General features: G+C 39.1%; 13 protein-coding genes across 16 annotated transcripts; 5 read left to right on the top strand and 8 right to left on the bottom strand.

The window, feature by feature from the left end:
* Positions 1 to 1,448: 1,448 nt before the first annotated feature.
* Positions 1,449 to 9,100, bottom strand: LOC102721581 (DNA-dependent metalloprotease SPRTN-like). 3 transcript variants are annotated; one of them, XM_015840764.1, is made up of 7 exons: positions 6,300 to 6,571; positions 4,938 to 5,093; positions 4,778 to 4,844; positions 4,617 to 4,703; positions 4,393 to 4,514; positions 3,942 to 4,027; positions 1,449 to 3,273 (listed from the first exon to the last, which is right to left on the bottom strand). In XM_015840764.1, exons 1-7 carry the CDS (start codon positions 6,452 to 6,454, stop codon positions 1,967 to 1,969), a joined length of 1,980 nt encoding a protein of 659 aa, XP_015696250.1. In that variant the 5' UTR covers positions 6,455 to 6,571; the 3' UTR covers positions 1,449 to 1,966. The 3 variants fall into 3 exon arrangements, with proteins under 3 accessions (XP_015696250.1, XP_006661207.1, XP_015696251.1); XM_006661144.2 differs by having other exon boundaries at positions 1,449 to 3,282; XM_015840765.2 differs by lacking the exon at positions 6,300 to 6,571 and adding an exon at positions 9,050 to 9,100 and having other exon boundaries at positions 1,450 to 3,282.
* A 1,087-nt stretch (positions 9,101 to 10,187) lies between these two features.
* LOC102721863 (amino-acid permease BAT1 homolog) lies at positions 10,188 to 14,328 on the bottom strand. Of its 2 annotated transcripts, none has more exons than XM_040527545.1 (8): positions 14,180 to 14,328; positions 13,828 to 14,088; positions 12,786 to 12,804; positions 12,484 to 12,703; positions 12,171 to 12,352; positions 11,772 to 12,070; positions 11,526 to 11,655; positions 10,188 to 10,791 (listed from the first exon to the last, which is right to left on the bottom strand). In XM_040527545.1, exons 1-8 carry the CDS (start codon positions 14,281 to 14,283, stop codon positions 10,420 to 10,422), a joined length of 1,587 nt encoding a protein of 528 aa, XP_040383479.1. In that variant the 5' UTR covers positions 14,284 to 14,328; the 3' UTR covers positions 10,188 to 10,419. The 2 variants fall into 2 exon arrangements, with proteins under 2 accessions (XP_040383479.1, XP_040383478.1); XM_040527544.1 differs by having other exon boundaries at positions 10,188 to 10,802.
* Positions 14,329 to 16,003: 1,675 nt separating this feature from the next.
* On the top strand, positions 16,004 to 24,347 carry LOC102722145 (DNA mismatch repair protein MSH6). Its single transcript, XM_040527498.1, has 21 exons — positions 16,004 to 16,883; positions 16,961 to 17,057; positions 17,966 to 18,068; positions 18,151 to 18,204; positions 18,348 to 18,422; positions 18,535 to 18,603; positions 18,690 to 18,773; positions 18,959 to 19,156; positions 19,289 to 19,788; positions 19,871 to 20,000; positions 20,239 to 20,330; positions 20,475 to 20,653; positions 20,853 to 21,055; positions 21,135 to 21,236; positions 21,656 to 21,818; positions 22,336 to 22,625; positions 22,720 to 22,857; positions 22,943 to 23,022; positions 23,136 to 23,232; positions 23,311 to 23,440; positions 23,571 to 24,347. The coding sequence occupies exons 1-21, from the start codon at positions 16,004 to 16,006 to the stop codon at positions 23,810 to 23,812; spliced, it is 3,906 nt and encodes a 1,301-aa protein (XP_040383432.1). The 3' UTR covers positions 23,813 to 24,347.
* Positions 24,348 to 24,531: 184 nt separating this feature from the next.
* On the bottom strand, positions 24,532 to 28,176 carry LOC102709870 (haloacid dehalogenase-like hydrolase domain-containing protein Sgpp). Its single transcript, XM_006660550.3, has 5 exons — positions 28,041 to 28,176; positions 25,977 to 26,085; positions 25,749 to 25,903; positions 25,027 to 25,288; positions 24,532 to 24,952 (listed from the first exon to the last, which is right to left on the bottom strand). The coding sequence occupies exons 1-5, from the start codon at positions 28,082 to 28,084 to the stop codon at positions 24,758 to 24,760; spliced, it is 765 nt and encodes a 254-aa protein (XP_006660613.1). The 5' UTR covers positions 28,085 to 28,176; the 3' UTR covers positions 24,532 to 24,757.
* A 666-nt stretch (positions 28,177 to 28,842) lies between these two features.
* Positions 28,843 to 31,287, bottom strand: LOC102722422 (pentatricopeptide repeat-containing protein At4g02750-like). The gene is made up of 2 exons (XM_006661146.3): positions 29,211 to 31,287; positions 28,843 to 29,031 (listed from the first exon to the last, which is right to left on the bottom strand). Exon 1 carries the CDS (start codon positions 31,285 to 31,287, stop codon positions 29,476 to 29,478), a length of 1,812 nt encoding a protein of 603 aa, XP_006661209.2. The 3' UTR covers positions 28,843 to 29,031; positions 29,211 to 29,475.
* Positions 31,288 to 33,048: 1,761 nt separating this feature from the next.
* On the bottom strand, positions 33,049 to 38,001 carry LOC102710149 (U4/U6.U5 tri-snRNP-associated protein 2-like). Its single transcript, XM_006660551.3, has 9 exons — positions 37,457 to 38,001; positions 36,335 to 36,579; positions 36,146 to 36,230; positions 35,219 to 35,404; positions 34,960 to 35,127; positions 34,677 to 34,871; positions 33,879 to 34,050; positions 33,622 to 33,793; positions 33,049 to 33,531 (listed from the first exon to the last, which is right to left on the bottom strand). The coding sequence occupies exons 1-9, from the start codon at positions 37,826 to 37,828 to the stop codon at positions 33,438 to 33,440; spliced, it is 1,689 nt and encodes a 562-aa protein (XP_006660614.1). The 5' UTR covers positions 37,829 to 38,001; the 3' UTR covers positions 33,049 to 33,437.
* A 3,461-nt stretch (positions 38,002 to 41,462) lies between these two features.
* Positions 41,463 to 55,109, top strand: LOC102722702. The gene is made up of 24 exons (XM_006661147.2): positions 41,463 to 41,751; positions 43,037 to 43,146; positions 43,450 to 43,615; positions 43,723 to 43,823; positions 44,661 to 44,733; positions 44,814 to 44,955; positions 45,568 to 45,728; positions 47,050 to 47,174; positions 47,257 to 47,356; positions 47,613 to 47,709; positions 47,871 to 47,922; positions 48,224 to 48,325; positions 48,424 to 48,570; positions 48,652 to 48,823; positions 48,908 to 49,147; positions 49,297 to 49,451; positions 49,790 to 49,918; positions 50,057 to 50,174; positions 50,320 to 50,515; positions 51,255 to 51,366; positions 51,444 to 51,598; positions 52,328 to 53,735; positions 53,817 to 54,011; positions 54,373 to 55,109. Exons 1-24 carry the CDS (start codon positions 41,607 to 41,609, stop codon positions 54,841 to 54,843), a joined length of 4,872 nt encoding a protein of 1,623 aa, XP_006661210.2. The 5' UTR covers positions 41,463 to 41,606; the 3' UTR covers positions 54,844 to 55,109.
* Positions 55,110 to 63,057: 7,948 nt separating this feature from the next.
* On the top strand, positions 63,058 to 69,169 carry LOC102722981. The gene is made up of 8 exons (XM_015841313.2): positions 63,058 to 63,124; positions 63,247 to 63,321; positions 64,141 to 64,548; positions 65,706 to 65,782; positions 65,889 to 66,008; positions 66,424 to 67,221; positions 67,755 to 67,968; positions 68,073 to 69,169. The coding sequence occupies exons 1-8, from the start codon at positions 63,058 to 63,060 to the stop codon at positions 68,654 to 68,656; spliced, it is 2,343 nt and encodes a 780-aa protein (XP_015696799.1). The 3' UTR covers positions 68,657 to 69,169.
* A 909-nt stretch (positions 69,170 to 70,078) lies between these two features.
* LOC102699431 (heavy metal-associated isoprenylated plant protein 25-like) lies at positions 70,079 to 71,123 on the top strand. The gene is made up of 3 exons (XM_015841314.2): positions 70,079 to 70,232; positions 70,322 to 70,403; positions 70,517 to 71,123. Exons 1-3 carry the CDS (start codon positions 70,221 to 70,223, stop codon positions 70,702 to 70,704), a joined length of 282 nt encoding a protein of 93 aa, XP_015696800.1. The 5' UTR covers positions 70,079 to 70,220; the 3' UTR covers positions 70,705 to 71,123.
* Positions 71,124 to 71,414: 291 nt separating this feature from the next.
* On the bottom strand, positions 71,415 to 74,124 carry LOC102699713 (dihydrolipoyllysine-residue acetyltransferase component 4 of pyruvate dehydrogenase complex, chloroplastic-like). The gene is made up of 6 exons (XM_006661149.3): positions 73,024 to 74,124; positions 72,716 to 72,907; positions 72,527 to 72,614; positions 72,378 to 72,448; positions 72,191 to 72,274; positions 71,415 to 71,703 (listed from the first exon to the last, which is right to left on the bottom strand). Exons 1-6 carry the CDS (start codon positions 73,912 to 73,914, stop codon positions 71,599 to 71,601), a joined length of 1,431 nt encoding a protein of 476 aa, XP_006661212.2. The 5' UTR covers positions 73,915 to 74,124; the 3' UTR covers positions 71,415 to 71,598.
* A 7,230-nt stretch (positions 74,125 to 81,354) lies between these two features.
* On the top strand, positions 81,355 to 88,417 carry LOC102710435 (putative receptor-like protein kinase At4g00960). The gene is made up of 3 exons (XM_040527890.1): positions 81,355 to 81,999; positions 87,398 to 87,799; positions 87,885 to 88,417. The coding sequence occupies exons 1-3, from the start codon at positions 81,562 to 81,564 to the stop codon at positions 88,323 to 88,325; spliced, it is 1,281 nt and encodes a 426-aa protein (XP_040383824.1). The 5' UTR covers positions 81,355 to 81,561; the 3' UTR covers positions 88,326 to 88,417.
* A 651-nt stretch (positions 88,418 to 89,068) lies between these two features.
* On the bottom strand, positions 89,069 to 90,033 carry LOC102699987. Its single transcript, XM_015841136.2, has one exon. The coding sequence runs from the start codon at positions 89,848 to 89,850 to the stop codon at positions 89,461 to 89,463; it is 390 nt and encodes a 129-aa protein (XP_015696622.1). The 5' UTR covers positions 89,851 to 90,033; the 3' UTR covers positions 89,069 to 89,460.
* Positions 90,034 to 92,516: 2,483 nt separating this feature from the next.
* Positions 92,517 to 92,858, bottom strand: LOC102700268. The gene has a single exon (XM_006661151.1). The coding sequence runs from the start codon at positions 92,856 to 92,858 to the stop codon at positions 92,517 to 92,519; it is 342 nt and encodes a 113-aa protein (XP_006661214.1).
* Between the last annotated feature and the right edge of the window lie 22,277 nt (positions 92,859 to 115,135).

Below are 115,135 nucleotides of genomic sequence, written 5' to 3' on the forward strand. Positions count from 1 at the left end.
AGAAGCTATATCAAATTATTACAAAAGGTTGTAGGTCAAGCGACTCAGAATTACAAATCACAGCTCGATTAAATGAATCACTCCCATCTTTTCGCTTCTGCTTATGCTTATAAACCAAAATTTAAATTTTAACCTTAAATTTAAAGTTGATTCTGAGATTTTTTTTTCCCGAAGTTTATTTTCCAGTGTTTGCTTTTAGATAACTAACGATACATATATAAAAGTTTAGTTCACAGATTATTTTTTTCGTTTGCAAATATATCATTTGGCTTTTTTAATAAAAAAATCCAAATAATCGCCCCTGCAGATAATGACCTCAACTCTGTTCAATCTAATTTCTTCTTTTATTTCTTTTAACCAACGAAACAGATACAATCCGATTTAACCGTTATGTACACTGGGCCACATGATGCCAAGGCCCATATGAACAGTCCATGTCCTTGTATCGTCCCACTGGTTGGGTTTATGGATACAGAACCACTGCAGAACGGAATCTCATCCGAAACAGGATACAGATTATCCAGTATTGTTATAAAAAAAAAAAGATTATCCAGTATTAAATGATACCAACTATCTTGTATCAGATGATACAAGTCAATATCATCTGGTATCATTGATGCAATGCGACGAGAGCAGCACGGAGGGTGCAGCGCGGAGATCTGCGCTGGCGAGCAGCGTGAAGGAGCGGCGCCAGAGCACGTGGAGGGAGTAGCGCGACACGGGTGCACAAGGGAGGCAGCGCCGGCGGCGGAAACCCACGAGAGAGCGGCGATGGCGACGGAGCGCGCAGCGCCGGCGGCTCACTAACTTCTGGAGTCTTTCTGATATGGATAAGCACTGAATCAAATATAGTCAAAATCTATCAAGATCTCCTTCCCAACCTGTAATCTATTCTCATCCTGATTGCTGCTCCGTTAATGAATGTCTAGGGTTTTACACTAAGTACACCATTCGAACTAGAAGATCGTACTCATTTTATTTTGAAACGGGGGAGTGACATCTTTTCTTTCACATCCACGGCTCTTGAAGCCATGGGCGCTTGTTCTGGACGTGTTCTTCACTTGCAACAAGGATGAGTAGCTGACAGCAAACCATTCTCATCTGTTCTTACCTTTCTTTGGCCAGTTTGGCTTTTATATACTTTCTTGGGTACATACTATAGATTACCTTAATACGGACTTTGATAACGGAGATGTAAAAGGTTCAGGGACCGTCTGCATCCAACACTCTCTTTGCGTGCTAACGTGATTATCGTCACATAATCTGCTATAGTGCCATCCAAATGAGTTTTCTTTTCAATGTGTATTTATGCTGGTTTACCTGATTTTTGTGATGGGTGTCTTGTTTCTGAAAAATTGTCTGTCGGACATGCTAAGGCCTTTCTAACCTCTCCCAAAGTCATTTACACAGTGCTATATGTTTACCTGTCTGTTTTTACTGTTCCTACAGGTCTAAAATAGATCAGCAAACGGGCGCGAGTTGCACAAGTAATCGAAACAAATTTGCTCCACACTGAGTAGATTAAAGGCTTGCATCAACTGACACAGCTAACCGCGAGCAGAAGCCAACACTGACAACGAGAAATGATCAAACACGTGTTCAGCTCATGCTTCAGTTCACCATCACCATGTGCAAGCCGGCTGCTCGATCAGAATGTTGCAGCAAAAAGCCAGAGCACAGCTCTACTGCTAGCACAATGTTAATGAAAAAAAAGAAGAAACTGACAGTGCAAGCTAGTATAGAGGCCTTCGTGCCCAAGATACAAGTCTACTTCTGCCGTCCTGCTGGGATCATAAGAAATTATGTTACTGTGTTTGCGAATATGGGTTGCAAATTTGCAATCCTATGCTCGTAAGCAATAAGCTAACCTATGTCACTTCCAAAAAACAGCGAGTCTGACACCAGCTGTTAACATCCAGTATGTTGTTCATCCATCAAAAGCATTGCCGGGTATGGGGGTAAAGGATCAGTCATCATCTGAAATATCTATTATGCTAGAAGTACTGGTTGGATCAGCATTGGCAGCATCGAAAGGAACGATTGCCATGAATGGAGCTGGTGACTGGGACTGATATCTAGGGGATTGATTCACCACCTGCTTCGAAGGGATGCTAGCCACAATGTCCAAGCATGAAGCTGCAGCTTTTGCATGAGAATGAGATGAGCCATCTTCAGAAGGTTGTGTCTTGATGGAGCTGCTTACTCCGGCATTTCGCTTCCTTGACCGTGTGTAAGTTATTCTGTTCCTCGCTCTCCTTCTCCGCTCTGTTCTTTTGTTTACCAGGGGCTCAGTTGATCCACTTGATCCTTCTGACTCATAGTAGTTCAGCCAAGCGCTAATCACAGCGAACTTTTCATTAGCAGACTTCCTAGTTTTGGACTGTCTCTGTTTCTGCAACACTGATTGTTTCAGTTTTGTTTGAGGCGAAGCAGGCGGATCAATGTTTTTCTGAGTGTTTCTAGACTTGTCCTGCACCCCTGCCTTAGTTGAGGAGCTAATTTCATTCTGTCGCTTGAGTTTACTTTCAGAGCCAGAGGGCAGAGCACCGCTTTTCTGGATGTCTGCTTTCTCATGCTGCTTGCCTGAACATTTTAAGGGGCTACTTCTCAACACTTTAGCATTGCAGTTACTATCTAAAGAAGAAATATCGGTTTTGACCGATGCAACAAAATCTTGTCTCAGTTTTCTTGGAGGGCTAGCAGGTTGAACACATGATTTCTGAACTCCTTCTAGTTCATGCTGCTCTCTTACTTTTTTTGAAGAGTTACTTGCTGCTGATTTACCATTGCTGCAATTCACTAGGGATAAAGTCTCATTCTTCCCTGATACAACCAAGTCTTCATTCAGTTTCAGCTTTTTTTGAGAGAGAGAAGGCAGGACACTGGACTCCTCAACATTCTCAGGCATATGCGGTTTGCTTTCCTTTCTTGAAGCACTACCTCCTGATGATTTTGCGTTATTGCTACCAACTATAGATGATACTCTGCGCTTCCATGATGAAACCAAGTCTAGTCCCAGCTTCGGGTTTTTCAGAGGGGCAGTAAGCATATCATTCACATCTTGAGTGTTTTCAGGCCTATGCCTCTTCACTCCCTTCTTTGAAGAGCTTCTTCCTGTTGATTTTACATTGCCAAGTGTGAGAAGCTTGCCCTCTGCTTCTGGTTTCCTGACAGTAGCATCCTGCTGCAATCCATCTGAATCTGGTGACTCTGGTTCTTGTATGGCTATTTGTGACTTGGCCATTTGCATGTCAGTTGGGCACCTTTTAGTACCTGGAGAAGCTATACGATTGGTAACATTTACTCAGTATAATGACAAGAACAAAAGAGATAGATATAACAACAATGATATTGAGACCATTTTAAAGTCTACATTCTAATTGGGGAATGTCGCATTACATAAATGGTGAAATTTCCACAATTTGCAGAATGATTAAAGTCTAAAATAATAAATTCATCTCTGACAAGGCATTTAATGATCTACTATGTTGTGTACGGAAAGAGCCAAACCCGCTTTCCTTATGTAGAAAGAATTAGTGCTAAACAACCTCTAGTTATTTTCATCGCCACTGGTGGCTTTATTCAAGACCTTGTATTATACTTGCCAAATAAATAGAGATTGTGAGCCTGCATGTCCATTTGCTTATCTCTATTCTTGTAAGTGTGATATGTGGACTACTTGAATGATACTTTGGACTTAGGTTGTGGCTACCTATAAACATTGGTAACCTCAGTATGACTGTAAACTTTGTTTGCTTTCAATATAAGCAGGGCCATCTGATTTCTCATGCAAAACACATAATTTTAAAGTTGAATTGACAACTGTTTTGGGTGGATAAACTATTACAAAATCTATGTAGCACAGGTGGTGAGCTTGGCATCCATACTCTCCAATGGTTAAACAGAAGGATATTGGATACTGTTTGAATTTGAATACATACCTTGAACATTGTTTGGATCTTGTGTAAGTTGTGTCCGTTTTGCTTTGCCCATATTTGCATATGTGCCATCACAGCCCATCTTGTGGCTGCAGAAAATAGTATATTCAGTCAATAACAGATCTTTACAGCCAACTGCTGCAAACATTCGCTGAGAGTTAATATTATTAAGAATGCTCAAACATAAATGATCATGTATATTCACAATAGCAGGCGAGGCACCAGGTACATGCACTAGTGATCAAAGTTTTGAGTGAAAACTTCCAATATCAACTATACATCCAGCTTCCCCAGTTTTATTGGTCAATTTCTCACTTGTGATTTCATGAGAGAGAAGAAAATTAAGAATGAATGGTGCACATGTGTTTTTAAACGAGACTCGTAGATTGAGCTCAAACATCTTTGTGCATGGTATGTTGGTACTATTCTATGTTCTAAAATTATTCAGTCTTACTTATGCCAGTGGCAAAGCATGTTGCCACAGGTTGAGTACTCGTCAACATTCTCAATGCAGCAGGCATCAGATGGAGCACCCATGTTCATGGCCCTCACAAGTGTATCCCCGCAATATTCACACTGAAAGGTATCAATTGCACATGCCAGATTATTATAATTGCAGATAAAGTTAGCAACAAAAGGGACAAGCAATAAAGGGGGGCAACGGATGTTCAGGATTACTTTCCACAGCGAACTATTGAGGCTGCGAGGGGAGTTGTCTGCAGAAAAATCATGGCGGGTGGTAATATTGTATCCATCAGGTGGTCTCTGAAGAAAAAAGAAATTCAGAAATCATCAATGGCACATTGCAAAATATAGGTCATCTGACAGAAAAGACTGACCTGATGATCGTCGACAGAGCAGGAGTTGATAGCAGTCATCCAAGCGCGAAAAATAGGACCATGTCCCCTGCATGAATTCACAGAAAATAAGCAGAGTAACATGGTAGAGCTGACTGCAACCATCACACATATTTATTAGCTAACACAATCAAACATTTACCGGCAGTCCTTCCTATGATGCTTTACAAATAAGATTGCATGGATCATCTGATGCAGCAACGCATTCTTTGTATCAGTACTTGAGCGATATTTCAGCACAGGTTCAGACAGTGTTATGGTATTGTCTGGTTTTTCGAAGATACAGGAACCAAAAGGACTGCATAGACAATAAAACCAGTGATTTTTCCGAGATATACCTAGAAAACTTAACAATGGCAGCTATTTATTGAACAGCACATTTATTTACATAAAGCAGCTTTAAGTCCATAAATCACCATATGTTTTTTTTTCTCTTGCTAAAGTTTACCTAATGTGATAGTGAAGTATGTGCTGTATTCGCAAAGAAGATTGATGAATTTCATTAAATGAAGCAATCAATCATGGGGAAATGCTATATGCCATAAACTTTTATACATATGTTGTTATATCCACATCAATCGCTAAGCAAAACGATAATCTTCCCAACATACTATATACTGTACATGCATAACCATTACCCAACCTGGCCAACCATCAGACTAAGCAGAATGCTAAAAGCACTAGCAAACCTCTTGTTGTCTACCAGTGAATTGAAGCCTACTTCACCAAGTATAATGAATGGGTAATATAATTCTAAAGGTTTTAGTCTTTACAATCCATCCAAGTGATCCAAAATAAGGTAGGTCTCGTGCACAAATTTGCTTAAGCAAACCCATACACTAACAACAAACGGTTATGGATGAACTCGATCACAAATCATAACTTCATTTTCAGTCTTTCCATGTGATATTTACATGAGTCCAAAACATTTTTTTTTGCCAGTGATTACTGGTTTCCACACGGAGCACTCGCCGCAGAGTGCCAATCTAGCCAAACAGAAAAATCTATATCGATGAAAACTACAATCTGCATGATCTCGATGGAAATTTTCCGGTGGTCCAGCCTTACACCAAGCCAAGAAGAACGCAAAAGGGGCACTGTTCTGTTTATGTGGGGTTTGCAGTGCCAAATGCTAAAAGATGAAACCTTTCGCAAAGAACGGAAAAGCAACTAAACAAGAAACCAAACCCTCGCCAGAGGGAAAAATGAAAAAAAAAAACGATGATCAGTCCATCTTGCTAGGGATTCAAACCCCAAACTGCCCCCAAAGTTCAAAGCTGGCGAGAGAATCCCACAGAAAGCAGAACACCCCAAGTGTGCGTGCTTAGATTTTTATTTTATTTTTCTCAGCATCACACGAAGACAATCCCATGAACTGCACATTTTTTTTCTTCTTCTTCAGATTAAAAAAAGACCACAAGAGCGCAGCTCAAGAAACGCGAAGCCGGGACCCTTGGAGAGTACACAGCGAGCTGCCCTGAGCTGAGCAGCAAAGGAACCCTACCCGGCCACCCGCGGCGGCGTCTGCGGCGAGCTCCACCGGACGGAGAAGCCGGCGCCGGCGAGCGCCCCGCGGAAGTAGAGCCCGTCGTAGTGCCTGAACAGCTCCCCCACGTCCGGGTTCGGGTCCTCCAGGTCCGGATCCACCACCTCGTCCATGGCCGACTGACCGATCGATCCTCACCTCACCTCACCTCGCCGCCTCCTACTCCTCCTCACTCCTCTCCCGGAGCCTCACCGGCGGCGAAACCCAAACGGTACGGAAGCAAGAAGGTGGTGAGGAAGTATTACAGAATGTGGAGTAGAGGAAAAACAATTTTTTTTGCCGGTGAGGTTTTATTAGGATTTGTTTCGGATAATCCCAATCCATACCCGACCCGGTGAGTGGATAGATGAAATGGGCTCGACTCAGAAAAGAAATATTTCTATTAGATATAAATTCAATCCATCATGTCAAATCAGTGAGATTAATCTATCTCAAAAAAATCACGACGCACAGAGGAGATATCTATTTTATTTATTAAATTTATTTAGAATATATTAATTGTATAAATATACCACTCATAAGAATAATAGCAAGTACAATAAGGTGTAAGTTAACTATAAATCTAAATGGAGGAAAAAGAAAATAAAAATAAAGGATGTTGTCTTATGCAAAAGTTAAATCTACGCTAATTCAGTCGGGTACCCAATATATCGTATGTGCTAGTTCTAATATATACTTATAATCAGTAGTTCACTATATCATTAAACTTTGCTATAAGAGAACAGCTTAGCCCTATTAAGAGAAAAGCTTAGCCCTATTAAGCATGTTCACCAAACATAATATTAATACGGAATTAATTTGGTGCAACTGTCTAAGGTGCAGAAGAAACTATTGGTGATGTGGTCATTAACGCCTCGTGTATGTAGTTTGTTGGTGCCATTGTAGTGATAGTAGTTGTGCCCTCTAAAACACGAGATGACCGTTGGATGCCAAATAAAAGTTTGTTTAACTTGGTCCTGGTCAGATTGATCAGAAACTGGCCAGCCTCAGGTCTAGTTATTGAAACCCGAAAAACCCTAAAATTTATGTAAAGACCAAAAAATCCAAAAAGTTTGACCTCAGTCCAAAAAAGCCCAAGAATCGAGCTATGCTCGGGCTTTTTTTCTCTTATTTATCATGCTCATGCTTAGGTTTTTTTGGCAGGCTTTTTCTAGGCCTGGCCTATCCCGGGCCTATCCCGAAGTTTCAATAGGCCTAGCCAAGGATCACTGGCTCATCGCCAATGATCAATGGTGAGGTCATCGCCAATGATCAATGGTGAGGTGTCAACTTACTTTGAGGAATCATTTGTGGTGAGCTTGGAATGGTGGAATGGAATAGATCTTTGGGTATGCTCTAGTTATCGATTGTTTGAAGAATTATTTATTGCGTCTCAAAATAAGAGACTAATTTAACTAATTTTAAATAATTAGTACAAAAGGAAAATATCCTTCATGTTATCTATTTACCATTTTGGTGAAACAAGGATGTGCAACGATTGTACGTGACTCAATTTAATCTGGTTTCTTTCCTTCTAAACCTCAAAGTAGCCATTTATTTTAGAATATTTTTTAATCAAAGTAAGCGTATATTTTTGGGACAAATATAGTAGGGTTTTATGTGTCTTCTTACGTGAGACCGTCCATTAGCACACATGAATGTTGGCTTCCTTCCTTTTATACTAGAGCTGAGGAAATAGGGTACGTGCTCCAGTAGATGAAAAGTGCATTCGATCTTGGAGCAATAGTTAGGAAATAGTTTACGCTGGTTTTGAAAATAAGCGCATAGATTATGAGGATACGGAGTATTATGTAGTTCGGAAACCTATGTGAGCATATTAGGAAGGTGTGTGAGTGTTAAGGATCCTCATGGATCTCATTTACTCGTCGAGGGCTTGTTTGAATCGTAGAAATAAAAAAAAACGGAGGAATATAAAAAAGATAGAATTTTAATAGAAATGTAAATTGAAACAGAGGATTGCAAAATACAGGAAAAACATATGAATGACCATTTGATTGGACCATAAGAAAAACACGAAATTTAATGAGAGATAAAAACTCAAAAGGATTTTTTCCATGAAGTTCTACCACTTGTTAAATTTCCTCCAAAACTTTTATGGGAAGAGACATTTCATAGGATTTTATACGGTACATTCTTTTGATTCAAAGGGTTTTGTAGGAAAAATTTCTATAGTAATAAAATTCTCTAAAATTCCTATGAATTCTCTTTGAATCAAGGAGGCCTTAGCCTGAGATCAACCGACAAATCATCAAAATAGAAACAAGATATGGAGAAAAGAACAACATCACATACACACGAAGAGAGGTAAGGGCTCTCACAGTAGAAACTATCGACGTGTGTAGCTATAGTATGCCACCTAGAAAAAAAATAACTAGGACCTTCACCCAACACATGTGGCCTATACCGGACACGACTGGTCTTGCTACAGCTCTCCATTTCCATCCATGTAGGATGCAATCCGAGCTGGAATAGTTTAGCCACATGACACAGGTGTGCACTATAAAGGCCTCGATTGACATATTTATAAATAAAAAAATATTTTATACATAGCTTTTATGCATGTATTTTTAGCGATTTAAAAGTCAATGCACAAAATAAATTATGGTGGAAACCGTCAAAACCAACTCTAAATTTAAGGTTAAAAAATTAAATTTTACTATAAACATAAGTATGAGCGAAAAGATGGGGTGAAGAGGTTTTTGCCTTACCAATTTGTAGCTTACTCGTGTCGGAAGCTACGAGCTGTTCCTCAAACAAGATAAGGACAAAATGTTGGTACAAGCAACACTTGTATCCCTGGAAAGAAATGTGATCTCTCTGTTCCAAAATAAGGCCTGGTTTAGTTTGTAAAATATTTTTGCAAAAACATTATATTAAGTTTTTAAACACACATTTAAAGTATTAAACGCAGTCTAATTTTAAAACAAATTTTAGATTCCGCCTAAAAACCGTAAGACGAATCTTTTGAGTCTCATTAATCCGTCATTAGCACAGTTGGTTACTGTAGCACTTATGGTTAATCACGTCTTAATTATACTCAAAAGATTCGTCTCACGATTTTCTCCATAATTGTGTAATTAGTTTTAATGTTTATAGATATTTAATGCTTTATTTAGATGTCCAAAGATTTAATGTGATGTTTTTGAGAAAAGTTTTTGGGAATTAAACATAGCCTAAATGTAACTCCAGCTGTAACAAAGAAATTAGTAAAAAGAAGTAAAAGGACATCATTTAATGAGTATTGATTGGGGTAGTACGAGGTCTATACTCCTTTTAAAATAAAATAATAGTGGTGGCTGTAAATTTGTCACCCACTGCTACCTATCTTGTTTACTTTATCAACTACTTCATGTACTTTAGTATTAAATAATAATATTTCTATACGATATTAATATCTTATTTCATCTCTAAAATATAAGTTATATATACAAGCTTACTTTGCTGGTTTAAATAAAAGGTAGTTGAGAGGAAAGCTATACTCTAGACACTATATTAGTAACACATGCGGTAGAAAATTTACTATATGTGTACTATTTCTCAAATGCTACCAGACATCAAAGGGGCATGTATATTTGTTACGCATAAATTTTGAATATGAAATTTGGAGCTACGCATTAACTATCAAGAAACAAACCACTAAACTAATGTTGCGTTATTACTGACTAGCACAGTCATCTTTTTATTTCCGCTTATACTAATAAACCAAAATTTAATTTTTTAACTTTAAATTTAGAGTTGAATTTAGATTTTTTTTTCACCAAAATTTCTTTTGCTTTTAGATAGCTAACAATATTTATACAACAATTTTATTAATAAATTATTTTTTATTTATAAATATGTCGTTTGACAATTAACCTTCCGAGCACCGGAAATCCCGAGAGCATCTAGTACATTTCCACCCAACACAACCTACCGTTCATTTCCTTAGCCGCACGTTTCTCAGTCTCGTAAATGGTGCATCTTTTCACAAAAGTTAAATAAGATCGATATCGATTTCTCAAAATATTTTTCAAACCGACTTTTAAATTTTATAATGTTAATTCATCCGCCCATCCCTTCAAATATTATCACAAAATCATCATCCATTCAGCCCAAGAGAAGGGGAGAGGGCTGGCCGCCTAGATTCGTGACGGGGCCCCTGAACCAGCGCCGCGCGCTGACGAGCCACGACGACAGCACGAGCGCGAGCAGCCCGCCGACGGCGACCGGGGTGTAGTTGAGGGTGTCCCTGGTCACCGGGTACGACACCGGCAGCGAGAAGAGGACGGTGACGGCCGCCACCCAGGCGACGGCGGCCCAGCCCACGAGCACGCCGCGCCGCCGGCCGAGGCTGAACGGGCCCGGGACGAAGCGGCCGCGCGCCAGCGTCACCCGGAGCAGGATCGGCAGCGCGTAGGCGATGCACACGGCCGTCGTCGCCACCGACGCCATCGCCTGGAACGCCACGAGGCTGCCCAGAGACTATCGGATGGTTTGTCAGGTTGGAGACAAGATGAATCATGTCATGAAAATGTCAGATTCATATTATTGAAATGACTGCCGAAATCCCGAATGAATGATAAATTTCCGATTTTTTACCAACAGATACTAATCTATACTACCTCTGTCCCATAATAACCTTATTTTTTGGCTTTTTCGTGTCCAACGTTTGACCATTCGTCTTATTTAAAATTTTTTAGCGATTAATATTTTTATTATTACTAGATAATAAAATATGAATAGTTCTTTATACGTGACTAATTCTTTTAAATTTTTGTACAAATTTTTCAAATAAAACGAATGGTCAAACGTTGGACACGGAAAAATAAAAAATGAGGTTTTTATGGGACGGAGGTAGTACTATTTAAAAGAAGGTAATAGTCGTGTCAGCAAATCTTTCATCTACAAACTATATTATATACCGTCTTACCAACTACTTCTCTGTGTATATAAAATATTTTTAAAAACTCCTATATATTAGTTCTATTTTTCGTCTCTAAAAAAATACTAATATACGATATAGTTCATATTTCTCCGTAGCCAAGCACTAATTCCATGTGAAAATTTGGCGTGTCCTGTGCCAAAGGTATCGAGAGGTACCGAACTTTATATTATTCAGATACCGTAAAACCCAGTCTTGTTGAAACTAGAGAATTGTCTTGTAGAAACTAGAGAATTTCATGCTCTCAGGGTAAATGAAATTACCGGCAACGCCATGCATACTGAGATGAAAGCCGAGAGCCACACGGCGTTTATCGGCACTTGCTGCTCGTTAACCTTGTGCCACACCGATGAAAGCGGCATTGCCCCATCTCTCGAGAACGCATAAATCATCCTTCATCTCCAAAAGAACAAGTCAATCAAGACAGTGTAGGCGAGTGACTGCCGCTGTACTTGCTGAGAATCCCAGTCTCGAAAAGTATGAGGAGAAGATGATCAGATCGAAATCACCTGGAGTTGCTGGTCACTGAGCTCAGGCCACAGAAGTATACCGCGACAGCAACGATTCCCAGGCAGATGATCCCTCCAGCGCCGTTGCCGTACCGGCCTTTGAAGGCGAGGTAGAAAACTTCAGCGATTGCATACCCTCCTGCATCATTGTCAGTGCTCAGGAGATATGCGACGTCCTGCTTCCCTGCAACTGCAAATGTGATGCCCAGTATGTAGCCCCAGCCTACTATCAGTGATATGCCAATCGCGCTGATTATACCGATCGGGCCACTCCTGCCTGCGTCTTTCGTTTCTTCGGTCTGTGTGGATGGACAGATTCAGAACCAAAGCATCAGGACAATGCTGGTTAGGATATAAACAAGATTGAGGTTACAGAAAGCTGTATGGTTTCTTTTGTACCATATGTGCAGACGCATCGTATCCAGTCAGCGTGTATTGGCTCATCAGGAGCCCCAGGACGAAGATGTAGAGCTTGCTGTGGATTCCAGCATGATTCTCCGTGTTGAAATGGGTAAACACGAACCTGGCACTGGCCCTCTCGGTAGCAACAACTGGCACAGCGATCATCAGGACAAAAACACCTGCAGACAAGACGCACCCCAGGCAACTTAATCAGCTTGCCTTCCATTCACAAAGTGGATGAAATTTTTTTGTTTCTTTTTGAATGCTTTCTAAACAAAGCCATACTGATACGCATTGAGAGTGTTGGTACCTAACATATTCCAAGCAGTAGCAAACTGTCCGAAGAAAGATAGCCAGGCCACAGGGAGGCTGTTGATGATAGCGTGGCTCAGCAGAATACCAGCGTGGAAGGCAAACACGACATACTTGGATGCAAAGTAACCACCGCCGTTGTTCCCACCGCTGCTGAGCAGGACGATCACCTGAATCAGCTGCGCCAGCGAGAAGTTCACACTGGCAGTGCCTGCCCACTGAAGAAATCATGAGAAGATGAGATCAGCGATTAACCGGTCAGGGATGGAAACTGAGGTTCAGAAAATTTTGGCTGGTTACCTGACCAACGATGTTGAACCTGAAAGTGACACAGGTAAAGAAACACCACATGTTAGAGCCTAGAGACAAATTGAAGTCAGAATTCAGAAAGAATTCGCGGTTTCAGAGTGAAGAGTATGCATGCATGGCTAAGAATATGATTTGAGATCTCTATATGATTTCCTCGAGAGAAGATTTAAGATTCTGTATCAGAACTTGAAAAGCATTGTGGTGTTTATTGATAAAATGTCTTTCCCCTCAAATGGAAAATTCTCAGAAAAGCTTAATGCATACTAAACAAAGAGTGCTCCACTCAACGGGTTACGCACGATTTAGTACACTTCACCCACACCATTCGTGTAAACTTCCGTAAGCAATCAGTATGCAAAAATATTAGGTGTTTTTAAAGTACTTAGAATGATTTTTGGACTACATGTAGTATGGGTAGTAGAAACTTTTTAGGAGCAAATTTGGAATAACTTTTTTTTTCGGATGGCCAGCAAGGGAACGCCGGCCAATTTTGTTAAGACTGGAGAAAACATTTCCATTACAATGCTAACAAACATGGTTGTTGGGCGGCTCTCATCAGGTCTGGAACTTGATGAGTGCCGACCATGACACACCTGCAACCTGGAACTAAAATCCATAACTGCATGATAAATTCGTACGGCATATAGCATATTGCTATAGATGAATGAATAGCTGAAGTTAGATTTATCAAAGTCTTGAATAAAATATCTTAAAAACAATGTAAATCCATAGTTAGTAGAGTGTTTCTCTTCCTGAATAAGATGGAACAAGGGACGACATTGGCCTGGGGATTAATGAGTGTAAACAAAGATTTCGTTCTTATCTGTCCCAAGCACCTAAAAGCAATTCAAATATTTCACTCTTATCTATCCCAGACAACTAAAAGAAGTCCAAAGATTGCATTTTTATCTGTCCCAAGCAATTACTCAAAGCAACATGACTGACTTACATGTCGAACAAGAAGCTCCGGGATTTGTGGGGAATGGGGGAACTGTGGATAGGAGCGATGGATTAGAGGAGGAACAGCGCTTACCATCCGGTGATCCAGGAGGCGAAGGGCGCCCACCGCTCGCCGGAGAGCCTCGCGCTCCAGTAGTAGAGGCCGCCGGAGGTGGGGAAGGCAGAGCAGATCTCCGCCATGGAGAGGCCGATGGCCATGGTGAAGGCCCCGGCGACGAACCAGCCGAGGGTCATGGTGGCCGGGCCGCCGAAGGCGAGGCCGGTGTTGTAGAGCGTGGTGACCCCGGTCAGCACCGAGAGGATGGTGAACGAGATGGAGAAGTTGGACAGCGCCCTGCTCGAGCTCGATCGCGGTCAGGCGAATCAATCAATAGGGACCACGACGACGAGAGAGAGGGAGGGAGGGAGAGAGAGAGCGCGCGTACGAGAGGTGGCGCCTGAGCTCCTGCTTGTAGCCGAGCTCGCGGAGGCGGGCGTGATCGGCGTCGGAGGCGACGCCGGCGGCGGCGGAGTTCTTGTTCCAGGTCATGGCGGCGTACGTCGTGGACAGGGAAGTCCACACTCCAGTACTCCACTGAGCTGTAGTCGTCAAAGTCAAACTCGAACCTGTAATGATGGGTCCAACTCGAACCTGTGTAGGGTGAGTTTGACAGCGAGAGGGAAATAACGGCGTCCCAACAGCTCATCCATATCTGGATATATCTGGATGATCATTCAAGCTAATCTCATCTTTTATATCTCTTTATATTTCACTAGATCATTTATATATGACATCCTCTATATCTCTTTGAAGAATAAAGAGATCATCTAAATATGAAGGTCCTCTCTCCTAATATGGATGACATCTAAAAATAGATGATAGGATAGCCGTTCTGTTGGAGCTCAATTTGTAGTCTTCATCCTCTATTTTAGGATATAGGATAGATGAGCTGTTGGGGATGCTCTAAGTGGATATTTAGATCCAGAGATTTTTTTAATCCTTATCACTCGAATGTTTGTACGGTAATTAGAAGTATTAAATATAGATTGATAACAAAACTAATTGTATAAATAAAGACTATTTCATTAGATAAATTTTTTAAACCTAATTAAGCCGTGATTAGCAATTGTTTACCGTAGCACCACATTCGTTAAACATGGACTAATTAAACTTAATAGATTCGTCTCGCGAAATAGTCCAGAGTATGAGGTGAGTTTTATTAATAGTCTATATTTAATACTTTTAATTAGTATCCAAATATTTGATGTGGCAAGTATAAAAAAAAGTCTCTAAGAATCCCAACAGGATCTAAATAATATTGTATCTATGTTCATTATACGGTTAAATTCGAATTACATGCATGTTAGCATTATTTGTAACTTATATTTTTAAGATAAAAATAGAACCAATATATAGAATTATTTGTAAATAAATATTTTATATACATAAAAAATTACTAGATAAGAAAATATATAATATAGCTGGTGACGGTAGATTTATCGTCACTCTATGTAGATGATACATATATAATACTAGTGTGTGTATATATACACCCGTGTGTATGTATATATGAATTTAAGGCCGCTTTTGAAAGTACACGTTGCTATTTGTGAATTGCTTGACAACTTTTAGTGTATTAATCAATTTTTTCTGTCAACTAGATTTGCTTTAAGATTTATGTTTATTCAAGTGCAGCTTTATTTGATTTTCTTTGTTATTGTCGTATTTCAATATAAACTATAACAAAATCGATTGACGTTCTAAGTATTTTTTGAAACGAGCAATCAACGATTCAACAAGCGTCCTCTAAAATTTGTCCCGACGACGGCATAGTCTAAGGAGTTGTTTGGGTAGCCCCTTATCCTATCAGATTTTTGGACACTTAGACTGTTAATAAAACATTCATATTTTTGACTAATTCACGAGACGAATTGATTGAGCCTAACTAATCCATGATTAGCCTATGTTGAATTAGGACTCATTTATAAAATTAGTTTTATTATTAGTCTATATTTAATAGATTAGTATCCAAACATCCACGTACGGGTAAAAAACAACCCCTAAAAATTTCTACCAGAGTCTGCACCACCCGCCTCCGCCGCCTCGCCTCCGGCGGGCGCTGACGTGTCAGCCACCCCGCTCCCCTTTCCCGCCACTTCTACGCGCCATTTCCCCCCACCTCTCCGACTAATTTAATCAAATGCCCTCCTCGCCCTCGCCGCGAGCAAGAACCCCCCCAAAACCCTCGCTGCTTCCCCTCCCGCCCGCAATGGCGTCGTCGTCGCGCCGCCTCAGCAACGGCCGCTCCCCTCTCGTGCGCAAGCAGAGCCAGATCACCGCCTTCTTCTCCTCCTCCCCTTCCCCTTCCCCTTCCCCTTCCCCCTCTCCCACTCCCGCGCCCGCGCCGACCCCTGCCGCCGAGGCCAAGGCCAAGGCCGCGCCGTCGCCGCTCAACCCTAGGGCGAGGAAGCCCCCTCCTCTCGCCGCTCCCTCCCCTTCCCCTCCCAACCCGCCGCCGCCGGAGCGGCAGCGTCGGGAGGAGGAGAAGGTGGGGAGGCGGCTGCGGGTCTACTGGCCGCTGGACGACGCGTGGTACGAGGGGAGGGTGGAGGCCTACGACGTGGGGTCCAGGCGGCACCGCGTGCGGTACGACGACGGCGAGGAGGAGGAGGTGGACCTCGCGAATGAGAGGTACGAGTGGGCCGCCGGTGAGGAGAGAGTGACCCCGCAGCCGGCGAGGAAGCTGCGGCGGCTCCGGCGGATGTCGGATGCTGCGACGGCGGCGAAGTCGCCTGCTGTTTTGGATGGTAGTGGGGAGGAGACTGGGGATTCCACTGAGGACGAGGACTGGAAGAAGGATGCTGTGGCTGAGGATGATTCGGAGGAGGTGGAGTTGGACGATGAAGTCGATGAGGAGCTTGTTGCTGTTAAAACACGAAAGGGGAATAAAAAGAACTCTTTGTTGATGTCGGCTTCAACGCCAAAATTAGCATCTGGTTCGGGCTCGGTGTCTATTTCAGGGTCCACGTTATCGAAGAAGAGGAGAAAGGTCGATGCGGGTGCATTGGACTGCGCTAAAAAGTTCAGCTTTGAGCCAACTAATACCACTCGAGAAGTTGAATTGAAAGTACCAATGAGCTGTGGCCAGAGTGAGTGGTAGAATCTGAATTGATGACTAGTTCGGATTTCGGTTTTCCGGTATGTGATTTGTTTGCCATTGTTACAGGGGAGCAACCTCTAGAAAATGCTCACACTGCTCTTACTGGAGAGGTTGCCGAGCGCTTTGGGCAGCGTCAAGCGGAAAAGTTTAAATTTCTTGGGGAGTGAGTACCTTTTGATTGCTAGTTTGTGTCATTTCTTCGCAATGTAAATGAAGCACTCTTTAGATATTGGTTGTATTTTTTTTCCAAAACAGTCATAAATTATGGTTAGATTGGTGAATTTTGTACAGCAGCATTAAATTGTTAATATTTGTTTCCAAACAAAAATGGTAAGTACAATTATTTTGATCTTAAAGGTAGCTTCAAATTAGTGCACAATGCTTTGCATGAATCTTTACACAAGTATCTATTCTATCTTCCACAAATTAAGCTCAGTCTTATACAACCCCTTGCCTTGCAATACCACAGCATGTCACACATGTTATTTTTTCCTCAAGTTATTGCACCTGTATTTCCATGCTCTTCCAGAAACTACATGTTGCAAGTCTGAAAGTATTCTGCAGTAGTGGCTGGTTGCGGCAAACTAGAAACTTGCTTTAAAAGATCTTATTTTCTTTTGGGAGACCATTGGAATACTTGTCACGATAATCAATACAGAGGCAAAATATGTTGTTTATCCAACAATGTACTCCCTCCATCCCAAAATATTGCAATGCAGTACTACTACTAGACACCACCTAGTACTACAAACCCGGACAGGTACTAGATGATGTCTAATCATAGTATTAGGTTGCTATATTTTGGGACGGAGATAGTAGGCATTAAAGTCTTGTCATGCTTTGATTGCCTCTAGGACCTCATATATTTGAATATGCTATTGAAATGTGGATATTTTTCATGTGTAGTAATGGTATGCCTCTTCCTGTTTCTCTTTCCTGTAATGCTGGGTGTTTCTCTTTCTTGTTATGCTGCATGGACAGAATATCTAGCACACCCGTCTAATGTGGAAATGATGAATTTATTGGTGGCATAGAGTTCAGTGTTCTTACAGTAATTGTTTTCAACTGTAGAGGGCGTAAAGATGCGAAAGGTAGACGACCTGGAAACCCCAGCTACGATCCTAGAACTCTTTCCTTGTCTCCCCAGTTCCTGAATGGCTTGACAGGCGGACAGGTAATAGTTCCATGCTAACTATACATCTCATTTCTACTTTGCAACTTGCATCTAACGCTAACTATTAGTTTGGTTTTAATAGAGGCAATGGTGGGAATTTAAATCACAGCACATGGATAAAGTTTTATTCTTCAAGGTACAACTATATTTTTGTAATAGCCGTGGATAAGTTTTTTTTTAGAGAAAAGGCCTAAACGGTCCTGCTTTTACTAAAGCAACCAAGAATGTGGAAAAGTTAAGGCTACCTTGTTTAGTAAATGTTCTATGCATTTGAAATAGATGGGCAAATTCTACGAATTATTTGAAATGGATGCACATGTTGGGGCAAAGGAGCTTGATCTTCAGTATATGAAGGTAATATATTCTCCTCTGCTTATTGACCTACTGATATCACCGCACAATCCAGCCTTTATTTTTATTCTTATGACACGGTGCTTAGTACTTGTTTTGGATCATATTATATTAGGGTGACCAACCTCACTGTGGATTTCCGGAGAAGAATTTTGAAGTGAATTTGGAGAAATTAGCTAAAAAGGTTAGGCCATGTTTGATATGATTTTATTCTTCCATACAAAATAATTACATCTCTGTAATAAGTTAGCAGTGTTGGTTGCATCACAGGGTTATCGAGTTCTGGTTGTGGAGCAGACTGAAACACCGGAACAGCTTGAACTCCGCCGTAAAAAAACTGGTGTAAAAGACAAGGTTTGGAGTCTCACCCCCACGAACGTTGCCTCTTTCAATTCCAATATACTAACACAATGTCATTAAAGAATTATGACATTGATTTAAATCCGGAACTTATTAGTTATGTTCAGTTCGCACATGGTTATTCTTTTTGAGAAACATGAGTAATGCTGTTCTTGTGGTTGGCATGCTTTACTCTGAAGGTTGTGAGGCGTGAAATATGCGCAACGGTCACAAAAGGAACATTGACAGAAGGGGAGTCTCTCCTGGCCAATCCAGATCCATTGTATCTCTTTTCTGTGGCTGAGAGTTATCAATGTTTTTCAGATAAGAATAAAGAGGGTCTTACAATTGGTGTTTGCATAGTTGATGTTTCAACAAGCAAATTTATTGTAGGACAGGTTAGTAATTGTATGGCCTAGGGTTCATTTTCATCGGCATTAATTGCAGAAAGCTACCTTTAAACAATATTAAATTTCTTAAGTCGATGTACTGATCGGGTATCCTCATATCACTGTACACTTGTTTTGCAGTTCCAAGATGATCCTGAACGCCATGGGTTATGTTCGATTTTATCTGAAATTAGGCCTGCGGAAATCATAAAGCCAGCTAACATGTTGAGTCCAGAAACTGAGAAAGCACTGAAGAGCAATACAAGAGACCCTTTAATAAACAATTTGCTTCCGTCCATGGAGTTCTGGGATGCAGAGAAAACTATTCATGAAATAAAGCAATACTATTGCTCATTGGATACGCCTACTGCTGGTGCACAAAACAATTTTGCCCATTTGCCTGAGCTTTTGAGAGAGCTAATTGAAGCAGGAGACAAAACATATGCACTTTCTGCTCTTGGTGGTTCTTTGTTTTATTTAAGGCAAGCCCTTCTCGATGAGAAATTGCTTCCATGTGCTGAGTTTGAGCGCCTTACATGCTCAGGGCTTACCAGCCCTATCCGAAAGCATATGATACTTGATGCGGCAGCGCTGGAAAATCTGGAAATTTTAGAAAATGCGAGAAATGGTGATCTCTCAGGGTATTGCCTGATCTGCTCGGTTATTTTTCTGTAGGAACCACGCTATATTCTTGTCTCAATATACTCTTGCTCATTCTTGCAGGACATTGTATGCACAGTTAAATCATTGTGTTACTGGATTTGGAAAAAGGTTGCTTAAGCGGTGGATTGCAAGGCCATTGTATGACCACCAAGAAATACTACAGCGTCAAAGTGCCATTGCTACTTTCAAGGTATCTTCTTGTGGAAAGAAATTTCCTACAAATGAAGGCCTCTGCAAAATTACTGGAATCTATAGAAAACAGACCTGCACACGATGCGTTTTTTTTATTGTTAGGCTTTGCTCTCCACTTGAGCAGAAAATAGGGAATCTTCTATATTTCAGCATCAGTGAGTACCAGGGGAGAGGGATTAATGAGTTTGAAAGGCATGGGATGGAAAATTATTGATTGCTTGTTTTTATTTTTATAGGGGTCTGGGCATGAATGTGCAATCCAATTCCGTAAGGATCTGACTCGGCTTCCAGACATGGAGCGCCTGCTTGCACGCCTTTTCTCTAGCTGGTAATTTAGTACTATATGATATGCTTAATAATTAGTTGAGAGATATAAATATAGTAAGTTGGATTACCTGTTCTACTTATGGGTCTCTGCAGTCTGCTAGCTCATTGTTTAATCTGAATACCTAATGCTACAACTTGTTTGCAGTGATAAGAATGGAAGAAGTTCAAAGTCAGTTGTTCTTTATGAAGATGCATCAAAGAGACTGCTTTATCAGTTCACTACTGCTCTTCGTGGTTGCCAGCAGATGTACTATGCATGCTCTTCTATTAGTATGTTGACAAGCACTGAGGGATCTTCTCTATTAAATGATTTGTTATCACCAGGTATGAGCCTCAGCCAAGTTACTGAATTTTTCGATTGTTCATATATAGGCTATGTATATGATAACTAGAGCCTTTTCTCAGTGCACACATATGTGACTCTTTCGATCTTCAATATCATTTCCATGGTCTGGTTGCTTACTATATTGTTTCAATTGCATTTATTGTGTAAGGTGAAGTTGCAAGTGTTAACTGTTTACAGGCAAAAGGTTACCACATGTCTCATCTATTCTGGATCACTTCAGAGATGCATTTGATTGGGCAGAAGCAGATAGGAATGGTCGGATCATACCTCGTGAAGGCTGTGATCCTGAATATGATGCTGCGTGCATTGCAATTGAAGAGATTGAATCCAGTCTTGAAAACTACCTGAAGGAACAAAGAGAGCTACTGAGTGATTCATCGGTAGTGCATGTCATACTTTTTAAAAGATTCCGTAGTTTAATACTCATTGGCAATTTCTAATCAGTGATCAATGGTGCAGCTAAAGTATGTAAATGTTGGAAAGGATGTGTACCTCATTGAAATGCCTGATAACCTGCGAGAATTTGTTCCCCGGAACTATCAGTTACAGTCTACAAAAAAGGTAGCAACAATGCATTTTTCCTGTACTTGTGCCTAGCCTTTCAACCTGCTATCAATTGTGAATGATGTGTATGAACGCAAGTGATCTAAGGGATTCAGAATAGTGGTGAACTAAGTGAAGCCCATTTCTTGCCAACATGGTCCCTTTTAAGATACAATGACTGTCTGGATATGGAGCTTGACTGTTTACTTTTGTGCTCCTATTCTTTGAAGATACAATGACCATCACTTTCTGTTTTGTCCAATATCGATGTTTACTGGGTTGTTGTTGTTTTGTGGTCACCTTACACTAAAATACTATTTCATTTATGTTACTTTCTGCATACATAGTGACAATGTATTCTAGACTTATAGATGTTTAACTCAAGCTGACATTATCCATCAAGCATTGAAATTTTACAATATAATTTTAATTGCCAGGGTTTCTACCGATACTGGACACCGGAAGTAAAAGAACTAATATCAGAACTTTCTAAGGCTGAGGCAGAGAAAGAGGCAAAATTGAAATGCATTCTTCAGAAGCTGATTCAGCTCTTTGTTGAGCATCACAGCAAGTGGAGAAAATTGGTTTCTGTAGTTGCTGGTAATTCTTCACCTAATGTCATTTTATTTTTGTAATCAGTTTTAGTTTTAACTTAGATGTGCAGTACTCTGTACCACTCTTCTATTTCCGTTGTCCAACTGCTATCTATCCTTTTCACTTTACTGTGATATGACATCTTATTTTGAAAAAAGATACTGAAGATGCTGGTGGTGTATTTGAAAAAAAAATGCTAGCTTCTAGGCAACAGTGATTTCAGTTTTCTAAGCATGACAGATTTTACTAATTTTTGCATACTTTGTAATTCAACTGATAACATGCTTATCAAATATAAATGGAAAATAATATTGAATATTTATGGAGAAGGGCAGACTGGTAATAGTGATATTGATTACAAAAGTTTATGCATGGTTGTATTGCTTCGTTCTTGAAGAGTAAGACAACTGTATGACTTGTATACTGTGATGCATAGTTAAAGTTTTCTAAGATAATTATCAGCTGTCCACATTCACATGACATTAGTGGGTCTCTAAATGCTACCTTTGGTTTTATTATGCAGAGCTTGATGTTTTGATTAGTCTTGCTATTGCCAGTGATTTTTTTGAGGGACCAACTTGCTGTCCAATTATCAAAGAATCATATGGTCCAGATGATACTCCTATTCTCCATGCAAGAAATTTAGGGCACCCCACCCTCCGAAGTGATTCTTTAGGCAGTGGATCTTTTGTACCAAATGACATTAAGATGGGTGGGCCAGGAAATGCCAGCTTTATTGTTCTTACTGGCCCAAATATGGGTGGTAAATCAACTCTTTTGCGTCAAGTTTGTCTTACCATAATCCTGGCACAGGTAACCAAACTTATGGTCTGTCAGCATTGCTTCCTCACTGACATCTAAAAAAAATTTCCTCACACTTCACAATTACTTCAAATTTGTTTGGCAGATTGGAGCAAATGTTCCTGCCGAAAGCTTCGAACTTTCTCTTGTTGACCGTATGTTTGTTCGAATGGGAGCAAGGGATCATATTATGGCTGGCCAAAGTACATTCTTGGTGGAGCTCATGGAAACTGCTTCTGTGCTTGTAAGTTTCTTCTCTCTGATATGAATGGCAAGCATTAATTTTCATGTTCACTGATCTGATATTCTGTATGCCACTTTTTCTTCAGTCATCAGCAACCAAGAATTCTATTGTGGCTTTAGATGAGCTTGGGCGTGGTACATCAACCTCTGATGGACAGGCTATTGCGTATGTTCACTTAAAAATTTGAGTTATTATGTACTCAGATATCACTTTAGTCTTTTGTTGCTATGTTTTATGCTCCCTATGAGATTATTAATTGAGATTATTAATTTGCTCAGGGCATCTGTTCTAGAATATCTAGTTCATCGTGTCCAGTGCCTAGGCTTGTTTTCAACACACTACCATAGGCTAGCAGCAGAAAATGAGGGTAGCAAGGTAATTGGTTCATATCTTGTACCCTGAATAGACATTATTGAAGCATTGAATTGCGGAACTGAATATTGCACATCTCAGGTATCACTCTGCCATATGGCATGTGAGATAAGCAAGGGAGAAGGAGGTTTGGAAGAAGTTACTTTCCTTTATAAGTTAACGCCTGGTTCATGCCCCAAAAGCTATGGTGTAAATGTTGCTCGATTAGCAGGTTATTTCCAAGCTAATGCATATTTGTCTACAAAGCTTTTGTTCCAAATTCAAATATTGCTTTTCCTGATGCCCTGCAAATCTAAGAAATGGAATAAGTGCCACATTCTCATACTTTTCTTGATATCCAGGAATACCTGCATCAGTGCTACGAAGGGCTAATGAGAAGTCAATTGACTTCGAGGCCAGTTATGGGAAGCGGCAGTATATAACAAAGAATAAGCTCGGATGTGCACAGGAGGATAAATTTGCTGTAATCAAGGATCTGTTTCGCGTTGCGAAGGCAATGCATCGTCAGAAGGATCAGGCAACAAGTTTAAGCATGCTCCGTGAAGTACAGAAGCGTGCTAAGGTGCAGGTTATGGGAGAATAAGCAATTGCTTTGGCCATTAATTTAATAGAGGCTTTCTCATTTTTGCTACCCTGGTGACCTTTCTGGATTGGCTTCATGTTGAGAGCATCCTGTTGGTTATGGGCTTAGTACCCTCATTAAGGAATCGCTAAGGTTCTTGGATCTGCTACCACTGTTTTTTCAGGTGCACGTGAAGAACTGGGTCGGGTTACATGAATTGTCCATGTATTAAAACCATATCTGCTACCACTGTTTTCTCAAGTGCACATGAAGAGCTGGGTCAGGTTTCAAGGATTGTCCATGTATTGAAACCAGATTACACATGGAGATTTTTCCGCACTCTCTACATTAGTTGAAGACCCAAGGCAGGTGTTTAGCTATGTACTATGTAGTGATTACTGACCGGCTGAATGGCTATAGAGGGAAGAAATGCTCAATTGTAAGCTGAGCTATACCGGTGTTTTACCATTTTGTAATTGGTCGCAAGCAATGTTTGTTGCATCAACCATGCAAAATTTACTGCAAATCATTGCCTGTTCTTGTCAGCTCATTTATATTTTTTGCTCCAGCATTCCTACCTTTGGAAGTGGAGTAATGTTGGTATGTTGCTCTTTGTCAACCTTTTGTAGATCCTGTACTACTGGTTAAATTTACCCCTTTTTTTTCAACTCAACTATTCCAAAGGTAACAAGAAGCAAGCAAATTCAATAGTTTTGGCAGGATGAACAAGACCAGATTTGGAACTTTCTCAAGTAACATCTATCCATAAAGAATAACTCATGGGAGTTTTGGGTGTTTATTCCTCTGTCCCAACTCAATAGGCTGAGTAGCAGCAAAGAATAATAAAACCAGAAGTTCAAAATGCAAAGATGAGCTTTGCGTGCCATCACTTTGGCTGCACTATTTCTTCACATGCAAAAGAAAGCTAAATCTGCAATATATCTAAAGGAGAACCTCATTCCCATTTCATGCATCCACTTTCTTTATCTTGGCTTCCTCCCTGTCTATCTCTTCAAGTACACTCCAAAGCTTGGGGTCCTCATAATCCTTGATGATCAAGGTGGCTCCTGCATCTAGTAGCGACTTCTCTGGGTTCCTTGTTGCTACGGCAACAACAGGGATTCCAGCAGCAACACCTGCACGTGTGCCTGAAGCAGAATCCTGAAACAAAAGCACACGTTGGCACCTGCCAATCCAACCGTGTTGCAACAGATGCAAATGTAGTAGTGATTTACCTCAAAGATAAAGGTGTGCTCGGCAGACACTTGAAGCTCCTTGAGAGCCTTCAAGTAAGGGAATGGGGCGGGTTTTGGCTTCTCACATTCACCTCCAACAATGACAGCCTGGAAGAAGTCTGTGAGGCCAAGAAGGGAGATCATGAGCTCGGAATTGATCCTGGGGGCATTGGTTACAGCTGCACGCTTATATCCATGATCTTTGACCCACTGAACCACTTTAGCAAGGCCCTTTACAGGTTCCAAACGCTCTTTTGCCAAACTGGAACAAGTGAAAATTTATAAATACTCAGTCCGAGAAGATATGCTGATACAGACTAATTGCTATAAAAAGTACTATCGACAATATAAGATTTTTCAACATTGACTAGATTTATATGGATGCTAATGAATTTAGACATATATACTAACAATATACATTAATCAATAGATAGATCTAGATATAGCCAAATAGTCTTACAATATGAAATTGATGGAGCAATAGCAAAAAATACTCCCTCCATGCACAAATGTAAGACGTTGGCTAGTTCAAAACGTCTTACAAAAAAATTAGGAGGAAGTAATGTAGGAAAGTTGGTATTTAATGTTTCTCTTTTTTTAGGCCCCATAGTTAATGTTTCTCACCACAAACAAAAAATAAAATCTTAATGCCGGTGTGGATACTGAATAGTGGAGTATGTTGAAACTAGACACAATTGATGTTATCATGAACTGAAATGTACCTTCTGTATTTAGCTTCCTTGTCTTCCAGGAATTTCAGCCCCTTCTCAAGGGGCCAATCTGGGAACAAATTCTGAGCAGCTTCAACATCGCTCCTTCCAGCAATATTGTTTATGAAAAATTCATCATCGATTGGCACACCATTGTTATACCCAATCTATATAAAGGCATCTTCTCAATCAACTTTTCAAAAAAGTTAATGGGAAACACGAAATATAAGAACTCCATACCTCAAGAAGCATTTCTTGGAAAGCTGCATGATGAAGAGGATCTGAGTCGCACAAGGTCCCATCAATGTCGAACAGAACTGCCTCAATTGGAACGGATGATGCCAGAGATCTGAAAGGATTAGTACTAATGATCATTCACAAGGCACAAATTGTCTAAACCTCTATGATGAATCTATCTACTCATTGAACAGTGTTACTCTTCTCGCACTCTTATCTTTTCCCTTCTGCTTATCCTTATAAACTAAAATTTGAAATTTTAACCTTAAATTTAGATTTGATTTTAGGATTTTTTTTCACCGAAGTTATTTTCCAGCATTGGCTTTTAGATCGCTAAGAATACGTATATAAAAATTTTATTTCTACGACTCACGATCGTCCGATCCATCCATCTATTCCTGAACCGATCAACCGTGGTGCCATCGCCTCCACTCCATCCCAGACGTCGAAACAAACCAAACCAAACCGTGGATCACTGGCACACGAATCTCACCTCACCTCAACCAGTGGCGGAGGACGAAAGAAAAATAAGGTATGGCGGAGAGCTAAGGCTAATGCTAAGTGCACAGTAAAAAAATTCTCATTTACATGATAATATAAGGCTACAATTACACCAAGTCTAACATTTAAATTGAAAACACATAAGCGAGCACTAAAATTGAATTGTACCTTAAGAAAATGTAAATTCGACGCCAAAGGAGGAGAGCATAGTGCATATATGATATAGATATGAATAATTAAGTGAACTGAACAGAAACCAAATAGCGAAAATAGGCAGAATGGATTATAGGACCTGGGCCGCGTTCGTTGGTGAGATGGTAAGTTAACTTACCCTCTCACGGAAAACGTAGTAATAGATTAATACATGATTAATTAATTATTAATTATTAAAAAAATACAAAATAAACTAACTGATTTTTTAAAACAACTTTCCTATAAAAAATTTTTACAAAAAATATACCGTTTAGCAGTTCGGAAAACGTGTGCGTGAAAAACGAGGAGATAAGTTATCCTACCGGGGACAAACGAACGGGGCCCTAGTATGTAACGGTATGGAAAAACATTCCAACATACCGTTTCTCGAAACAACATACAAACAATATTTTCCTAACCATTTATGTTTCAAAATTTTATTTTTGAAACAACTGTCGGCAAGGAACTACCAGTTGGCTTCATTTCAAGAGGACTTCCCGACTAATTGGTTGTCAAAACCTTATTGAAGTAACTGTGTTCAAATAAGTAAATTTTCTAATAATGAATTATTGATTGTCAACATTGTGAACTTCTCTGTTTTAATGGTTCTGGCCAAAATCTTTACTATTTCAAAACTCAAAAGGAGAGGAAAGGCTTCGATTCAAAAGGAGAAGGAAAGCTTCGATCATCCATCCGTCCTCGCACGGAAAAAAAAAACTTCACACCTCATCACACAAGAAAAAGAAAACGCACGCAACGCACACACGCAAAAAAGGAAACGAAAAAAAATAGAAAGAAAACACCTCGCCCGCTCGCCGCCCCCTCCGCCGCCTCTGGCCTGGACCGAGAGGGAGCCTGGGAGGGGAGAGACCGAGAGAGGTCGACGCCGCCTACCGCCCGGACCGCCTCCGGCCTTCCGCAGCTCCGCTTCGGCCGGATCCGCCGCCTCCAGCAAGGGTGCAAGGCGCGATGACGAGCGTGACGACGGCGGCGCGGCGGCTGTGTGCCTCGGCTTCGGCAGTTCGGCTCGGCCTCGGGCGACTGCGGCTGCGTGCGTCCTCGTCATTTTCCTCTAGGGTTTTTTTTGGACCGTTTTGAGCCGGCCCATCCGCGCACCGCGTCCCCCGTCAGCCTCCCTCGCCGAATCGCGCCCCGCGCCCTCCTGCTCCTCTCGCCCTCTCGCTGCAGCGCGCTATCGCCGATGGGCGATGACCTCTGCTCCTCTCGCCGCCGGGGGTTCTCTGGGTCCCGGCCGGCGGCCATACCTTACCTGACCGAGCCCTCCGCCACTGATCTCACCTCATCTCATCCGAAAACGGAGAAACAGAGTAGTAGTAGGAGAGAGAAAGGTAAGGAGGAGGAGGAGGAGGGTACCCGGCACCGGCAGCGGGGATGCCGTTGGGAGTGGCTTCCGCCATGAGAATCTGCTTCCGCCGAGCGCGGTGGTGGGAGGGAGAGGACAGAAGATCAGCGGCGAGGAGGAGGAGTTTGCGAATCTGGCCACGGCTGAATCTCTATCGGGTTTTAAAGGCTTCTTCCTTCGACGGGGAATGGCTGGGTCCACCTCGTTTTGTGGGGCCCGCTCTTTTACGCTGCTTCTTCTCGCGTCTCTCCCTTTGCACGCCCCTCCCTACCTAGTACGTCGGAGGCGATACACTTGTCTCGATGCTCGAGGGTCGCGTTCTTTCGAGGAGGACAAAAAAACTCAGTATATGATTAATTAATTATTAATTATTAACAAAATGTAAAATAGATTAATATAATTTTTTAAAACAATTTTTCTATAATTTTTTTAAAAAATATACCATTTATTAATTTAAAAAACATGTACGCAAAAAATAAGAGGATAGATAAGTTATCTTAGAGCGGGTGACGAACGCGTCCTCTCTTCACGAATCTGTTCAGTGAAGTGCACTGGTACTTTTTTAGATCTCTTGTCAGTTGTCAGACAGCCCTTAACTCTCCGTATGCTTATATTTATAAATTTAAATTTTAGAATTTATTTTTATTTATTTTTTTAAAATATTTTATATAGTTAAGAACATGTATATAAAAATTTTATCTATAAATTATTTTTAATCGTTAATAAAAAGTTTTTCTTATGCTTAATTTCGTCTGCATTCAAGTAATCTGTGTCATATTTCAAGGAATAAAAATACGGTATGTATTATGTGCCCAAATGTTGCCCAAGCAATCGGTACTGTATTCGCATAAACACAAGAGCTACGTGTACCTTTGGAATATGCTGCAGTTGTCCCACTCCTATTAATCGAATCCATATTCCAGGTCGACGTCAGAATTCCACCCTCACTCCTCACAGAAGCAAATTAGCACTTCTCTGTCGTAATCAGTTGAGTCTTGCAGGCTGCATAGCATTGTACTTTTACGATGTAACAACACCGCTGATGTAATTCTTGTGATTGTTAAATGATCTGATGCCTTATTAGCAGTATTCGCAACCATTATTGTTTGCAAGAAAAAAAAAAGTAGTTGTACCTTATATTATAGAACCTTATATTATAGAACAGAAGGAGCAGTACTTACGCAGTCTTTGAAACCCCATTACCTAGTGTAACTTCTTTGACTTCGATGCCCGATTCACCTCCAGGCTGCAGAAAAACCCAGATGTGCTATACCATGGCCCAAGCAAACTTGTCATGCAATCAGCTTGCAAGAATGCCTCTGAATTTCAAGGTTGAACTGCCACTGAAATCATCTGGGAAGCAGGAAATGAGGTGAGGCATGAGCATGCCATCTTTGTGTTCTCAGTTGACAGTCACATAGCAAAATAACATTTACTGTTGAAGCTTCAATGAACAACGGCGCTTCTTTTCCTGCCGTTGGGCTGTTCAGATGATCGTTTCATATGCAGACCCATCTCACCCAGCATGGATAGCATCACATCATTCCGTGGAGCCAAACCGCTGCCTTCAGTAATAAGACCTCCCCTTGATCCTATTAGGCTCAACCCTACATCCTTCTCCACCCCCTTCTCCTCCATCATCTTCCTTACTTTCTCAACGTCATCCCATCTCCCTTCTGATGCATAAATGTTTGATAGAAGGACATATGGACCAACCTCTGTCGGCCTCATCTCGATCATCTTCTTTCCCACAAACTCTCCAAGTTGGGTGTTGTTCTGAGTTTGAGAGGTTGACATTAGGATGCCCCATAATGCTGGTGACACCTTACCTTGCAAATTCTCAATGAGTTTCTCCGATTGTTCAAGCAGTCCAGCACGACCAAGAAGGTCCATCATACATCCAAAATGCTCAGACTTTGGCTCCATACTGTAGAACCTGACCATCCTGTCAAAACACCACCAGCCTTCAAGCACCAAACCACCATGAGCACATGAGCTCAATACACAGATGAAAGTTGTCTCATTTGGCCTAGGCCCATCTCTCTCCATCTCCAAAAACAACTCAAAAGCCTTTTCACTCTGCCCATGCAAGCCATACCCAATGATCATCGAGTTCCATGAAGGGACACTCTTTTCATTCATTGAATTGAAGATTTCCCTTGCAGTTTCCATCACCCCACACTTAGCATACATCGTCAACAATGTTGTAAGCAATAGAACATCTGGCACAAGCCTATCCCACCTCTCACGAACCAAACCATGCACCCATGTCCCCTTCTCAAGATCGCCTAGGTTTGCACAAGCTGTCAGAACGCTCACAAATGTCTTCTCATTTGGTACTGCGTTTCCTTCTGCCATCATCACATCAAACATCCCCAAACACTCACGCCAATCCCTCAGCTTTGCATACAACGCAAGAATAACATTCCACGACACAATGCTCCTCTTTGGCATGCCATCGAACACCAACCTTGCCGTCTCTACTTCCCCAGCCTGGGCATATCCATCCAGCATTGAGTTCCACGACACAACATCCCTCTCTGGCATCGCATCAAAGATCTTCCTGGCGTTCTTCATATCCCCGTGCCGAGCGTACCCAGAGAGCATCGAGTTCCATGTAACCACATCTCTCTGCTCCATTTCATCGAACAGATTCCTCGCACTGGCCATGTCGCCCTCAGCCACATAACCAGCCACCATGGAGTTATACGAGAAAACATCCCGCTCCGGCATTTCGTCGAACAGACGGCGGGCAGCGGGGAGGAGGCCAAGTCGGAGGAACGCGCAGAGGAGCGTGTTCCAAGTAACGGTGTCCGGGCGGGGGATGTCGGACAAGAGGCGGCGAGCGGACGCCGGGGAGCCGACGGAGAGGTAGAGCGAGAGGAGGGAGTTGGCGATGCGAAGGTCGGACGGGAGGTGGCCGGAGGAGACGGCGGCGGCGTGGAGCGCGGAGGCGGTGGGGAGGGAGCGTGCGTGGTTCTTGGAGGAGACGAGGAGGACAAGCGTGAGGTGGTCTCGGGGCAGGAGGCGGAGGAGCGCGGGGAGGAGGCGGGCGGGAGCGTGGGGGAGGAGGGAGTTGAGGAGGCGGGACGAGAGGGCGCGGTGGGAGGAGGAGAGGCCGGAGGTGACGACGAGGGCCAGGGACTGGAGCAGGATGCGCCACGGCGAGTTCGCGCCAGCGGCGAGGCGAAGGCGCGGCAGCAGGTCGGCGTTCGCCGGCGGCGAGCAGTGGCGCGGGGCTGTTGCGGAGGGAGGCATACGGGAAGGAATGTTCGGTTTCAAGGGCCGTTTTTGCTAAAATTTAAATTTTCGAGCTTAAATTAGCTGGATTTTGGCTTTGATTTTTGAATTGTATATGAAAAATTTACAACCATCACCCCCTTTGACATTTGGAAAAGTCATTTCACATCAACTTTCGAGCTACAGGCCTATGGCTTATAAACCGTGAAAAATGAACAAGATAATTAAAAATAATGTTGGATACAATTTTTACTATTACATAAATGATTATTAGAGGTTTAAAATATAACATTGGAAAAATAAATTAGGATAAATAATCAAAATTAACTTAAAATTAAGTTTTAAAATTTAAATTCCATGCTCATGGGCGCATGAGAGATTTAGCTTTGGGCCTTCGGCATCGACTCAATAAATCGTTGACCACTTTGCGTGGATTAGAAAATCTATAAATTTGGTACTGTCTTCGTTTCGTAACGTACGAATTGAAAGCTAAGCAGTGGTAATTAAGACCCCCGGAGAATATAGGGATGTCTCCTACGTTACCCATAATATGTAGAAGTATCGACGTAATTTCATAGAGTCATTCAATCTGAATGCTACATGAAGAACATAAGCAAACGAAACGTAAGATGTTTGATTTTTTTGTTACAATATTTAACTATTCATCTTATTCAAAAATTTAGTACAAATATAAAAAATGACAAGTCGTGCTAGTTTCTTTTGATAATAAAATAAGTCATAAGAAAAAAAGTGATATTTTCACGATTCATCGTATACGACAGAAACAGCACCTCAATAAAACTCTATTGACTTATCTCACTAAAATTTTATTAAAGGTGTATACTATTCTTCGTTCCCCTAAAATCCTATTGAACTTGTACCCGCTAAATTCTACTGCTAGAAGTGTATCATATCCATGTCCTCGCTAAAACTAAATCTATTGAACTTGGTCCACTAAAATCCTACTACCCCACATCTGTTTTACCGTGTAAGATTTTTTAGCATTACCAAAATTCTATTACCCCAAATCTATACTTTCTTTTCCACACACACACATATATATACACACACCTACAAACACACTATCTATACTACTCTAAAAGAAGATAATGATGGGACAGTGAATCTGTTATCCACGAACTATATTATATATTGTGTTACTAACTACTTCTTTATGTATATAAAATATTTTAAAATATTCCTATATGCTGATTCTATTTTTCATCTCCAAAATACAAGTTCCAAACAATACTAACATATATATAATTTATATTTCTCCGAAACAAATAACATATGTATAATTTATATTTCTCCGAAACAAATAACATATGTAGCGCATGTATTTGGCTAGCCAACCAAAGAGAGTACACGACATTTCCAGTACTGCCAATTGAAAGTGTACCCGATGTCCATAATGTGTAATATTCTCAGTGCTGCCAAAAAAAAGAAACCAGTTGAAAAATCATTAAGTCGTCTGTTCATTACTTAAGAGCTTCTTTTTCGTGGAAATAGCCTACGAACATATTTATCAACAAAAAATTAATGATCTAAAAGATACGGCTAGAAAATAAACTTCAATGAAAACCCTAAAATCAACTCTGAACTTAAAATTAAAATTAAAATTGTGGCTTATAAACGGAAGCAGTTTATAAGCATAAGATGGGTTTACCGTAAGAAATTTCAGCAGAAACCAGAGCAACGCAAATGACCCAACTGATGCTATGGCGCCATATATACATAGCATCACCGTTGAAGAATGAAGACACATACACTAAAAAGGAAAAATGTTGTTTATATTATTAACTTTTAAAGTGGCATAATTCTCAGGGGCAAACGTACATATTGCTTTGCTCGCCTCAACCCATACCTGAGTATTATGATGGTTGGCAACAAAATATTGTACAGCTCATGCTATTATAATGTAATGGATAAAGTAGACGGAAATACTTAATATAAATACTTTTAAACTGCTCTAAACAGCCGGTCAACCAAAGCTCTCGGAAATACGATTCCCATGAATTTTACATTTTGCAGCTGTTAGCTCCTAGAGTCGCCTCCGCCCCACCGCCAGGATATGAGTATTAGCTTCTACTGATAAAATCTGAGAGAAGCAACAAAGAAAGGCTGGTACGGAAGCCGCTACGTGATGATCACCAGCCAGTCATCACTCATTCGTGTTGCTCATATATTTGCATGTAAGCTTCTGAAAGGGCTACCATCTGAGGAAGAGTCTCGGTGACATGGAGATCTTGCATTTCATACCTGAAATAAGGACGGAAAATGATTTACAAGGCTCTATCAAGTACAGGCACAAAATACATACCCATGCTAGGAATAAGCTGAGGAGCATACCAAGCCTCTTCTGATTTCCGCTGTACAAATACTCTGTAGCATCCCTCGCCTGGCTTGCCATCATGGACAATGTTGGCGATGAGATCATACTTTGAGCGCAGCTTCTCATTATCTTTTGGCTTAGGTAATGGGATGTAATCTTTCAATTCCAAGTTCTTCACAGGAAAATTCACTGTAAAATAAATATGGAAACATCTTAGAAATGAGTATCCAGTGGATTGCAGAGGTTAATTAAATTAAAAAAACATGAGTTTTACCTAGAGTAGGATTTTTCTCCACAAAAAAGTTATTTTTGGTAAACCGTCGCATGTGAAGGATCAGATACTTTGGAAGTCTGATGACTCGATATCTCATCCGAGCAATGGATGGCCGCACTACCTCTGTAACTGTTTCACCATCAAACTTCTTCAATATATTAAACAGTGGTACCTGAACATCAAAACAAGCTTTTGAGTATTAAGTTCCAAATCAAGTTACTGAGATAAAACATAAAAGCTATTTAAAAATGGTGAATAACAATTCACTGAATGTGGTTCCACGCCACAAAGTAAATGGACTGTCAAAGTCTTAACATACAGACACATGCAAATATTCTGCAGGCATGGCAACACACCATGCAAATACACAAAATGGATAAAGAAAATATACTTTTAAGATAAAAAACTATCACTATAGCCATAATGCAACTATCTTCATCTTCATCATAAATAACAACATAAGCCCAAAAAGAAGATATATAGAGAAAAAATGGGGTCAGGTTCGAAGTTCTAAGCAGAAGATTTAATATAACAGAAAGGTGGTTTCAAATATACGTTGCAGTAACAGAAATCTTGAAAAGGCCATCCAGAATAATTCTTGCAATTCTTACTGCAGAGTTAAGCCTTGCGGCTAGCAATGTTCTAAGAAAACTGTAATAGTCATGTAGCTGGTTCTCACATTATCATCAAAAGAACATCAGCAAGCCTTATTATACTAGTATCATACACTTGTACATGCCAAAACGTGTATTACGAAATTTACCAAAATACTAAAATATATATTGGGAGAAAACAAACCTGTGGAATGATATTTTTCTCCATGGCATCTTTGAAAAGAGGTGGAGGTGGTAGGTCAAGGCCGAGCATCAAGAATGGAACCCTAGATGTTTCAGTGACAATATCTGAACTTGCATCACCATTCTGTTCATCGCTGTCCTCTTTCTTTTCCACTATATGCTTCTTGTGAAATTCCTTAACAACTTCAAGTTCTCCCTGTGAAAAACAATGTTGTAACATAAGTTACACTTGCACACAACTTTATTAATCAAACAGTTAGTGTTCGTATAGACAAAAACTATACCTGAAAGCAATCATGTATGATGCTTCTGTTTCTCCTCCTACTTTTTAGTTTTGAGTGCATTGTGTTTAAGAGCCATGACATAAATTCCACTGGATCAGACTGAACACCAATCTGGAACCTTTTATCACTGGCCTTCATAACTGCTTGCAGGAACTCGTGTGGACTAACCTGCACAAAAGGCAACATGTTAACTACATTTGAGGAGGCAAAGGAACAGCAAAAATCTGCAGGCATGCTGCTATCTCACTAATAAACCAACCTGGCCCTTGAAGTTCCTCGCATGCCAGATTTTGCGAGTTAGTTCTCCAAATCGATGAACCAATGGTGATTTGCTGTTCCGATAATTTTCAGGGATGAGAAAGAAATTTCTTAAAGGAGTGATTCTCATTAGCGACTGTATTGTGACATTCACAAAATCTGTCTCCTTGATGTTGTTTAGACCAACCTGCAATTTAAGCACAGAAAGGTGATTACTGCCATTAAATAATAATAGTCAAGCCAGGAAGTATTGCAAATTCCCTTCTATATTCAGATACAACAGGAAATCTACAGCGTTTTTAAGTTGTGACATGGTAACATCATCTAACACCACTCTGAAATAATAATCTAATGTAGAATTATACAACCTAGCTCAAAATGTTCATGACCAACTGACCAAGTAGCAGGCTGCTTTCGTTCAAGTCCACAGAATTTGTAGGCTTTCGCTGTCATTGTGATGTTTTTTTCCCAGAAGGTACTTCTTAATTTTTTGTTATTTCTCAGGATATACCAACTAAACAAAACCCCTGTTTTAGAGGTGGGAAGCAATTTGTTGCTAGAACTGGAAACAGTATCCTTAATTAACAGACTTACACAGTACTGCAACATCAAACAGGTTAGGGCTGCGTTCCGGGGGGGGGGGGGTTAGTTCTCTCGTTTTCTGCGCGCACGCTTTCCAAACTGCTAAACGGTGTATTTTTTGCAAAAAAATTCTATAGGAAAGTTGTTTTAAAAAATCATATTAATCTATTTTACATTTTTTTAATAATTAATAACTAATTAATCATGTACTAATCTATTACTACCTTTTCCGAGCCGGATAACTAACCCACCCTCTCACCCCAAACAAATGCGGCCTAGGTCCTTAGGAAAAGAATCATTTGCTATATTTTAAGAAATATTGTATTAGTTTCACACATATACATACCATTCCAGGCAGATAATTGGAGCCATCAAGAGCTCTAGACCACTGCTTGTTCCTATCAAGAGTTTGAACCTGCTCTGTTGTGAACCTGCCAAAGCACAACAATCAGAAAATTGCATAGCTCTGAGGAGCTCACTACTAAAGTAAGCATGGTTAACAAAGTAAATGGATTTAGGACCAATAGAAAAGCACCTTGGATTGAGAACATGTCGGATATCTTCCAACGATGGATCATTTATCTCATATCCATCAGGAAGACAGTATGCTTTCTCAGTTTGAAGGTTAATAAACACATGGTGGCCAGCTTCAAGGCTGTGGGTATATGCATGAGATTTCAAGCCTCTTCCTTGGTAATACTTTCCACAAACCAAACATGCATACACGTTCAGGTTTGATAAGGATATTGAGCAGAACTTCTCAAAATCAAAATCAAGGACCTACAATGCAGGGAAATATATATTCAGGAATCAATAAACATGTTAAGTAACACATCAATGATACATCCTATCACAGATTCTGCCAGAAGAGTGTAGAATGTATATAGAATATAGCATGGACTTGGTCCCATAGATTTAAATTGCACAGACAATCATATCACACTGGTCAACAGGATAGATTTAAAGATCCTACAAGAACCATCAGTTTGATCTATTTCGGGGGGAAAAAAGGCCATCCACAGCCCACAAGAGACAGTTTAGTTCAAAGCATTTATGTGCCAGCCAGTGAGATCTAGGAAATACACAAGTTGGGTGGATAAGATTTGAAGGGTCAAGCGTAAAATTCTTTTTTAAAAAAAAAATGCAGCAAACATGATAGGCTTTCTGATATTTCCTAAGGGACTGTCTCAGTTAAGAAGCAGCCCATACTCCACAGGAAATGGACAAGTATTCAACACAATACAACCATAAATCCAATGAATGGAACACTAGGGAAGAAAGAACTAAACATAACTATTTGAGAAATATATTCAGTTATGTTCGTATAGTATTGGACACAATAGATTACCGGTAGAACAGTGTTCTAGAACAAAAAAAAAGGATTACCAAGACAGACATATAACAAAAACATTATGTATACAACAAAAATGAAATCAATTGGAATTTACTATGAGGGTATTAAAACATAAGGAACCTTAAGCTTCCTTTTTTCCATTCTATCACAATACCAGCAATGGTAATCAAACTACTATAGGTGCAGGTAGTGGATCCCGGGTAATTTGGAAATTGTGAACAGAATGAGAGCTGTCCTAGATCAATCTTATACGCATCAAACACAAAATGTCTAAAAATTGGCACCGAATGCTAGAAGCCATACCTGGCGATTCACGGTGTCGAGGTAAGGGCAGTCCCGCCGCAACTCCACCTGCCTCGGCCTCCTCTCCGGACCCCTCCTCACGTCATCCTCGTCGTCGTCGTCGTCCACCTCCTCCACCACCACCTCTTCCTCTTCATCTTCATCTTCATCTTCATCGTGTCGGCCATTCGCGCGGGCCCTCCCGGCAGCCGCCTCGTCCTCCTCCTCGTCCTCGTAGCCGGCGAGCCCCAGCAGCGACGCGCCCTCCGACCCCTCCTCCCCCGCGCGCGGGCGCTTCTCGGCGGCCTCCCCGTCGCCGTCGACGACCCCCTCCTCCTCCTCCTCCTCGCGGCCGCGCTTCCGCGTCAGGGACGAGAGATCCTCCGCGGCCATCGTCGTCGCCCGAAACCCTAGCGCCTGCGGGTGGTGGCGTGGCGGGAAAGCCGGCAATGACGGCGAGAGGGGGGAGGTGGGGCGCAGCGACGAAGCGCGGAGCTGCGCCTGCGCCGCGAGATTCTAGGGTTCGGGGAGGGAGAGGCGGGGAGGATGGATCGCCGTGTGGGCGGAGGCGGAGTTTGGGCGGTTGGGCCGTGGGAGAAGCGTACTGTCAGAGCGCGCTCATAGTCTCGTCTTCGTGGGTTTCGTCGGGCCCTCGGGCCTAGCTCACGGCACCCGCCGCCTCGCCCTCGTGGATTTTTGAATTTGTATTTTACTTTTTTATATTTATAAAAGTATAATTTTGTTTTCGAACTTTGAAAACTACTAATTTCGTTTCATATCGTATGACTTTCTAGCCCTAGCTAAAATCATCAATTGAATTGATGAATGCATATAATTTATATATGTCAAGATTCATTAGAATCCATATGAATCTAGACAAGAGCAGAAAATTTTACATTGTGAAATGGAGGGAGTAATAAACTATGCTCCCGAGTCCCGACACCTCTAGAAAGTATTTTTGATAATAATCTAGGATATTTTTATGCCAGAATGTATAAATGCAAATTTATTGTATAATTCACCCTATAGCATTAGATCGCTCGTATGAAGTAGGATAAAGTCAAACTTTACATTAAAATTATAGAGTTCGGCCAGATATATGGGGTCATCTTTCGCATTTTAACAAAAAAGACAAATGGTATATTTGCAAACAAAAAAGTTACGTGGTGATCTAAAAGCCAACGATAAAAAATAAACTACAATGAAAAAACCTCAAAATCAACTCCAGTTTTAAGTTAAAAAATCAAATTTAGCTTATAAGCATAAGCAAAAGCCAAAAATAAGGGTGTGTACAGCTTTATTGCTGACAACTTTTTCATTTAATGTCATTTTTATGTCCAAATATTTATTACAAAATCTCATATATTTACACATAATATCATATATAGGTTTGAAATGATCTTTGATCTATATAAAAACTATCGGCATCATCTTTTGGCTTATATTAAGCATTAGTGGAACAGTATATTAATGATTAGAAAATAATTTATGGTCTAGACTTTTGTACAAGTGTTTCTAGTGATCCAAAAGCGAATGCTAAAAAATAAACTAGGATGAAAAAACTACAAACTCAACTTTAGATTTAAGTTTTAAAATTTAAATTTTAGCTTATAAACATAAATATGAGAAAAAAATAAGGTTGTATATAAAAATTCATGTCCATGATGAGATCTATAACTTTCTAGATGATTACTTATTCACTTAAAAATATTTAGAGCATCAAATAGGAATAACTAGTTTCGTACCGGTAAAATTATTCTTCCAAAAATACTTGTATTTACATATATGCCCTACAAAATTAGTCGTATGTATTTGACACACTGGATTACTATATATATGTAAAGTTTACCAATAATAAAGTTATACTACCTCCGTTTCATAATATAAAATGTTTGACTTTTTTTATAACGTTTAATCATTCGTCTTTTTCAAAAATTTAATACAAATATAAAAAATGATAGGTCATGCTTAAAGTTATTTTGATAATACAGTAAGTCACAAGTAAAACAAATAATATTTTTATAATTTTTTAAATAAGACAAATATTACATTATGAAACGGAGGGAAACAAGAGAAAAGTTTCTGTGGGATACAATTTTTATAGCGTGCTCGTCTCCATCGGAGGTGAACATAGATACGTATTTGTGATTATATCTATGAGATTTTCTTGCGAGCATTAGGACATCTAAACGATATTATAAATGAAAACATTGTCAACTAGAAGGTTGTAGACTTGTCGATTATGTAACAGAATAAGAAACATATGACTATTATCCCACATACTTTGATAAATAAAAAAATAAACAGTGTTTATATGTTTTTAATAAAAAATAATTGATTTAGAAGTTGGTGAAAAGTGTTATAAAGATGTCGTACATGATAATTTTTTATTAAAAGTTAGAAATAGATATCATGCTATTAAATAATTTATGTATCTACGTATAAGCGGATGGTTGTGTCGATGTGATCCAAAATAGTTACCTAAATATTAACTTATGATTAATCACTAACAGTAATATCAAATAAATATCTGATACATACGAATAAGTGTGTTGGTTACATGGAACTGCGTGTTGGTAATATTTTGATAGGTAAGATAATTGAATCCTTTGATCTGTCAGTGTCGAAACAATACAGGCAATAGCAAAATTGTTCCCGAGACTCCAACCAAAAGTGACGAAGCAACCTGTGTTCCTTAGAGTAATAATGGATTAAAAATACAGCAGTGAAAACTTTTCAGTCAATTTCACTTTGCTAAACACTATGTGGTACTCCCTCCATTTCATAATGATGTTTGATTTTTTTACAATATTTAATTATTTGTCTTATTTAAAAAATTATGAAAGCATCATTTATTTTGTTTGTGACTTACTTTATTATTAAAAGAACTTTAATACGACTTGTTATTTTTTATATTTGTACTAAATTTTTGAATAAGACGAATAGTCAAACGTTACAACTAAGAAAATCAAACATCTTACATTATGAAACGAGAGTAGTATAATTTTTCGACTGAAGAAATTTATGTGATAAATTTTTTATATGTATTGTGTTGTAAGAAGAAAACACAATGATATTTTATTTTAACCTCAGATAAATTTTAAGTGCTGAATTATATATTATTTGAGAGTTGCACACTTATTTTTGTTCACTTCATATGACCCACAAAATTATACAATTATAATATGCATTATTTGTTGGTTATTTAACATAAACTTTAACCAAATGTATTTTTAGTATAACATAAACTTTAACATATTTACACAAAACTTATATATTATCATTTATTTTTTGTGTTTAGATTTATTGCCAAATGTATTTTCATTATAATATAAACTTTAACATATTTACACAAATTTTAAATAGGGCAAGTGATAAAACCATGTCACAGAAGGTTAACAACATCATCAATTAATATACGGAGAGTAGCACTAAAATATTACTACGGAGAAAATCAACATAAGATCGGGCCCATCTGTCATTAACATATTAATTCAGTTCGTGGCCCACATGTTAGTCAATCCAACATCCCAACTCCAGTACGAAGACACACCTGGCAATAGGGCTAATTTTTTCTACATAAAATTTATGGCTAGGGTCAAAAATAGGGCGAAGAAAAATTTTATAGGTTTTTAAGCTAAAAAATACTAACCCCGTTTCATAATATAAGATGTTTGATTTTTTTTGTCGTAATGTTTGACCATTCGTCTTATTCAAAAATTCAATACAAATATAAAAATGGATAAGTCATGCGTAAAGTTCTTGTGATAATAAAACAATCACAAGCAAAATAAATAATATTTTTATAATTTTTTAAATAAGACAAATGATAAAAAAAATTAAATATATTACGATACGAAACGGAGGAAATATTTAAGAGTTTAGTAGGTTATAAAAGGACCGTAAAGCCCTAGGCCCATTATCGCCCCTAGGCCCACCTGTCAAAAGCCTTAACGGGCCGGATCTGGCACCTCCAGTTCTTCGGTTCTTCCCATCTCGGCCCTGCTCGCTCGATCTCACAGCTGCAGATGGTCTCCCGTTTAGAAAGCTAGTCCAGCTCCCCCCCGCACAAATCCGCCCACCCACCGGCGATCAGCCGAGCCGATCAAAACCCCCGCACCTCAGATCTGACGCCGGAGAAGCCCAGATCCGCCGGGGGGGGGGGGGCGCGATGGAGTGGGCGACGGTGCAGCACCTGGATCTCCGCCACGCCGGCGGCCGCCGCGGGGCCACCGCCCGCCCGCTGCAGCCGCACGCCGCCGCCTTCCGCGCCTCGCAGGCCATCGTCGCCGTCGCCATCGGCACGCACGTCGTCGGTACGCTGGCTCCTCGGTTGCTGCTTGCCTGCTTCCTCTGTGACCGTCTCGAGTTGGCTCCCGGGTTGCTGTTTGTGTAGGCAGGGGTGGAGCTCTGTGGCGAGCTGTGCTGGTGCCGCTCTGAGTGAGTAGGGGAGGCACTGGAATTAGATTCGCCGCCTGGGGTGGTAGAAATGGAAGAGGGGGTTTAGAACTCTGGACTGCGTTGCTGCGCTGTGTAGCTAGGATGATCTCAATGGCTAATAGTAGTGTCGATTTGACCTCGATGAGCAATTAAGCATTTGTACAAGTGTCTTATGCCCTTATATTTGTGTAAATTCGTACTGCCGTAGCATGTCCACAGTCCGCCTATTTCCAGTCGTATAATTGAACGGGTAATAATGATTTAGCTAGTTTGCAGATCACTTACATAGCTGAATAGTTTGATGAGTGAAAATGCTGGTGTTTCAAAGCTGTTGATTTGGCATTTTGGCTTGAAATGTTGTTAACAGTACGACTAGACAGGGCTTTTCTGACTTTGGGCCTGTTTGGGGGAGCTTCTTCTAACTGCAGCTTTTTCTTGCCAGAAGCTGTCCCAAATGGTCCACAACTTCTATGAATATATAGTTATAGATTCTGGAAAATGAACTAGGGCCTGTTTGGTGGGGCTTTAGATTCTGAGAAGCAGCTGCTTGGTAGCCAACTTTTGAGAATCTGGAAAAGCTTCTAAATCCAGCTTCTCCAGCTTCTGGATTTTTAGTTCATTTTCTAGAATCTGTAACTACAGATTCTCAGAAGCTGTGGACCATTTGGGGCAGCTTTTGGCAGAAGCAGCTTTTGGGAAAAGCTGCAGCTGGGAGAAGCTCCCCCAAACAAGCCCTAAGAATCCAGAAGCTGGAGAAGCTGGGTTTAGGAGCTTTTCTAGATTCTCAGAAGTTGGCTACCAAGCAACTGCTTCTCAGAATCTAAGGCCCCCCCAAATAGGCCCTTTACTTGGCATGGTACCATTAGATTATTTGTTCCTAAATTTCCAATTCATGGTACCACACTACGCACTTTGACTCAATTCTTGCAATGTTACAGTATTAGCTCATTGGCACATTTCATCTTCTTGACTTTTTGCTGGAAACATAATCTGCTTGCTGCTTCTTGTAAAGATGTTTGTGTTACACAATACTATCAACACAATATATACTACTGAAGTTTGTTTAATATACATTATTATAGTCCATTAGTTGTTATTTTCTTGAATATGATGCACCGCTATATTCTTTATTGTCCCTATCTTATCTTTTTATTTTTGCAGAATTTGATGCTTTGACTGGAAGCAAGATAGCTTCAATTGACCTTGGAGCTCGTGTTGTTCGTATGGCATATAGCCCTACTGCCAGTCACATTGTCATTGCTATTCTTGAGGTTTGTTAGAATGTTTCACTATCTGAGAGTAATCATTTCATCCAATTTAGAAAAAAAAAGCTGTTGATCATCTAGCGCCGAAATATTGGCCTTAGTGCTTCCAATGCTAGGTGCACAATTGATCATTTTCATTAGTAAGCATGGTCTTGTGTATTTTTCCATCATCAACTTCCATTACAGTGTTCAAATATTGTTTCATACCAGGTTCTGAATTCTTGTGATGCTGCTGTCTGGTAAATATGCAGTTTTCACCTTATGTTAATGCCTCATGTATTTTGTTCCTTTATATATTTTGTTCTGTAGGATGCTACAATCAGATCCTGTGATTTCGCCACGGAGCAGACGCTTGTGCTGCACTCACCAGAGAAAAAAACAGACCATGTTTCAATAGACACAGAAGTTCATCTTGCATTGACACCGCTTGAGCCTATTGTCTTTTTCGGTTTTCACAAAAGAATGAGTGTGACAGGTTATTTCTTGCTGCTTAGTTTTTTTTTTTTAGGTGGCCCTCTATTTGGTTCTACTTTAAAGTGTCACTTGTTTGTGTTAACCACTATGTATTTTCCTCTCTTCCAGTTGTTGGAACTGTTGAAGGAGGTAGGCCACCAACAAAAATAAAGACTGATCTTAAAAAACCTGTTGTTAACCTGGCTTGCCATCCTCGGCTTCCCGTCCTGGTAAATATATGATAACTTCACTTTTTGAGAAAATTCCTTATATGCCATTGGAAATTTCCTAGTTTCATTATGTTCCAGTGAAAAATTGCTATTCCCACATATGCCACTAAACAAAATTTTCTCACACCGCAATGCCACCAACGGCACTGCTCCATCAACCATCCGCCATTATGGGGTTCAACTTTGTCAGTTCTATAAAAACTGGCAAAATTGTCCTTGTCACTTTCTTCCCCATCATCATCCAGCTTTGCAACCTGGTTCTGCTGGGCTGCGTCTGTAACCAAGAAGCAAGCAGTAGTGTGTGGCGATGCGGCCCGAGCTCTGGCACCTGAGGGTGTGTGTGCACAGCAGCAGCCTCAACAGTCAATGCTGCAGCTCCCACCGATGCACCTTAATGGCTCCTCAATCACAAATGGTTGTGTGTAGGAGTTCCAGGTAATGCAGCCATATTCACTGAGGAGCACCTTCACCATGGGGGAGAGAGAAGGATGAGGAACCGCAGGAAGGAGGTGGCTGGTTGAAGAGGAAGTAGAAGAGAAAAGGTTGAAGAAGATATGAGAGGGAAACTAGTCGTTTGTAGCCTATGTAGTGCTAACTGTGTGATGATGGGAGTGGCACAAAAGGAGAAGATAAGTTTAGACACTGTCAGATAAGAGAATAGCAAATTTTGAGTGGCATATAAGGAAACTTGGTTACTTTGAAATTTTGAATAGCATATAAGGAATTTTCTCTTACCTTTTTGGTTGGTGATTGCACTTGCATTCTTGCATTGAGCAATGGTTGTCTTGTTATGTATCTGTATTTACCATAGTTTGACATGCAAAATTATAATTTCAGTATGTAGCTTATGCTGAAGGCTTGATTCGCGCATATAACATCCAGACATATGTTGTTCACTACACCTTACAACGTAAGATGTGGCACTTCATTTTCTTATATTTAAGTATGTTTAGCCTTTTGTATGTTTCTTAGATTGTATTTTGTTGCCAGTTGCCGTTGACAGTACAATTAAGCTTGTGGGGGCGGGTGCTTTTGGATTTCATCCGACCCTAGAGTGGATATTTATTGGTGATAGAGGTGGCACTCTCTTGGCGTGGGATGTATCAACTGAGAGACCAAGTATGATTGGGATGTGAGTATTTTTTTACAATATATATTGTTTATATTGGGGAAGCAAGGCCCTTTGCCCTTTATTTCTTTCTTTGTCAATATATGCTAATGTTTTGATACTCCCTCTGCCCCAAAATAAGTTCACCTTTCTAATCCAAATTTTGAACTAGAAAGGTGAACTTATTTTGGGACGGAGGAAGTATTCATTATCTAAATGATGCTACTAAGATGTTAACTGTTGGAAGTACTTCAAAATGAGGCATCGATTGCTTGAAGCACCATTGGATCTAAGATTCAAGTTCTACAGTTTCGCCTAGTGACAAACATTTGAGGGGGAAACCCATCTTTTTTTAATCAAAATAGGTCTAGTGGGCTTTAGGCACTCTTCTTTGGACCAAAATTTTGGTGTGGTCCTGTGCCCTTCATAGGATACACTGGTACACTAATGTACCTTCAATATAAGTTCTATTATTATGCTTGCAGTTCCTTGGCATACATTTGGTTGAGAAAATGTTAACTATGTATTCTTACTGCAATTAAACCTTATCTGTGCATGTCTCTGTTTCGATAGATACTATTCAATATACTTTTGATGGTTTGTCTTATCTGATTTCTGTCTTTTACTTCTACTCAGTACTCAGGCTGGTTCCCAGCCTATCACATCTGTTTCCTGGCTTCCTACATTACGATTGCTTGTTACAATTTCAAAGGATGGAGCACTTCAAGTATGGAAGACACGAGTTATAATTAATCCTAACAGACAACCTATGGAAACTCATTTCTTTGAGCATGCAGGTTAGCTTTGTTTCCATGCTACTTACACTTTTCCTCTGGCCTTCTTTCCTCTTTATAATTCAGATTCAATTGTTATGTGCATGGATGATAACTGTGGTTATACCTGGGTTAATTTTATGTCACTTTCTGGAGTTGAAAGAGAACATGTTGCCACATTTAGTGAACTTCTTGGGCCCTGGGCCTTACCGGCTGGGACCTGGGTGTGTTGGGACTTCAGGAGAAAGTGGTGCTACAAGGGAAAATCAAAGCATGGGGAAAGAGTGCCACAAGGGCACAAGGTAGCAGGAGAGGAGATAACTGTAAACAGGAAATAACACCTATTTCCTTGGCCTAATTTCAAATGAATTGGTTCATCTCTTTAAGTAGTAGACATAGGCCATGACAAGCATTTAATTGAAACTAATCTTCTCTCTAGCCAACTTATAGAGGAGATAATAAGCAAATAAAAATAACTGGCTTATCCCTGAGTTGGCTGGTTGGGCTCTTGCAGCTGTGGCCTCCTGGTGTTGGTGCTTGCAACCCCCAGATGACGTTGCCATCTGGGCTCTGAGATAATACTCCCTCCGTCCAGAATTGATCGACGCATAACACCTGGGCTCAAAGACCAAAGAAAAGAAAATAAACTCCTAATCCATTTACTCGCGGCCAGTTTGCAGCTGCATGCATACTTGTCTTCTGCATGCTCCCATCCTGCATGCTTGTTCAATAGAGTGGATAGCATTTAACTGATTGGGATACGGTCCAGTATTAAACGCATGCATGCATGCATACAGAAACGAAGCAACAAATCGTCATGTTCGAGGGCTCCCATCATTTCGCTTATTAGAGGAATAAGCGAAAATGCGTTTTTGCAAACGAAAAATAATTTACAGATAAAACTTTTATATATGTGCTCATAGCGACTCAAAAGCAAAATGTGTAAAACAAACCACGATAAGAAAAACCACAAAATCAAGTCTAGATTTAAGTTCTAAAATTCAAAATTTGGCTTATAAACAGTTGCAACTGCGAAACAATGGGAGCCGAGATTTCTTTCACATACCAGCCTTATACGACGATCAAATTTAGATTTTTGCTTTTTGATAATATGCTGATCAATTCTGGATGGAGGGAGTAGCATACTAGCTTCTATGCCATTTCATTTTGTATGATCACACAAGATCTCTCTCTCTCTCTCTGTGTGTGTGCGTGCGCGCGCGCGCGCGTGCGTGCGTGTGTGTGTGTGTGCGCGCGTCTGAGTAGTGTTACTTGCTGATTGCATATTCTACCTTTTTCTTCTTCTGAGGATGCGTTATACAACCATTTTGTTTTAACTGTGCAGCTATTGAAACAATGGATATCACAAAGATACTCACTCTTCAAGGTGGAGAAGCAGTGTACCCTTTACCTCGAATAAAAAACTTGGCACTGCACCCCAAGTTTAATTTGGCTGCAGTAATTTTTGCAGTTAGGTCGCATTAACTCCAAGCCCTACAAGTTTGGTTCTTAATAGCAGTAAATTTAGAAACATTTTATATTTGATTTCCAGGATATGTCTGGAACAGAAGCGGCAAAGAACAAGGCTGCATACACAAGAGAAGGGAGGAGACAGCTTTTTGCTGTCCTTCAGGGAGCCAGGGGATCCACTGGTAAGAAAATGAAGTTCATTCTTATTTTTTCGTAGGCATTTAAAATTCCTATTTAGTTCATGTGGCTGTTGGTTGGAAATAGTAGAGGAACTTTATTTGCTTTTCCTTAGTTTGAACATTTGTAGCAGGGTAGTTATGTCACACTAATATGAATTGCCCTCGTGATTTATGACTTCATATGACATAATTGTCATATAGATTAATAACTGATTAGGTTTGAGCAGCTCATGCACATTTTTTTTTTTAATTATTGCAGCTGCTGTTCTGAAGGAGAAACTTTTAGCCCTGGGTTCATCTGGAATTTTAGCTGAGCACCAACTCCAGGCGCAGCTGCAAGAGCAGCACTTGAAGGGGTAAACTTTACATTGCACAGATAACCACGAGAGCATTGTTGTATGAACTTGAAATCTTTTTAGGTTTCAAAAATTCACAATGTCAACATACATCCTTGATTCATGCCATGTGTTTCTTATTGATGGTTTAACTTTGATTTCATTTGTTTTCCTTTTGTCAGCCAGAGTCAGCTAACAATCTCTGACATTGCAAGGAAGGCTTTTCTGCACAGTGTATGTGCCCTTTTTGTTGCCACTGACTGCATACTATTTTCTTTTGTTACAATGAGGGACCACCATCGATCTAGCTCTACTCTACCTTGTGTTACCCACAAAACCTTCCGTTCAGCCTCCTTTTTTGTATGCTATACCTATTGAGTTTCAATGTTTGCACTTGTACATCATTTATACTATCTTGTGCTATCAACAAAAGCTTCTGTTCAACCTCTTTTTTTTTTTTCTGTACACTATACCTATTGAGTTCAACATTTGCACTTGCATGTCACTTAAACTTTCTTGTGTTAAATGTATGCAGCATTTCATGGAGGGACATGCTAAAAGTGGTCCAATCTCACGTTTACCACTCATTACAATTTCTGAGTCTGGTAACCTTTTGCGAGATGTTCCGGTTTGTCAGGTAACTTCTACTGCAATTGATACTGTCACTTGTTTACTCATTGCTGCTCTCTAACCTGTCCATTTCTTTCTTCTATTTATATATAATATATATTCCAGCCATTCCACCTGGAGCTGAATTTTTTCAACCAAGAGAACCGTGTGGTTCAATATCCAGTTAGAGCTTTCTATCTGGATGGATTTAACCTGATGGCCCATAACCTATCATCAGGAGCTGATAATCTCTATAAGAAACTTTACTCTACGGTATTTAGTGCCTGCAGAACAACCTTTTCTTGTTATTTTTTTTGGTTTCTTGTTTACTAATTTCAAGCACTCTTTTACCAGATACCTTCAAATATGGAATGTCACCCCAAGAATATTGCATACAGTCCTAAACAGCATATGTTTCTTGTCGTGTTTGAATTGAGTGGGCCAAATGGACTAGCGCATGAAGTTGTTCTTTACTGGGAGCAGACTGATCTACAGACAGTGAACAGCAAAGGAAGTTCAATAAAAGGTTTCCATCTTTCTAACATGCATCTTTTCTATATAGCTGCAAGAAAATCTGCTTGACTGGCATGCATCATGTTTTCCTTGTTAGGTCGAGATGCTGCATTTCTGGGCCCGGATGATAATCAATATGCTATCCTGGAGGAAGATAGAGCTAGCTTGAACCTTTTTAATCTCAAAGCAGTAGCCACAAAGGAAGCTCTTGAAAATAATGCTGCAGTGCTCGAAGAAAACACGTTTGCTGATAAAGCTGCCACTCCAACTGAACGCCAGGGTCCTCTGCAATTTACTTTTGAATCAGAGGTTGATCGCATATTTTCTGCTCCACTAGGTAGGTTGCTTGGATTTAATTTTTTTTCTTGCCTTTCTTCATTTACCTGCTTGCTGGTTTCATCAAAAGGACAGGAAGGAATGATAATGTTGTCTTCATGTTTTTTCGTGGCATATAATTATTTCTGAGCAATGCATTACTTCTTGTAGAATCTTCCTTGTTGTATGTGATTTCTGGAAAACATATTGGATTGGCAAAGCTCCTACAGGGATATAGGCTATCTACAGATAACGGGCTATCCATCACCACAAAAACTGATGGAAAGAAATTTATCAAGTTGAAACCAAACGAGTCCGTCCTTCAGGTGTTTTATCTCCTCTAGTTCCATACTAATCTTTCTATGTTTACTTGGACTGTTCTTGATTATTGGATTCATGAATATCTTTTACATATGACCGCTAGATTTCTTGATTACTGGATTCATGAATATCTTTTACATATGGCCACCAATCATCTACAATATTATAATTCAACTACATGTTTGCTCCGGAATTTACTTTGACACCTTTCGCATAACTGATTTGTAAAAACAAACCTACAATGCATCTTTGCTTTTGATACTTAAGGCATTAGCTAACCTTGTCAGGCAATTATTGTAATGCACTACTGATCATACTCTAATCAAACTTGTCCTCTATTCAGGTTCACTGGCAAACAACTCTAAGAGGTCCTGTCGTAGGGATATTGACAACCCAGAGGGTAATGATAGCCTCTGCTGATCTTGACATACTTTCAAGCAGCTCAACAAAATATGATCGGGGTCTTCCATCAATATCCTTTTATCTAAGTCTAGCATTTACTTTCCGTGCACTCTTCACTCTTTTCCTGTATTGTTGTACAAACTTGGGTAGCGAGGTTATTATCTGTTGCCATCTGCCATTTTTTGTTGAGCACTTAACAACTTTGTACTATCGCTCAATGTTGTGGGTTGGACCAGCGCTTATCTTCTCTAGTGCAACCGCGATAAGTATGCTTGGATGGGACAACAAAGTTAGATCTATCCTATCTACTAGCTTCCCTCGTTCTGGTAAGATTATAGTATGTTCAATTAAAGATGACTAACCTAGACTCCTTCTGATGCTCACAGTTCCTTTAACATGCTTTGATATGCTATTGCTTCTTATTTCCATCGGTTTGTGCTAACTAAACCATATGTACCTTTATGCCTGCAGTATTGCTTGGTGCCTTGAACGACCGCCTGTTGCTTGTAATTCCGACAGATATAAATCCAAGACAGAAAAAGGGAGTGGAAATAAGGAGCTGTCTGGTAGGGCTTCTTGAACCTCTTCTTATTGGATTTGCTACGATGCAGCAATACTTTGAGCAAAAACTTGATCTTTCAGAGGTGCTATATCAGATAACCTCAAGGTATTTTTTTCTTCTCAATTTCCTTCATAACATATATCCATATGCAAGTTGTTGTAGTGTTCAACTCTTAAGTGTAGTAATCAACGTAGTCATAGTTCGGACTTACAAATTAAATCTTGTAATCGAGACATTGAACAACCTAGTTGCAATCGCAACCATGAAGTCCCTTTCCATATAGTATCTAGAGACCATAATATGATATTCAGTGCATTAGTAGTTTAGCACAAGTCTTCCATGCTCTCAGTTTCATCTGCATTTGTTAATGCTGCTGCTGCATTAGATTTTCCAGCAAATGATCAATTTTTGAATCATTTATTTGAATATATTGCCCTCCTTACCCTCATCAGCTTCACTCTGAGCAGCATCGGATTGCATCCTCAGCTTCACCATTTAAGTCGTAATTAATATCACCATCCAACTTAATTCAATATGCTTATGACCTACAAGAAGTAATGAATATCATAGGTTGAAGTTTGATGGGAAGCATGATAAGATTTCTCTGATGAACAAATACATTTACATGCTTCATTCAAACTCTTGGCTATGGTTTAAGCTTTATGGTCTCTGTTTTTTTTCTCAATTTAAATGCACATCTTTTTGTGGAAAAATCCTGTCGATGGATCATATGGAGGAATCACTTGATCGTCATTTACTGAGCATTGGCTATGCAGTCCCTTGAGCTTTGCACTTAGTGACAATGATTCTTGTTATGTATTGGTTTGCATTTATTTCTCTGCAGGTTTGATAGTTTACGTGTTACTCCAAGGTCACTGGACATATTAACTAAAGGACCCCCTGTTTGTGGTGATCTTGCTGTATCACTATCTCAAGCAGGACCTCAGTTTACCCAAGTAAGCTTTATCTGGGCTCATAATCATTTTTTTTCTTCACTTTTGCTTGATCTAATACTTTCTCCCATATTGTTTAGATCATGCGGTGCAATTATGCAATCAAAGCTCTCCGGTTCTCTACTGCTCTTTCGATATTGAAAGATGAGTTCCTGCGCTCTAGAGATTATCCTCAATGCCCTCCAACTTCTCACCTGTTCCAGCGGTTCCGAGAGTTGGGATATGCATGTATAAAGTAGGTCAACTATGCTCTCTACTTTTTTTGAAATCAACTGCAATTATTGTTTGAAATGATTTTGATTAAAGAATTTCTCTATGTTTTACAAGATTGTCATGACTCTCATCAAGGACAACATTTTGACTTCAACTAAATACTGAATAGTTTAGATGTATTTAAAAATTTCTCATCCAAAGTAATTTGGAACTCAGACGTTTTCCAAAATTTTGAACTTTCAGAATAACCAGAGTCAAAAAGTCTCAAAACCTTTACTGAGTTGGATATTTAAATACAGTACTTTGTAGTGCCCCATTTTACTCTGGATTGAATGATTGATCTATAATACAATATTGCTCGTATAGCAGAACATCTGTTTGTCAGAATGCCTGCCAAAACCAATATTTTTCCTTTTTTTTGCCTGTAGTGAATGAAAGGGATCTTGTCTGATTGATGTTTTACCTACTGCTGATGAATAATTATTCGTGCATGATGCTGGTCCATGAGCCCATGACAAACAATTTTCATTTTAGCCATTAAAAAGAACTCGATTAATTCCAAGCCCTGGGGAATGACCCCCCCACGGCCTGGCATTAAGAAGCCTCAACCAAACCGGCTGAGAAAGACCACGAACCCTGCCACCCGCACATTTTGGCCATTAATACTGTTGAGCTAACTAATTCTGTATACAATATGCTGTCTTGTTTTTTTTTTTGCTATGTCTAATTTCATTGGATTGAAACCCTGTAGGTATGGTCAATTTGACAGCGCAAAGGAAACATTTGAGGTTATTTCAGATCATGAGAGCATGCTTGATCTGTTTATATGCCACCTAAATCCTAGTGCATTGCGACGCCTTTCACAGAAACTGGAAGAGTCTGCTACAGATTCTGAGTTGAGGCGTTACCTTGAGAGAATATTAAGAGTTCGTTCAACTGGATGGACACAAGGTGTCTTTGCAAATTTTGCTGCTGAAAGTATGGTGCCTAAAGGTCCGGAATGGGCAGGAGGAAACTGGGAAATCAAAACTCCTACGAGCATGAAGAGCATACCTCAGTGGGAGCTTGCAGGAGAGGTCATGCCCTACATGAAGACTACCGATGCTGGTATTCCATCTGTCATTGCAGATCATATTGGTGTTTACTTGGGTGTGATGAAAGGCCGAGGTAATGTAGTGGAAGTAAGTGAAAGGAGTTTGGTTAAAGCTATTGCAGCAGCCAGTAGTGATAATGCAAACACAGCATCTTCTGAATCAGCACAGAAGAACGTGGCAAATGCTGGGGGTGATTCAGTTGGTGATACTCTAGCCAGACAGCTAGGGGTCCAAATTGCTTCTGCAGATGAACAGGCAAAAGCAGCAGAGGAGTTCAAAAAGACTCTATATGGTGTTGTTGATGGTGGAAGTAGTGATGAAGACGAGTCAACATCAAAGACTAAAAAGATACACATCAGGATACGTGATAAGCCTGCTGGATCTACTGTTGATGTAAACAAACTGAAAGAAGCAACTAAACAGCTAGGTTTAGTTGCTCCAATTACTAGAACAAGATCGTTATCAGGGACACAAGAATTTAACCAGGCTCCTATGCAGCTGCCAACCTCTGGTCCAGCAATGCCAAATTCTGCAATTGATCTATTTGGTACCAATGCTTTAGTAGAACCACAAGCCCCCAGTGGAGCCACAGGCCCTATAATTGGTGGCATGGGAGTCACAGCTGGACCTATTCCTGAGGATTTCTTCCAGAATACTATTCCATCTCAGCAGCTTGCAGCTCAACTACCCCCACCTGGAATAATTTTGTCGCGGATTGCTCAACCTGCTCCTGGAACAAATGCAGTCCGGCCTGTTCATAATCAAAACATGATGACTAATGTTGGTCTTCCAGATGGTGGGGTTCCACCACAGGCACTGCCGCAACAGGCACAGTTTCCTCAGCAACCAGGCATGCCTATGCAATCTATTGGTCTACCAGATGGTGGCATTCCCCCACAGAGCCAACCTCTTCCTTCACAACCACAGGCTCTTCCTCAGCCACACGGCTTTCAACCTTCTGTTCCTGCCATGTCACAACCAATTGATCTTAGCACTCTTGAAGGTCCAGGACAGGGAAAGCAAGCTCCTCGCCCCCCAGCACCTACTGCTGTGCGGCCTGGACAGGTGCTCAAGTTGATTTTTTTTTTCTTTTGAACATTGATATTATCTGATAGCTTTCTTTGACATTGCCCTCAATGATTACAGGTTCCACGTGGTGCTCCTGCAGCAGAGTGCTACAAGATGGGTCTTGCTCATCTTGAGCAGAATCAGCTTACGGATGCTTTATCTTGCTTGGATGAAGCATTCTTGGCCCTTGCAAAGGACCAGTCACGTGAAGCTGATATCAAAGCGCAGGCCACTATATGTGCACAGTATAAGATTGCAGTTGCTTTGCTACAGGTAATATTTGTTTTTGTAGTGATATACCTCAAAACAACACAATTTTTGTCATGGTTTTCTAGGAGAGTTTTTGCTTATCATCTTATTTCAAGCATTTATGAGTAACAAATGTTGCTTGCTCACTTCAAGGACCTTGGATGGAAATGTCTCAGCTTGACAATTTTGATTAAAAATATGTTGAATGATGGGAATTTTGGAACTCTAGGCAATACTTCTTTTATTCTTTTGGTGAACTCGAGAATAATAAAATTACACCTCTATCTTCATGGTAAACAGTGAAATAACTTGTCCTAAATGAACTATTATTCACACGGAACTGGTTAAAATTGTATGCGTTGCTTAATTTTGTTGATTCTCCCAGGAAATTGCTCGCTTGCAAAGGGTTCAAGGAGCTGGCACACTCAGTGCGAAGGAGGAAATGGCCAGGCTATCTCGCCACCTTGCTTCCTTACCCATACAAGCTAAGCACCGGATTAACTGCATCAGAACTGCCATCAAGCGAAACATGGAGGTCCAAAACTTTGCCTATGCCAAGCAAATGCTCGATCTCCTCTATTCCAAGGCACCACCATCGAAGCAGGATGAGCTCAAGAGCCTGATCGACATGTGTGTCCAGAGGGGGCTGACCAACAAATCTATTGACCCATTCGAAGACCCCTCTCAGTTTTGCGCCGTCACCCTCAGCCGCCTCTCAACCATTGGTCATGATGTCTGTGATCTCTGTGGTGCCAAATTCTCTGCGCTTTCTGCACCAGGGTGCGTCATATGTGGCATGGGGAGCATCAAGAGATCTGACGCACTTGCTGGACCTGTGCCTTCCCCGTTCGGCTAAATGGTTCGTGCTCCCTACTGTCCCAACGTTTTTCTGATTTTTGTATCTATAGTGTGCAGTTAACATTCCCCATTTCATTGTTGTAGTTGTTGTAGTGTTGGAGATGTAGTACGTATTTTGAATTTGGATGAGCTGTAACCACCCTTTTGATCGTGATGCGATTTATACGGACGGATTTTCTAGCATTGTAATTAGGTTCGACATTTATATATTTCCCATTGACATTGCATTTTTGAGTTCACATGGTTATGGTTTGTGATGTATAAACTCTTAGCATGAGTTGCATGTTTTAGTATACATAAAACATTTCTTCATATTTTATTGCTCTGGCTATTTGTAACATTTGGATGAGCTGTAACCACCCTTCTGAAGCCGGGTGTCTTCTGTTAAAAGGAATAGGATGGTAGATAAATATGAACGCTTACCGAGCTCCTGGACGACGTAATTTCTATAAGAAGTTTCTATATATGAACTACTAAGAAAACTGTTGTAAATCAATTTTTTTACCTTCGTAATATTATTAATTTGCTCGTACCTTCGAATGATTACAAATCATTCAGCTATTTGGACATTCAATCATTTAACACAAAAAGAAAATGTCCGATTGTTTTTTTCCTACATATCATGGAACTTGTAACCATGATACTACTGTATAGAGATGAACTACAACAATAACGATAGCTGCGCTCGAAAAGAAGAAAATATATACCAGCAGGTGTAAACATTACCAAACTAATCTTACTTAACCAATAGGCCAACCGAGATAGACGAAAATGAAAATCCCAGGCACTGCGGGGGGGAAAAATATCAGTGCATGCTGTCATGACTAACGAGGATACTGAACCCTAACGAAGAGGCTAGACTAGAGGGGAAGAAACAGAAAACAAATAATCCCTCCATTTATTTATTTGACGTAGTTGATTTTTAAATCTATATTTGTCCGTTTGTCAGAATTCTAAGTCATATTTAAAGTTTTTATGGTAATAAGTTAAATTATAATAAAATAATTAATAATTATATAATTTTTTTGAATAACGCGAGTGATCCAACGGCTTTAGGCTTCGGGACAACCATACTACTCTACATTGCATATTGCACCGTTTTACAAAGGCAGTCCAATGGAGTATGACACTACACAAATTAACTAGCCAATCATCAAACAGTTATGGACCGATGCTTCTTCATGGAACTACGAATTAATAGTTTCATATACAAATCTCACCTAAGTGCAACCGGAAATCGACCTATCCCTACAAATTAATCACGTGTTAACTCTTTTAGACGAAGTGAGAACAAAAATATAAATATGATTGTTCACTTAGTATGCAGAATGGACTAATACAGATTTTGAGACGTGGTGTTAAAAAAAGGACAGATGAGTTTCAAGACCATGAGGTGCTAACTCCAAAGAACGGTATCCAGCATTCCAGGAAGACATTTGAAATTAGCAAAAAATGTTATGGACGCTTTGATTAGAAATACATTGGAACATAGGAGGAAAACCGTAGCACCTACAAGTGCTTGAGTTGATTGGTTTTGTCTCAAGTTTGTTAAGTCTAGATTATTTATATATGTATTTACTGGCGATAAGTTAGTAATTTGTTAGTTTATGTCTATATAAGGAGATCGCTTGCGTCATTGTAATAGATATGAAATTTTTGCTTATTCTTATGCTTATAAGCCAAAATTTGAATTTAGAACTTAAATTTGGAGTTCATTTTTGTGTGTGTGTGTGGGGGGGATGGTTTCATCATAGTTTATTTTTCAGTCCTTACTTTTAGATTTCTAAGAGCATATATACACAATTTTTACTCACAAATTATTTTCCAATCATTAATAAGCCATTTCATTATGCTTAATTTCAACAAAAGAATGAGGCTATTAATCTTCACAATAAGGGCTTGTTCATAACCTCACTTAAAAGGGTGATTACATCATTACCTCGCCCTATACATGTCCAATTACCTAGCCATATCACAGTGAAATACTTGTCTTAAGAAAATGAATTATTCGCTTGGAACATCAATGTCTCAATGGTTGGCTTACCTTTATTCTAAGGCTTAGAGGTGCTCAATATATTGGTTCTATTGCAGGATCAACGGTATCAAAACGACTATCAAGAAAAAAAGTGTAGGTTCAAAAGATCAAAGCTACACCTATGGCATGAAAATGTCAGTGTCCTTTATTCTAAGGCACCACATTGAAGTAACATAAGCTCAAGAGTGTGATTGATATGTGGGTCTAGAGGGGACTAATGAAAAAGTCTATCAAACAATTTGAAGACCCATCTGACTTCTTAGCATTGTAAATAGGTCTTGGATTTTATACATTTCCCATCGACATTGCTTTTGAGTTTTGACTAAGGTTTTAGTGGTACAATCAATTTGATCAATGTCTAAAATGGGAATGTGTCCAAATGATTTTGAGTATTTTTTGGCCCCACGACAAGAAACAAGCACCAAACTCTCTTAGCATCAACTTGTGAGAAAATTAGCATCACAACTATCTATAGACTTAGGACCTACACCTGAATAAAATATCACTACCCTCTGTCTCTATCAGTTTCCTTTGTGCGAGGGTACACTACGGTAAATATATTATTGTTTAATTTTTAGGCATTGATGCATGTTTATGCTCTGCTCCCAAATTTGTTTAGCATAGTAGTTGGCTTCACTCTCCGCAGTGTGCTCAGTGAGGCCTAAGCCTTCTCCTCTTTAGTGATCACTCCAAACACAAACTATAGAGGGTCTTATAACACCCTTGGTTTAAGTTTATTAACTGATTTGAATTGCACTACGTGCATATACATAAAAGCAATCATTCATTGCATGTATTTGATTGCAATGTACCTACATCATGGGAGTTTATTGTTTAAAAAATTTGAGCATCAATGTCTTTTCTAAAGGGGAGTAAATAAAAGAAAACATCCAAAAAATTTAACATGGCATTCAAGAACCATATGCCATGTTCTTTAGCTATTATCAATTATGGATTATTTTGGGCACACTTTTCAAACTTCAAAATGAGGTGCTTTGTGCAAAAAAAAATTCTAATATAAAAGTTCCTCATTTTTACTTTTTAAATCAAGATTCTTATTTTGCGTTAGTTAATTCAATCATTTATACCTTTAAATTGCTATCACAAATATTAAAAAAAATCCAAAATCCTGATAAGAGAGGGAATGAAAAATTATAGATAATAACTTCAAATTATCCCCTCACATTTCATAGCAGGAATAATCTGTTTTAGTATACGTGAAACATTTCTTCGCATTATATTGTAGTATATATTGTAGCATTGGAGATGCAGTGTCTTAAAATTTGTTAGAAATATAACCATCCCCTTGGCCACGATGTGATTTATATGGACAATGTTACATAGCATTGTAATTAGGTTATTCAACATTTATGTATTTTCCATCAAACATTGCACTTGAGTTCACATGATTATGGTTTAAGAGGTGAAAACAAATCATCTATGGCATTTTCACGTATGCCTAGAATCATTTTGGCAATCATAGTACTATGGTCAATAAGAATGATGATGATCATTACATCCTAAATAAAAATGAATCACAATAATCATTACAACTATTTTTTGATCAAAATCATTACAACTATTACAATGAATAACAAAAAATGGGAAAGCTCATAATGTTTCAAACACCAAATTGAAGATCTAACATAGGGGGCTCAACTGCAAGGGGGGTGATGAAAAACAACTAGTGTGAAACCATCCAAAAAGAAAAGAAACCGGAGAAAATAATGTGGAAAACATATAAGACAAACTTGGCACAATAAGGAGGAAATAAAAAGAAAAGAGTCTAAACTGGAGAAAACACCCAACGGGTTGGTAGAGTTGGACTCGATACATCACTTCTCGTTGTGCCAATAAATAGGATAAAATAAGAAAAAAATAAACTTAAAAAAAAAGAATAAAGAGCCCCTGAAAACACCTAGAGTGAACCTAGTCAAAAACAAAGAATTGGAAAAATGTGAAAACGAGGACAAAAAGAAGTAGAAAGAAACTTTAAAGGAGGAAAAGGAGCCCTGGAAAACACCTAGAGTGAAACTAGCTAAAAATAAAGAATTGGAAAAAGGTGATATAATGCTCAACTGATTGGTAGGACGGACAAGATCTATTGTTACATCCGTAAATCGGGCAAAATGAAGAAATAAAAAAGGAAACTAAAACAAGGAGACAACACCCAAAGTTGGTGGGGTTGGACTGAAGTTATTGCTTTTCTTGGCACCACCGGCACATAAAAGCAGAAAGAGCCAAAACGCTCTTGCTTTACAAGTGGGTTGGTAGGCACACATGCCTCATGACTTGCTTATGTGTGATCACCTGGCATGCATGTGCATACGTACACTAGGTTCATGGTTTGACTTGTGTTAAGAACAAGACATGCATATACAACAAAGCAATCATTCATTCGATCACATGTGTCTATATGACTATGGGCACGTTCGATAGAACGGATAAGATATCTAAACCCCTCGTTATCCACGCGTACGCTTCCCGAACTATTAAACAGTGTCTTTTTTGCGAAAATTTTCTATAGGAAAGTTGTTTTAAACAATCATATTAATCTATTTTATATTTTTTTAATAATTAATAATTAATTAATCATGTACCAATCTATTACTACGTTTTCCGCGCCGGATAACTAACCCCCTTCTCCTCACCGCTGAATACGACCTATATCTACTGCTTATAGCCATGGGATATGCTTAAATATTTAAAATTTTAAATATCAATACCATTTTTTTTTGGAATAAGGAGTAAATATTAGGGGAAAAAAATCAAAAGCAAACAAACATGGAAACACTGCTCATCACTCCACATGTCGACTTTACAAGTCATGCGTTCCCCTTCCCAACTTCGGAACATGTAAGTAAAATAAATTTGGTAATGAGAAAAGTATACCATATGAGAAGAATTTCTAAAAAAAGAAACACATAATTACATAATCAAACCATGCCAATAATACACCCCAAAATGAGTTGTAAATAGTAAAGCTTATTTATTAAATAAAAATAAAGGATCAAAAAAGATGTAGAGAATACATATAGATTATCCTCTTACATTTCATAGTGATTTGCTTCTTTCAGTACATATATGGAAGATGGTAGAATCCATTCTTGTTAAGATTTTACATTAGCATATTATATACTTAAATATATTTTTGATAGAGAGCAAACTTTCACTGTCCACAAAGAAGAGGAGAATTTCAAGTGTTAAAACAATTCTATGTACAAATGCCATTTATTAATCTACCACTATCCGCCTACTACAACAAACACTTTTTAATGAAAATATAGCGGGAACCACATTTATGAACAACACCTGGACTTCTGCATATTTATCATAATGACAAGATTTATTACTAGAATATCACAATAAGAATGCTTTTTTTATCCTCTGGGATACCGTGACACTTCGTGACTACATTCCCTTGAGCAGCGGAAGAGAAACGATAATACGTCTAGTATAAAAATGAGCAAAAGATAACATAGAACAATAGTTATGTTGTGGCATTTGCATGGATAAGTTTTAAGCTTGGCCTTCCACACAATATGTTTACTGTAATTATGTCGTATTCCATCCTTGAGAAAAATGATAAGATTGCACAAGAAGTAAATAGCTAGCTTTTGTTTTATATTTATACTTTTTTGTCTTAACTATTTAGTTTTCCACATCTATATGCATGACCTATACGGCTGCACCACCATATTCTAGCCTATATTAAAATGGATAGAACTGGATTTAAATGTTGTGTGCATGTATCCATGCATTACTCAATTCTTTAACATTCCACGTCATGAGGTCCACCTCTAGCTCATTCTGTCCCTAAGAATAAATAAAGATATACGAAAACTTAAGATAGAAACAAATATCGTGTATTGTACATGTGAATTTAGCTATGGACCATCACCCTCGTCCAAATGTAGCCACATAGTAAATGAATACCAAACTTCAGGTGACCTCCGTAGACATTTCACTTATATTTTAGGCTTTTCTTATGCTTGTATTAATGCTATTTTTTCATTCTAGCCCTCCAATATTTATACATATGGACTTGTGCATATTTACCATTGATAAGATTCATTACTGAAATATCACTGTAGCAATGTTGCTTTTACCTCTAGGATGCTGCAACGCCCTGTTATTGTATTGCTTTGGGCAACTGAAGAGAAACAATAATAGTTCTAGTATAAAAAGGAGAAAAGATAACATGGAACAACGATTATGTTGTCACATTTGCATGGCTAAGTTTTAAGTTTGCCCTTCCATGTCACATGCTTATTGTGATCCCGACGTACTCCATCCTTTAGAACAAATGATAAGATTGCACATGAAGTAAATATCTATCATTTGGTTTAAATTTGTACTTTCTGGCTACATTAATTAGTTTTCCACGTCATATGCTTGACCCACACCACATATTCTAGCCTATATTAAAGCGGAAAAAATATATTTAAATGGTTGTGCATGTATCCATGCATGAGCATGACTCAATTCTTTAGCCTTTCCACATCATTAACTCCACCTCCACCTCATTCTATCCCTAAATATAAATAAAGATATAAGTAAGCTTAAAGATAGAAACAAATATCATGCATTGTACATGTGAATTCAACTGTGGACCATCACCCGCGTCCAAATGTAGCCACATATAAATGAATACCAAATTTAAAATGACCTCCCTAGACGTTTCACTTTTATTTTTATCTTTTCTTATGCTGGTATTAATGCCATCATTTTTTCGTTATAGCCCTCCAATAATTATACATATAAACTTTTGTGTATTTATCAAAATGATAAGATTCATTACTGAAATATCACTATAGCAATGATACTTTTATCCTCTAGGATGGGTCGATACCCTGCTATTACATTGCTTTGAGCAACTGAAGAGAAACAATAATGTTTATTGTATGAAAATGATTAAATGGTAGCATAGAACAATGATTATGTTGTGGCATTTGCATGGATAAGTATTAAGTTTGTCTTTCCACATCATATGCGTACGGTGGTTTCGTCTTATTCCATCCCTCAGAACAAATGATAAGATTGCACAAGAAGTAAATAGATAGCATTTGTTGTAAATTTTTATTTTTTAGGCTGCATTATTTAATTTTCCATGTCATATATTTGGCCTACACCACCACATTCCAGCCAATATTGAAGTGGACAAAATTGGACTTAAATGATGTGTGCATGTATCCATGCATAACTCAGTTCTTTAGCCTTCCACATCATCAAGTCCGCCTCCATCTCATTCTATCCCTAAGGATAAATAAAGATATAAAAAAGCTTAAGATAGAAACAAATATCATGCATTGTACATGTGAATTCAACCATGGACCATCGCCCCTGTCTAAATGTAGCCACATAATAAATTAGTACCAAAATTCAGGTGACCTCTATAGGCGTTTCACTTTTATTTTTGGCTGTTCTTATGCTGGTATTAATGCCATTATTTTTCATTCTAGCCCTCCAATATTTATACATTTTGTATATGTAATCTTACTTTTTTTTCATACCCATACCTCTGAATTTATGTAATTGAATATAAGTTCTATATAAACTAATTCGATGATTCTAAAGCCATAGAATAAAATTACCCAAGATGTGGTAGGACTCTAAGGTATGCCACAATCGGATAAAATCAAGATTAAGCTTATTTCATGGAATGTTTGGATTGAAGTTCAAAGAATCACATATTTTTCTATGATTATGTTACTTTCTGATTATATAGTCCCCAAATGATCAAACTTTTAAGGGATGAATACCTTAAAAACCATTAACAATATCATTAAATGTTTTTTTGAAAAATCTTAATTTCAATTGGTCCCGGCTACTTTATGAAAGGCAAGAGTAGAAAATTCATCATTGCTCAACATTTGCATTACTCTATTCACTAAAATATAAGGAAAACAAATGATGTATATGAGAAATCCTACTCGGAAAGATAAACTTATTATAGCAGCAAGTAAATACACGTGGCGTCGATGGAGTGTGATGTAGACACAGCTGGCAAGCAAAGAGCACCACGCCACACATAGAAACTAGCGCTAGGGTCGAATACCTATGGCCGCCATTATAAATAGTCCCTTGCCATAGAAAGAACTCTTCACCCAAAAAAGTTTCGGTGCAATTGTTATTGTGGAAGACGAGAGATAAGTCTTGTAAATCTGAAACTTCTAGATGGGAAACAATGGAGAAAAGGCATCAAAACTATGCAATGAGGCAAGAGGGCTTAGCCGAGATTTGAGTAAGTGCAACCCTGGTTCACTCTCAGAAAGAGATGATGGGGGAACTCTTGGTAAATTTCAAAGTTATTTCCTATGAGATCGAATACATCTACTGATGATCCACCTAAAGTAGGTACTGAAGATCTTGATCGCCCATGTATTGTGTTAGCACTCCCAGCCAACCCCATGGAGTGGGATCGACGTCGGAGAAAACATGGTATTTTATTTTAGTCGATTCGTCTCTTATAGTCATTTTTTGTTTGTTTGATATTCATTATGGTGCTGCAGTTTAATAGTTTTTTGGCAATAAATCTAACAAAACAATAGTCCTTTTCCTGTCGTGCAACTTTAACAAATTCAAACATTTGGCTAGAGAACTTGTGCAGAAATATGCCTATTGGATCAAACTCATGGATCAATTCCAAATTTTATCACAATGAAAATAAATAGGATTTTCTCCAATAATAATATTCAGCGATTTTTTCATACACTTATTATTATACTCTTTCCCCTAAAAAACATTAAAAAAACATATCAATCAGTAACCGGCCATTAGCTTCCATGGAAAAGAGTAACTGTGTGAAAGCCATGAAAAAAAATGTTTTATTGGTAATAATCCCAAATAATGGCTGAATAAGTTTTAGCCACAAGCAAAATGATCTTTACTGGGCATGTAAAATTGTATTGGGAGTTTCCATGAGGCTGATCAAATCAACCCCCAACGTCCCACATGAGGAACTCCTAGACCATAATTCCTCTAAACCTACAGGATGAAGATGGCATTTCACAACCTACATGAAAGAAGCCTGACTGTTAAATTCCAGCAAACCCTAGGGTGCTCTACGCAAAAATGCACTAATTCCCCACCTATAAGAACTCATAGACCCCATGGTCCAAACGGTGTCTTTGCTTGGCTATAAGAATTTCCAACTATTTTTCAAACAAATCATTTGTAGCACACCACTTCACTTTTTCTTTGTAGCACACCACATCGTAGCTTGAGGTGGTAACTGATCCTCTCTTGCTCTACTCCCAGCTAGTACGGCGATGAATGCACGTGGCAGAGGGGCTACGAACGGGAATGGGCGCAACTCGGGACGGGGCGGGGGCAGAAGGGCTCGCTCGGATGTGGTGGTTGGTGCAAACACCACCATGCTAGCAGCTAGGAGGTGGATTAGGTTCGAGATAGATTCTGTTTCTGGTGACGAGGGGCAACGCAACATTGTGAACTACTACCTCCGTCGTGCCACTAGTGTCACTAGTGGGGAGAGGGAGCTGGCGGTGGTGGGGACACACCGTGGCAATGGGAGGGTGACTTATGTGGTACATGAGCCGTTCCTACGGTCCCTTCGGGCGATGCAGGTGGCTGCGTTTGTTGGAGTTGAGCAGCTCCGGTGGCAGTCAAGGAAGGAAGTGGTAGACTGGCTCGGCTCGCTCATCTTAGGTAAACATTTCTAAGCTCGTTCCATGCTATGATCCGATGTGCTGCAATTGTATGTCTCTGTACCAAAGAAAAAGATTTTTTTATCACCTATATGTGTAAGATTAGCAGTAAGGGAAGTGATACTTTCTTGGTTTGATGTGCTTAATTTAATGATCTTTTTTTGTTACTTTGGTTACACTTTTTTTCGTTATAGTATTGCTACTTTATTTAGCAACTTACCGTAGACATTCCATTCTGGATCTACCAAAGGAGCTATATATAAATCATTTAAGGAAAAACTTCTTTACAGTTAATATGTTTCCTGTTGTATCTAGGGAGGGGGTCTTAATTCGGTAGGCATTTACTTTTATGCCTTCACTGTTGGGATTTTATTTGGGATAAGCATCTTTGAGTTGCTGACGTGTGGGTTCCAACCCGTACGTACTATTACAGTTAGAGGGCTCTGGCCCCACATGGCAGTCACACATTGGATGTTATTTTTGTAATATGTGCATGTTTGTAGAATATATAAGTGAGCAACATTTTCCTATATACGGTGAAGATATGCATATTGGGTTAAATGATCTAAAACTTTACCTGCTTTTCAGTATATTATATCCACTCGGTAATTGTTATTAGTATGGCTTGACCTTGCATGTACCTCTCTGGGATGGCTTTGTTTATGCTTTTGCAATTTACATGAAGACTTGCCATGTCTCTACATTTCAGACTTATGTGCAGTTATTAAACCAAAGAGTCATAGAACTTGACTTCAATAGCTGTATAGTTTTGTTCTTTATCTAGTCAGATATCCTGTTTTTAATCTTATTTACCTGATCTTAAACAACGTTATGGATTGAATTAATCAAGTGAGATGCACTTCTACCATTAGTGACACAAACATTTGCCCTTCTCTTCTTTCTTCTTTTTGTTCCATTTTAGGAAAATGAATGTACCTCATCACTGTGCAGTCAATACCTCAATGGGATAAGGCTCATTTTACCCTATATTAGCAACCCTTTTTAGGCCATGTTCAGTTTGATTTCGTTTTGTTCATCATATTATTTACATTTAATTTTTTTAGGGTGCTATGTTTGGCCTAGTAACCACTGTGGAAACTGGCTTGTGTATCTTAATTATTCGTTTCGTCAGTCCTAATAGTGAAAATTTCATGGCAGATGTTAGATCTGAGGAAGTTGCAATTTGTAACAATGATGGTGAAGATGCTAAGCTTGGTAATATCTCCACACCAGAGGTACATTAAGTTAATTTATGATCATTTTTACTGTTCCTGAGAAATGCTTCCAACTGACCATTATATGTATTAAAGCTAATAAGGAAATCCGGTTTTATTTATGCAGGACTCTTCATCATCAGCTGCTGGAAATGATTCAGATCACTTCAAATGGTTAGGTCCTGCATCACATTCCAAAAAAGGGAAGTGTTACAAGTCCTTCTGGCGAAAGGGATGCACAATCATGGTATGTTCATCAATTATCTCTCCTTTTTTTTAAAAAAAAAAGCTAGAAAACCTGCCAGCCTCATTTCATTAATGAACAATTTTACGGTACTTGAAAAGGTACCATAATATACTATTTTACTTTTTCTATGTAAATTTGATATCTCTCGGTACCTACTTAAGAATTATAAAATTGCTCTTCATTAATAAAGAAGAGATACGCATCCACCCAAGAAAGGGTTCACACTAAAAACACCGTTGGACCGTCTTATAAGCATCTCAAGATCACTTCCTATAGATACACTAAACACCTGAAAACACCAAAGCAACTAAAACTCCTATAACACCCAATTCATCAATCATCTGCATAATTTCTTTTTACTTTCATACTAAGGGATTGGTATTGGTTTACATCGATTGTGTTTATCTCTTTGTAGGTTCATGATTTCGTTTACATCTCGGTCCATGATACCAAGAGAATGGTTGCTTATGTGGAAGAACTCTACGAGGATGACCATGCAAACAAGATGGTTCAGATACGATGGTTCCTCACGGTCAAGAAGGCTGGCATTCAGCTTGCTCCAGTTGGTAATGACACGCAGCTCATCTTCTCCGACGAGCTGCGAGACATCGGAGTCGAATGCGTAGATGGAGTGGTCGCAGTCCTGAATGCTGAGCACCTTGACAAGTTTCAGATCACCGGCAAAGACTCCAACTGGAAGCCGCATCCGTACCTGTGCATATGGCAGATCGATGACGACGACAACGTCAAACCCTTTGACATTACACAGCTGCAAGGATATTCAGAGCAGGAGATCTTCAGAGTAATCCCATACGCATCTCCGGTGACCGCGCATTCCGACGCATCCGACAGCAGCAAGAACAAGCTGCCTGGCTCATCAGCCGGAGAGCAGAAGAGGAGTGAGGCAAACCATGATCAGGCCGTGGAGGAGAGCCCCACTGCAGGTGATGCAAGGAATGTTCAGTCCATGGTGGTCAGTGTCCCTCCATGCAATGCTTCACCGGCAGAGTCTGCCTCCGGTTTGCTGAGCTCTGCTCAGGAGCAGTATCTCGAGCAGTACTTCTCCCCTGGTTGCACTGTGGAATGCCTGTCCCAGGACAGCGGCATAAGGGGCTGCTGGTTCATCGGCTCGGTGATCAGGAGGAACAGAGATCGCATCAAGGTGAGCTACCAACACCTTGAAGATTCTGAAAGGCCAGGAGCAAACCTAGAGGTATGTATGTTTCCTGATTTCAGTACCACTTCTTCTGAAATTACATTTCTCTCCGTCGTGACAAATTTCGCGGTGGTCTCTAACGGCAGTAGAATTAATCAGCACCTTTCTGTCATATCTTATCCGATGGACTATATCCATCTATATTTCTACCTCAATCACTGGTAGTAGAATAACCTTTTTTTTATCAGTAGCAGAAGTGCAGAACTCGTAATTAACGGTTGAGATCACTTCTACTATTGATAGTAGAATACTAATACTATTGGTGATGGCATGACTGTAGAAGTACTCTTTTTTCTTTTACGGGTTTTTTTTATCATCCTTAGAAAGTATCTTAAGGTACCAAAAATTTTAATATAACCTCAAAATACCATGTACTTTTAAGGTACTAAATTTTTATACTAAAAAGTATGGTACCCTAAGATATTTTTTTAAAGATGGTAAAAAGACTCTTCTTTTATAATAACCAAATGGCAAGCTCATGCTCATGTCCATCCAGCTCACCCTGACATGGCACGATTCTGGTCCCGCAGGAATGGCTGCGAGTGACAAGAACAGCTAACGCCGACACCCTGCGCATACGCCTCTCTGGAAGACCAAGGGTTCGTCCACATAATGCGCTGGAGAGGGGGAGCCGCTCGACGATCGGCCTCGGCAGCGTCGTCGATGGATGGCTGTACGATGGCTGGTGGGAGGGTATTGTGGTGAGGGTGGATGATGCTGGGAGGCTGCAAGCCTACTTACCAGGTGATCATCTGATAATCATCTTGATCAACATTTTAACACCCCATGCAAATTCTTGCTTGATGCCATGTTGATGGGAGTTCTTGTGCTGGTCTGATTTTTCGCAGGGGAGAAGAAGATGGTGTTGTTCCGCAGGGATGAACTGAGGCATTCGCTTGAGTGGATTGACAGCGAATGGAAGGCTTTTGAGAACAAGCAAGACATGGCCCGCCGAATTCCTACCGCAGAAGCTCTTGGAATTCGAATCATTGCTCCAAGAAAAGCTTCTGCAAGAGAAGATAGAGAGAACGTCAGGCAATCAGACAGGGGTGCTGCTGGTGCGAGATCTGCAGGAGCAGTGGCAAACCAAGGCAATTCACAGGGCTCTGAACCACCAGCAAGATCAGATGTGCAGAACTCAAGCAAAGGTGAAAAAACCAGACCTGATCAACCGCGGCGCGCCGATGATCTGGGATCTTCCAACTTCAAGTATGCTGGCATGCCTGTTCCTGAAGAGATCAGAACCGATCACAGTCAACCTCAAGTTGATCTTACAGATGTGCTGAAGTCTGACGGTCTGAACTGGACTGAGCGTAGGGCCAGAGGATCGTTTGGTCCAAGAATGTACTCAGATGGGGGCAGTGGTAGCAGCAGCCAGGAATACAACAAGGAGCATAGCCCCTCAGGAGATCCTGATGAATTCAGTGCCTGATGAAGAAGCATGCAAGATCAGTGGAGAACCAGTTTCAGGGATAGCACCATTGCCCAGCTAGCTGTTGTTCAGATGAAGAAAGAACTTGCAGGATATGAAGGATGATACATCTGTTCTTTATTATTATTATTATTATTATTATGAATTATGCATCCTTGATGAGATGTGTGACTTTGGTTCATCCACTTAGTTATTGTGTCCACCAGACAAGCTGAGTCTAGTACTTCTGATGTCAAAGTCTAGTGTGTAATGCAGTCCATTTGGTTATTCATTCCATAGAAAACTGGAAAAATCTTTATGTCAGTGTGTTTGTGTTTAGTTCATACCATATTTATCTTTCTCTTGTATTATCTCATTCAATCTGACATAAAAATGGATTCTGTAACCTTTTACCCCTCCATGGCAACATTGCAACTTGTGAAGTTGATGTCACTTGTTGGAAATTTTGTTTGTGGAGAAGTAATTGAAGAGAGGTAAGAAAGTTACATAGAGGCTATATAGCCTTGGTGGTTCAGCTGAAACAGAATTTTTCCAGTACAAAAATGAAGAATCTGAGCCATGATCATACTGTCCTGGTAAAACTGGCAGGGTTAAACCAGTTCATCTGGTGAAGGTCTGCAACTTTACACTTGATAGCTATTGTTGATATTGTGGGCATGATTACATAGATTTGCATGTAGCTATAAAAAGTGCACCATTTTCTACAGATGTGTTAGTGACAAATCTGTCCATGAACTAGTTCCATTATTCTTTTCACACACCACTGTCTTCGTGAAGCATTGAAAATTTTACCACCTGCACAAACTTATCAGTTTGCCCCATCCAAAATCTCAATCCCGATGGAACATCATGAACCGAATCCTGAGGAAGGAAAAAAAGGAGAATTGTTGGATACATAATAAGAGTCTGCACTTTCTTAAAAAAAAAACAAAAGTGTCTAAGCTGATCCAAAAACATATCTGTATCACTGTCCAATTCTTTTTACTTCAGAGCACATTTGAAGCGGATTGTTGTCATCGGTTATCAACTTGATTATATGGATAAACTCAATATTTCAGAAATAAACTTAACAACGCAGCGGAAGAAAGCTTTTTGAGAAAACATTCTTATAGGCGTAGAGCAAATATTCCACGGTAATAATCTGGCGAAGTAGCTCAAAAAGAACAGCGCCCAGTCCATGGTTGCAGGCGGGCCCTGGGTTCAGACTTCAGACTGAAGATGCCAAGAATGGAGAGCTCATGAGAAAGGTGAGAAGCAACGAAAAGGACTGTTCATGGCAGCCAGCCTGCCAGAATCTGATTCTCAAGACCATGCATCGATCCCACAAGGGAATGGAATGTGATCGAGTCACGCAGCAACCAGCCACAAAAAAGGTTCAAATTAAAGAAGCACACTTAAGCACTAATAACCAAAGCAGAGCAAGAATCCAGCCAACTTTTTCACTGCCTTTTTGATGCTCTGAACTCTGAATTAGTAGCAGCCTGAACCCTTCGTTCACTTTGTCCTCTCAGCCACCGCCGAGTCGTCGTCGTCTTCACCGAGGAAGAGCTGCTCCTTCTTCTCCATGGACTACAGGGTAACTGCCATGACCATGATTAGGTCGAAGCTTGACAGGCAATGGTGAACTGATCTCTGTGCTTTGCTTGCTTGCTTGCTGTGTTGCAGCTCTACTACATGACGCTCAGGATGAACATCGACTGCAACGGGTGCTACCACAAGATCAGGAGGGCGCTGCTCCAGATGCATGGTGCGGGCGCATGCTCGAGCTGAGACCGAAGCTTTTTCGCCATGGCGACGCCGTCGCCTCGCCGGCGACTGACTGACTGACTGACTGATGCTGCTTGCTTGCTTTGTGTGCAGAGCTGGAGAGCCACCTGATCGACAGGAAGCACGGCAGGGTGAGCGTCTTCGGCGCCTTCAGCCCGCAGGACGTCGCGATCAAGATCAGGAAGCGGACCAACCGCCGCGTCGAGATCCTCGAGGTCAGGGAGGCCGCGCCGCAGCTGGCCGGCGACGAGGGGGGCGGCGGCGGCGGCCACGTGGCTTGAGTTGAGGCCCCACCTTGTCAGTGCTCAGTACCACCTTGTTTGAACTGAACACGAGACACAGCTTGTGCTTACGTCCTGAATTTCTTCCAGTTAATGAAAAAAGAAAAATTTCTGAATTTCTTCTTCTTTTGACAAGTTGCGTTAGCCTTTTCATCAAAGGATTTACCAAAGCTTGATTGGTAATATGTGCCTTCCTTTGTGAGTTGTAACACAGTAGTGATGTAGTTAGTGTTTGGGTGCTACTGCTAGATAAAAAAAATTCCAAGGTATGAATGTTCCATGTGGAATTCTAGCAAATGGAAACAAATTTAAATTTCCATCTTTTGAATTTTGGAGCGGAGAAATTGAATTTTTAGCAATTTAGTAATATTTTGCATATCAACATGTTCATAACTGTGGAGTATTGTACATGAGAAGTCCAGGTCACCTTCCATTTCAACAGTAGTGCACTCCAGAATCAAGCCATCCAAAGACCATTGCTCACGTGAGCATTGCATATAGAGATGGAAAGAAAGGAGCATAATCAGATTTTTTTTCTTGTGAAAAATCTACTGTCAAACATGATAATTGCTTCAGAAAGTAATCAAAATTCCATCTTCAATTGATCAGATAATTGCCAGAAACGTACCTGTATGCAAGATCCTATTGTGAGATAAGTAGTCTTCATTTACTTCAGCAACTCTGGTTATCTATATTCAAGTAAAAATGTATTGATACTGAAAACGAGCATTTCACTTATTGTGTCGGGTAAAAAATATTGACCCCATGGCAATATCATTAAAAATAACAAACTATCTACAAATAATGGCTTTACAAATACTCTTGGAATTATTCTTCCAATTTGAATCGAACAAACTGCGGTACTTAGGGAGCACTTTGTAAGGGACATCTTCCCTACAATGTTAGGCTCTCAGGATCCTCAACGATCTTTGCAAATGTTTGCAGGAATGCTGCCAAATCAGCACCATATATGATCCTGTGGTCAGCAGTAACATTGACCTGAAAAGGTTGGACAAACATAGTTCAGAAGCTTCAGAGCAGTATTTCCGAAAGCAAACATTACTGAGAACCATCCACACAGAATCAATAGACAGTACGTATTGATAAAGGTCACAAAAACATATTTTTAGTAAATACTAAACTAATTATGTCAAGCATTGATCAGATGTTTAAGTGATTGACTGAAAAACAGATTGGTATGAGTTCTTTGCAGGAACCAACTAAGAGAAGCCAGTTGGCACCTCTAGGTTTCAACAATAATGACAGAAGCATGAAGATGGAAATATTAGGTCTACACTTTGCACAGTGCAATCAATCGGGTGTATACAAATTATTCCCCTTGCAGATCCAGTCAGTCAGATGATAAAATATATTTTCAGTTCTATGTGCAAGGAAATCACTCATTGATTTTTTGGAGCTGAATGCATATGAAAAGCATGTGCAAAGATTTGATGCATATACAGCAAAGTGTGAAAAGCAAACTAACTAGCATTTCGTTCTTGATGCTAAAGAAACCATCTTTGTTGGCCACCACAGTAGGTTTCGACCCTCCAACAGCCATAATAGCCCCCTGCATGAAGTCATCGACAAACAGTTGTTCTAAGTTCCCATATTGCACAGATACAATTCTGTCAGAACTACATACTGACTGGGCAGTCCATGAAAAAACTTACCTGACCAGGTGGAAGGATTGCATCAAATCTATCCACCCCAAACATACCCAAATTAGACAATGCAAACGTCCCTACAGAGCATTAAACTTCAGGTAAGCACGGTTTCCATGAAAGAAAAGCGCCAACGCGCAATACAACATATTCTATACCTGAACTGTATTCATTTGGTTGGAGTTGCTTCATGCGTGCCTTCTTGAGCAGGCCTCTCCACTTTTGTGCAAGCAGGTATACATCCAACTGCCATGTTAAGTTTTTAGATAGATCATTCACTCAACACTAATACACAACAATGCAAGTACATTTCTTGACATGACAGAGCTACTGCAGTAAGAAAATACCTTATCAACATCTTCCAACACAGGCGTAAGAAGGCCACCCTCAATCGCAACAGCCACAGCAATGTTGATACTACTGTTATAGCTGAAGCTCTTCCCATCCCTGCAGCTGGCATTCACGACCGGGTGCTGAGTGAGCGCCATGGCCGCCGCTTTCACCAGCAACAATGTCTTTGTAACCCCTTTCGATTTAACCTACTCGATTCAGTTTTCAGTCAAACTATCACCAAATACATGAGAAATCATGACTAGCATCTCAAACTAGCAGCTACGCAATTCACCAATTTGCAGGAGATTGGTAGAAATGGCACCTTCTCGCATAGCGCATCGAGCTTATCAGTACAGATGCTGTACCCGACTCTGAACGTTGGCACTGACAGGCTCTCAACCATGCTCCTGCTCACCGCAGCTTGCATCGCCGTGAACGGCTCCACTGTCGCGCCAGGTACCGGTGGTAGCACTGCTGGATGCCGGGGTGCGGCCGGCATCGGAGGTGCCGGGTGAGCAGCGGCCCGTGGAGGTGGAGGTGGAGGTGGATGTGGATGTGGAGGTGGAGGTGGAGTGACCTTTGGGCCTTTTGGCTTCGGCTTGATACCAGCGGCCGCCTCAACGTCGGGTCCCGTGACGCGGCCGTGTGGCCCGGTGCCGACGACCTTGGAGATGTCCACCCTGTGCTCCTTCGCTAGCTTCTTGGCGTGAGGCGTGGCGATGCCCTTCGCCGGCGCCGGAGGGGGAGGTGGTGGTGCAGCCTTGTGGGGAGGGGGAGGAGGGGGTTCCTGGCCCGGGGCTTTCGGGAGGGCCTGGGCACGCGCCTGCGCGACGGCGACCTCCTCCTCGGACTCCGCCAGGAGGGCGATGGGGGCGCCGACGGGGGCGGACTCACCGGCCGGGACGAGGACGACGGCGACGATCCCGTCGTAGAAGGTCTCCACGTCCATGTCGGCCTTGTCGGACTCCACGACCACCACGGGGTCTCCCTTGGCGACGCGGTCCCCCTCCGCCGCCGTCCAGGAGACGATCCTCCCTTCCGTCATCGTCGAGCTCAGCGCCGGCATGAAGATCTCCCGCACCTTCGCCCGCACAACACTCACCCGCCGCCGCCGCTGCCGCCACCGCGACGTCCCCAATACGGACCCCGCACGGCCCTGCGCGGCGGCGGAGGCGGAGAGGGACAGGGAGGACAGGGAGGCCAGCGACGCCATCGTCTGTGCAGTCGACGACCAATGACCAATCGGTTCTCCGGTTCCGGATTCTGGATCAGGAAGCGAAACCAGTCGGGAGGAGGAGGTCCCCCGAGAGGGGCGGTGCGCACACGGGCGGTGGAGCGGTGGCGGCGGCGGAGTCCGGCGGCCGCGGCGTTGGCGGCGGCGCGAGCGGGGGAAGAATAGTCACACACTCGCACACACACACCCACTGAAGGCGAGCGTCCCACTGCCATGTAGGCCCCACGACGCGAGTCGTTTCTGTTATACTTGGGCTCTCTCACAGCCGCCCGATCGAGATCGATGGCATCGGTCTGCAACTTTTGCAGAAAAATCCTTACGTTCAACGGCCTGGCCGCGTTCGGCAGCCCTGCTAGTTGCCTTATTTTTTTTCTCGTTTTTCGCACACTAGTTTTTAAACTATATATCTTTTATAAAATTTTTTTATAAAAAATTGTTTAAAAAATCATATTAATCTATTTTATATTTTTTTAATAATTAATAATTAATTAATTATATACTAATCAATTATTATGTTTTTCGTGCCGATATAAGTTAACTTATCCGTCTACGCCGAACGTGGCCTTGACCCACCCGAAGATAATAGGTTACGTTCTATAGCCAAAATTTTCATTAGATTTTTTCTCGCGTGCTTTCTAAACTATTGAATAATAATTTCTTAAAATATGTATATATAAAATTCATCATCTTGTATTTTTAAATAGATTTTTAACTTTATAGGAACTAATTTTATTATTTACACCATTAAATAACTATTAAAAATAGATTATCTTTCATCTTTGATAAAAACTCTCCAAAAGAACACAAAGTGCTACATCCTACCACTGCAGTCACTAGTGTCACATCTTTCTACAGGTCCACTTGGGATCTTGTGGGCAAAAATACACTTGTCTCTAGACTACCGTTGGATGGATATTTCACGGCTCGGATCAGGACGCTTGACACATAAGGGATGATCGTTTGACTTTTAAAAAAAATTGAACGATATATTTATAAACAAAAATAATTTATAAATATTTTTTATGCATATGTTCTCGTTGAAAATAAGCTCCGATAAAAAACCTTAATATTAAATTTAAAATTTAGCTTATAAATATAAGCAAAAGGAAAAATAAGAGCTAACGTTTTCGCCATTGAACGCCACGAGCCTCACTATCCAGATCAGAATTCACTGACTTTTTCCTACTTCAGTAGCCTACTGTATCTTTAATATCAGGACGCGTTTAGTTTATAAAAAATTTTGTAAAAACATCACATCAAGTTTTTATATACATTTGAAGTATTTAACATAATCAAATTTTAGATTCCGGCTAGAAACCGCGAGACGAATCTTTTGAGTCTAATTAATCTGTCATTAGCATATGTGTGGTTACTGTAGCATTTATGGCTGATCACGTCCTAATTAGACTCAAAAGATTCGTCTCACGATTTCCTCCGTAACTATGTAATTAATTTTAACGTTTTATATATTTAATGTTTTATGTAGGTGTCTAAGGATTCGATGGGATGTTTTTGAATTAAACGCGGCGGTTTCAGTCAAAACCTAAGACGGTTTCTTCAGTACGGAAACCGAAGAAAGCTTTGCTTGTCTCTGTGACGTCTCGCTGACGATGCAGATTAATCCAATCTTAGGCTGTTTAGTTCTAAAAATTTTTCCAAAAACATTATATTGAATCTTTGGACATCTAAATAAAGCATTAAATATGGATGAACCAAAAAACTAATTGCACAGTTATGTGAGAAATCGTGAGACGAATTTTTTAAGACTAATTAGTCCATGATTAGCCATAAGTGTTACAGTAACCAATATGTGCTAATGACGGCATAATTAAGCTCAAAAGATTCGCGGTTTCTAGGCGAGCCGTGAAATTCGTTTTTTTATTCGTGTCAAAAACCCTTTCGATATCTGGTCAAACGTTCGATGTGGTATTTCTGGCAAAAATTTTGCCATCTAAACACCCCCTTATAAATTCATCCAAAATGAAATTCTTTGCCCCGATTCGTTTCGCATTATTTATCGAATTATCGAAATAGATTATTTGCTTCACGTTTCAATAGATATATTCTTAAAAACATTTTTCCTATTGTATTACCTTGACCATTTATTTTTAAACTATTTGTTGAGTTTATTTTTTGTTATTTAACATGTCCCTATAATTAATCTGATAACCTGATCCGAAGACCCGCTCAATAATATAAATCAAACAGGACATTGGTCAAAAATTACATGGTTCCTTGCATTATTAATCAAAAGGAATATCAGCATATGGAATGAGAGGTGAAGCTGACTGAAGAAGATGAGAGGAAACCTGCATGTTGACCTTGCACCATCGAAGAACTTGGACCTGGTGGCCACAATTAAGCGGGTACCCATCATGATCTTGGCACTAAACAGAGCACTGAATAATCATCAAACCTGCAGGCGAGGCAACTGGGCCTGGCTGCTGGCTGAAACAAGCCATCAGTTCATCAGCCATGGCGGTTTCATCGATCTAGGCCGCGTTCGGGACGAGTGAACGACGGTTAGTTATCCGGTATGAATTCATACCGTGGTAATATATTAGTACCTAATTAATTATCAATTATAAAAATTATAAAATAGATTAATATAATTTTCAAAATAATTTTACTATAGATTTTTTTAAAAAAAAACATCGTTTAACCATTCTGAAAACGTACGCGTGAACGGGAAAATCGAAAGTTAGAAGAAAAGAACCGAAAGCGGCCCTAATCCAAGTGGACGACGGCCATGGCAAGATCATGGTAAAGGTCAGACTTCGAAGTCTTCCCTGATGTTATTTTAAGGCGTCCATCTCTGCTTTTTTAATGAATTCAACTAGGTCTTTATCAATGTACCTGACTAGAAATGTCTTTCTGAACTGGCTGATAGTTACATGTGGTAATATTGTAGTAATATCCGGAGAGTTCCTTTGAAACCTCGGCTCCAGAATGCAATTGATAGGCATGTCTCTCCTGCAATAAACTTAGGCTGGAAGGTCAGAGTGATGCACATATATTCAAATGCAGATTATGTACATATTTTGATATTCATGTGTAGACCATTTCCCCACACACAAAAAAAAACATCTATATACGCACGTTCCAGTTCGTGATATAAAAAATATAAACAAATATGGGTCTTTTTTCTTATGACTACGTAGCAAACGTATGACGTATACATATCATGTATGCACAACATCACACCTACAAACGTTGCCCTCTAACACACGCTCAGTGTGACGAAAATCAATGGCACGTCCTTAATTATATTAAATTTCTGTTGAAAGTCCATTTATATATATGTATAATAATAAAAAATAAAGGATTAAAATGCTTCAATTAAATACAAGATGGTAAAAGACAATAGGATGAGGGAGATGAGAAGAAATTTGAACGATTGATCGTCCCACAAATACAGAAAAATATTTTGTATTTTATCAACCTCGGGGTACGTGCAAAGTCATGTTGCGGTGACGATTTATCACCGGGGCTAGGTGAGCTCCTCTCCCATAATAAAATTTTTAGTATTAGAGAAGGATGGGCCGAAGCAGACATTTACGTGTCTTTAGTTTAGTCGTCTAGTTTTTTTAATATTTTTTTATCCATCATCCTCCGATATTTTCTCCGATATTTTAAGAGTAGAGTAGATCGTTAACGTTTATATAACCGCTAGTGCGCTGGGTGGACGTGTCAGCTCAGTTCAATCTGAGATCAGATAAGTGTTGCCTGCGTCGGCGTGATGTGGGCTCATGGGATTGAGAGTCTCGGACGCATGTGTTTTCTGCAATGGAAAACGTGGGGTCAATCTTGACGACTCGGATTTTCTGAAATCGCTTCTTCTTTTTTTCTTTCTCGCCTGCAATCATATGAGGGCTCGATTGTTTCGTATAGTTGCAACAGCTTATAAGGCAAAATTTGAATATTAAAACTTAATTGTGAATTTAATTTTATGTTTTTTTCGTCATGGTTTTTTTACACATTTCGCTCTTAAGTCGCTAGAGATATGTATATAAAAATTTTATCTGTAATTATAAAAATATGTTTTTGTTTATTTCTCTAAAAAGCGACACGATGGGAGCAAGAAGAACATACAGTCGCCAGCCGCTATTTCTTTGCAGTTTCTCATCAGCTGAACGGAGAATGGAAGGACAGATATCACCTTTTGTTTTCTCCTCTCTTTTTTTTCCAACCCTTTTGCTGAATGTTTGTTTGCGTGCATAAAAAACCTGACCTGAGAACGTGAGATGCAGCGACCGAGGCTTGCTTCGTCCTGCTCTGCTTTGCCAGCCAACATGAACTGCGCCGCAGTAGAGGTAGAGGCTTTGTGCTACAGTGCTAGCTCGTGTGTCTCGCTAATTTGTTTGGGAGAATAAATTGGAGTCAATTGACATTGAAGTATTTAATTAGCACAGTACTCCCAAATACGGAATTACACTGTCAAAATAGAATTTTCCACGATACAATGCTCCATCCGTTAAAAAGTATTTGATGTTTGCGGTGAGATTTGGTCAGATTTTGGAAACTTTAACCATTGGATTTGCATGAAAATAAGTTCGAAATTTTAATAGATTTTTGGTATTATTTCTTAAGGAAAATTTATCCATTACAATTTAATATAAACGAAGCATTTTAGAATCTATGGGGTCAATATTTAAAAGCTTGGAAATTTTTCATAAACAATAAGAATTTATGAACACAATTAAATAAATTCACATGCTTTATACCCCTCTGTTTTATTTTGTTTGACGTTTCAGACAACTTTGGCATAATTAAGGGAGCTCTAGTTGATGTCATTGCCCCTTCATTCATATCCATATGTTGCATTCGTCCATGTAGTGTGCCAGTGGTGGACCAACACTCCACACCCTACATCGGATGAGTTTGATGGTAGTGTGTTAAAATAACGACATGCAAATAAATGATGAACACAGTAGATTAATCATAGAAGACACGAGATTTAACGTGAAAAACCCTCCCAAAGTAGAAGAGAAAAAACCACGGGCGTCAGCCAGCAAAATATCTTCACTATTTCGAGATGAGGTTACAATGCCACACTACGGCTTATAAGAGGTATATATAAAGCGAAACCCTAAAATTTACAGGGTCCGTACCACGGGGGCTCCGCCGCTCCCGTACCCTCGGGCGTCCCCGAGCACATAGCCCATTGGGCCGACATTTGTCTCTGCTTCGTTTCGGCCCAAGCCTTTCGGCGACGGACCTCCACTCCGCTTCGTCGAAGTCGGTCTCTCATAATAGGAATTTGGATACGTGGAGTAGGTTGATGGTCGATGGGCCATGTTATCGTGAGTGTGATGTGGGGGAACTGGACGGTCTTGCGCTGGCTAGAAGAGAGGTCTTGTCATTTTCGGTGTTTGGCGTAAGAACAATTTTTCGTGCCGAAGGCAAAGGGGAAGGCGGTGGTGCACGGAAGCTGCGAACGATATTGGTCTCAGTGAAAGTGTCGGACAAAGAGGAAGAGTGGTACAACGTCTGTGAGTGATTGTGGCACCGTCCAGGAAAGAGGAATAGGAGCGGATGTCTATCATTGGTGGTCGTGGCAACGTTGAAGAGAGAAGTTGGAGGACAAAGGACTAGGGCAAAAAAGACACAACACTTTCATCTTGCCGCATCAAACAAAAAGGAATATATTCCGGTATAACTGACAATGTCAGATAAAAGAATTCTAATGGACTGTTTTTTTATATATATTTTTCAAATCACTCAGCGGCTTAGATTTCTACCATCACCGTATGTATTTTGCTCGTTCTTGATTATGGATATCATGGTTATGTTTTCTTAGCTTTTAATGGTGTGTTTCATGTAAAAAATTCATATATAAAAGTTCCCCGCACAACCTTTGTAAATTAAAAATTTTAGACTATAATACTTAATTTAACCATTTATACTTATCGTAAAATTAAATAATTTAAGTATTTTTATAATTCAAACTTTATATCACTATATAAGCATAATCGCACTGATTCACGCGATTACAAAGCTAATAAGATGCTTAGAATAAGAGTATGGTTAATTTAAAAAATAATAAAAATAATATAAAAGATCTTTTAACACTCCTTAACATAAGCTAAACGAGATTTTAGACCGAGCGAGTAGCACCCAGCAAACAGCGCCCGTATGCTGCTGCTTGACCGCTTCTCTCGCTTCAAGCCGTCCACAACTCCACACCCAACCCATCTAGAGATGGCAACGGAGATCCATGAACCGAGAACTAGGTCTGCTAATGGATTTGGATTTAATCCAAATTCACTCCAATCCATCTCTTTACTAGCTAATCTACCAAACTAACCCATCCTAATTATTTTTTATTAGGATCCAATCCAATTTTAATTTTAGTCCAACCCGCACCAAACCATTTAATTAAAATGGATCTAACCCATTCTAGGAGAATAGATGCGCTCATTTGGTATGTATAAACGCGGACCTAAAATTTTAAAACTCGCGTTCACACTATAAGAAATTATCAAATTTGACTGAAATTTGGGGATGATTTATTATGTGTAAGAGCAACTTTGTACAAATTTTGATCAATTTCTAAATGTGGTCCCACGTATGTCTATTCTCTTATCCATTAGCTATCCAATTAAATGATCCATTTGCCCTCCACGGGTTAAATCCATTTAAAACCTAAAATCATCTAACCAAACCCATTCCATACCAATCCATCTATCTCTATAACCCAGCTCAATCCAATCCATTTGAAGTAACAATCCATTTGCACCCAACCAAGGACAATCCAAATTAAAATCCAACTCATTTAATCCATTTCCATTCAACTTATTAACAGGCCTACCTAGAACCAATGAATATTTACTTCATTAACTAAATATATCATCCATGAATATAAAATTTTGCCGATGAATATGAGTCTGTAACTCTGACGACTGATAACCGATGAGTATTTATCATTACCATTCCTAAACCGGACGGGGATTCAGTGACATTCTCTGTCACTGACATGTGGGCCCCGCGTGGGTCCAGGCACATACAGAGCACACATGTCAGTGACAGAATATCACCAAAAATATCACAGGACAGTGTCATTGAATCTGAATCCCCTAAGAGCAAGTATAATAACAGACTATAAGCTGTCTATATGCTTATGTGAAGGAAAGAGGAGATGAGAGAGAGCCAGCTTGGGCACAGGAACCAAGAAACTCTGTGAGAGTGATATGTGGGTCCTATATTAATGATAAAGAGTTAACTAGTATATAAATAGGCTTAGAAAAAAACTATAAAAATCTTATATCCAGTTTATTGGCTATATTATTAACATTCTCTCAACCCGTCCAGCAGGCAGCAGCAGCGTGCGCCCCGCGCATTTGTCAACGCGCAGTCGCCTGGACTTTCCTTCTTTCTTTTCTTTCTTTCTCCATCGCCCACCCCCACCCTCTCCGCCTGTGCCCGTGATGCGACGCCTCTGAAGAATTCTCCTCGACACGGCCAAAAAAACCAAACCGCACCCACCAATCTCCCTCCTCCTCCACCCCACCCAGTACGGCACCGCACCACCACCGCCGACGCGGCCGCGCCTCTCTTTCCCAGACTTCTTGTTCGAGACCCCCCTAGCAGCGCCCGACGGAGGAGGCTTCGGGGGCGGGCGCGGGCATGAAGCCCCGCGAGCTGCTGGAGCGGATCGCGCGGCCGTTCTCCCGGCGGGGAGGAGGGGAGCGGCGGCGGAGGGAGGAGGAGGAGGCCGACCTGGAGGCGATCGCCGCGAGGGAGCAGCGGGCGTTCCGGTACGAGGCGCTCGCGGCGGCCACGCGCGGGTTCTCCGAGAAGCAGAAGCTCGGGCAGGGCGGGTTCGGCCCCGTCTACCGCGGCCGCCTCGACGACGGCCGCGAGGTCGCCGTGAAGCGTCTCGGCGCCGGGTCGCGGCAGGGCGCCCGGGAGTTCAAGAACGAGGCCACCCTCCTCTCCCGCGTCCAGCACCGCAACGTCGTCAACCTCATCGGGTACTGCGCCCACGGCTCCGACGACAAGCTCCTCGTCTACGAGTACGTCCCCAACGAGAGCCTCGACAAGATCCTCTTCTCCTCCTCCTCCGCGCCTCCCCGCCCACCGCCGCCGTGCAACTCCCACTGTGAGTTCTTCAATTCCCCCCACCCCTTCCTCTTCTCCACCATTGCCTTCATTACTCGATCTGTGAATTTTTTTTTTACCTTTCCGCAAAAATTTTCACCACGCGAACCCAGTTGATGATGATCTGATGGGCGCGTCGTCGTTTGGTGGGGATTTTCTTTTGCTGCGTAGGGCATCGGATCATCATCAATGCGTCGAAAAGTCGCGTGCTCTGTTTGCTTCCTGCTGCTAGGACAGCTCATTGCTTGCGTCAACAAGTGGTCATGCTTGCTTGCTGCCCATATCGATTAAACTAATTAAGTACAGCTATACTACTATATGCTTCGATGATCTAGCACTTCTCCAACAATTAGCTCACTGCATCGCACGCTGTCACACGAGTGCAATAGCTTTGTTGCATTGTCTAGAGTTCGAATTTGACTAACCAGGCATGGGTATTTGATACAGATTTGTTTCCAAGATAGGGTATATGTTCGTCCATTTTATTCTTGGCAAATTGTGTTTTGCATTTCTCAACTGCCTTGCGTTCCCCGTTTAGGACATACTATGAAGTTTGCAGGCAGTCCATGGAAGGAACCGGGAGAATTCTAGCTGCTTTTGCCTAACTGTTCTTGTACGGCTCAAGACTCCTTTAGCACCAAATTTCGCAATTAGAATTAGAGCCATTCTATCTAGATTAATTGTAGAGGTGCTTGCCGCCCATGCTAACCCACATCAAAATTTAGGTCATATTTGAGATAGCTGAAATTGATGGGTGGTTGTTTGATAATTATTTGAGTTATAAATGGATGAACTAGCCCCTACAGAGTTGAAAAGTTGTTATTCAAAGAAAAAATTTCGTTCAAACCACCACGTTTAAGTACCTTATATAAATCGTGTAAATGGAGCCTGAGTAGTGGAAGGAACTATCAACCCATTTGGTTTGTTGGGAAAAGAAATTCCCAAAAGAAAAAATATTAGGTAAATCCAACTGAAGTTTACACGCTTCAATAATTTCAGCAGCAAAATCACACTTTTATAAAAACTCCGGCAGTGCCCAAATTTCTATAATGCAATTTTTGTTTTGATAAACTAGGATTCAATGCGGATAGCTACAGGGCGATTTTTTTTGTTTTCTGAAGAAAAAGACAAATGACATATTTATAAACAGAAAATAACTTATAAATAAAAAAATTATATACGCGTTCTTAGTGTCTAAAAGCTAAAGCGATGACAAAAATAAACTACGATAAAAAAACTCAAATCAATTCTAAAGTTAAAATTAAAAATCCAAATTTTATTTTATAAGTATAAACGAAAAGACGGATGCTCGGCACTAATACAGATGACTGGAGTCGTTGACAAGTACACCAACGCGTCGTCGAGGTTGCTACGCTGTTGGATTTGGGAAGAAGACCAGCTGCACGAAAGCCGTGTGGATTGTGTGATAGTACTAGCACTACAAAGTCCATTAGTCCAAGATCAAGTACAGCATATCAGCCACATCTATGAACTTTGGGCCAAAGCTTCTGATCAATCACATAATTAAATTCCTACTCTGCGAAATTTCGAGGCGGGACTTCTGGGTGCTAGAAAAGGCAAGTGGAGGCCGTTGCCGGCTCCAGCCTCAGAATGAACTAAACGTAACAAACTCTCCTTAGGCCAAAGTAATCGTCTGAATAAACTCCCCAGGGCCAAGTAATCGTTCTGCATGGTTGCACTAACGATCTCGTTATGTTTCGCTAATTTCTTTCTTTGACCAACCTCGATCGCAATCCATAATTCATTTATGTCTGCATGATTTTTTTTGTCTGCATTTTTTTTTTCTTTTGAAGAGACACAAGTTGTAAGGGGTGATTTAATTGGCTTATTTAGGGAAAAAACTAAATAATATATTTGTAAATGAAAAAATAATTTATAAATAGAACTTTTATATACGTGTTCTTAGCAATCTAAAATTCAAGCTGGAAATAAATTATGATGGAAACCCATAAAATTTATTTTAAATTTAAGGTGAAAAATTTAATTCTTGTCTTATAGGCATAATAAGAATCGAAAAAAATGTGATGGTAGCGTGTAGAAGTACATGCATACCGGCATGCTGCTGCTGCGAACGAGACACACATGGTTGCGTTGCATATGCATGCATTGCACGAGCTGCGCGCACGATCGTGCAAATGCTGATATGTGTTTTTTTTTTTTTGCCTTTACACACGCTATAAAGCGATGCATCATGCGTTGGTGCCTTTCTGGTCAGAGAGACAGAGATCGTTCGTTCGTTCGGGGAATATAAGATTCCCCCGACGATGCACCAACTAACCGTGGGGCCCTTAGAAGAGAAACCATGTTCTACTGATTGATCAGGAACCAAATCATTCTTCTCGTGCTTTGTTTTCCTTCTGTCTGATGAGTACTTCCTTTTCTCCAAAAATGAAAAAAGAAAGGACACGCCGACCCTCCTGTGCTTGATGTGTTTTCATCCCATCGCCGTGGTGGTTTTGACTAATTTGCACCGTGCAATATAGTGCTACTCTTGAGCTTCCTTACAACTAGTAATTTCCAAATTATAGGTATTTTTAGAATTTAAATTGCATGTCAAAGTATAAACATTTAGTACTTTTCGTAATACTATTTATCACATCAATCAATTTATATAAAAAATATTCCCATTTTATCGCCACATGCTTCTCAGTTCCATTCGTTACTTATTTATTCTTCTTTATCTTAATCTCTGCTAAATATACAAATGATTATATTTTGGAATAAAATGAGTACGATTTTTGCGGGAATTGATTAATTTCTGTGAAAATCATGTTTTTTTTTTGTGTTTTCAAATGATCCCTTCCTCTTTGAATGGCTCTCATAGGTGCTCGTGTGGGTGCTGCTGGATGCATCCGCAGTATGAACCAGATATGCATGCTGATAACGCACATGCACATTATCTCTAGCACCCTCATCTTTTTTATTATATTTATTCTTTTAAGCCAAAAAATTGATTCAATCTTAAATTTAGATTTGGTTTTAGGTTTTTTTATCGTAGTTTATATTTTTAACACTTGCTTTTAGATCGCTAGAAACACTAAAATTAAATCTTAATTCATATTTTTTCATTTGTAAATATGATGTTTTGCTTTTTTTTATGAAAAAAACTAAAAGATGGTCTCCCTAGCTTGGAAGTACTGTACATCGCTTTGACCTGGTCAACCCACACCTCATTTATCCAGGTCAAAAAGTCGTGTGCGTTGAATGCCCAACACCACCTCAAGTCCTCAACCTGGTTTTTAAATTGGGATTGGGCCATTTCCGGATCACAAACGTACTAGTATTAAGCGTACAAATACTACCACTCTACTCAGTGTGTCACAAAATAAACTCATTCCTAATATATCAGGATAATTTAGTAGCAGAGGAAGCCAAAAATGTTAATTACTAGGGAGTTAATATTGCAGAAACGAGTAGTCAAGGGGGTACTTTAAAGCTATAAGAATTCTTGATTTATAGACCTAGAGTAAGTGACAAGACAAATAAATTTATTTTGGAATAAGGTATTGTATGAGTTAATTTATTTTGTATCAGAGAGAGTACTCTACCAATACATACGGGTAAGGTTGGGTGATGCTAAGATAGCTGAGATTAAAGTGTCGAATGATTAAAAATAACAACCGAATTAACCATTATATATTAACCTTTTCTTTAGAAAGATTAGACAGAAACTTTTATATAAATTCCTGTATTATTTAGATGTTTTAAAAACGTGCCCGTAAAAATCAATAATCACTCGTGGGAACGAAGGTAATCTAGGTGTACGCGCCACGAGTGATCAGCACAACCGATGACTCGGCTCGCCGGAGGTAATAAAAGCGGGCACGTATCAGGCCTACTACTGGTTTGGTTGGCTGGCGCCTGGCCTGGGTGGGTGACGCAGACGCGTCGCCGTCCGATCCGACGTGTCTCCTCCGCGCAGAGCCGAAGGGGAAGCCGGAGCAGCAGCGGAGTGAACGTACGCAACGCACTTGCTGCCGTGCGGTGCGGACTGGGGCCGAAAGCGAAAGGAGAGCGGGTGTGTCGGGTCGTGGTGGCGGTGGGTCAAGCCCGAAGACTGCACGTGCGCCCTTGTGTTCTCACGAGATAATCGGAAATATCATCTCCAATGCATAGTATAGTAAATCATAAATTGAAATAGTGTTTTTTAGTGATTTTAGAATTAAGTCAGGGTCTTCTGACCTGAATAAATAGGGCTAGCTCTGCCACCGTCATAGGGCTCTTTTCTTGCAAACGAAATAAAGATTTTTTAAAACCTTTTTATAGCTATTTAATGTTATAAACGATAAAATTAACTATTACAAAAGTTTAAAAGACTACTTTAGAAAAGTGAGATGATTAACTATTATAAAGTTTTAAAAAATAATTTACAAAGATACGATAATGAATTTTATATAAATATTTTAAAAACACAACGTTTAGTTATTTGGAAAGAGAAAAAAACCAATAGTAGAATGCAGACTTAGGAAAAGATAAGACCTTTTCGGTACGAGCAATTTTACAATCTAACAAAAAGTACCTTGAGGTACCGGTTCCTTGCGATATCAAATCGTTTCTGATCGTTGGATTTAACAGCGCACATCCTATTTAGCTGGATCTAATAGTGAGAAATAATTTGATATCTCGAGGTAGGTAATTTTTGTTGGATCGGAGTAAATCTCTTTCGGTAATCTAGTTTTGGGCCAGCATGGTAGCCCAGTATGACAATTGATACCCATTGGATCGACCTTTCATGCGTTGGGCCCATGACAGCCCATATGTTTTTTCTTTTGTTTTTGTTGTGAAAACCACAAACCCGAGGTTTTTTTAATCTTACGTTCTCGTGGTTTGCTTGTTTTTTAACGAGAACACTCCCATAAGAACGCACGCACGCAAATCCCCTATGAGCATCTCTGAAGACTGGCCGGTAGAATAGGTAGATCCTAAAAACCCAGGACCTTAGGTGTTACTAAGATCTTTGTAACCGTAAGACGACCTTTGTAACCACTAGGCTACAGACCTTTTCGCCTCATGGTCTGTTGGTTTATTGAATATAGCGAAACAGATTTTTTGAAAATAAAATTTGGTTTTGGTTTTATTTTTCACTATAGTTTATTTTCAAGCATTGATTTTTAAACCATGGGGATACATAAACGAAAGTTCTGCATGCAAATCATTTTTTGCTACAATTATTTGGTCTTGGATTACCAGCAATTGCTCAGCTAATCATGTATCGTGCATTCGTGCAAACGGTTTTGATCCTTGCATTGGATCAACTGCGCTGCAGATATGTGTATGCTAACATGTGTCTTTTTCTTGGCGGGGGTGCGTGTGATCAGCGGGCAGCAGCAGCGACGGCGAGAGGCGGCGGCGGCGAGACGAGCTGACGTGGGCGCGGCGGCACGAGGTGGTGGTGGGCGTGGCGCGCGGGCTGCTGTACCTGCACGAGGACGCGCACACGCCCATCATCCACCGCGACATCAAGGCCAGCAACATCCTCCTCGACGACCGGTGGGTGCCCAAGATCGCCGACTTCGGCATGGCCCGCCTCTTCCCGGAGGCCGGCGACGGCCGCTCCCACGTCCAGACCCGCGTCGCCGGCACCAACGGCTACATGGCGCCCGAGTACCTCATGCACGGCGCGCTCTCCGCCAAGGCCGACGTCTTCAGCTTCGGCGTCGTCGTCCTCGAGATCGTCTCCGGCCAGAAGAACTCCAGCTTCGTCCCCCCCTCCGACTCCGACGCCGACAACCTCCTCGATCACGTACGTATGTGCGACGCCGCACGGCAGCTCCACTTCACTTCTTCTCCCTCGATCGCGCTCACATTTTCATGGCGATGAATCGCAGGCCTGGAGGCTGTACAAGAAGGGGCGGACGCTGGAGCTGCTCGACCCGGCGGTGAAGTCGACGGCGGTGGCGGAGCAGGTGGAGCTGCTGGTCCGCATCGGGCTGCTCTGCGTGCAGGCGGACCCGCGGGCGCGGCCGGACATGAAGCGGGTGGTGATCATCCTGTCCAAGAAGCAGAGCACGCTGGAGGAGCCGACGCGGCCCGGGGTGCCCGGGGCGCGGTACCGTCGGAGGTCGTACGGCACGCGCGTCGGCGGCGGCTCGCACTACTCCGTCGGCTCCACGTCCGGGACCTGCAGCTCGCCGTCGACGTCCACGGCGTCGCACGCGACCACGTCGGCGGCATCCAACGCGATGACGACGACGACGTCGAGCACCACCACCACGCACACCATGCGGAGCCAGGGGCTCCCCTTGCACCAGGAGGACAAGAAAGAGTAGTCGCGCCTCAAGAATGGAGCGGAATTGTACATTTGTTCATTGTTTTTTTTTCCTCTCTCCCTCTTGATTTCTTCCGTGTTTGTTTCAAGATTGTAGAGTAGATGGCAATATTATTTTGATTTTTTTTTTGTACTTGCCAGTGCTGTAGTTGATAGAATCGATTGGATTATAGGATAGAGAATTAATACGAGAGGAAAAAAATGATGGTAAAAGGAGACGATGCATGTATCTTGAATTTACAGCCTTGTGAACTTTAGCAAGTTCTAAAAAATGGGGGTTAAAGAAATGAACAAAGTGTGGAACCATTTGAAGGGCACTAATTAAGGTATAAGCAGAGATGTGTACGCAGGAGATAGTTTGAACTTTTGCAATAGAGTTCAGCTTTGTTAAACATAAATAGTTGAAAAGAAAATTATACATGCGAAGGAACATTTTCTCTTTTAATATATCCTTGCAACATAAAAGTTGGTTTTTTTTATCAACAAATACTTTATTTCCGTATAAGTTGTTCTTACTTAAAAGCTAAGTCTTTCTAGAGCAGATAGAAACTTAACAGTGTCACTGTGTTTACGCAACAATTTTTTTCTTTCCCGAACAGGGTTTTTTTTTTTTGGGCTTCTTCCAACAAGGTCGACGCACTGATGCAATAGTTATTGATCAAACCAACATTACGAATATGTGTTTGTGTTTTTCGTTGTGGGATGTTGAAATTGAATTTAGTTCCTCGGACGTTGGATGTCTGAACAAAAGCATCATCAGTTTTATTTCAATATTGCGAACATATAAAATCATTGTACCTTAATATATCGTGGAAACACTATCCCTTAATTTACGCTGGAAGCATTGTCAAATTTTGATAATAAACCACGCTTGTGCGTGCAACAACATCCTTACAGACAGACACACGTTACAAATTACTATGCATGTCAACGACACCATCAATGGTAAACCGATCGCTTGATCGGCGACTGATTAAGAAGGAAACACGCAACACCACGTACGCATGCACGCAGGGAGGAGTGCACGCATGGCGACCTCGACGACGGCGCACGCACGTACGTACGCAAACAAGGCAAGCAATGCATGCAAACGAGCGAGCGAGCGCCGACGTGCTCCGGCACCGGCCGCCGGCGGATCACTTCTTGGCGAAGCAGGTACTGTGGACGACGGCGCACTTGAGGAAGCAGGCGACGAAGGTCGGCGGGTGGATGATGTCGACGACGCAGGACGCCGCGCACTTGACCAGGCACTTCTGGCAGCTGGTGGGGCAGATGGTGGCGCCGGCGCCGTCGGCGACGAGGAGCGCGAGCTCCTCGGCGAGGCGCGCCTCGTCGTCCTCCTTGATCAGCTCCAGCTCCCGCGGCTGGCTCAGCAGCAGCGGCGTCGCGGCGCCGTCGTAGACGTCGACGTCGACGTCCGGGCACGTGGAGGTGGAGGCCGGCGTCTTGAGCTGCCCGGCGGCGACGGACACGGCCACCAGCACGCAGAGGGCGGCGGCGGCGACCTTAACCGCGGCGGAATCCATTGATCGCTAGCTGTAACTTGGGAACGCAAATGCAACGCAAGATCGCTGCAGGTGAAGTTCTAGCTCGCAAGCGGGCGGATCCGATTGGCTTGGCTTAGGAGGAAGTAGGGACCTAGGGTACGGTATTTATATAGAGACTCCCGCTATACATATGACCCAATTGTATAATCTATGTATGATTGAAACACGGTAATGATTGATCAATCAAAAGATGTTAAATGAGTGGCACCGCAACCGTTGGATGATTGAGTCGTACGTAAGTCAGATGGTTGAGTTTCCATATAAGGGTATACTGTGCATGATCGACATAAGCATGCACAACTAAAGGATTAATGGTACAAGAATAGATTAAGAATACTAAATGTATTGTAATTTTGATGTAGCTAACGGAGTACTTCACATCACACATATATTGGTGAAAACAGAATGTAATCATGGCATTTTGACAAAGAAGTTTTAGTAGAATCATTATGATTTGTCTATCCCATATATAAAGCACCAGTTAAGTGTTTTACCATTTTTTATTATTGTCGGTTAAAATTTTTCGCACATGAATTCTACCACTAATGAGAAGAAACTAATAAGAAGTGACACATTTTAACCCACAATAGGAATACATGCACACACCAATTGATACAATTTTTTACAAAAGATTGAAGTGGATGTAAAATTTCCTTTGTTTTATTTGTACAACTATTTTTTGAGGTCATATTTCTACAACTTTCAGAAAATAAAATTTTACTTTTTTTTCTTATACTCCACTCCTACAAACTGAATAAAGCACCCATAAGAAACCCAAATCATTTGTTTTTCCTTCAAATCAAACAAGCATTTATATTTAAATATTTTAGATCCTAGAAATTATGAATTACCGGCGATAGAGACAGGATGAAGAGGGAGAAGCAAGTGGCCTTTTCGTGAAGAGATGGCAGTCACAAGATACGAGCAAATTTATGTTGCCAGTTATTCAATTAATGTGAATATTTATATATAGATGGTAGTTGTCTTAAGCATTGTATAAATATGCATTCCATCGGATTCGCAAAGTTCAGCTCCATTTCGCCCTGCAAAGGCTGCTCAATATATTTATGTATTTTTAAAAACATGTATATACAAATAAACATATTTTTGTTTGGGCCTTGGGGATACAGATCTGCAATTTTTTTATTATATATATATATATATATTAATTTTATAAGTATAACTAAATATATAATCTATACTACTAAAAATATTGCTAGTGATAGTGGCACTGAAACCATCAACTCCTTGCTTTTTTATCTATACACTATTTTTAAAAGAAAAAATAATAGTAGATTCTATATATTAACCGTTCTCACTGACTCTACTTATTATGAGAAGAAAAGAACCATATGATTAATAGACCCATATGTTAATAATAAATATATGTAACAATTAAAATGTAACTAAAAAATATTAATAACATGTTATAATATTTTTTAAAAAAATTAAATCCCGTGGCAACCCACGTACAATGTGCTAGTAAAGAAATAAAATTCCAAAGGATGCTTAATGCGCAGCTCCCTCTCGCGCGGGCCAGGCCATACATGCCTACGGTATTTGGGCCGGGGTGCAGGCCACGCTAAATTGGTACTGTGGTACGAAGGGGCTGAATCGGTGACTTTATATGTTTATACGCTAAATTGAAACTAAAATACACACACTCACAATTATTTTTGTTATAACTTGTACAAGTCAAATGTGAGTTTATATGTTTGTGGAGTGATATATCTCATATTAATCTGTCTTGTCAATTTTTTAATATATTTTAATAACTATTAGATGACATGCAAGTAGTGGATGAACATCCACGCGTGTGCTAAAAATATGTATCCCCATGGGTAGAGCTGCTTCTATCAAGGGGAGTTCACAAGAACCCTCTCATGAAAAAAATTTAGCTACGGCTTATCAATTTTCAATATATGTGTGCTCTCAATTTAAATTTAGGCACCAATAGCAGCCTAAACTTAGGTTAAAGCATTGGAAAATAAATGAATGGCACCTCCGATTCACCTTAGCTCCGCCCCAGTGTAGTTCCAAGTCCAATAACAGCTAGCCACTATGTAGTGTTCTCCCTGTTTCATAATGTAATATTTTCCAGCCTTACCTACATTCACGTAGATGCTAATGAATCTAGATTATATATATATAATACATTTATCAATTGATGAATTTAGGTAAAATTAGAAAGTTTTATAATGTGAAATGGAGGTAGTACTTTGTTAATTAATTCAACAATATCCACGTCGTCACGCGAAAAGAGACGGTGGTATAAGTAACGAAGGATCGATTTATTAGACAGATAGATGGACGTACAGACACTAGTTCATCGATGACGTTATCACGTTACACACATGCACGTGTGGCCAACAACGCAGCACACGATTGGCCAGCATCGATAACGTACCGAGACGATGCGTGCCTTCGCTAGCTCCTCTCTCCCAGACACGCTGAAATCTTCACGCATGCATGCATGCATGGACGACTTCATGCATGGGCCGGGGAGCGAGCAGGCAGCGAGCGAGGCAGGCAACGTTATTTATTTAGAGTACATACACACGTACACACACACACTGTATCGATCGATTGGTTGCACCGGCGGCCGGCCGGATGGACGGCGGCGTGAGAGGCTGGTTGGTTACTGATCAGGGGAGGGTGAGGCACTTGTCGGTGGTGAAGACGCACTTGACGAAGCAGGACGGGAAGCGGGGGATTCCTCCCTTGACGCACTTGACCCCGCATTTCACCATGCACGCCTTGCACTTGCTGCCGCACGAGCAGGCTCCCACGGCGTCGGCGCCGCCGTCGTCGAGGAGGCCGGCGGCGAGGAGATCCTCGGCCGCGGCCAGCGCCTGCTCCTCCACCTCCATCTCCAGCCGCAGCATCGCCGCGTCGTGGTCCGCCGGGCGCGCCTCCGCCGCGGAGGCCATTACCAGCGCCAGCAGGCAGACGACGGCGGCGAACTTGACCACGGCGGAAGAAGCCATTGATGACGTGCTGCGAGCGGGGTCTGCGTGTGTGTACTGCTGTGGTGTGTGTGTATGTGGTGCCGGAAGAAGAAGACCAGGATGGTTGTATTTATAGAGGGAGATCGAACACCGGAGGGTGGTATATACTGCACTAATCAATATTAGACAAAAGGGCTGGGCAACGAGGTGTTGCGTTAGTACAAACGCAAACAATGTACATGACATAATTGATTAATGTGCTCTCCGAATTAGAAATGGACTATAAAATCTCTCGAGGGAATGTCTCTTGCTTTTGCATATCGTCTAGATAGTTAAGAAGTGGGACAAATTAGAAGATCTACAAGCCAAGATTCGACAAAAGCAATTCATTGGGAATAGAGCCCTTCACTTGAGAAAACCCAACTAAAACAACCACGGCTGTGTTCTCCTTCTAGATTTTCCTTAGTTTTCTCCTTAATTTTCTGAACTACTAAACTATATGTTCTTTATAAAATAAATTATATATATTAATTTATCATTGTACCTTCTTAAAGTAAAATTTTAACTATGTAGTAATTAATTTTATGAGTAAACGACACCCATGATATACGGACTTGTGAGATGGGTGCAATCTAGTGCAACAACTCGTAAAATGCAAATTTCAACACAATACCTTATATGGTGTGTGTAAACCATGAGTAAATGTGCATGTGTATTGTTATTGTATTAATAAAATGCCACATAACGATTAAAAAACATTCATTTATTTGTGCAATAATTGGTGAGAGTTTCTTGCGGTTTGGGATTGGAGTTCACCAATGCAACATGATTACTAATTTCTTAAATAGATTGTGCAATAATTGGTGATGATGATAGGGACCAAGGACACATGGTGCTAAACTATTAATCTCATGAGATCATAATAATCTTGCATTATTTACTTATCATGGTTACTAAAAGCTTTGAATTTTACTTTTTTTTCAATTTTAACATAATAATGCTGTAAATTTTAACAAGAGTGCTAGCTATAGCTTACGAATCAATCAAGTTACATGCAGAAATATATCTGTTTAGGTACAATTTACTTAATTTCTTAGTTGTATGGGTTGTTTTTGCCTTTGTATGCATGCATCACACAAATTATTGTATCAAAATGTTCATTTTTCAACTTGTTGTACTAATTTGCACCCACCTTCCAAGTTCATGTATGGTGGATGCAATCTACTCTAGTTTTATCATTCATACCTTAAATAGCTATAAAAATATAAAAATCTTTCATCTTTCAGTTGTATTTAATACAACCTAGGATAGATCTGCATAACGCATAGCCCCATTATTCATTTTTTTGCACATGTAATTCCAAATGATTTCCTATAACCAAAGTCTTCTCACCTTGTTCCTTTTTATCCTTTCATTCATTTTCATTATCCAACCCACCTCTCGTATTTTATTACTAAACATATCCTGATGTACGTGCATCACACCACGTGCAAGGTCTGAGGATCGGGATTCTCTGCAGTCAAGAGCACAGTGCCTTTGTCATTGACAAGTGGGCCTAGTGGACCTTGGGCCACCTGCCAGTGACAAAGGCATGGTGACTTTTACTGTAGAGAATCCTGATCCAACGTCTGAACCTATATATGTAAGTAAATCTCGTACATTGCATCTTTTATAGTTACTTTGTGATCATGTATTGCATCCTTTGTACAATTTATACTATTTACCATATTAAACGTCAATAGATGACTCAAAAGTTCATATTCATATTTGAAAATTTACCCAACAAAGGGAAAAACAAATAAATAGACAATTAACCCCCTTTTTTAGAATTGCAGTTTGTTTTTTCAAGTTTCTTCCCAATGATCTATGTACTTAGGATACCTGTAATCCCATAAAGGTAAACACCAACTACCTTTTGGATTTGTGTATGTATTTGATTCCATATAACAGAAATGTTAAAAATAACTCTAGAAAAACACATTGTACAGAAATTCAGTCCATACCATATACAGTATAAACAAACAAAAAATATTGGAATTTAAATTCCGAATATACAAATTAAAATATAAGATAAACCAGACAATTTGATACTAAAATCAGGAATAAAAATAAATTGGCACTACTAGAAAAATAATTTATTGCTACCAATTTATTACAACAAAAAATAATTTTGGTAATATATTATACTATTGCAATGATAATTTTTCTGTGGCAAATAACTATATTTTGTTGCAACGATTTACAATCGTTGTTTTATTCAGTATTTTTGTTGCGACAAGAAATGAGCTATCATAAAAAAACATTACTATTAAAAAAACATGTTCTATCGCTATAATTTTAATTTATGTGGAAATTTGCATAGTATATGGTATTTCACTATTTTCTATTACCACGGTTAACAAATTCGTTGCAACAAAAAATTTATCATCTCATGATTTAACTTATTCTTTTCATATGGACACGGATTAGGATACATTTTGTATGAAATTTAGAGCTCTACAACTTAAATTTTTCATTTGAAATCTTTTAGATACTCAAATTCATGATTAAAATCTCAGATAGAAAGGCTCAAATAGAATGATATGCATTTTTAAACAAAATTGATACGTAGTTGACTTGGTAAAGGAGAGCGCACGTGAGGGAGCGGTCTCGGTCTTGGGTTTAAATCCTATCCATGACAGCATATCAAAGAAAAATAGTTAAGATGATAAATTAATATTGAAACATTTATTTTGGTATATAGAACTAGTGCCACATATAGAGTGATAGCAATAGCTATCTATTACAATGATATAAAGTGTTGAAATATATTTTTTTTGTCACATTCATTTTATGGCAATATCAAAATTTGTTACAACTAAATAAAAATCGTTGCAATAACCTATTACCATGTCTAGCAACGATTTTAAGATTGTGACAACATATACCTATTGCCACAATTTTAGCATTGATGCTACAATTTTTTCATGACGATAAATTATTTTTCTAGCAGTGTGGGTTGATTTTGCACAAGAATTATATTCTATTTTGCAAGTATATTAAATTTCAAGGGAAGATAAAGAAATTTAGTAATAGTATCGAATAAGAATAAAATTTAATGCAAAAGGATGGGATAGAATCGAAGAAAAAAGAAATTTATCGTTGCAGTGCACACATAAATTCAACTATAAATGTATAGTACCAAATACGTAGCTAATTTCGAGCGAATTTTAAAAGTAAATTTGGTTATGGCCCAATTCATTACAAATTACTCCCTTCATCACAGATACACCATTGACTTTCGGCGTGACGTTGAACCATCTTGTCTTATTAAAATGATGATATACGTCAGTGCAACATAAGTAATATTTAGATGAATTTTAAAATAAAATGGATGTTCAAATATCATGCTAAAAGTCAATGTGACTGTCCAAGGAAAAACAGAGGAAGCATGTAGTAACAAATCGAACATTCGTGTGATCATTAACCAGTTAATTGAGCAGTTATTGATAATGGACACTTGAAGTTTGTACATATATACTCCTTCCGTTTTAAAAAAAAATAACGCGTTTTAAAAAAATAACGAACTTAGAGAGATTAATCTGGACATCCAGTTTGATCCGTAGAAGTTAATTGATTCTTTCGGAACAGAGAGGGGTAGGCACATGAGCACGTGCCTTGGCGTTGAAAAGTTCATGTGTCTAAAAACAACTTGTATTGAAAATTGCCACATGTGTTTGAATTAATGCAGAAACAAATTAATATTAAGTCTAGCGACCATCTTGATGATATAGTAGAGATGATAACATTCAGTACATGTACGTTGACTTCTGGATCACGCTCGATTATTTGTCTTATTTAAAAAATTTATATAATTATTGATTATTTTTTATTATGATTTGATTTATTGCTAAAGGAGCTTTAAGAACTAGTATATTGCCTGTGCGTTGCAATGGAATTTAATTTTAAAAAATATTATAACATGTTATTAATATTATTTTTTATGTCATATTTTAATTGTTACATATATTTGTTATTGACATATGAGTCTATTAATCTTACATTCTTTTTTTTTCTCATAATAAGTAGAGTTAGTGGGAACTGTTAATATATACAATTCACCTATTTTTTCTTTTAAAAATAAAGTATAGATTAAAAAAAGAGTTGGTGGTGGTGGTTCCACCACTAGATAACTTATATGTTTATATTTATAAAAAATTTTAAATAAGACAATTGATCAAATATAGATTTAAAAATCAACGAGATCAGCTTAAAGTACGAAGAAAGCACTATAATATGTACCGATTACGTGCCCTAGAGCTAGCTATCGTCATTCTGCATATGGAAGCAGTGAAATAATTGAGCTGACCGTTCTGGATTTTCTTTATAATTCATACTCCATATCGGGCGCGTTGCGTGGATCGATCACAGGATCATAGCCAATACGTAATGCAGATTTATCACTTGTCATCCGTGAAAGAAATAACAAGCTAGTTTAATGGTACGTACGTACTTAGTTTAATTATGACAAGCCTTTTTTGCCTATTCTCGTATCAATTCTCTCAGTCAAAAATATTTATCGTTTAGAAGAAGATTCGATCAAACTTCTAAAATTTCGATAAGTATTTTATGTTATAATAAAACTATAAAATCTAATAAGTTTAGGACAGTACGACGGTACTTTTCGAGAATAATCTATGTGTATCATTTGTATTGTATTTAAACTAAGCATTTAAAAAATCATCAATGTTCAAAATTTTACAAATTTAATCAAATCTTGCTATAAACAACAAATATTTTTATTTTATCGGAGGAAGGAGCAGCCTCCTCATTCGTTGCAAAGCGGTAGCTAACATATATATATATATATATATATATATATATATATATATATATATATATATATATATATATATAGCACACATGAAGTTGTAGGAATAAACCGAAAAGGATGCGCATCAGCTTTGTCTAAACAATCCTATTAATGCAGATGAGCACTACATACGTAATGGATGATTAATTTTTGTGCCGGCCGCCAGAAAAAAAAAAGATAATCCAACAAAGTAGAGGTACACTAGTAATCCTGTTTGATACGGTACAAGTTTTATATACATGCTCTTGGTTACTTGAAAGTCAATGCTAAAAAAACTATAAAAACATTTATATTAAATCTAAAACTATTATTATTTTTAGTTTTAGCTATGGTGATAAGCCAACAAGTAGACAATAATATGTTACATATCAATAATATTAGCCTTAAATTTTATTTTATTATCGCATGAAAGATGTGCATATATACAAGCATATCCAAGGGAACCTTTGATACCACACTTCAAGAACTAGAGGTGAGTGATATATTTCTAGTCTTATTAAGCTCCTATTAAACTAAGACATACCAAACACGTATATAATATTTATAGATACTATTATTTAAATAGTTGAGCCGTACTACATTATTTTCAGTGCTCGAAGAAAATAATTTCTGGCATATATCTAGGCAGATACATATTAAACTGGTATCTCTTTCTTTCGAATTTCGGCTACATGAAAGACGCAAATACACGGAGGCTCTTTGACTTTTTCATTTCTCACTTCATTTGTTTATGGTTCTTATTAGATACAATGATTAATACTCTCAAAGGTGTTATCCAAAAAATTGTAAAACTAGACTATTTGTGTTCCATTTGATAGGCCTTCAACCTATAAGCCACAGCCTAATTTTAATTTCAGAGTTAGTTTAGAGTGTTTTTCTTTCCATTTTAAGGCCTAACTTTTAAATCGCTCTAGAATTAGTGTTGACAAATTAAGTTTAGTTGCATTATCTATTTTTTCTTGGTTTATAAGATTAAGACATAGCCAGGACATATTGATGTGTCCCTGGTCAAAGAATGAAATAAGCTGACTCGTTATGGCTATAAAAAAAGGGGATGTCAACGCATGTCCTTCCTCCTAAGGTTTGGAATCGCATCTTTCGTGTTGTGCATATTCGCTAGTCTTTTTAATTACTATGCACCTTCAAAAGGATAACAACCTACCCAGTGTGCCACTAGCTAGTTAGATATGACCTGTGACTTGCGAGGTGACGATCTTTTGGAAAACCATAAAAAAAATTAATGCTAGTGCAATCATTTTTTGTTAACTAACACTCCCTTGTTTCATATGGTAAGATAAGATGTTTTATCTAGGTATAAATTCAGCTATTGATCAATACATGACGTGTGAATGTGTATTACAGTGTAAAACTAATCCAGCAAATCTATTCTTTAGAAAATTAACATAGTAAAATACATGCAGTTAAACCTTAACTTTAAGGTACATGGTTCGGGGTGTGTGTTCTAGTGTGCATCCTTTCTCGATAGCCAGCTGACGATGTAAAAAACTTTTCTTGTAACCTTTTCTTCCTACCTTAATTGCATTGAATGACCTCCTTCGGCCATTCTGGCCAAAAAAAAATAACTTTTAGGTATTGTTCCTTTGTAAATGGAAAGGAAAGAAAACTCTACTTGTTTTTCATGAGCATGCTTCCCAAACTACAAAAGCTATTTTTTAAAAAAATCAATATCTAAAATTGCTTTTATAAAATTATATTAATTCATTTTTTAAGTTTGCAGTATACTTAATTTATTATTTACTAATAGTGAGATACCTTGTTTACCTTGATCTTTTACTTCGTATCTCATCACACTCAACCAATCATTGATAGATGGCAAAATATCAAGATTTAGAATGCATTTTTTTATTAATCTATAATATAGTAAAGTGATGATAAAACATCTGTTTTGGAGACTGCGTTGATGTCCAAAACAATCCTTTTCAGAAGGGAGTTTATTAATTTATCAACGGGATGATTTTCTAATATTAATAAATAGATTAAAAGACACCCGTTACTTTCCATATAAGGGTGATTGTTTAATTTTTTAATAGAAAAAAGTCAAACAATATATTTGCAAATGAAAGATAATTTGTGAATAAAACTTTTATATATATATTCTTAGCGATCTAAAATCCAATGCTAGAAAATAAACTTCGGTAAAAAAACAAAATCAACTTTAAATTTAAGATTAAAAATCTAAATTTTATCTTATAAGCATAAATATAGGCGAAAAAACGGGATTGTAAATAGATTAAAAGCGTGCTTTTACTGCCGCAAAAGAAGAAATATGGACCATGGAGTGACATATGTTTTCTGCGAGAGAGAAGAGGATGCCTTTCGGATGGGTTTGGAATTAATAATGCGGAGGAAAGGTTGCAGCTGTTACTGGACCGGTTGGCTGATTAAGGGGGTCATGTGTATAATCTAGGTGTGGATAACTATCGTAACGAGCTATAAAAACCTAGCTCGGCTCGGCTCGTTACAAAACTCGAGCTGACTCGTTAGGCTCGTGAACCATGCATGAAAAGTTAACCAAATAATTTTTTAATAGATTATACAAGCAAATTTTCAGTTCAAACATGCAAATCATATGAAATTATATTTAAATATTAAAGTTTAAACCAACAAATCACATGGTGAAACTATGAATGACTGAACACATGCATTTCAGGGTGAAATCAATTAATGCCGGCGAATCGCGTATCTTTGGTCTAGCTCATTAGGCTCGTAAGCAGCTCACGAGCCAGCTCGAGCTGGCTCGTTATCTCTAACGAGCTAAAATGCTAGCTCGGCTCGTTAGAAAAATAAAACGACGTGAGTTGAGTCAAGTTTGTCACGAGTCGAGCGAGCTAACGAGCCACAAACTTTCTGTCCATCCAAGTATAATCTCGACGTTGTTTGTCTCCGTTTACGATTTGTGGTTGGCATGCAACGATACTCGTTATGTGGATATTTCAGAGAATCCTGATCTGGTGTAGCAGAAATAATCTTGTTTTAATTAGTTGGAGGATTGGGCAAATTTTTAAAAATATGTATACAAATAAAAATATTTTTTGTTTGGGCCTTGGGATATAGATCTGCAATTTTTCATAATATATATTAATTTTCTATGCATATATAAATATATAATCTATACTACTATAAACATTGCTAATGATGGTGGCAGCAAAACCATCAACTTCTTGCTTTTTTATCTATACACTATTTTTAAAAGTAAAAATAATAGTATGTTATGTATATTAACCGTTTCCACTGATTCTCTACTTACTATGAGAAAAAAAACGTAAAATTAATAGACCCATATATCAATAATAAATATATAGTAACAACTAAAATATAACATATAAAAGTATTAGTAATATGATATGACATTTTTTTAAAATTAAATCCCTTGGCAACCCACGTAAAGAAATAAAATTCCAAAGGATGCTTAATGCGCAGCTCCCTCTCGCGCGGGCCAGGGCCCAGGGCACGCTAAATTGGTACTGTGGTACGAAGGGGCAGGACGGTCAGTGAAACTTTTTCTAGTATAGCCGGGATGGACGTCCACCTATTTTTTGTGATCAAAATAAATATTGAAAATATGATAATAATAACAGCACTGATTAATATGAGTTTAATTACTTCACAAGTATTCATAAATATGCAAATTTAAATATGACTTTTACAAGTTGTAACAAAAAACAAATTAAATTGAACCTAATGTACACACACTCATAATTATTTTTGTTACAACTTGTAGAAGTCAAATGCGAGTTTATACCCATCTCTCTTTAGGGCTTGTTTAGTACCCAATTTTTTTTTCTAAAAACATCACATTAAATCTTTGAATACATGCATGAAGCACTAAATTCTATATAAAAAAACTAATTGCACAGTTAGAGGGAAGATCACGAGATAAATCTTTTGAGTCTAGTTAGTTCATAATTAGTCATAATTGCTACAATAATTCACATGTGCTAATGATAGATTAATTAGGCTCAAAAAATTCGTCTCGTGGTTTTCAGGTGAGTTATGAAATTAGTTTGTTTTATTTGTATCAAAAACCTCTTGGCCAAACATTCGATATGACATAAATTTTTTTCGAACTAAACATGAGGTGAGGTCGTTCGTATCAGTAGGTCGTACAGACCACATACATATATTCTAGTCTATATACTAACTCTAAGGGGCCAAAGGCGGTATTGAGCCATGATTTTAACTTCATCTGTGAATTTAAGTCTTGACGTATTACTTAATGTATAGAATAATTTTTGATTGGGCATATCCGGCCTTTAGCTAAAATTCTATATCTGCCACTGTGCTAATGAATCTAGACATATATATAAACTATATATTTATCAATTGATGAATTTAGGTAAGATTTAAAAGTCTTCGGATATAAAACGGAAGTAGTACTTTGTTAATTCAACAATATCCACGTCGTGACGCGAAAAGAGACGGTATAAGTAACGAACGATCGATTTATTAGACAGATATGTATACGGACGTACAGACACTAGGTAACGTAGTTTCCCCGTCATCGGTGACGTTATCACGTTACACACATGCACGTGTGGCCAACAACGCAGCACACGATTGGCTAGCATCGATGACGTACCGAGACGGCGCGTGCCTTCGGTAGCTAGCTCCTCTCTCGATCCCAGACACGCTGAAATCTTCACGCACGCATGCATGCATGAACGACTTCATGCATGGGCCGGGGAGCGAGCATGCAGCGAGCGAGGCAGGCAACGTTATTTATTTAGAGTACATACACACGTACACACACACACTGTATCGGTCGATTGGTTGCACTGGCGGCCGGCCGGATGGACGGCGTGAGAGGCTGGTTACTCAGGGATTGATCCGATCCGTTTGAGGCACTTGTCGGTGTTGCAGACGCAGTTGAGGAAGCAGCCTCGGAAGGGGATTACCCGGAAGCACTTGAGCGCGCAGTTCACCAGGCACGTCTTGCACTTGGGGCCGCAGTACGGCCCGCACGGGCAGTCTGGTCCCACGGCGGCGGCGAGGAGATCCTCGGCCGCGGCCAGCGCCTGCTCCTCCACCTCCACCTCCGTCCGCAGCATCGCCGCTTCGTGGTCGTCCGCCGCGGAGGCCATCACCAGCGCCAGCAGGCAGACGACGGCGGCCAACTTGACCACGGCGGAAGAAGAAGCCATTGATGACGTACTCGTGGGGATCGCTGTGTGTGTGCAGTGGGTGGTAGTGTGTACTGCTGTGGAGCGTGCGTATGTGGTGTCGGAAGAAGATCAGGATGGTTGTATTTATAGAGGGAGATCGAACACCGGAGGGTGCTGGGGGCTGCGTTCGTTTGAAGGCCGGTAAGTTAACTTACCCCGACACGAAAAACGTACTAATTAATTAGTACTACATGATTAGTTAATTTAAGAAATAAGTCTCCGTAAACCCTAACCTATTAACAAGTGATTACTTAAATCCCTCACCTACGTACTAAACCAGGTATTTAACATCATAACTTTACTAAACCATTTAATTAACCCCTAGCAATGGTTTTGTACCCTGGTTTTGCTCCGTTCCCAGGCCACGCTGGATAGTCTTGCCAGATTGATCTACAGTTGCGTGACGAGGGCATGCATAAAAGACTCAAAACCAATTCAGCGAAGCTAGAACTTAATAAGAATACATGTATTTTGGGAGACGAGAGGTGCTTTATTTTCACATAGTCGAATGCATGTTGCTCTATGCTTTGTGAGAGATGCTTGTTACTCTGCTTTGTGAGAGGTGAATGCTACTTAGTTATTTTTTGCTACTAGTTTCATTAATGATTGTGGAGCATCCTATATGTATCATATATAAATATTTTGCCCCCAAAATTCTCTTTGCCTCATATTGTGTTTTTTGTCAGTGCCAATCTTGCACCTAGGGCTGCTTTCTTGCAGCTCTGGCTTCAATGGCGATATCAAGAACCATAAAAATCATACATACTTCAAGTGCAAATGGAGAGACAAATGAGGAGAAGGCACGGGAGAAATCCCTGCCTCCGACTAATCCAACATGCATGATAGCATATATCCGGCGTGGCATGCCAACAGGGCAAAACCAGGAAGCAAAACCACTATAAGGGGTTAATTAGATGGTATTATTAAGGTTAGGATGTTAAATACCCATTTTGTTAGGTGAGGAGTTTAAGTAATCACTTGTTAATACGTTGGGGATATATATGTAGACTTATTCATTAATTTAATATTTTTTTAAATATATGATTTAACAGTTTAAGAAATATATGCGTAAGAAATAAGTGTGTATAAGTTGGAAAAAGTGAGAAAAGAACCCATCCTAATCCAACAATTCAGATCTTGTAATATTACTCATACATGGATCAATTAATCTCCTCATAGACCACCATCTTGACTTCGAGGTTATTTGTCTCAAGAATTAGTTTTGCAATTCGCATTTTACCACCTAGATGCACCACCCATAGACGAGCCAGTGCTTCTCTCGTTGTAGTGTCACGCACCGAAGGTATTTCCTACGTTCTGTATCATATTATGTATTATATTATGTTTCAATGTTTTCTATATTCCTGTAAGTGCTAATAAATCTAAACATATATACATGGAGCACATACATTGATCTATAAATCGATATTCATTGAGTAAAAATCTATGCTTCTTTAAAACTAGATAATGGTGGTGGCAATGAATCTGTCACCTACATACTCTCATTGTGAATTTTTTAGATTGCCCCTTGAAAAACAATCCACACTAAAAGGATAGCTACATATAAAATTAAGTAAGGTTGGGTAACACATTTTATGAAAATTATACTTTTATTTATCTATACTCCTTTAAAGGTAGATAATGGTGGTGGCAGTGAATCTGCCACCCACCTAATTTTATTGTGAATTTTTTAGATTATCCCTTGAACTTCTTTAACATTAAGAAACAATCCACACTAAAAGAATAGCTACATATAAAATCAAGTAAGGTTGGTTAACACATTTTATGAAAATTATACCTTTATTTATTTTAGAGAATATTGTACTATATTTTCTTTCATTCGTAGCAAAGCATAGGCGTTAAACTAATCTATACTACTATAAACATCGCTAATCTACCACCACCACCAACAACTCATTCTTTTTTTTAATCTATACACTATTTTTAAAATAAAAAATAGTGGATTCTACATATTAACATTAACCGTTTCCACTGACTCTATTTATTATGAGAAGAAAAGAACCGTGGGATTAATAGACTCATATGTTAATAACAAACATATGTAACAATTAAAATATGACACATACAAAAAAATAGTGTTAATAACATGTTATGATATTTTTTAAAAAAATTAAATTTCGTTACAACGGACAGACAATGTGCTAGTAACTTATAATATAAAATAAAGTGTTAGAAGCGAGATGATGGCCCCTACAGGAACTCGCCTCCTTCGTTTCTCAACGCTGCTCCAGCAGCACCCTTTGAGCTCGCCACCTGAAAAGCTCCATCAATCAACATTTGACTTGATCCAACAATTAATTGAGGGTAGCTGTTTGAGTGCTTTATAGAAAAAAAAAGACAATAAACATATACAAAGTAAAAATAAGCTATATAAGCTATGAATAAAAATTTTATATATGTATTTTCTGTTTCTTGATCAAATTTGCCCAATCCTCCAACTAACTAAAACAAGATTATTTCTGCTACACCAGATCAGGATTCTCTGAAATATCCACATAACGAGTAGTATCGTTGCATGCCAACCACAAATTGTAAATGGAGACTTAAACAAAGTCGATATTATACGCATGACCCCCTTAATCAGCCAACCGGTCCAGTAACAGCTGCAACCTTTCCTCCACGTTATTAATTCCAAACCCATCTGAAAGGCATCCTCTTCTCTGTCGCAGAAAACATTTCACTCCAGTAACAGCGGCAGTAAAAGTACGCTTTTAATCTATTTACAACCCCGTCTTTTCGCCTATATTTATGTTTATAAGACAAAATTTAAATTTTTAATCTTAAATTTAAAGTTAATTTTGATTTTTTTACCGAAGTTTATTTTCTAGCATTGGATTTTAGATCGTTAAGAATAATTAAAAAGATCAAACAATCACCCCTTATATGGAAAGTAACGAGTGTCTTTTAATTTATTTATTAATATTAGAAAATCCTCCCGATGATAAAATACTAACTCCCTTCTCAAAAGGATTGTTTTGGACATCAACGCAGTCTCCAACACATATGTTTTATCATCACTTTACTATATTATAGATTAATAAAAGAATGCATTCTAAATCTTAATATTTTACCATCTATCAATGATTGGTTGAGTGTGACGAGATACGAAGTAAAAGATCAAGCAAAACGAGGTATCTCACTATTAGTAAATAAATAATAAATTAAGTATTAGCTACTACAAACTTAAAAAAAATGAATTAATATATTTTTGTAAAAGCAATTTTAGATATTGATTTTTCTTTCAAAAAATGGCTTTTGTAGTTTGGGAAGTATGCTCATGAAAAACAAGTGGAGTTTTCTTTCCTCTCCTTTTACAAAGGAACAATGCCTTAAAGTTAAGGGTTTTTTTTTTGCCGGAAGGAATAAAGGATGTCATTTAATATAATTAAGATAGGAAGAAAATGTTAGAAGAAAAATTTTACATCGATAGCTGGCTGTCGAGGAAGGATGTGCACCAGAGCATACGCTCCAAACCATGGACCTTAAAGTTAAGGTTTAACTGCATGTATTTTACTATGTTAATTTTCTAAAGAATAGAGTTACTGCAAAGACTTTTTTATCATTGTCCAAATTTATACACATACCGTGTATTGATCAGTAGATGAATTTATATATAGATAAGACATCTTACCATATGAAACATGGGAGTATTAATTAACAAAAATGATTGCACTAGCATTAAAAATTTTTATGGTCTTCCAAAAGATCGTCACCTCGCAAGGCATAGGTCATATCTAACTAGCTAGTGGCACACTGGTAGTTTGTTATCCTTTTGAAGGTGCTTAGTAATTAAAAAGACTAACGAATATGCACAGCACAAAAGATGTGATTCCAAACCTTAGGAGATCGAAAGGACATGCGTTGACATCCTTTTCTAAAGCGACTAAACGTTCGATCAACCATAACGAGTCAGCTTATTTCAGTCTTCGACCAGAGACACGTCAATATGTCCCGGCTATGTCTCAGGTGTTGTTTGGAAAACATGGACTTATTTTTATTCTAAGTCACATTGGATGTTTGGATACTAATTTAAAGTATTAAATATAGACTAATTATAAAACTTATTTTGTAACCTTGGACTAATTCGCGAGACGAATCTATTAAGCCTAATTAATCCATGATTAGCGTATGCAATGCTACAGTAAATATTTGCTAATTATAGATTAATTAGGCTTAAAAAATTTGTCAAGTGGATTAGCTCTTATTTATATAATTAGTTTTTTATTAGTCTATGTTTAATATTTTAAATTAGTGTTCAAACATCCGATGTGACATGGACTAGAAAATTTTAGCCTCGTCTCGTCTAAACACCCCATTAATCTTATAAAGCAAGAAAAAATAAATGTTCCAACTAAACTTAATTTGTCAGCACTAATTCTAGAGCGATTTAAAAGTTAGGCCTTAAAATGGAAAGAAAAACACTCTAAACTAACTCTGAAATTAAAATTAGGCTGTGGCTTATAGGCTGAATGCCTATCAAATGGAGCACAGATAGTCTACTTTTACAATTTTTTGGATAACACCTTTGAGAGTATTAATCATTGTATCTAATAAGAACCATAAACAAATGAAGTGAGAAATGAAAGAGTGAAATTAAGAGCCTCTATGTGTTTGCGTCTTTCATGTAGCCGAAATTCGAAAGAAATACTAGATATCAGTTTAATATGTATCTACCTAGATATATGCCAGGAATTATTTTCTTCGAGCACTGAAAATAATATAGTATGGCTTGACTATTCAAATAATGGTATCCATAAATATTATATACGTGTTTGGGTATGTCTTAGTTTGATCAATATGAGCTTAAAAAGACTAGAAATATATCGCTCACCTCTAGTTCTTGAAGTGTGGTATCAAAGGTTCACTTCGACATGTGTGTATGCACATCTTTCATGTAATAATAAAATAAAATTTAAGGTCAATATTATTGATATGCAACATGTTATTGTCTACATGTTGGCTTATTACCATAGCTAAAACTAAAAATAATAATACTCCGTAGTTTTAGATTTAATATAAATTTTTTTATAGTTTATTTTTTATATTGACTTTTAAATAATCAAGCGTACGGGTTACTTTGTTCATTTATCCACTACACATATCAAACACGATTACTAGTGTACCTGTACGTACTTTGTTGGATTATTATTATTTTTCTGGCGGCCGGCACAAAAGGCATCCATTTCGTATGATGCGCATCCCTTCTCGGTTTATTCATGCGTGCTATGAATATTGTATAGGTATATATACGTATGTTAGCTACCGCTTTGCAACGAATGAGGAGGCTGCTCCTTCCTCCGATAAAAAAATATTTGTTGTTTTAACAAGATTTAATTAAATTTATAAAATTTTGAACATCGGTAATTTCTTAAATGCTTAGTTTAAATACAATACAAATATGATACACATAGACTCTTCTCGAAAAGTACACTCGTGCTGTCCTAAACTTATTAGATTTTATAATTTTATTGTAACACAAAATATTTATCGAAATTTTAGAAGTTTGATCAAATCTTCTTCTAAATGAGAAATATTTTTGACTGGGAGAATTGATACAAGAATAGGCAAACCAGGCTTGTTCATAGTTAAACTAAGTACACTACGTACCATTAAACTAGCTTGTTATTTGGAGGGAAATATGAGTATTAATGAATCGCCGTAATGCATGGTTGGTGACTCCTCCAAGTCGTTGCAGCCATATTTCTTTCACGGTTGACAAGTGATAAATCTGCATTACGTATTGGCTATGATCCTGTGATCCATCCAGACGGATACGGATTCAAGATATTGGTCCATGACATTCTCGATGACATTGAATTACTAACTTGTGAAATCCTCCTACGTGAGTTTCACATCAGTGACTCAGTGTCACCTACAATAACATGGGCCAAGTGTCACCTACAATAACATGGGCCAATGTTAAATCCGAATCTCATCCAGGCCCGATATGGAGTATGAATTATAAAGAAAATCCGGAACTGTCAGCTCAATTATTTATGTGCTTCCACATGCAGAACGACGACGGACGGATAGCTCTAGGGTACGTAATTGGTAATTTGGTATACTATTATAGCGCTTTCTTTGGTTTTTTCCTTCGAGTCAGAGATATATTTAATCATTTGTTTTATTCAAAAATTTTGTATAAATATAAAAAATTATAAGCCATTTTTAGAGTTCTTTCAATAATAAATTAAATCAAAATAAAATAATTAATAATTATATATATTATGTATTGAGACAAATGGTCAAATATAGATCAATAAATCACCTACATCAGATAAAAAACCGGAGGGAATAACATAATAGTACATGTACGTATCGGATGTTATCATCTCTGCTGCATCAAGATGGTTGCTAGCTGACACCAAGTACTATTAATTTGTTTCTCCAGTAATTCATATACATGTGGCAGTTTTCAATACACAGGTTGTTTTAGACCTGAACTTTTCAACACCAAGGCACCTGCTCTGTGCTTATTATATTGTCACGCTCATGCTTACCCCTTCCGAAAAAATGAACTTCTATCGATAAAACTGGATGATTAATCTCTCAATGAGCACGTACAAATGGCTCTCATTAACGACTCAATCAATGCATGCTCGTTGACGTGAAAGAGAGAGGATATGAGAGAGAAAAATGGTTGTTTTGTATGGAGTCAGCAAAACATCGACTCTTGACGCATAAAACGAGTAGACAACTAGAAAATCTGCTTTGTACGCGTTCTGACTCTAATCAGAGACAATGATCTGATGGAATGCTAACGTGAAATTAATTAGCATGTAATTATGAAGAGTCGGCTTGAAAGACTGTCCATTGTATAAGGAGTCTTTTCTGCTGACGTGGCTTGAAATATAGCCCATAATAGGTTCTACCATTGATCATGCCCTAAGTTTGTTATTTTTTTAACTGAGGGATTATATACAAACTTCAAGTGTCCATTATCAATAACTGCTCAATTAACTGGTTAATGATCACACGAATGATCAATTTGTTACTACATGCTCCCTCCGTTTTTCCTTGGACAGTCCCATTGACTTTTAGCATGATATTCGACCAACCATTTTATTCTAAAGATTATGTAAATATTATTTATTTTGCTCTGACTTGTATCACCCTTTTAATAAGATAAATGGTTCAACATTATGCTGAAGTCAATGATGTCATCTATAATAAAGGGCTAATTAATTTGTAATGAATTGGGCCATAACCAAATTTATTTTTAATTTACCCATGGTTCGTAATCATGACCCGTTATAGATATATTGTTTCTGTAACGGTTCATAATTATGATCCGTTACAGATATATTCCGTAGCAGGAGTTTACCCGTTACCGATGATTTTTCATATTAGTAACCCTTCGTCCGTAACAGAACCAATGCACGTTACCGATATGGATATTGACCCGTGACAAATAAGTTACTTCTGCACTAGTGTGCACACCACGATATGTTTAGTAATAGAATATGAAAGGTAGGTTGGAAAATGGAAATGAATGAAGGGATAAAACGGAACAAGGTCAGAAAAATGGGCCTTGAAATCTAACGATACCCTTGGTTATTGGAAAATCATTTGGAATTAGAAAAAAATGAATATATGCGTTATGCAGATCTAACCTAGGTTGTGTTAGATATAGCCGGAAGATGAAAGATTTTATGATATTTTATACCTATTTAATGATACAAATGATAAACTTGCCTACTACGACGTTAAAATTTTATTTTAAAAAGTAGAATGGTAAAGTTCTATATATAATATATATTATAAAAAACACATCAGTTAGCACACGTACAAAGGTGTTTATATATTAGCTGATTCTCTCAATCGTCACATAAACAAATTTGGTGACGTAGAGAAAAGAAAGAAGAAAAGAGAAAAGGGCTTAGAGTCGACTCTTAGTATTTATTAAAGAAAACTTTCTTGCGGATAAAAAGGAAACTAGCATAATAAAAAATATTTTATTGCATTAATGAAGAAAAAACCATATATGACTCTACATTTGTACGTATCATTATAAAATAGATTTGTATTGCTGACGTAGATCAGATAAGAGTCGATAATGCATTCTACCTTTGAACATGTCCTTAGTAGTTCAGAAAACTACGGATTAAATCTATCAAAAATCTAGAAGGAGAACACAACACTGGTTGTTTTAGGTGAGTTATCTCAAGGCAATGGCTCTATTCCCAATGGATAGATTGCTTTGGCTTTTGTCGAATATCTTAGCCTCGTAGATCTTCTATCTTATGTCGTCCCACTTCTGCCAATATACACCCTCCTTAATATCGAGAAGATGAAATGTCATAACAGTATAAAGACGAAATGCATGGTGTTGATACATGGTCTTAGATCAAGCCATCGGCTATAAAAAATTGATGCAACACATGTATAATCAAGCTAATAGCCCACCTATATAATTAACAATTAGTAATGGATACAGGTTAAGTCATTAATACCTGCCCACTCCCATTAATATTTAGCCCATGTTGCAGCTGTCTATGGTAGAGACCATAAATAAACCACTGATATTGCATGCAAAGGACATTTAGAGAGGAAAACTCTTTTAAACCTTCGAGGGAATATCTTTTTTTTTTCATATTATCTAAATGGTAACGACGATATATCAGTACACTGACATGCAAAGTCAAAATTGATTTCTACAATTTAAGAAAAAAATTATGATTGTGAATTTGTATATTGTAATCAAAGGTTAATTTATTCTTTTTGTTACATTTATAAAGTTTGAATTTAGACAGGCATGTTTGCGAAGTGATGTCAATCTATCTTGTTAATTCTTTTATAACTATTTAGATTATATGAAAAAACCAAAAGTCATCTTCAGATGGAATTAGAATCCATTTCTATATAGAGAACACATTAATCAATTATGTCATGTCCCATGTTTGCGTTTGTACTAACGTTACACCTCATTGCTCAGCCCTTTTGTCTAATCTTGACGAGCGCAGTATATACCACCCAGGCCGCGCGCGGCTCCTCACTGAGTTAACTTATCCTTATCTTCCACGCGCATGCTTCCTAAACTGCTAAACGATATACTTTTTAAAAAATTTTCTATAAAAAGGTTATTTAAAAAATATATTAATTTATTATATATTTTTTAATAATTAATAATAATTATTTTGAAAATCATATTAATCCATAATTTAAGTTTATTAGCTAATACTAACTTGCTATTCCGTTTTAATGCCTGAGGGATAAGATCCCAACCGTTTTAGTTTGCTTCATGAGTTTAAGGTCAATTGGGATTTACAGTCAGACAATATGGTGGTACATGTTTTAGCAAATAAATGTTGTGCTAGCGAATATTTTATGATTTGGTTCTCAGTCCGACCAAAGTTATAATATTTTATTTGGATTATAATCACGACTCTTTTGTGGAATAAAGTGTTAGCAAGTTCCCTTAAAAAAAACTACAAAATAACGTAGCTGGTTAGATGCTGCTGGTGCATGCGAGTGTCAGCATGTCCTATGCCATATATGCCATATTAATTGGCTATCAGTTGGATGTGGTCGTAAATAATAGCTGATGAGGTACATGCACGCGTATTATAATAGCATACACGGTCCCATTAGAGTGTTCAGTTGGTAGGATTAGACCCACCTGTAAAGTTTGGATAGGTTAGGTAAATTTATATGCTCAATTCACCCTGAGCATAATTACCTCACGAATAACCCTTCATAAGAAGCAATGACAAAAGTGTAAGCGGGATCTACATAAATAGGGTGTTAGACGCATTTTCTAATCGCAAGTTGTAACACGTGCTTTGATCAATGGGAAAACCCAATGCAGCAAGAGTAAAGTATGCCAGGCAATTAGACAAACATTAGCAACCTCGTCTTTACGATTATGGTTATACTTATATGTCAAAATTTGAATGGTCAACTTTTAATTTGGAGTTGCTTTTGAGGTTTTTATTGTAGTTTATTTTTCGGTTATACTTTTAGATCACAAAGAACATATATATTTTTTCTCAAATTATTTTTTATTTACAAATATATCATTTGATGGGCGAAAGATGAAAGATCATCTGATTTTTATAGCTACTTAATTGTATAAATAATAAAATTAACTATCGTACAGTAGAACTTTTATTTTAGAAAGACAAGATGATAATAAACATTTTAAAAACAAAAGACAAAATAACATGAAAATAATCCGCAAATGAACGCAGCCTCCCGTATACGACCTGCGTTATGACGTTTTGTCCGGGGAAGCCTCACCACATATGCTCAGTCGTTAACAAAATACTCCTGCACATTTATGTCTCATCCTTTTACCTTTGCTATCGTATAAGCCAAATTTTAAAGTTTTAACTTTAAAATATTTTCATCGTACCTTATTTTTTCTTTGCTTTTAGATCACTAAAAATACATATAAAAATTTTATTTAAAAATAATTTTATATTTATAAATATACTATTTGATTTTTTTCCGATGTCGAAAAATGACACTTTAGTATAATAACGGAAAGCGTTTACTTGAGCGACCACTTGTTTGCTTGACTGACTTTCTGACAGAGACACTTGTGCTGAAAAAAGTTATAATTTAGCATTGCTTAGCTGAGGCGGTTTGCGGCGGAACCTTCGGTTTCTAATTCTAAAACTGACAATGATCCTCGTGTTTAAAGCTAATTATTTTTTCTGTAACCAGTGACACACTTGTCACATTAATCTTTACATGGTTGGTATCGTCTACGGATATACTCGTAGTAGTAGGATGTGCGTGTGCGCCTCCATTTATAATGTGTTAACAAAATTATAATTAGAAAAACAAAATGGGCTATAGGATATAAAAGATTACGATCTTCGCTGACGGACACTTTAAAATTTTGACTCTACTAGATGATATTGAAAAATCATCGTAATTTGGCATGTACTAGATGTCACGTCCATCTAAACATAATAGCTACTCCCTCCGTTTCATAATATAAGATGTTTGATTTTTTTGTTTACAATGTTTGATCATTTATTTTATTTGAAAAATTATGGCAATATCATTTATTTTGCTTGTGACTTGCTTTATTATCAAAAGAACTTTAAATATAACTTGTTATGTTTTATATTTATCCTAAATTTTTGAATAAGACGAATGGTCAAACGCTGCAACAAAAAAGTCAAACATCTTATATTATGACCCTCCGTTTCATAGTGTAAGATGTTTGACTTTTTTGCTTGCAATGTTTGACCATTCTTATTCAAAAAATTATGAAAATATCATTTATTTTGCTTGTGACTTACTTTATTATCAAAAGAACTTTAAGCACGACTTGTCTTTTTTATATTTATACTAACTTTTTAAATAAGACGAATGATCAAAAGTTAGAAAAAAAAGTCAAATATCTTAAGTTATTTTATCAAACAGAGGCAGAAGTAGTTAGCTAAGGGGAGATTAGCATGTAAAATGACCCATTTGCCCTTATTTTGTGATATAGTCACTTATACACCTGTCACGCAAATAAAAAATCGTCTTACCACAACTTTGTGCCGGACATAGATTTTTTGTAGTACTACTAGCGCAACAGTAGTCATTAACAGGTGGCCCTGTTCTCACATGTTGTGAGTTATCCATTTTGCATTGATGCGAAGGATATATTTGTCTTCTCTTACATGTTATATGTCGTTATTTTCATTGAAAGGTAATGAATGTAAATTACCAATTTACACTCTCTCTAATTCAAACACAAGATATTTTAGCATCGCCAATTTTTTCCTAAATGTAAGCCATTCACGAACTTCAAGACACTTTAGTATATATTTATTCATTGTCAGCCATTTCTAAGTATGTGTTTGGTTTTAGGGATGAGATGGGTGAGATAGAGCCAACCTATCTATAATCATGTTTGGTTGGTGGATGGGTGGAATGAGTTGAATCCAGGTCCAATCCATCCCACTAAAATGATGGGACGGATTATCACAAGATAACCACGACGTATATAGGGGGTGTCTATTTTATTTATTAAATTTATTTAAAATATATTACTTGTATAAATATACATCTAATTATTTAGGTTATTCATGTATTAATCCTACTATTTAATATTTTATTTTGGATATAAGAAGTAACCTCCATCACATCTCATCACTCAAACCAAACAAAAAAAAGTCTAACCCATCCCATCTCATCTCACCAAATAAAAAACATGGTCTAACCCATTCACCTAACCAAACAGAAAAATAAAACCAACTCATTCTACAATTTAGGGATAGATCCAACCCAACCTGTCCAAGAACTAAATGCATCCT

The sequence above is a fragment of the Oryza brachyantha genome, chromosome 9 (genome assembly GCF_000231095.2).
Source record: "Oryza brachyantha chromosome 9, ObraRS2, whole genome shotgun sequence".
Lineage (NCBI taxonomy): Eukaryota > Viridiplantae > Streptophyta > Magnoliopsida > Poales > Poaceae > Oryza > Oryza brachyantha.

Excerpts from the sequence above, each read along its gene's own strand:
- LOC102721581 (XM_006661144.2), bottom strand. The coding sequence starts at position 6,454 with ATGGACGAGGTGGTGGATCCGGACCTGGAGGACCCGAACCCGGACGTG. Across the intron at positions 4,845-4,937 it reads CATCATAGGAAGGACTGCCG|GGGACATGGTCCTATTTTTC; the intron begins GTAAATGTTTGA and ends GAATTCATGCAG. Across the intron at positions 4,515-4,616 it reads TCAATAGTTCGCTGTGGAAA|TGTGAATATTGCGGGGATAC; the intron begins GTAATCCTGAAC and ends GATACCTTTCAG.
- LOC102721863 (XM_040527544.1), bottom strand. The coding sequence starts at position 14,283 with ATGACCTGGAACAAGAACTCCGCCGCCGCCGGCGTCGCCTCCGACGCC. Across the intron at positions 14,089-14,179 it reads GAGCTCAGGCGCCACCTCTC|GGCGCTGTCCAACTTCTCCA; the intron begins GTACGCGCGCTC and ends GAGCTCGAGCAG. Across the intron at positions 10,803-11,525 it reads CAGTATGCATGGCGTTGCCG|TCTCTGGGCAGCCTCGTGGC; the intron begins GTAATTTCATTT and ends ACCATCCGATAG.
- LOC102722145 (XM_040527498.1), top strand. The coding sequence starts at position 16,004 with ATGGCGTCGTCGTCGCGCCGCCTCAGCAACGGCCGCTCCCCTCTCGTG. Across the intron at positions 18,774-18,958 it reads AAACTGGTGTAAAAGACAAG|GTTGTGAGGCGTGAAATATG; the intron begins GTTTGGAGTCTC and ends TTTACTCTGAAG. Across the intron at positions 22,626-22,719 it reads TTACCATAATCCTGGCACAG|ATTGGAGCAAATGTTCCTGC; the intron begins GTAACCAAACTT and ends TTTGTTTGGCAG.
- LOC102709870 (XM_006660550.3), bottom strand. The coding sequence starts at position 28,084 with ATGGCGGAAGCCACTCCCAACGGCATCCCCGCTGCCGGTGCCGG. Across the intron at positions 26,086-28,040 it reads ATCCCCGCTGCCGGTGCCGG|ATCTCTGGCATCATCCGTTC; the intron begins GTACCCTCCTCC and ends TAATCCTTTCAG. Across the intron at positions 25,904-25,976 it reads TCCAAGAAATGCTTCTTGAG|ATTGGGTATAACAATGGTGT; the intron begins GTATGGAGTTCT and ends GCCTTTATATAG.
- LOC102722422 (XM_006661146.3), bottom strand. The coding sequence starts at position 31,287 with ATGCCTCCCTCCGCAACAGCCCCGCGCCACTGCTCGCCGCCGGCGAAC.
- LOC102710149 (XM_006660551.3), bottom strand. The coding sequence starts at position 37,828 with ATGGCCGCGGAGGATCTCTCGTCCCTGACGCGGAAGCGCGGCCGCGAG. Across the intron at positions 35,405-36,145 it reads CCAATTATCTGCCTGGAATG|GTTGGTCTAAACAACATCAA; the intron begins GTATGTATATGT and ends CTTAAATTGCAG. Across the intron at positions 33,532-33,621 it reads CGGAAATCAGAAGAGGCTTG|GTATGAAATGCAAGATCTCC; the intron begins GTATGCTCCTCA and ends TCCTTATTTCAG.
- LOC102722702 (XM_006661147.2), top strand. The coding sequence starts at position 41,607 with ATGGAGTGGGCGACGGTGCAGCACCTGGATCTCCGCCACGCCGGCGGC. Across the intron at positions 41,752-43,036 it reads CATCGGCACGCACGTCGTCG|AATTTGATGCTTTGACTGGA; the intron begins GTACGCTGGCTC and ends TTATTTTTGCAG. Across the intron at positions 51,599-52,327 it reads TTGGGATATGCATGTATAAA|GTATGGTCAATTTGACAGCG; the intron begins GTAGGTCAACTA and ends GAAACCCTGTAG.
- LOC102722981 (XM_015841313.2), top strand. The coding sequence starts at position 63,058 with ATGGGAAACAATGGAGAAAAGGCATCAAAACTATGCAATGAGGCAAGA. Across the intron at positions 66,009-66,423 it reads GAAAGGGATGCACAATCATG|GTTCATGATTTCGTTTACAT; the intron begins GTATGTTCATCA and ends ATCTCTTTGTAG. Across the intron at positions 67,969-68,072 it reads GCTGCAAGCCTACTTACCAG|GGGAGAAGAAGATGGTGTTG; the intron begins GTGATCATCTGA and ends GATTTTTCGCAG.
- LOC102699431 (XM_015841314.2), top strand. Across the intron at positions 70,404-70,516 it reads GGCGCTGCTCCAGATGCATG|AGCTGGAGAGCCACCTGATC; the intron begins GTGCGGGCGCAT and ends CTTTGTGTGCAG.
- LOC102699713 (XM_006661149.3), bottom strand. The coding sequence starts at position 73,914 with ATGGCGTCGCTGGCCTCCCTGTCCTCCCTGTCCCTCTCCGCCTCCGCC. Across the intron at positions 72,908-73,023 it reads TCGATGCGCTATGCGAGAAG|GTTAAATCGAAAGGGGTTAC; the intron begins GTGCCATTTCTA and ends TGAATCGAGTAG. Across the intron at positions 72,449-72,526 it reads ACCAAATGAATACAGTTCAG|GGACGTTTGCATTGTCTAAT; the intron begins GTATAGAATATG and ends AATGCTCTGTAG.
- LOC102710435 (XM_040527890.1), top strand. The coding sequence starts at position 81,562 with ATGAAGCCCCGCGAGCTGCTGGAGCGGATCGCGCGGCCGTTCTCCCGG. Across the intron at positions 82,000-87,397 it reads TCCTCTTCTCCTCCTCCTCC|AGGCGGCGGCGGCGAGACGA; the intron begins GCGCCTCCCCGC and ends AGCGACGGCGAG. Across the intron at positions 87,800-87,884 it reads CCGACAACCTCCTCGATCAC|GCCTGGAGGCTGTACAAGAA; the intron begins GTACGTATGTGC and ends GATGAATCGCAG.
- LOC102699987 (XM_015841136.2), bottom strand. The coding sequence starts at position 89,850 with ATGGATTCCGCCGCGGTTAAGGTCGCCGCCGCCGCCCTCTGCGTGCTG.
- LOC102700268 (XM_006661151.1), bottom strand. The coding sequence starts at position 92,858 with ATGGCTTCTTCCGCCGTGGTCAAGTTCGCCGCCGTCGTCTGCCTGCTG.